At 48.0% G+C, this 141874-nt stretch overlaps 4 protein-coding genes and 2 pseudogenes across 11 annotated transcripts in view; 4 read left to right on the forward strand and 2 right to left on the reverse strand.

Moving 5' to 3' along the window:
* LOC116271024 (multidrug and toxin extrusion protein 2-like) overlaps positions 1-12914 on the forward strand; it is a 17932-nt gene extending 5018 nt beyond the window's left edge. Inside the window, exons 2-4 of the mRNA XM_031657414.1 lie at positions 6871-6984; positions 8535-8602; positions 12774-12914. Coding sequence (XP_031513274.1) covers positions 6871-6984; positions 8535-8602; positions 12774-12779 — 188 coding nt within the window. The 3' untranslated portion in view covers positions 12780-12914. The remainder of the gene's footprint in view (positions 1-6870; positions 6985-8534; positions 8603-12773) is intronic.
* A 21944-nt stretch (positions 12915-34858) lies between these two features.
* Positions 34859-61827, forward strand: ALDH3A2 (aldehyde dehydrogenase 3 family member A2). 4 transcript variants are annotated; one of them, XM_009189865.4, is made up of 12 exons: positions 34859-34976; positions 35110-35271; positions 37700-37931; positions 38701-38786; positions 41316-41524; positions 42843-42960; positions 46229-46370; positions 48432-48598; positions 50036-50135; positions 57186-57421; positions 58967-59091; positions 61636-61822. In XM_009189865.4, exons 2-11 carry the CDS (start codon positions 35119-35121, stop codon positions 59048-59050), a joined length of 1527 nt encoding a protein of 508 aa, XP_009188129.1. In that variant the 5' UTR covers positions 34859-34976; positions 35110-35118; the 3' UTR covers positions 59051-59091; positions 61636-61822. The 4 variants fall into 4 exon arrangements, with proteins under 4 accessions (XP_009188129.1, XP_009188131.1, XP_009188130.1 ...); XM_009189866.4 differs by having other exon boundaries at positions 34892-34976; positions 35100-35271; XM_009189867.3 differs by lacking the exon at positions 58967-59091 and having other exon boundaries at positions 34873-35271; positions 61636-61827.
* On the forward strand, positions 47115-47205 carry LOC116271138 (annotated as a pseudogene).
* A 2910-nt stretch (positions 61828-64737) lies between the features above and the next one.
* SLC47A2 (solute carrier family 47 member 2) lies at positions 64738-97029 on the reverse strand. 5 transcript variants are annotated; one of them, XM_021928827.2, is made up of 18 exons: positions 96723-97029; positions 96487-96574; positions 93751-93852; positions 93353-93421; positions 92460-92608; positions 91353-91395; positions 89255-89299; positions 88841-88938; positions 88287-88384; positions 87163-87276; positions 86001-86068; positions 84639-84747; positions 83737-83812; positions 83275-83344; positions 67945-68077; positions 67773-67867; positions 66354-66444; positions 64738-65333 (listed from the first exon to the last, which is right to left on the reverse strand). In XM_021928827.2, exons 1-18 carry the CDS (start codon positions 96737-96739, stop codon positions 65113-65115), a joined length of 1686 nt encoding a protein of 561 aa, XP_021784519.2. In that variant the 5' UTR covers positions 96740-97029; the 3' UTR covers positions 64738-65112. The 5 variants fall into 5 exon arrangements, 4 of the variants coding, with proteins under 4 accessions (XP_021784519.2, XP_021784518.2, XP_003912501.2 ...); XM_021928826.2 differs by having other exon boundaries at positions 96472-96574; XR_002518030.2 differs by lacking the exons at positions 96487-96574; positions 96723-97029 and adding exons at positions 66075-66172; positions 95067-95382 and having other exon boundaries at positions 65252-65333.
* Positions 97030-116794: 19765 nt separating this feature from the next.
* Positions 116795-127384, reverse strand: ALDH3A1 (aldehyde dehydrogenase 3 family member A1). The gene is made up of 11 exons (XM_003912454.5): positions 127040-127384; positions 123723-123889; positions 122005-122236; positions 121320-121405; positions 120786-120994; positions 119876-119993; positions 119110-119251; positions 118344-118510; positions 117832-117931; positions 117139-117269; positions 116795-117046 (listed from the first exon to the last, which is right to left on the reverse strand). The coding sequence occupies exons 2-11, from the start codon at positions 123882-123884 to the stop codon at positions 117032-117034; spliced, it is 1362 nt and encodes a 453-aa protein (XP_003912503.2). The 5' UTR covers positions 123885-123889; positions 127040-127384; the 3' UTR covers positions 116795-117031.
* A 4662-nt stretch (positions 127385-132046) lies between these two features.
* LOC101004871 lies at positions 132047-135515 on the forward strand (annotated as a pseudogene).
* The last annotated feature ends 6359 nt before the right edge of the window (positions 135516-141874 follow it).

The following is a 141874-nucleotide window of genomic DNA, read 5'->3' on the forward strand; positions in this document are numbered from 1 at the left end:
TTATTTTGGATATCAGCACATTATTGGGTAAATGGTTTGCACATATCCTCTTCCATTCTGTACTTTACCTTTTAATTTTATTGATTATTTCCTTTGCTCTGCAGAAACGCTTTAGTTTTATGTAGTCCCACTTGTTATTTTTGTCTTTGTTGCCTATGCATTTGGTGTCATAGAAAAAAAAGCATTGCCAAGACTGATGTCATGGAGCTTTTCCCGTTTTCTCTGGGAGTTTTATGGTTTCTGGTCATGTTTAAGTCTTTAATCCACTTTGAGTTGATTTTTGTGTATGATGTAAGATGAGTCCAGTTTCTTTTCTTAATTTTTTTTCCAGCATGTGAATTTCTAGTTTTCTAACACCATCTGTTGAAGAGACTACTCCTCCCCAATTGTGTATTCTTGGAGCATTTGGTGATGATTCGTTGACTACGTATGTGTGGGTTTATTTCTGGGCTCTCTATTCTGTTCCCTTGGTCTGTGTGCCTTCCATTGCTAGTACCATACTGTTTTTTGTTTTAAGAGATGGAGTCTCACTCTGTCACACAGGCTGGAGTATAGTGGTGCCATCATAGCTCATTGCAGCCTTGAACTCCTCAGTTCAAGCGATCCTCCTTCCTCAGCCTTCTAAGTAGCTGGGACTACAGGTGTGTACCACCATGCCTGGGTAATTTTTTAAAAATTTTTTGTAGAGATAGGATCTTGCTGTGTTGCCCAGGCTGGTCTCAAACTCCTGAGCTCAAGTGATCCTTCTGCCTCAGCCTCCCAAAATGTTGGGATTATAGGCATGAGCCACCACACCCAGCCGCCATGCTGTTTTCATTATGATTATGATATAATTTGAAATCAGAATGTGTGATGCTTCCAGCTTTTTCAATATTGCTTTGGCTAATCGAGATCTTTTGTGGTTCTATGCTAATTTTTAGAATTGTTTTTCTATTCTGTAAAAAAAGTCTCTTGGAATTTTGATAAACATTGCATTGAATCTGTAGATCACTTTGGTAGTGTGAACATTTTGACAGTGTTGATTCTTTTGATTCATAAACGTGGGATATCTTTTCATTCATTTGTGTCTTCGATTTTTTTCATCAATGCTTTGTAGTTTTAAATATAAAGATCTCTCACCTGCTTGGTTACATTTTTTTCTAAGTATTTTATTCTTTTTGATTTAATTGTAAATGGATTTTTTATTTTTTCTTTTGGGACAGGGTCTCACTGTGTCGCCCAGGCTGGAGTGCAGTGGTGCTGGAGTGGAGCTGGCTCACTGCAACTTCTGCCTCCCAGGCTCAAGGGATCCTCTCACCTCAGCTTCCTGAGTAGCTGGGACTACAGGTGTGCACCACCATGCCCAGCTAATTTTTCTAATTTTTTTGTAGAGACGGGGTTTCGCCATGTTGCCCAGGCTAGGGAATTGTTTTCTTAATTTTTTTTTTTCGGATTGTTCATTGTTACTATAAAGAAACATAAACTATTTTTGTATATTGATTTTATATCTTGAAATGTCACTGAATTTTTAAATTAGTTCTAATAATTTTTTGGTGGAGTCTATAGGGTTTTCTCTATATACCATCATGACATCTGCAAACAGAACATTTTACTTCTTTCTCTCTGATTTAGATGCCTTGTATTTCTTTTTCTTGCCTAACTGCTGTGGCTAGGACTTCCAGTACTATGGTGAAAAGAAATAGTGAGAGTGAGCATTCCTTGTCTTTTTCCTGATCTTAGAGGAAAAGCTTTTACCTTTTTACCACTGAGTATGATGCTAGCTGTAGGCTTGTGATAGATGGCCTTTATTGTGTTGCAGTACTTTCCTTCTACACATAACTTGTTGAGAGGAGTTTTGTTTTTGAGACAGGGTCTTGCTCTTCACCCAGGCTGGAGTGCAGACCTCCTAGGCCCTAGCAATCCTCCGACCCCAGCCTCCCAAGTAGCTCAGACTACAGGCACATGCCACCAAACCTGGCTAATTTTTTTTTTTTTTTAATTTTCTGAAGAGACAGGGTCTCACTTTTTTTCTCAAGCTGGTCTCAAACTCCTGGAGTCAAGCAGTCCTCCTTCCTCAGCCTCCCAAAGCGCTGAGATTACAGGTGTGAGCCACTGCTCCCAGCCTGCTCTCTTGAATGTTTCTCTTGAATATTGCTGGGTATAGAAATCTAAGTGAAGCCCAGTGTGGTGGCTCACATCTGCAATCCCAGCACTTTTATTTATATTTAAAATGGTTTATAATTTCAATAATTATATTTTTTATGTCTAAGATTTTACTCAGTTCTTTTTTCTCTCTCTTATTTTGACACAGGGCCTCACTCTGTTGCCCAGGCTGGAGTACAGTGGTGTGATCTTGGCTCACTGCAACCTCCACCTCCCAGGCTCAAGCGATCCTCCCACCTCAGCCTCCCAAGTAGCTGGGACTACAAGTGTGTGCCACCCACACCCAGCTAATTTTTGTATTTTTTTGTAGAGACGGGGTCTTGCCATGTTGCCTGGGCTGATCTTGAACTCCTGACCTCAGGCAATCCACCAGCCTCAGCCTTCCAAAGTGTTGGGATTACAGGCCTGAGACACCGTGCCCAGCCCCTTGGTTCTTTTTTATATCTGTTGATTCTTATTTCAAAACCTCCTGCCTTTGAACATTTTAAGAATGCTTATTTAAATTTTTTTTTTCAGATTATCCTATTATTCCTACTTCACTGGGTATGAAATCTTTTGTGTGCTAGTTTTGTGAAGTTTCTTTCCTGGTATCAGATTTAATATCTGTTTATGTCTTGAGTCATGGAACATATCTATACCTATATTTTGTTGATTCTAAGACTCATAATTTTTCCATTTTAATGTCTTTAAAATTGGAATTCGTCTTTCAATTGATGTCTTAAGATCTTATGACACAGTTTAATTGTCAAACTGTTTTTGGCACATAATGACCTCATTGACATGATGAAATACAGTATTCGAGTTTACTCAGCAGTGTCAGATGGATGCCTGCCACCTGAGACTGTAGTTTTGACTGACTTCCTTATGGCTTTGTCTGTGCCCTTCTCTTTCGAGGGGGTTGTATTCCTGTGCGTCACATGTGTGCCTTGTCCGTTTTTTTAGGGTTGCATCTGCTCAGGTCTTGTGAAATATCCTTGCTCTAGAACCAGTGTCTTAGTTCAGGGTTTCCTCACTGTGACTGTGCTCTGGCTTCAGGCCTCTGTCCTGTGCACAGTGACCCTTTTGCTAGTGGCTTGGAATAGGTAGCGCGCTTGTGCCATGACTGCAGGCTGGCAGGCAGGTTTTCTGGTCCTCGTTTACACAAGGATGGGGGGACACCACTCTCCTGGCTCCTAAGTCCCTGCTCACTGGGACCTATGCTTTGACTCGCTCTCACCTTCTCACCATTCGTAGCCATCACAGTGCATGTAGCTCATTCTCTATTGTTCTTCATGTTGTTCTTCCCTCAAACCTTCACTTCCAAGTCTGCAGTTATGGGGTGAGGGCTGGCTCTTCTTCTTTCCTAGAGCAGACCATATTGCTTCCCGATAAGGTAAGTTGCCGATTGGCTCTTGGTGCCTTCTTTGCTTTTATGTTGCAGAAATTCTCGGTGTTTTTCAATGCCTGACTCCTCCCTTCTCCCCCTCCCCCTCCAGTCCTGAACCTCAGATGCAAAGCACTGAGTTTCTCATACTCACATTCATGGCATGCTGATGTCATCATTCCTTCCATTATCCCTGTCCCATTTTACCATTTTAGGGTATTTCTATCTTCATTTCAAAGTTTCCATTCTCCTCCCTCAAGGCACTCTCTCTGTGTTTTTATATATACATATATATACTTTTTTTGGAGACAGGGTCTCGCTCTGTGGCCCAGGCTGGAGTGCAGTGGCACAATCTTGCTTCACTGAACTCTCCATATCTCAGGCTCAGGTGATTCTCCCACCTCAGTCGCCTGAGTAGCTAGGACTACAGGTGTGCACCACCACACCAGGATCATTTTTCTATTTTTAGTAGAGACAGGGTTTCACTATATTGCCCCAGCTGGTCTTGAACTCCTGGCCTCGATTGATCCTCCTGCCTAAGCCTCCCAAAGTGCTGGGATTACAGGCATGAGCCACCGTGCCCAGCCAATGACATATATCTTTTAATATGCATCTTTAAAAAAATTTTTTTTGTCTGTATATATATGTTTATATTTACCTAATATAGTGTTATAGTTTAGACTTCTTCCCCCCCCCCCTTTCCCCTCCTCTTTTCTTCAGATTCTTGCTCTGTTGCCCAGGATGGAGTGCGGTGGTGTGATCTCAGTTCAATGCCACCTCCGCCTCCCAGGCTCAAGTGATTCTCCTGCCTCAGCCTCCAGAGTAGCTGGGATTACAGGCGCCCACTACCATGTCTGGCTAATTTTTGTATTTTTAGTACAGATGGGGTTTCACCATGGTGGCCAGGCTGGTCTCGAACTCCTGGCCTCAAGTGATCTGTCTGCCTCAGCCTCCCAAAGTACTGGCACTGCAGGCGTGAGCCACCACACTTGGCTAGACTTCTTTCTTTTTTGTAAACCTTTTCACTTAGCACAGATGTTGGCAAACCCATGAACTTGCAGCCTGTTTTTTTAAAATAAAGTTTTATTGAAACACAGCCAAGTGTAATCACTTACATGTTGCCCATGGCTGTTCTTAGGCTGCTAGAGCAAAGTTGAGTGGTTGCCACAGAGACCATTTGGCCTGCAAAGTAGAAAATATTTACCATCTGGCCCTTTACAGAAAAAGTTTGTTAACCCCTGACTTTGCACATTGTTTTCTTTTTATATTTTTTCTAATTGTGGTAAAATATGCATAACACAAAATTTATCACTTTAACCATTCTTATGTGTATAGTCGGTGGCATGAAGTCCATTCACATTGTTGTAAAGCCATCACCACCTCCCATCTCTAGAACTTTTGCAGTTTGCAGAACTGAAACTATGTGCTCATTATACAACTCCCCATTCCTCCCTGCCCTTGAACTCCTGACAGCCACCATTTTACTTTTTGTTCTTATGAGTTTAACTATTCTTGATTCATCATATAATTGAAGGTCATATGGTATTTGTCGTTTTGTTACCCACCCACTCAACATAATGTCCTCAAGATTCATCCCTGTTTAACACATTTCAGAATTCCCTTCCTTTTTAAGGCTGAATTGTATTCCATTGTATGTATACACCACCTTTGTTTTATCCATTCATGCACTGATAGACACAAGGGTTCTCCAACCTTTTGGCTTTTGTGAATAGTACTGCTTTGAACATGGGTGTTCAAATATCTCTTCAAGACCTTTCTTTTGATTCTTTGGAGCATATACTCAGAAGTGGAATTACTGGATCATATGGGGATTCTATTTTTAATTTTTTGAGAAACTATCATACTGTTTTTCCACATCAGCTGCACCATTCCCACCAACGGTGCACAAGGGGTCTAGTGCTCCACATCCTCACCAACAGTTGTTATTTTCTGGGTTTTTTGATAGTGGCCATCCTAATGGGTATGATGTGATGTCTCACTTTGGTTTTGATTTGCATTTCCTTCAGGTTACTGATGTTGAGCATTTTTTCATATATTCATTGACCATTTATGTATCATCTTTGGAGAAATGCCTCTTCAAGTCTGTTGCCCTCCCTTTTTTAAAACAGGTTACTTCTTTTGTTGTTGTTGAGTGTAGGAATTTTGTTGTTGATGTTGTTGTTGTTGGTTTTGTTTTGAGATGGAGTCCCGCTCTGTCGCCCAGGCTGGAGTGCAGTAGCGCGATCTCGGTTCACCGCAACCTCCACCTCCCAGGTTCAGGTGATTCTCCTGTCTCAGCCTCCTGAGTAGCTGGGATCACAGGCGCCCACTACCATGCCTGGCTAATTTTTTGTATTTTTAGTAGAGACAGGACTTTACCATGTTGGCCAGGCTGGTCTTGAACTCCTGACCTCAGGTGATTCACCCGCCTTGGCCTCCCAAAGTGCTGGGATTACAGGCGTGAGCCACTGCGCCTGGCCATAGAAATTTTTTATGTATTCTGGACATTATGATATCCAGATATCCTTATATGATTTGCAAATATTTTCTCCCATTCCATGGGTTGCCCTTTCACTCTGCTGATTGTGTCCTTTGATACACACAAGTTTTTTATTTTGATGTAGTCCAATTTATCTATGTTTACTTTTGTTGCCTGTGAGCACTATGTATTTTAAATATCCACATTGCTATATATACATCAATTTTGCTTTTAATCATAATGTACATCTATCATATTTTACTCCTCTAGTTCTGTGTTGTCTCCCACACCCCTCAACTAACGTCTGCCACAGTGAATATTCTACATGTCTTTTTTTTTTTTGAAAGGAGTCTCACCCTGTTGCCCAGGCTGGAATGCAGTGGTGCGATCTCAGCTCACTGAAACCTCCGCCTCCCGAGTTCAAGCGATTCTCCTGCCTCAGCCTCCCGAGTAGCTGGGATTTACAGGCGTGTGCCACCACACCCGGCTAATTTTTTGTATCTTTAGTATAGACGGGGTTTCGCCATGTTGGCCAGGCTGGTCTTGAACTCCTGACCTCATGATCCACCTACCTTGGCCTCCCAAAGTGCTGGGATTACAGGCGTGAGCCACCTCGCCTGGCTTTCTACATGTCTTTTTACAGAGGTCTACAAAAATCCCTCTGCCATTTATACCCAGGAGTAGAATGTGTGGGTGAAAGGGCATCTACTGAGTCTTGCCAGCTTAGGGCCTGCCATCTCAATCTGTTTGGCATCTTTATACTTTGCTGGAGAACTGAGGTTGCACCTAGTCTCTGGCCATTTGCGGGGTATGGGTATGTGAAACAGAATTGTTGGTGCCAGAGACTGTTGAAAAGCAAAAGCCTGTTTTCTTTCCTGTTCCCTAGGTTGGACAAGGGAGTGCTTCCAGGAGTGGGGCTCCTACATCTGCCTGGTTATTTCCAGTATGTTCATGGTGTGCATTGAGCGGTGGACCTTTGAGATCGGAAACTTCCTTGCAGGTTTGTCAGCAGTCCAGCCGAAAGCTGTCCTCAGCCCGGCCAGTCAGGTCTCCAGAGATTCCCAGGAAGCTCCAGCTTTGCTGCTTTGTCCTGCCTCATTTCATTAGGCTCTCATGGAGGTTTTCAATATAGGTTTAAGCCCTCATCCCATCGTTAGCAGCCTCAGGCTGGGTGGGGTTTTGGCTCTACTGCAGCACCCGTCATTTTGTAAGTGAGGAAAGGGAAGCTGCTGGTCAGAGGTCTGCCAGAGGTCACGAACTGAAGGAATAAAAGCCCGACCCCAGGCCTCATGAACTAGCTTGTGCCTCAGCTCACTTTGGCCCGGCATCAAGCCAAATTGGTTTTTAATTTTAAGTAATTTATTTTTTTGAGACAGAGACTCGCTCTGTCACCCAGGCTGGCGTACAGTGGCGCGATCTCGGCTCACTGCACCCTCTGCCTCCCTAGTTCAAGCGATTCTCCTGCCTTAGCCTCCCAAGTAGCTGAGACTACAGGCGTGCACTACCATGCCTGGCTAATTTTTGTATTTTTGGTAGAGATGGGGTTTCACCATGTTGGCCAGGCTGGTCTGGAACTCCTGACCTCGAGTGATCCACCTGCCTTGGCCTCCCAAAGTGCTGGGATTACAGGCATGAGCCACCGCACCAGCCCAAGTCAAATTTCTATGAGTTGTATGTACACAGGGCAACTGATTCAGCCCTGTTTTAGCCATGGCCTGTGTTTCTGTTGGAACTGTAATCGTTTTTGCCGTAGATATTTACCTTAGCCATTTTGTTATTAGTAAAGTAACAAACAGTCGATGCAGAGGGTGACAGTGATGACGTTGCCATTTCTATGGACACTCGCACACATCAACAGTCCCATCAGCTATCTGTAGAGTTCTGCAGCCTCCGCCTCCCCTCCCACCATGTGACCCCATGTCTCTCTAGGGAGTGACTTGCAACTCTTAACAGCCTCACTTTCTTTTGCTTTTTGGGGGTGGGGGTAGGGTCTCAGTCTGTCACCCAAGCTGGAGTGCAGTGGTGCCATTAGGGCTCACTACAGCCTCGACCTTCTGGGCTCAAGTGCTCCTCCAGCCTCAGCCTCCTGAGTAGCTGGGACTACAGGAGTGTGCCACCATGCCCAACTAATGTTTTGGGATTTTTTTTTTTTTTTTTTTTGTAGAGATGGGGTTCTCCCTATGTTGCTCAGGCTGGTCTCAAACTCCTGGGCTCAGGTGATCCTGCACCTCAGCCTCCCAAAGTACTGGGATTACAGGTGTGAGCCACTGCACCTGGCCATTCTTTTTTCTACTTTGAACCTAATGTTTTGTTCCCTAGTGGAGTAGGGATTTGTAGAATGAACCTGTGTTACATCTGAGCTGCCTGAGATCATGGTCATGGCAACTGCTCAGGGCAGGATGTCTGGGCTTCTCAGCACACGTGGTGAATTCTGCCACCAAGTTATGCTTCTTGGGGGCATTCTTGGGTTCTCTTAAAATAAGTTCTAGTTTCAAAAGGAAAATGTTTATATACTTTTTGAAATGTGTTTTGTGCGTGCTGACGTTTCAGGACTGATGGACGTGACGGAGCTCGGCGCCCAGGGCATCATCTATGAGCTGGCATTGGTGGCCTACATGGTAAGGACTCGGGTGAGACTCGGGACGAGACCTGGCACCTTCTCTGCTTAAACCTGCTGCGCCACTGTCATTGCGTTCACTCAGCAGATGTGCACCATGGGAAGGGAGGAACCAGGCAGCACAAGCGAGAGAGGACAGTGCAGTGGGGACAGCATAGACGGGGGCCAGACACACGGAGCTGTCCTGGCCATGTCGTTCCCCAACTGTGTGACCTGGGCTTGTTACTTAACCTTTCCAAGCTTTAGTTTCCTCATATACAAAATGGGGAGGGGGGAAACAACCTACTTTGCAGGTGAAGACTGAATGAGAATGCATATGCAACACGCACCACGACGCCTGGCACATATGTTCACCCGACGTGGAGTTGGTGCTAGGATGCAGTGGGGTGTGAGATGGGGTCAGCTCCTGCCCTCTGTGGCTCACGGCCCAATAGGGAGACAGAGATGAAGCAAGTACACAGATGAGTGAGAGCATCGTAAATGTATGTGATAGGTAACATTTAAAAGCAAAAGCAGTGCCAGGTGCGGTGGCTCACGCCTGTAATCCCAGCGCTTTGGGAGGCTGAGGAGGGCAGATCACCTGAGGTCAGGAGTTCAAGACCAGCTGGACCAACATGGTGAAACCCTGTCTCTATTAAAAATACAAAAATTAACTGGGTGTGGTGGTGCGCCCCTGTATTCCCAGCTACTCAGGAGTCTGGCCAGGAGAACTGCTTGAACCTGGGAAGGGGAGGTTGCAGTAAGCTGAGAGTGCACCACTGCCCTCCAGCCTGGGCGACAAAAGTGAAACTCCATCTCAAAATAAAAACAAAAACAAAAACAAAGCAAAAGTAGGACTGAGATGCATGAAAACAGAGATGACACCTTTTTGGCTTGGGTAGTCAGGAACGGTCTTTCTTCATTGCTGTTTAAGCTGAGATTTGAAGGATGAGAGGAGCCAGCTTGGAAGTCTGTGCGCAGGAACCAACTGCTCAGCCTGGGCCAAGGCTCTGCAATGGGTCCAAGCACCTGGCGTGGAAGAGGTGAAGGGTTAGTGAGGAGAGGAGGGTAGAGGGAGGCTGGAGGCAGCATGCAGGGCCTGTAGGCTCCAGAAGGAAACAGCCATTCTTGGTGCCACGTAGAAGTGGGCTTAGAGGGGCACAGGTGTGGGTGGGAGTTGGGAGGGCAGAAGAAGGCTGTTGGAATCGTCCAGGGGAACAAGCAGGAGGCTGCTGGTGGGGGAGGAGAGAAGGGGGTGGATCAGTTACGTGTAGAGGCAGAATCGACAGGTTATGATCAGGGTTTGGTTGTGGAATGCAAGACAGTGAAGGAGAAGGGTCACAGACTGCAGAGTTTCTGGCTTGAGCAACTGTAGCAGTAATGCCTGTTTGCCTTTTGATGCTTTTTGAATGTCCCAACCCAGTGCAGATATCCCCTTTGTTTTGTTTGTTTCTTGTTTGTTTTGTTTTTAAAAGGTCAACTGAGGCCATCTCAGCAGTGGAATTATGGGCCATTTGTGTGTGTGTGTATATGTATATGTACACATATATATGCGTATATATACTATTATTGACTGTACAACAAAACCTGATCCATACGAATATTGATCCGTACTAGAAATTCTTAATATTGCATAGTGCATATATTCGTTCATTGGACATGGCACATTTCAGTCAAGAAATCTCTTGTCAACCTGGATATCCCTGCCAGGTTTTGGTCTCTTAATCTACCAGCCTCCGAGAAATCATCATCCCGCTGGGGAGTGCTACCCTCCTCATTCCAGGCCCGTAACACTTGGGGGCGACTGTCCTGAAACTATACCTGGCATCTGGTTCTTACTTCAGGGCCATAAAACTAAGATCGCCCACATGTTCCCCTTAAATAAGACATCTCGATGGACTAATGACTACCACCCTATTAACCAGTCGTGGGAGCGCTGTCATGCATTTGGTATTTTTAACTTTGGGGGATGCTGTCACTCACCATTGCATAAGGCCTAGTCCCCTCCGAATCCGCCATAGATGAACTTGGATTTGATTCCTGCTAAATCAATTGTAGAAGCTGAGCTTATATTGAATATTCCAGGCTGGCATAATAAGCATAAGGTATCAATTAATTCATGCTTGAAAGACATAACAATTAATCAATAGGCACGTATGCTCACGCATGTCCGCTCACTTTCAAGAACGATTTCCATTAAATCCGCAAAAACAAGAGACTAAAATGCAACCCAGTCAGAGCCCAGAAATCATATTTTAACCATGAATACCCCAACAGCCGCCCCTCGATGGATGTCATTTTCCTAAAAATCTTAAGATCCTCCTACTAAATTAAGCCTCCATTTTATATAATAAATACAATCACTAAATTTCCACCCTAATACTGATATAATACCTTGAGCGTACCCCTCTGAAAGTGCTACCCCATACACCATACCCTAAATCAATTATGTCCGAATTATGAGTGGTCCTCTCAGCCAAACCTCTGCTAACTCAACTTTAAAGTCCCTGAATTCCCAGAACTGTAAACAACTATTTATACTTACTTCTTTCCTTCTCATATTTTAATTTTACATAAGTATTTATGCAGTTAATGTAGCTTAATTATTCAAAGCAAGACACTGAAAATGTCTAGATGGGCCTGCACAATCCCATAAACAGATAGGTTTGGTCCTGGCCTTTCTATTAGCTTTTAGTAAGATTACACATGCAAGCACCCACGCCCCAGTGAAAATGCCTTCTAGATCACCCAGATCAAAAGAAGCAGGTATCAAGCACACATAAATGCAGCTCAAAACACTTTGCTCAACCACACCCCCATGGGAAACAGCAATGATAAATCATTATTAATAAGTGAAAGTTTAACCTATGCTGATATCTAGGGTTGGTCAATTTCGTGCCAGCCACCGTGGCCATACGATTAACCCAAGTTAATAAAACTCTGCGTAAAGAGTGTTTAAAGTCTGGCCTCAATAAAGCTAAACTCCATCTAAGTTGTAAAAAACTCCAGCTGAAATAAACTATACTAGGAAAGTGGCTTTAATACCCTGAAGATACAATAGCTAAGACCCATGCTGGGATTAGATACCCCACTATGCTTAGCCCTAAACTCTAATAGTTACATTAACAAAACCATTCGCCAGAATACTACAAGCAACAGCTTAAAACTCAAAGGACTTGGTGGTGCTTTATATCCCTCTAGAGGAGCCTGTTCTATAATCGATAAACCCTGATACACCTCACCACTTCTTGCCCCCGGTCTGTATACCGCCATCTTCAGCAAACCCTAAAAAGGTTGTAGAGTAGGCCGGGCGCAGTGGCTCACGCCTGTAATCCCAGCACTTTGGGAGGCCGAGTTGGGCGGATCAAGAGGTCAGGAGACCAAGACCATCCTGGGTAACATGGTGAAAGCCCATCTCTACTAAAAATATAAAAAATTAGCCGGGTGTGCTGGCGGGTGCCTGTAGTCCCAGCTACTAGGGAGGCCGAGGCAGGAGAATGGCGTGAACCCAGGAGGCGGAGCTTGCAGTGAGCCAAGATTGCACCACGGCACTCCAGCCTGGGTGACACAGCGAGACGCCGTCTCAAAAAAAAAAAAAAAAAGAAAAAGTTTAACTGTTAATCTAAAGAGGGATAGCTCTTTAAACCATAGGAAACAGCCTTCCAACAGAGAGTAAAAAATATTACCACCACAGTTGGCCCAAAAGCAGCCACCAATTAAGAAAGCATTCAAGCTCAACATCTATCTATCTTAAATTCTAATCACTCCACTGAACTCCTAACATCACATTGGACTAATCTATTACTTAATAGAAGCAATAATGTTAATGTAAGTAACATGAAGATATTCTTCATTGCATAAGCTTACATCAGATCGGAATAACCCATTGAAAGCCTAGTATTAATAAGCACCCTATTATTTATACTGTTAATCCAACACAGGTATGCTCTAAGGAAAGATTACAAAAAGTAAAAGGAACTCGGCAAATCTTACCCTGCCTGTTTACCAAAAACATCACCTCTAGTATTACCAGTATTAGAGGCACTGCCTGCTCCGTGACATACGTTCAACAGCTGCGGTATCCTGACCATGCAAAGGCAGCCTAATCACTTGTTCCCTAAATAGGGACTTGTATGAATGGCCACATGAGGGTTCAGCTGTCTATTACTTTTTTTTTTTTTTTTTGATTACAGGCGTGAGCCACTGTGCCCGGCCAGCTGTCTCTTACTTTTAATCAGTGAAATTGACTTATCCGTGAAGAGGCGGATATAAGAGAAGACCCTATGAAGTTTTAATTTATTAATGCAAATAAAAACTCAAAAAAAGCCCACAGACCCTAGCCTACTATCCCTGCATTAAAAATTTTGGTTGGGGTGACCTCGGAGCATAATCCAACCTCCAAACAACCTAAACTAAGACTGCGCTAGTCTAAGTGAGTTAATATACATTGACCCAATAATTTGATCAACGGAATAAGTTACCCTAGGGATAGCAGCACAATCCTATTCTAGAGTTCATATCGACAATAGGGTTTACGACCTTATGTTGGATCAGGACATGCTAATAATGGTTGCAATGAGCCAAGATCTTGCCATTGCATTCCAGCCTGGGCAACAAAAGCAAAACTCATCTCAAAAAAAAAATAAAAATCATTAGACATAAAAGAAGGAATTGAAACCAAAAGAACAATATTGGAAAAAGGACCACAGAGAACACAGAAGTAAAAAATATATCCATTGACATCTAATACTTGGTAGACTAAACTACAGATTAGTTATAACCAAAAGAGTAAATAATGAACTTGAAGATAGATTTGTGGAAATTCCCCAGAATAAAAGATATGTAAAGAGATGGAATGTATGCAAAATCTAGGTGTTTTCTTGTTGTGTGTGTTTTTTGTTTTTTTTTTGAGACAGAGTTTCACTCTGTCATCTAGGCTGGAGTGCAGTGGCGCAATCTCGGCTCACTGCAACTTCCGCCTCCCAGGATTAAGGAGAAAGGTGGCAGAAGCCCTGGCAGGATTGAAGCTGCTCCTTTCAGTTTGCAATTCAACATGAGAAATCACTTCAGGGCTGGTAAAAAAGAGGCCTTGACCTCTGTCTTTAGATTTACAGTCTCATGCTTACTCAGCCATTTTACCTCTTTCCCACTTATGTTCATCAGTCGTTGATTGTTTTCAATTAACCACAAAGATACCGGAACACTATACCTGCTATTTGGCGCACGAGTGGGGATAGTGGGCACCGCCTTAAGCCTTCTAATTCGAGCAGAATTAGGCCAACCAGGAACTCGGCTAGGAGATGATCAGATCTACAATGTTATTGTTACCACCCACGCAGTCGTCATATTCTTTATGGTAATATGAATCATAATTGGAGGTTTCGGCAACTGGCTAGTCCCTCTAATAATTGGTGCACCCGATATGGCATTTCCCCGGATAAATAATATGAGCTTCTAGGCCAGGCGCGGTGGCTCAAGCCTGTAATCCCAGCACTTTGGGAGGCCGAGTCGGGCGGATCACGAGGTCAGGAGATCGAGACCATCCTGGCTAACACGGTGAAACCCCGTCTCTACTAAAAAATACAAAAAACTAGCCGGGCGCGGTGGCGGGCGCCTGTATTCCCAGCTACTCGGGAGGCTGAGGCAGGAGAATGGCGTGAACCCAGGAGGCGGAGCTTGCAGTGAGCTGAGATCCGGCCACTGCACGCCAGCCTGGGCGACAGAGCGAGACTCTGTCTCAAAAAAAAAAATAATAAATAAAAAATAAATAAATAAATAATATGAGCTTCTGACTTCTCCCCATCTCTTTCCTACTCTTACTTGCATCCTCAACAGCAGAAGCCGGTGCTGGAACTGGCTGAACAGTTGATCTCCTTTTAGCAGGAAACCTAACACATGCGGGAGACTCTGTAGATCTAACCGTCATCTCATTCCACTTGGCAGGTGTTTCTTCTGTTTTAGGGGCCATTAATAGTAGATGTATGATAGTTAATTAAGGAATTTTCAGTATGTGCGTATATGTATGTGGACGACATACATATAATAGCCAGCCACCATGCCTGGCTAATTTTTGTATTTTTTTGTAGAGATGGGTTTCACCATGTTGCCCAGGCTGGTCTTGAACTCCTGAGCTCAAGTGATCCTCCCACTTCAGCCTCCCAAAGTGCTGGGATTACAGGCATGAGCCACTGCACTCGGCTTCCTTAACTGTTTTTTTGTTTTTTGTTTTTTTTTGAGACAGAGTCTTGCTCTGTCTCCCAGGCTGGACTGCAGTGGTGTGATTTGGCTCACTGCAGCCTCTGCCTCCTGGGCTCAAGCAATTCTTCTGCTTCAGCCTCCCAAGTAGTTTGGATTACAGGCGCCTGCCACCACACCCAGCTAATTTTTGTATATTTAGTAGAGATAGGGTTTTGCCATGTTGGCTAGACTGGTCTCAAACTCCTGACATCAGATGATCCACCTGCCTCGGCTTCCCAAAGTGCTGGGATTAAAGGCATGAGCCACCGTGCCTTGCCTCCTTAATCTTTTTTTTTTTTTTTTTTTTTTTTTTTTGAGATGGAGTTTCGCTCTTGTTGCCCAGGCTGGAGTGCAATGGTGTGATCTCAGTTCACCGCAACCTCTACTTTCCGGGTTCAAGCAATTTTCCTGCGTCAGCCTCCCGAGTAGCTGGGATTACAAGCATGCACCACCACGCCTGGCTAATTTTGTATTTTTAGCAGAGACAGGGTTTCTCCATGTTGGTCAAGCTGGTCTCAAACTCCCGACCTCAGGCGATTCGCCCACTTCAACCTCCCAAAGTGCTGGGATTACAGGTGTGAGCCACCGCGCCCGGCCTCCTCCTTAATCATTTTTAAGTGTACAGTTCAGTAGTGGTAACTGTATTCACATTGTTGTGCAACCAGTCTCCAGAACTTTTCATCTTACAAAACTGAAATCGTGTACTCATTAAACAACTCTCATCTTCCTTCCCCAGACCCTGGTAACCACCTTCTACTTTCTGTTTCTTGTCACAGGCTGTTTTGTTAGACACAGTGAGGCAACAATTCTTCATTATTCCCTAACACTAACAGCAACACCACTAACAGCTAAACAAGCCCTGTTAGTGGTGAGCTTACAGTAAAAATTATAAAATGTAAAGAAGTAATCCACCATGAACAAGAGTTAACACATACAACTAACAGGAAAATTAAAGTTCAGAATTTGCAATAATGGTATCATAATCAGAAAGAGAATAGAAAATTTTGTTTAAAATCATTAGACATAGGCCGGGCGCGGTGGCTCAAGCCTGTAATCCTAGCACTTTGGGAGGCCGAGACGGGCGGATCACGAGGTCAGGAGATCGAGACCATCCTGGCTAACACGGTGAAACCCCATCTCTACTAAAAAATACAAAAAACTAGCCGGGCGAGGTGGCTGGCGCCTGTAGTCCCAGCTACTCGGGAGGCTGAGGCAGGAGAATAGCGTAAACCCGGGAGGCGGAGCTTGCAGTGAGCTGAGATCCGGCCACTGTACTCCAGTCTGGGCGACAGAGCGAGACTCCGTCTCCAAAAAAAAAATAAAATAAAATAAAATAAAATAAAATAAAATAAAATAAAATCATTAGACATAAAGGCTGGGCATGATGGCTCACGCCTGTAATCCCAGCAGTTTGGGAGGCTGAGGTGGGTGGATCATGAGGTCAGGAGTTCGAGACCAGCCTGACCAATATGAAACCCCATTTCTACTAAAAATACAAAAATTAGCCAGGCATGGTGGCAAGCGCCTGTAATCCCAGCTACCTGGGAGGCTGAGACAGGAGAATCCCTTGAACCCCGGAGATGGAGGTTGTAGCGAGCTGAGATCATGCCATTGCATTCCAGCCTGGGCAACAAAAGCAAAACTCATCTCAAAAAAAAAAAAAAAAAAAAAATCATTAGACATAAAAGAAGGAATTGAAACCAAAAGAACAATATTGGAAAAAGGACCACAGAGAACCCAGAAGTGAAAAATATATCCATCGACATCTAATACTTGGTAGACTAAACTACAGATTAGTTATAACCAAAAGAGTAAATAATGAACTTGAAGATAGATTTGTGGAAATTCCCCAGAATAAAAGATATGTAAAGAGATGGAATGTATGCAAGATCTAGGTGTTTTCTTGTTGTGTGTTTTTGTTTTTTTTTTTTTTGAGACAGAGTTTCACTCTGTCGTCTAGGCTGGAGTGCAGTGGCGCAATCTCGGCTCACTGCAACTTCCGCCTCCCAGGATTAAGCAATTCTCCTGCCTCAGCCTCCTGAGTAGCTGAGATTACAGGCACCTGCCACCATTCCCAGCTAATTTTTGTATTTTTAATAGAGATGAAGTTTCACCATGTTGGCCAGGTTGGTCTCGAATGCCTGACCTCAGGTGGTCACCCGCCGCAGCCTCCCAAAGTGCTGAGACTACAGGCATGAGTCACTGCACCCGACCTAGGTCATTATTTATCTGATAGAAATTCCAAGGAAAAGAGTAGGAAACTGGTGGAGATGTAGTATTCAGATATTTGACAAAAGACACTTGAAGTAAGGGATGAATCTTAATATTCACAGATCTAATGAGCATTGTACTGGAGATTCTATCCTGGGTGATGAGACAAGAAAAAGAAAGAAAAGACATCCAGCTTGTAAGGGAAGAAGTTAATCTATCCTATTTGAGTGTGACATGATCGTTCATTTATAAAACCCTAAGGAATCCATACATACTTACACAAAACTAAAACTACTAGAGCTAATAAATGAGTTCAGCAGGGTTGTAAGATACAAGATCAATACACAAAAATCAGTTGAATTTCTATCCACTAGCAATAGACAACCTGAAAATGAAATTAAGAAAACACTTCCATTCACAAAAGTACCAAAAAGAATAAAATACTTAGGAATAAATTCAACCAAAGGAATGCAAGACTTGTCAGTATTAAAAGACATTAAAAACATAAATAAAGATTTCCCATGGTAATGGACTGGAAGCCTTAAAATTGTTAAATATACCCTAAATTGATCTACAGATTCAGGGCAAGCCCTATCAAACTTTAAATAGGCCCCCTTCTTGCGGATTGGAAAATACATCCTAAAACTCATATGGAGATGCAAGGGACCCAGGATAGTCGGAACAATCTTGTGAAAGAAGAAAGTTGGAGGATTCACACATCAACAATAACAATAAAAACCAGAAGACAGCGAAATAATATCATCAAAATGCTGAGAGAATAATGTTACTCCTCATCCAGCTACACTATTGTTCTCAAAAGCAGGCAAATTAAAAGACATTTTTCAGCAAATACTGAGAGGCATCACCATTTATTTATAGAGCATTCATGGAAAAAAAAAAAAAACACTGATGTCCAAATAATGGCAACGAAATTGGTAAATATGGATATATTGAAACTCGCTTTGAATTTAAATTTTAAAAAATAATAGGATAATTCACACAGTACAAAAACAAAGTAGAAATAAAATATGTACAGCAATAAAAGGTAAGATTGGGAGAAGGTTCTCTTAGTTAAAGCCATCTAGATATTATCAGGGAAGAGGGTAGGATATAGTGATTGACAAAGTTTTTAAGTTATGTATGCATGTTGCCATTTAAGGGAATAACCAAAAGGGAAGAAATAGAATACATAATTTATAAATCAGTAGAAATCAAAAGGAAACCAAGAAAACAATCTAACATAAAGCAGTGAAAATGAAGATAAAAAGTAAAAAGAAGGCATTATAATAATACAAAATAAGACAGTAGAATTGAATCTCAAATATGTATAATCACACTAAAGGAAAATACACAAAATTTCCCAAAGATAGACTCTCAAATCTCCCCGCCCTCACTTCCAATCTCTTTGCAGTGCTTGTTTTTGTCTCAGCTGTGTTCTGTTTTTTTACTTAACATTACCACACAAACATGTTTCTTATGTTTATAAAGGCACTTCCTGAAAATAATGTTAAAATCCAATTGTCTCTGTATAATCAGTACCTGAGTGTCACACTGTTCACCTAATTACTTCATTGTCATTGGACTTTTCATGTGTCTAGTTTTTCACTATCACCTATAATTGATTCACTGAATATCTTTACACAGAATTTGATCCTTGAGACTAGAATCCTAAATCAGAAACAAGTATTTCAAAAAATCTTTGCTAGCTCAGTATATGAAAAATGGGTACTTAATTTCAATTTTTTTTATTAGTGAGGTTGACTATATTTGACTAGTTTTTCTTTTAATTATCTTTTATCTGTTTATATCTGTTGCCTGTTTATCAGTCTGGGGTTTTTCTTTTCAATTTATATGAGTTCTTTATAACTAGAAGTTTATTAGTTTTCTATCAGTTGTGACTGTGACAAATTTTTCCATTTTATTTTAAAATTTTATGTATTCTTAAAAATGTTTTATTATAAAAGTTCTGTTCTTTGATACAGAACTTAACGGTATCAAAGCTCAAGTGTATTTAAAATAGTACCAGAATATGTAGTACCCAACAAAGTAAAATCACAATGTCTGGCATACAATTAATAATTACCAGGCATACAAAGAAACAACAAACTAAGATCCATAATAAAGAGAAACATCAATCAATAGAAACTGACCCAGAAATGAACAGATAGAATTACTACTCAGGAATATTAAATGGTTTCTATAATTTTGTTTAATCTTTAAGAAAACAGAGAATAACACGGAGTATGTTAAAGTGAGACATCAAATTTACAAAAAGAAAACCAAATTGAATTGCCAGAGATGAAACAAAAAGTCTGAGATGAAAATACACTGGTTGACATTAACAGCAGATTAGACACTGTAGAAGAAAAGATTAGTGAATTTAAAGATACAGCAATGGTAAACATCCTAAATAAAATGTAGAGAGAAAAAAGACTGAAAAAAATGAAAATGAGCAATCTGTGAGTGGCCTAAAAAGCATATAATCATAGTTCCCAAAGCAGAGGAGAAAGAAGAGGGGCAGAATAATTTTTTTAAAAGAAATAATGACAAAAAGCTTTCCACATTTAATAAAATCTTCATATTAAAGGGGTCTAAAAGAGTATTTGATGTAATCACCAATCTGACCTTGGGATTCCTCAAGAACATCCTTGCCAGGCTGTCCAGTTTATACTTAATTACCTCACTGATGAGGAACTTGCTACCTCTCAATGCAGCTTTGATTCTCAGAACACTTTTCTTTTGAACTGAAACCTACCTTTCCTACCCATAACTTTCACCCACTGATACCAGCTGTTGGGCTTATAATCTTGTAGGAGAGTCTGTCCGTTTTTCAGTTACTGCCCTACGGGTGTTTTTATGATGGCTCATGCTCCACAGGATCTTCATGGTAAACATTTGTAATTTCTTCAGTCATTTTTCATGGAATGTGATTTCGAGTCTCTACTCTCTTCATCTTGAATTCACGCAAGCCTGAAGGCAGTGTCCATAGTACAAACAGAACCATTTAGAGCAGAACCATTTCCATTAGAGCAGAACCTGTTAGACTTTTAGGGAAGTACTAAGTTTTTGATGGCTATACCACATGACCTGGCAGTGTGCCACTGACCAGCCACAGCATCACCACCCTCCCTTTGTGTGGTTGTCCTCCTGAGCCCAAGTGCAGAATTCTACATTTGGACCCATTGTTTTTTCTTATTTTTCAGTCATCTTAACATTTTTGATGTCTAATTTTTCCAGTGACAGTATTTCCTATCCTTTCCAGCTAGTGGCCCCTGTACATGTGATATATACTTTTATATCTTCATTTCCTCCTCTCTTAGGTAAAACTCTAGCACCTTCATACAGTCTTTCTAACCCCAAGTCTTACCAGCATCCTATGTGAACTCAGCATCCTGTGTGAACTCAGCATCTATAGAGATGAAGACATTCAATGCCCCAGTCCCTCACCTCAATTCCCCAGTCCTCACTCCGGTAACGTTCTCTGCCCCACCTCAGGCACACACTCCATAATCATACTTTGGGCTTTTTCATTGCATGTAACTGTTCTACCTTCAGCCCTTTAACTGGCCACATCTCTAATCCTTCCAGCATACTTTCATTGCTATGTCTGCTTAAGAGGTTTCTTCAATCACTTGGGCCTCCCAGTCAGTTGACAACTCTTTCTCAATCCATTACATTCCTGCCTTTACTTCCTTCCTTATGTAGCTTCGTCAGTATGGTTCATCATTTTAGTAACTCTTTTGCCAGTAACCTGAATTCTTTTGACCCTTCTACATGACAGAACTCCATCCTGGAGGAACCCAGTTGCACATTTTCTGTACTAATAGCCGATCACTTCATATTGGTTACACTAGAAACTTATGACCATTAACCATAATTAGACCCTCAGCACCCTGCCCTGCCTTTGTTTAGTCATGTCACTGTCCATCTCTGCAACCCATGTTAAACCTTCTCCACTCTTTTAAAACCACTGACCCCTCCCTACCACCTTCCACCATTACAGTCAGCAAATGACCTTGCCCCTCCTCAAATTCACCCTACTTGGTGTTTGTTGGGCTTCTTGAATATATAGATTCATATCTTTCATCAAATTTGGGATGTTTTCAGTTCTTTCTTCAAATATTTTTATGTTTTTTTCTTTCTCTCCTCACCTCTGAGACTTCCATTATTTGTATGTTGGTATACTTGATTGTGTTTCCTAGGTCCCTACATCTGTGTTCACTTTTCTTACCTTTTTTTCTGTTCCTCAGACTAATCTCAACTATCCTATCTTTAAGTTTGCTGATTCTGTCTTTTGCCAGCTCAAATGGTTCTGTTTGTACTATGGACACTGCCTTCAGGCTTGCGTGAATTCAAGATGAAGAGAGGGCTACTCTTGAGCCCTCTAGTGAAATTCCTCTTTCTCACCACGCCCCTCAGCCTCCCGGCAGCTGGGACTACAGGCCTCACCACCTCGGCCCGGCTAGCTCTTTTTGTATTTTTAGTAGAGACGTGGGCTCACCGTTAGCCAGGATGGTCTGATCTCCTGACCTCGTGATCCTCACCTCGCCTCGCCTCCCAAAGTGCTGGGATTACAGGCTTGAGCCACCGCGCCCGGCCCAGTTATGGTACTTTTCAACTCCATAGCTTTTTTTTTTTTCTGAGACGCAATCTGGCTCTGTCACCCAGGCTAGAGTGCAGTGGCACAATCTCAGTTCACTGCAACTTCCACCTCCTGGGTTCAAGCGATTCTCCTGCCTCAGCCTCCTGAGTAGCTGGGACTACAGGTGTGTGCCACCATGACCGGCTCATTTTTGTATTTTTAGTAGAGACGGGGTTTCACCATGTTGGTCAGGCTGGTCTTGAACTCCCGACCTCGTGATCCGCCCACCTCAGCCTCCCAAAGTGCTGGGATTACAGGTGTGAGCTACCACGCCCAGCCTGCGATTCCTCTATGTTGCAGTATGTCTCTCAAAACTTGATTCCTTTTTCTGGCTGAATAGTTTATTGTGTGATATGCCACATGGTGTTTACTAATCAGTTGATGGACTTTTAGGTTGTTTCTACTTTTTGGCTATTGTGAATAATGCTGCAGTAAATACTCTTGTACAAGTTTTTGTTTGAACACCTGTTTTCACTTCTTTTCAGTCTATACCTAGGAGTGGAATTACTGGGTTATATGATAATTCTGTTTTTTTTTTTTGAGGGACTGCCAAAATGTTTCCCATGGTGGCTGCACCATTCTTCATTGCCACCAGCAGTGTATGAGGTTTCCAGTTTCTCCACATCCTTCCTAACGCTTGGGATTTTCTTTTTGTTTTTAGTTATACCATAGTTGTGGGTGGGAAGTGGTGTCTCATTGTGGTTACTAGAGATCACATACTACTAATGATGCCACACCTATTTTCTGAAATACTTCAGAAACTCAGATACACATAAAGAAAGGAATTATGTATTAGTAAAGGAATAAATGAAGGTAAAATATTTTATCTTTCTTATTTTTAATTGATAAAAATTGCATGAAAATAATAGCAACAATGTATTTGGTTACTACAGCTTGTGCATAGCTAAAATGAATGACAGCAGTGTTATAAGGGTCAAGAGGGAGGAACTGAGAATATTCCAAGGCACTTGCACTACCCATGAAGAAGGACAGTGTTATTCAAAAGTGGAATTAGGTTAATTGTAAATGTATATTGCAAACTCTAGGGCAACTAATGGAAAAGCTTTTAAAAACTAATATAATCAATATACTAAGAGAAGAAAGAAAATAGAATCTCATAAAACGCTCAGTTAATGGAAGAAAAAAAAAGCAAGGACATCAAATAGAAGAGGTAACATATATACATACTAATCTCGCTATACCAATAATGATACCTTTGAAAAATAAAAACACTTAATAAAGTGAGAATAGAAAGAAAGTTCCTCAAAATGATAAAAGCCATATATGACAAACCTCCAGCTAAGATCATACTCAATGGTGAAAGACTAAAAGCTTTTCCCCTAAGATCAGGAACAAGACAAAAATGTCTGCTTTCCCCACTTATATTCACAATACTATTGAAAGTTTAAGATGGTACAATTAGGCAACAAAAAGAATAAAAGGTATTTACATTGGAAAGGAAGGAGTAAAATTACCCGTGTTCAAAAATAACATGATCTTATATGTATAAAACCCGTGACATTCCCAAAACCATTATGCCCAATTAACAAATTCAGAAGTCACAGGATGCAAATCACAACACATAAAATAATTTGCATTTCTATACACTAGCAATGAATGATCCCAAACAAAAAGAAATTAAGAAAACAATTCCACTTTTAATAGCATCAAAAAGAATCAAATGCATAGGAATAAATTTACCAAGGAGGCAACAGACTTGTACACTAAAAACTATAAAACATCATTGAAAGAAATTAAAGAAGACATAAATAAATGGAAAGACAACCCACTCTCACGCATATGAAGACTTAATACTGTTAAGATAACAATATTACCAAAAGCGATTTAAAGATTCAATGCAATCTCTATCAAAATCCCTAAGACATATTGCAGAAATAGAAAAATCCACCCTAAAATACATACGGAATCTTAATGGACCCCAATAGCCAAAAATGTCTTGACAAAGAAGAACAAAGTGGAAGGACTCAGACTGCTTGATTCCAAAACAAACTACAAAGCTACATAATCAAAACAGTGTGGTATTGGCATAAAGACACGCCTATGGACAGGATTGGGAATGCAGAAATGAACTCTTGCATATATGGTCAAATGACTTCAACAAGGGTGCCAATACCATTAAATGGGAAAAGGAAAGTATTTTCATCAAATTGTGCTGGGAAAACTGGATATCTACTTAGAAAAGAATGAAGTTGATCCCCTATTTATCATATAAAATATTAACTCAAAAGTGATCAGTCTGGGTACAGTGGCTCACACCTATAATCCCAGCACTTAGGAAGGCCAAGGTGGGCTGATTGCTTGAGCCCAGGAGTTCAAGACCAGCCTGAGCAATATGGCAAAACCCTGTCTCTACAAAAAATACACACACACACACAGTGTGGTGATGTGCGCCTGTAGTCCCAGCTACTTAGGAGGCTGAGGTGGGAGGATCACCTGAGCCTGGGAGGTGAAGGCTGCAGAGAGCTCTGATTGCACCACTGTACTCCAGGATGACCGAGTGAGACCCTAGCTCAAAAAAAAAAAAAAAAAAAAGTGATCAAAGACGACCTAAACATAAGAGCAAACACTAAGCCTTCCAGAAGAAAACATAAGGGGAAATCTGGATTTGGCAGTGACTACTTAGATATGCACAAGCAACAACAACAAAACAGATAAATAGGACTTCAGTGAAATTAGAAATTTTGTGCATAAAAGAACACTATCAATAATATAAACAGGTAACCTTCTGAATGGCAAAAGGTATTTGCATAGCATATATCTGATAAGTGATTTATGTTCTGGACATAAATTCTTAACAACTCAGCAACAACAAAATATACAAACAGCCTAATTCAAAACTAGGCATATGGCTGGGTGTGGTGGCTCACGCCTGTAATCCCAGCACTTTGGGAGGCCGAGGCAGGTGGATCACTTGAGGTCAGGAGTTCGAAACCAGCCTGGCCAACATGGTGAAACCCATCTCTATTAAAAATATAAAAATTAGCTGGGCATGGTGGCAGGCAGCCTCAGGAGGCTGAGGCAGGGGAATCACTTAAACCTGGGAGGCAGAGGTTGCAGTGAGCCAAGATCACGCCACTGCACTCCAGCCTGGGTGACAGAGTGAGACTCTGTCTCAAAAAAAACAAAAAAACAAAAAAATAAAAAAAACTAGGCATAGTACTTGAACAGACATTTCTCCGGAGAAGATAAATAGCTATTCAGGGCATGAAAACATTCTCTCTACATCACTAGTCATCAGGGAAATGCAAATAAAAACCACAATGAGACATCACTTTATACCTATTACAGGGGTCATTACAGAAAGAAAACAGAAAGCAAGTTTTAGTGAGAATGTGGAGAAATGGGAACTATTATACATTGCTGATGGGAACGTAAAATGGTGCAACTACTATAGAAAATAGTATGTGAGATCTTTAACAAATATAGAATTATGATATGCTGCAGGGACTCAAGCAGATATTTGTATACCAGTGTTCACAGCGCATTATTCACAATAGCCAAAAGGTAGAATCAACCCAAATGTCCATTCTGTAAATGGATAAACAAAATGGTATACTTACAATGGGATATTACTCAACCTTAAAAAGAAAGGAAATTCTGATATATGCTATAACATGGATGAACCTTAAAAACATTGTGCTAGGGCTGGTGGTGTTGTGGCTCTTGCCTATAATCCCAGCACTTTGGGAGACAGAGGCAGGAGGATCCCTTGAGCTCAGGAGTTTGAGACCAGCCTGGGCAAAATGGCGAGACCTTGTCTCTACAAAAAAATTTAAAATTAGCTGGGTATGGTGGCACATGCTTGTGGTCCCAGCTACTCAGGAGGCTGAGGTGGGAAGATCACTTGTGCCTGGGAGGTTGAGGCTGCAGTAAGCCATGTTTATGCCACTGCACTCCAGCCAGGGCAATAGAGCAAGACCCTGTTTCCCCCTAAAAAGAAAACATTGTGCTAAGGAAAGTAAGCCATATGTAGGCCTATTATACAAGGACGCTTGTACAAGTATGCAAGGACACATATTGTATGATTATACTTATGTGAGGTACCTAGAATAGTCAAAATCATACAGTATAGAGGTTATTAGGCAACTGAAAGAGGACAAGAGGGGAATTATTGTTTATGGGTACAATTTCTGTTTGGGATGACGAAAATGTTCTAAAAGTGAATGATATTGATGGTTGCAGAATGTTGTGCATTACTTAATGTCACTGAATTGTGCATCTTAACGGTTAAAATAGTAAGTTTTATTTATCTATTTTATTTCAAGAATAAAAATGCCTCACTTGGATCACAAACATCTACAAAATTCTACAGATAACATATTAGTCAAAAGAAGCTGCATGCCTTCCTGCTAATATTAGGAAGAAAGCAAGGATGTCCCCTCTCACCACTGATTTTCAACATTGTAACTGGTTTTAGCTAATGTAGTAAGACAAATAAAGGAAATGTATACATATTAGGAAGAAAGAAATTAAGCTGACTTTGTTCACAGATAACATGATTATCTAGGTAGAACATCCCAAATAATAAACAAAAAAGGTTTCTGGAACTAGTAAGTGATTATAGCATGGTATCAGGATGAAAGTTACTATACAAAAGTCAATTATTTTACTATACAATAGCAATGAACACTTTGGATTTGAAATTAAAATTAAAAACACCACTTACATTAGCACCAAAAAGGGGGGGGAAATACTTATATATAAATCTAAATACATACAAGACCTATAAGAGGAAAACTACAAAATTCTGATGTAAGAAACCAAAGGAGATGTAAATAATAAATGAAGAGACAGTCTATGCTCATGGAAATGAAGAGTTGAAGGTGAAAAGATGCCAGTTCTTCTCAACTTGATCCATGGATTAAACACTCCCAATCAAAATCTAGCAGGTTATTTTGTGGATATTGACAAACTTAATTCTAAAGACGACATGGAAAAGCAAAAATCCAGAATAGCCAACACAATGTTGAAGAACAAAGTTGGTAGACTGACACTACCAACTACAGGATTTACCATAAAGGTGGAGTAAACACAATAATGTGGCATTGATGACTGAAAACACAAATAAATCAATAGAATAGAATACAAAACTGAAAAACGGATTCACACTAATACAGTCAACTGAGGTTTGACAAAGAAACGAAAGCAATTCAATGGAGAAAGGACAGCCTGTTTGACAAATGGTACTGAAACAACTAGACATCCACATGCCAAAAAAACAAAACAAAACCAGAACCTAGAGAAAGATCTTAGACCTTTCTTTTCTTCCTGACATGCATCACTATAAAACTCCTAGGATAATGCAGGAGAACATCTAGGTGGCCTTGAGTTTGGCAATGACTTTTTAGATACAAAACCAAAAGCACAATTCATGAAAGAAAAAATTCATAAATTGGACTTCATTAAAATTTAAAACTTGCTCTGTAAAAAAACACTGTTAATAGAATGAATAGACAAGCCAAGGATTATGAGAAAATCTTTGTAAAAACATATCTGATATAAAGGCTATTTATCTAAAATACACAAATAACTCTTTAAACTCAACAATAAAAAGCAACCCAATTAAAAATGGTCTAAACAGATACGTCACTGAAGAATCTATACAGATGGCAAATAAAGATGTGTAAAGATACTCAACATTATGTGTCATCAGGGAATTGGCAATAAAACAATGAGTTACCACTACACACCTATGAGAATGGCTAAAATCCAAAGCACTTACACCACAAAATGCCGGTAAGGATGTGGCGCAGCAGGAACTCTCATATATTGGTAGGAATGTATGATGAATGGTACAGTCACTTTGGAAGAGTTCTGCAGTTTCTTACAAAGCTAAGCATAGGTCTCCAATAAGCACACACCAGCTATTTACCTGAATGAGTTGAAAACTTACATCCACATGTTTTATGCATTTTTTTGTATCTTTTATGTATATTTTACCATTTTAATCATTTTTAAGTGAACAATTCAGTGGCATTAAGTACATTCACAATGTTGTGCAATCATCGCCAGTATTTACCTCCAGAACTTTTTCATCATTCCAAATGGAAACTCTGTCCCCATCAAGCAGTAGCTCCATTACCGTAACCGCTTCCCTTGCCCCCTGCCCCAGCCCTGAGTAACCACTGTTCTACTTTTTGTTTCTATGAATTTGACTACTCTAAGTATACCATGTAAGTGGAATCATTTGTCTCCTTTTCATTTTATGTAATTTTGTCAAACTGCTCTTTTTGTATCTCTTACCTTTTGTTCTCATGTGACTTTCTCTATCAAGGTGTGCTTTTCTCTTCTCTTTCTTTCCTGAGTTTCAATTTGAGTTTACCCTCTCCTATTTTCTTATAATCTATTATGTAATCCCCCACAGCCTTCCTTTGGGCTAACTCTTCCGCTCCCGCCCCCAAAGACCATGTTTCAGTGTCTTAATAGATTGTGAGAATTACACATCAGAATGCTTCATCTTTTGTAAAGGTATCTCCTTTTTCCTTAGAGTTATATGCACGTGTGCGTGTGTGTAGTGTCTATGGACCTGTGTTTGTTCTTTTCTATTACTGATCTTGAACACAAGCATTTATATTGGCATTTGCTGAAGAAGAGTGTGTTGAAAGTTAGGAAAGGTGTCCAAGGCAGTCTGAGGCTTCAGTTCCGGTCTGCTATCTTAAACACCTTTCATAAAATCTGCTATTCCCAGCTGTGGAAATATGTGCAAATAGTCAATACACATGAAAAGGTGCCCACCATGATTAGTCACTAGGGAAATGCAAGTCAACATCACCAGGAGTTACCACTCACTACAAGCTGGGTGCAGTGGCTCACACCTGTAACCCCAGCACTTTGGGAGGCCGAGGCGGGTGGATCTCTTGAGCTCAGTTCGAGATCAGCCTGGGCAACATGGCAAAACCCTGTCTCTACTAAAAATATAAAAATTAGCCAGGCATGGCGGCAGGCACCTGTAATGCGAGCAACTAGGGAGGCTAAAGTGAGAGGATCCCTTGAGCCCAGGAAGCAGAGGTTGCTGTGAGCTGAGATGACACCACTGCACTCCTTTTTTTTTTGAGACTCTGTCAAAAAAAAAAAAAAAGATCACTACGCATCCACCAGAATGGGTAACTTTTTTAAAATCCAGTTTTAGAAAGGAGCTGCTAGACTATGTCACACATCACTGGTGGGGAATATAAATTGGTATAAACACGCTGAAAAATTATTTGGCCTCTGAAGTTAAACATGTATTTACTTTCACCCAGAAGTTCTGTAGTGGTGACTGGGTAGGGGCCTAAGAGGAATGCTGGTAATGTTCTGGGTCATAGACACAGGTAGGTAAACTCTGTAATAATTTACTGTAGGCACTGTTTGGTATTTATGTAGTATCCAATGAAAATGTAATGAAATTTGGGCCAGAAGGCAGAAAGAACTCCTGGGTACACACTCATTACCTTAGTCCTCCTGAGGTTTAAATAATTAAAAGTGTCTGTTTCATCCCTGCCTTTAAGAAAACTCTCTCTGCCGACAACTGAGGAGATCAAAGATCTAAAGGTTGTGGTGGACAAGGGTCATGGAGTAGATAACCCACAATAAAAACAAAAACAAAAACTCGGTTTTTTTAGCTGAAAAAGGAGGATGGAAAAGTATAGTGGGCAGGCATACTAAAATCACTACAGTCTACTGCATTCCTGAAAGGAGTAGCCTGTGAGGCTACTTACCCCTATATCCCGCTGTGGTGATTTCATTACCCATAGCTACTTAAATCAATGAGTGTATTATATTCAAAAGCTGAAGGGAGAATGTTTCAGCTTGGGAGTGTAGTAAAAGAATTCCCAGTCCTCTCTTTGGTTCCATAAATGTATCACCTTGTTCTGTTAAAGCACTTGGATGTGATTTTTTTTTTTTTTTTTTTTTTGAGGCGGAGTCTCGCTCTGCCGCCCAGGCTGGGGTGCAGTGGCCGGATCTCAGCTCACTGCAAGCTCCGCCTCCCGGGTTCCCGCCATTCTCCTGCCTCAGCCTCCCGAGTAGCTGGGACCACAGGCGCCGCCACCACGCCCGGCTAGTTTTTTTGTATTTTTTTAGTAGAGACGGGGTTTCACCGTGTTAGTCAGGATGGTCTCGATGTCCTGACCTCGTGATCCGCCCATCTCGGCCTCCCAAAGTGCTGGGATTACAGGCTTGAGCCACCGCGCCCGGCCGGATGTGATTTTTAAATACGCTCAACAAAATGCCATCAGTTGATTTTTCTAACTAATAAAGAAAACGTTCAAGAGTTGGTAGAAACTCTTGGTGATTATGCCATTAAAATCAGAGTACCTCGTTTGTAAGAAATCCTCCGCCGGGCATAGTGGCTCATTCCTGCAATCCCGGCACTTTGGGAGGCTGAGGTGGTGGATCATGAGATCAGCAGTTTGAGACCAGCCTGACCAACATGGTGAAACCTCGTCTCTACTAAAAATACAAAAGTTAGCTGGGCATGGTGGCGGGCGCCTGTAATCCAGCTACTCAGGAGCTTGAGGCAGGAGAATCGCTTGAACCCGGGAGGCGGAGGTTGCAGTGAGCTGAGATTGCACCACTGCACTCAAGCCTGGGCGACAGAGTGACACAAAGAGAAGAGGGGAGGGGAGGGGAGAGAAGAGAAGGGAATAAATCCTCACATCTTATCCTCAGCAAAAGCAGCAGCTCTTCGCTACTCAGTGATTAATTTGCCTAGGTAAAGCCGATTCCTGTTCTAATTCCACACTGGAATTCTGTTCATTATTTACTTTTTTTTTTTTTTTTTTTTTAGATGGAATTTCGCTCTTTTTGCCCAGGCTGGAGTGCAATGGTGCAATCTCGGCTCACAGCAACCTCCACCTCCTGGCTTCAAGCGATTCTCCTGCCTCAGCCTCCCGAGTAGCTGGGACTACAGGTATGCGCTACCACCCCGGCTAATTTTGTATTTTTAGTAGAGATGGGGTTTCTCCATATTGGTCAGGCTGGTCTTGAACTTCCGAATTCAGGTGATCCACCTGCCTCGGCCTCCCAAAGTGCTGGGATTACAGGTGTGAGCCACCGTGCCCAGCCCATTATTTACATTTTTAAAAAAATGGAAGCATGATTCATATCTCAATTTACCTAGTTCCTTACACAATATTTATTATCTCAGCATTTAGAACCGGTTACTCTTTCAGATCAGATAAACAAAGATTATTGGGTACACTCTGTGGCAGACTTTGAGCTGATTTAAACATTGCTGCTACACGGCTCTAGATACTGATATTGGTTGGCTGGCTTCCTATGCACAAGCACTCCTCAGTTACTTACATAATTGAATTAAACACTTCGTATATGTTGGAGGCTACTGCTTTTCTTTGTTATGTAAGCCTGCTTGCCTTCTCATCTACTGTCTCCCAACTTTAACCATGGTATTTCCAGATGGGCTGGATTTTTTTGTATTTGTCCAAAGCAGGCAAGTGAGAAGTAGAAGTGAAGAGTTTGATGGTCTTGCTAATTTCCTTGCTTTATCATGAATCTCCTTAAGCTTCAAGTTACAGGCTGTTGAGAAAGCCACAAAAGTAGACAGCGCCAAGACACTAAGACTAGAATATGTAAGAGTGTAGCATGTATTCATTCATTCATTCAGTAAACACTTACTGAGCACCTACTGTGGGCCAGATTCTATTCAAGGTACTAACATTACAATGAACATGAACAACAAAGACCCTGACTTTACAAGTCATTCCAGTGAGGAAGACACATTAAAAAAAACAAACAAACAAATACATTCATATTAAGAAAAATAAAACAGGGTCAGGGACAGAAAGTAGCAGAGACTGATATTTTAGACATGGTGGTCAGGGAAGGCTTCCTTAGGGAGGTAATATTGAAGCAGACATTGAATGAAGTGAGAATGATAGCTGGACACTACAGGCCAAGGAAACGGAATGCAAAAGCCCTGGGCTAGGAACATGTTTAGAGTGCTCAGTAGTGTACAGCAAGGGAGCCACTCTGGCTGGAACTAAGTGGGAGAATCCTACAAAAAGAGGATGAAGAGGCAGTCAGGGGCCAGGGCATTTAGGGGTTGTAGAATATGTATAGAAAATTCACGTTCTGAATTTTATTCTAAACATGAGGGGAGGCTGCTGGAAAGTTTTAAGCAGTGAATTAACACGATCAGGGTACCTTCGGACACCAACGACTAGGTGGAAAACAGCCTACAGCAAAGTGTTATCAGAGTCCAGTCATGAAAGAGAAACTAGTTAATTCATGCGGAGGGAATTTTAAGAGTAATAGATGTCAAAAAGAAGAATGGGGTGACATTATAGATTTAAAAAAAAAAAAAAAAAGCAGCTAAAAATACCCTTAGCTGGAACCCATGGAACTGCACCAGCTACTGTGCCATTTGGAGACACTATCCCTTTCATCCTCTGTCTACTAGAGAGGTGCCACCTTGACCATGGAAGGAATTCCTAAAGAATAATCCCTCCTCCACTTTCACTATAGAAATGGGCAGCAACTGCCACACGATTGAATCCAGAAGCAGTAAGTTACTATCTCCTGCCTTCTGATTTCCTTGTAGTGCCCCCTACTGGCAGAAGCCAGCTGGCATGAGAGCCTGGGAAATGGGGTTCACACACACTAGGCCCCCGCAGTAGAGTATAAAAGGGCAAGTGTAGAACTGAAAAGTAACAATGCCTAGAGTCAAGAGTAGAAGCAGGGGGCCGGCGAGGTGGCCCACATCTGTAATTCCAGCACTTCGGGAGATTGAGGGAGGCGGATCGCTTGAGCCCAGGAGTTGGAGACCAGCCTGGGCAACATAGCAAGTCCCCATCTCTACAAAAAATACAAAAAAATTTAGCCAGGTGTGGTGGCACATACCTGTAGTCCCGACTACTTGGGAGGCTGAGGTGGGAGGATCACTTGAGCCTGGGAGTTGGAGGCTGCAGTGAGTCATGATCATGGCCACTGCACTCCAGCCTGGGTGACAAGAGTGACACCTTGTCTCAAAAAAAAAAAAAAAAAAAAAAAAAAAACCAAAAGGGTAGAAGCAGGGAAACCATCAGAATGCCCGGCCTGTTTTTTCTTTTTCATTTTTTCCCCCTCATCTGTGGTAATTTAGCCAATTCAAAGGCCTTATTCTCCATAATTTCAACTTTCCTTCAGCTTTGACCAAGTCACGTAGAGCTGGTCAAGCCTAATGGGAAAAAGACCAAAACAACAACAGAAACAAACTGTTAAGCAAAATAAACAATTGCACAATTTGTATTATTGAGCACTCTAATGGTAAGGAGAAATTAAGACCAGTTGGTTGTTAATGTTAACTTTAGTCACTAAGGTGAGTTTCCAAGACAAAACTCCAATTCAGGTGCTTACCTAGGAATAGGGCCCAGGCTCAAGACTGCTCTTTACCATTTTAGAAGGAGGAAAACAACTCAGACTCACCTTCCCTGCTGGAAGCCAGATGAAATCCCAGCACTTTGGGAGTTGCCTGCTCGCCATCGTCCTGGAAGCAGGAAACTCGCCTTCCTTGTTGGGAGTTAAGTACAACTGCAGAAAAGAGGTGTACAGCAAAATAAACCATATATCTCAACCAAATTTTGGGAGATCAGGGATTCTCTGGAATGCGGAGCTCCCAGATCTCAGCAAATTGTCCTGTTCGAGTATAAAAATAGCCCAAGCTGGTACCAAGCACTGATAGATTTGTCAAAGGTCAGGGCTACCTCCACTCAGAGTCACTTCCTTTGGCTGCCAGTTTGTAAACCAAAACCAGCTCTCAATCAGTTTGGAAGTTCATTTTGCCAAGGTAAAGGACATGCTTGGGAGGGAGGTCTATGCCTTTATCTAAATATGATTTTGAGGGCTTCAATATTTAAAAGGGAGGAGCGGGCTGGAGAGGAAAGGGGGGGAGAACATGGTCATTACTGAATTCACACATTGCACAAATAGAACAAGGAACAGGCAGGGGAATAGTCAATTATGTATTTGCCTCCCGCTCTGTAAATCAGCACTTCACTGAGATAAGGTGAGGACAGAACAGCTACCTGTGGGGACATTTAACCTTTTATCTGTAGCCATCTACTTTGGAACATACAGAAAGGCAGTTTCTTGCATGACTCAGCTTTCTGCTTAATTTTTTCCTTCTCGCATAGTGAATTGGGTTCCTACGGTTTTTGTTGTTTTGTGTATAAGTGGGGAGTTCATTTGGGCCAGGGCCCGGAGTTATTTTCTGTTCACAAATATACCCTCTGGAGTTCAGAGGAAAGGCTGGGATTAGAACTTTCTGTGAGCACTATCCATGGGATTACACGAGGAAGTGGCTGTGAAAAGATAAGACCTCGTACTAAGCCCTGGGCGCCTGAACACCTAAGAGGTCAGGAAGGGGAGAAAAATCCAGCAAAGGAAAACCCAGAGGTCCCGGCCAGTGAGCTAAAAAGAAAAGTGCAGAAGAGTGCAGGGAAATGGTAAAGAAAAGAAAGCTTTCCACAAGACAGGACCGATCAGCTGAGCCAACTGCTGCCGAGTAGTGATGAGAGCTGAAGTCTCTCGCCCGAAAGGCAGTAAGGCGGGAGGGGGAAACCTGAAGGCAGCGGGTTCTCTCTCGGGGGCGGGTACATGGAAGGGTGTGCAGCGGGGAAAATGCAGCCCGGGGAGCTCTGAGTAACGGACGTGCGAGGATGATGCTTGTGCACGAAGGAAATGACCCCGGGCTTCCCGCCCTCAGGGACTAGCTCTCCAGGGAACCCGGACGGTCAGTGCCGGTCAAGTCGAGGCAGCTCCTCGCTGAAGGAAGGAGCACGGGACAGGGAAGCAGAAAAGGGAGCGCTAGGCCTCCAACTCCGTCCATCTGGTCACGTTTGAAGAGCCACAAAATGGAGGAGGGAACCCCTCTGAGCGTGCCGGAGCGGAGACGGCTCTCCGTTGCAGCCCGGACGCTTCCGGCCGGGCGCCCACTGCCAGCCGCGCGCCCTCCGCCTGCTCCTCCAGGATTCCTCTTCGCCCCCTCTAGGGCCGCCCCGGGGCGCTCTCAGCAGGATGGCCAACACCTTCCCTCCATCCCTACACCCCTCCGCTCCCGGGCCCGTGGCCGCGCTCCGCTCCCGCACTGCGCACGCCACTCCCTACAACCTAGCCGGCTGCCAGAACCCGGGAGAGAGCGGGGGCCGCGTGGGCGAGGCCGGCGTCCGGCCGGCGGCTGTCACGTGGGCCTCCCGGGCCAATAGGCACGAGGCTTTGGGTCAAGCTCAGTCAGCCCCGCGGCAACTGGGTCTGGCAGTGGGAGTAGGCGGACCCGGAGGCCGCGGCTGAGCGAGTGATCCCTGGGCGAGTGAGTTGGTGGCTGCGGGTCGGCGGTGGGGACAACCTCCGGAGGGAGGCGGAGGGAGGGGAGGCAAGGCCAGCACCTGCCTGCATCCCGCCTCCCACGCCCCAGCGCCCTCCGACCGTGCAGTTCTCTGCAGGACCAGGCCATGGAGCGCGAAGTACAGCGGGTTCGCCAGGCGTTCCTGTCCGGACGGTCGCGACCCCTGCGGTTTCGGCTGCAGCAGCTGGAGGCCCTTCGGAGGATGGTGCAGGAGCGCGAGAAGGACATCCTGGCGGCCATCGCCGCCGACCTGTGCAAGGTACGCACGCGAGCGGCGGAGCGCGGGGAAGCTGGCCCCAGCCGCGCACTTGCGGGCCGGAGCTTCTGCTGGGTTTTGTTTTTGCTTTTACATTTCGGATTACTCCAGCGCTGGGAGTATGATTTCCAGCAATACAGATAAAGCCAAAGTTCCCTCTGACTTTCCCTGTCCTCTAGCACTCAGAAGGGCATATGTTTTTGTTTTTGTTTTTTTTGAGACGGACTCTCGCTCTGTCGCCCAGGCTGGAGTGCAGTGGCCAGATCTCAGCTCACTGCAAGCTCCGCCTCCCGGATTCACGCCATTCTCCTGCCTCAGCCTCCCAAGTAGCTGGGACTACAGGCGCCCACCACCTCGCCCGGCTAGTTTTTTGTACTTTTTAGTAGAGACGGGGTTTCACCGTATTAACCAGGATGGTCTCGATCTCCTGACCTCGTGATCCGCCCGTCTCGGCCTCCCAAAGTGCTGGGATTACAGGCTTGAGCCACCGCGCCCGGCCAGAAGGGCATATGTTGTTACCTGGCCTCTGTGGTTCCTTTTCTGCCTTTTCTATTGTTGTCTATTTTTCTGTTACTTTTGTGATTCTTTTCCTTATGATGTGTAGGAACTCTTTGTATATTCTGGATTTCAGTAATTTGTCAGTTTACCGTATTGTAGATACTTTCTTTGGGTTTCTTTCTTTCTTTCTTTTAAAACCACTAAAATTTAGCAGTGGGAGAGTTGTATACCAACTTTAGTGACAGTAATATTTAATACGTTCTGAATAATCCATTACCCTCAGACCAGTCTCTGGGTCTATTTCTTGCCTTTTAGCTTTGTTTATGGTTTATTTTGTAGACAGAGTTTTGTTTTTAAGTTATAGTTGCACTCAGATTTTTCTTCATAACTTTATGTGTTACTAGGTCAGTTCTACTCAAATTTTAATGCACCAACAGACACCTGGGGATCTTGTTAAAATGCAAATTATTGTTCAGTACGTCAGGGGTGGGATCTGAGATTCCAAGTTTCTAACAAGGTCCCCAGTGATGTCATATACCTCTTTTGGAAACACGCTTTGTGTAGCAAAGTTTTTATTGTTTTGATTTGTGTGTATGTGTGGTTTTCTTTGTATGTTTGCTTGTTGTTTTGCTTTTAAGACAGAGTCTCACTGTGTCTCCCAGGCGGGAGTGCAGTAGTGCGATCTCGGCTCACTACAACCTCCACCTCTCGGGTTCAAGCGATTCTCTTGCCTCGGCCTCCTCAGTAGCTGGGATTACAGGCGTGCGCCACCATGCCCGGCTAATTTTTGTAATTTTAGTAGAGATGGAGTTTCACCTGTTGACCAAGCTGGTCCTGAACTCCTGGCCTCAAGTGATCCGCCTGCCTGGGCCTGCCAAAGTGCTGGGATTACAGGTGTGAGCCCCCACTCCTGGCCTGTGGTAGCAAAGTTTTAAATAATGTTTTAGGGTGTAAGTATATTCCTCTATGTTTTCTGATAATAGTTACTTTTTTTTTTTTTTTTTTAAGAGACGAGGTCTCCCTTTGTTACCCAGGCTGAAGTGCAGTGACTCAATCATAACCCACTGCAGCCTCCAGCTCCTAGGCTCAAGCAGTCCTCCTGCCCCAGCCTCCCAGATACTAGGACTACAGGCACGAGGCCGTTATCTTGTTTTATCTGCATTACCTGTGTAGCAAAGCTTTACTCTGGGTTTGTGATTTTTCCCTTCCCCACAATCCCCTCAATCAAAGATTATTTTAATAAGTCATAACAGTAGTAGTACTAGTAGCAACTATAAAATTTAGAGTACTTTTGGTGGAAAGGGGCTGTGATATTAAATAAACAAGATGGGATAATTAAGATTCCAAAAAGACTGTGTCATTTAATCATTCTTGAAGAACTAAATGTTTGTGTGAGTATGTGTATATATAGGATGACTCAAGAAATACAGTAAGTTCTCTGTCCTCAAGAGTTTTAAACTTGATTGGGAAACAGAGCATACACGGATAAAATGTGAGTAATAGTTATAAACCAGTGCGTTAAGGGTGAAGTATTAAGATGCAGGTCAACAGCATAATTACTGTGATACAGAAAGTATGATCAGAGCAGACCTTTATTACTCAAGGAAATCTTCCTGAAAGAGGTAATATTTAAGCCTGGCTTTTAAAGGGTGTGGATTAGTAAAGAAGGATTTACTAGTGGTACTACTACTACTACTAGTGTTACTACTCCCTGAAATAATCTTTGATTTTTTTAAAAAAATATATTAGAGAATTAGCAAGCCCTTATCAAGGGCGTGAAGTGCAGGTGCAAAAGGAGTCTGGATGGCAAACCAGCTAGTCTGATAATGCCAGTTGTTGTCACTGCAGGTGTCCCTGGCTTGAGTGTTTTGACATTCAGGGCGAAGTGTATCATACTTACTCTGCAAGATTAACTGTGATTCTCTTATAACAGAGTGAACTCAATGCGTACAGTCAGGAAGTCATTACTGTCCTTGGGGAAATTGATTTTATGCTTGAGAATCTTCCTGAATGGGTTACTGCTAAACCAGTTAAGAAGAACCTGCTCACCATGATGGATGAGGCCTATATTCAGCCACAGCCTCTGGGAGTGGTGCTGATAATCGGAGCTTGGAACTACCCCTTTGTTCTCATCATTCAGCCACTGATAGGAGCCATCGCTGCAGGTCTGGTGCCAGCTTATGTCTATATACCTTTTTAGGGAGGCTTATTTTGTCATATTCATTGTAAATTAAGGATAGTGGCTAATTAAATGCATTTACTTTGGTGGTTTGCCTTTGTTTACACCACCAGTGTACTGAGAATTAATACATATCATACATATTTTTAAATGAGCTGCTGAGGAGATTTGTGTGGCTATGTTTTGAAGCACGTGGAGAATGAACCTGTGGGAGTGTAAAGGTGTCTGAGTCAATAGGCCCAGGAGTTTGGAGTCAGGCATCTGTATTCTAATATGGTTTCAGTTGCTGGCTCTGGCTTTGGATGAACCATTTGATTCTGTCTGACCAGTTTCTTCATTCAAATAAAGGCTATGAGAGTAATGCTAGCTTGGGTATATAGCAAATGCCAGGAGATTAATTTCTCACTTTGCAGGATCCAGATAGAGAGCTGTATGTTGAAATCACTCATTTGCCCAATAATTCCTGGGCAGAGAGGACAATCTAGGGGCAGAAGTGGGAGAAAGGTGATAGAAAGTTGGAGGAGTGGGAAGGGCTGATGGAACCCATTGACAGTGACCTGAAGATGATGACAGCTAAGGAGTTAGCCTTTGAAGAGAAAGTGAGGTGAGCTCTTACGCTCATTTTGAGGATGTGCAGCATTGAGAGCTGCAGAAATAATTGGGAGTACCTAGCCTATACTTCCCACTGAGCGCCATTTTGGTAGCTATTACAGTTAAGTATTAGATGATACTGTTCTACTTTTTACTTTGTTTAGGAAATGCTGTGATTATCAAGCCTTCTGAACTGAGTGAAAATACAGCCAAGATCGTGGCTAAGCTTCTCCCTCAGTATTTAGACCAGGTAAGAATTTCTTGACCCATCTTCAACGTACGTGTTTACTGGGGAAAACACACATTTGATTTTCTTGCTATTGCATGTTATTGCTGGCCAGGGACCCGATTGCAGTTTCTTTAAGCCTTCAGCAATTGACTTAGTAAAAGGAGTTCAGTTCCAAAGTACATTGTGGAGTCACCCGGCTGTGGAGGTTACACAATATATGTAGGCCCATGACTTCATGAGTATGTACTCCTGCTGTTGACAGATTCTGTCTGTTTGGCATTTTGGAATAATCTTTATTTGAGCTAACGTGATTTTAGGTGTTTTCATCTAATGGATTATTTAATGAGGGACTGGTACTGTGCTGGGTGCTAACATATTTCTGTTACTAATAATTTCTTTTGTTCTAACAAAATGTACTTTTATATGATTGTATAAGAGTACCCTTTTTTGTTGTTTTTTGAGCTGGAATCTTGCTCTCTCACCCAGGCTGTAGTGCTGTGGTGGGATCTCGGCTCACTGCAACCTCCGCCTCCTGGGTCCAAGTGATTCTCCTGCCTCAGCCTCCCAAGTAGCTGGGATTATAGACATGTGCCACCACGCCCAGCTAGTTTTTGTATTTTTGGTAGAGATGGGGTTTCACCATGTTGGCCAGGCTGGTCTTGAGCTCCTGACCTCAGGTGATCCGTCCACCTTGGCCTCCCAAAGTACTGGGATTACAGGTGTGAGCCACTGCACCCAGCCTGTAAGAGTACTTCTGCTTTCAAAAAAGACATGTCTGTGGCATGAAAACATGCCACACACACAAAAAAAGTGCCCTCCTGAATTAGAGGACGTATTCTCACACTGACTTAACACGCTGGCATTTAAGAATATCAAGAACTGAGGCCGGGCGTGGTGGCTCAAGCCTGTAATCCCAGCACTTTGGGAGGCCGAGGCGGGTGGATCACGAGGTCAGGAGATCGAGACTATCCTGGCTAACATGGTGAAACCCCGTCTCTACTAAAAATACAAAAAACTAGCTGGGCGTGGTGGCGGGCGCCTGTAGTCTCAGCTACTCGGGAGGCTGAGGCGGGAGAATGGCGTGAACCTGGGAGGCGGAGCTTGCAGTGAGCCAAGATCACGCCACTGCACTCCAGCCTGGGAGCACAGCGAGACTCCGTCTCAAAAAAAAAAAAAAAAAAAAAAAGAATATCAAGAACTGAATAAAGAAAATGATCTGCTCAACTGCGGGGTAGTTCATCTGTCTGAGTCAGAGGTTCTTATGCCCTCCTGGGAAGTTAATGATGCCGCGAAGAAGTTGGCACTGCTGAGTTCTACATGAGTTGCTGCAGAGAGGAGTCTTCATTTAGCTTTCATCGAAAGACAGCTTAAAAATATCTTAACCTGTGTTCTGGACATCAACTTGTAATGGCTTGAGGCCAGTTCTGGTTCTTGGAATGATATTGTTCTCTTTGTTAGAACCATTTTGTTCTAATAGCTGTCATGATCCAATCAAGAAAGATGAAATGGAAGACAGTGAGATGTCAAGGATTGAATAGGACTTAGAACCAGAAGATAGAGGTTGAAGGTACTGCTTTGCCCCTGACCAGGGGTAAATTATTCAGTAACTGACTGTCTGGATGAGGAGGATAATAATGCCCTACCAGCTTCAGTTACCGTGTTAGGGGGTTAATAATATATGCTATGTAGATTAAGTCATAGAAAAGTTAAAGCTTGAAATATTTGTTGGGCAGCTGAACTATGAAGTGAATGAAACTAATTCGTCTTCAGAACAGGAGATCAAATGGAAACATGAGATCCACAAGCCAACTTTTACTTCACACTTCCACCTTGGAGTCTTGAATACCTCTCTGTCTTCCTTGGTTGCCATCTGTTCTCTTACTTTTCATGCTGTTATTGTCTAAGGTGTTATCTCTTAGAACAGCTGGTAATGATAGCACAATGCGTAATGGGCTCAGTCCACAGAAACTACGTGAATTCTCCCAGTGCCAGATGAAGAAATTGAGGCTCAGAGATGTTCAGTAGCTTGCCTAAAGTCAAATAAGCTAGTGAGTGGCAGAGCCCAGATTCAAACCAGATACACTTCAAAAGCAAGCGCTCTCAGCTACTGTGCCGGGTATACCATTCAGAATAGCATGGGCTGAGCCTACTCTGTTGTGAGACAGAGAACATTCAGACTAAGATATGCAGCTGGGACCTGTCCTGTGGGAGCCATTCTTCACCAGAGTCACTTCTGCATACACCCACATCTCATGCATTTTCCCTGGTCAAGTTCAACCATTTGTTCTCCTTAGTGTCTTTGTTGCTGAGCTCGTGTAAAAAACCGAGTCTCCAGGTTGGTTCTATGTGGGTTCATGCTTCCCAGATGCCAGCAAACTGTGTGTTCTCCTCTTGTCCTTGGTCAGCTCCCTCTCCCATCCCTCACAGGGACTGGTCTTGACACTCTCTGGGTTTTACTGAATGTTACATGTTTATGCTGAAGAGATTGCTGATGTTAAAATGTTAGGATTAATTTGGCAGTGCAAGAGTTTGTGTTTCTCTTTCTTTGAGGACCTCTATGTTGTTATTAATGGTGGTGTTGAGGAAACCACGGAGCTCCTGAAGCAGCGATTTGACCACATTTTCTATACGGGAAATACTGCGGTTGGCAAAATTGTCATGGAAGCTGCTGCCAAGCATCTGACCCCTGTGACTCTTGAACTGGGAGGGAAAAGTCCATGTTATATTGATAAAGATTGTGACCTGGACATTGTTTGCAGGTGAGTCTGGCTGTCTGATTTTCTGTGGTTTTCCCAACACAGTGGAGACTTTTCCTGACAATGTTACTCTTTGCATTTGAACCCCATACCTTATGGCTCCAAGATGCATCATTTAACTTTGGTGGTTGATGTCATCAAGAGTAACTGGAGTCTTTCACTGTCTCTTGGTGCCACTGTCAAAAATGATGAGCTGTAAGTCCTGACATCATGTGGTTGTCCTTAGGAATTTTGAAAAAGTTATTTCTGTCCTCAAGATCACAGCTAGATCTAGCAAGAAATTTAATGTTCTTCTGGCCCGTGATCTGTTAAGTACATAATCCAAAGTATTGTGTGCGCCAAATAAAATCTTTAAATTCCCATTTGAGAGAGTATTATGCTGATCTCTTACCTGAGATCCTTTGTGGACAAAACGAGTGTTCCTCATTTTTTAACTGTGAATAACATCTTGCATCTGAACATCAGAAAATAAGAGGTTTCAGGTTCTCTCTGCTAAATCCGGTTTAGCTACTAAGAAGTGCCAAATCATAGAACTGACTCTGCTCTGGGTGGCGTGACTTTCTCTCCTCTTCATGACTCTGTGCCCTGGGTGGCGTGGCTTTCTCTCCCCTTCATGACTCTGTGCTCTGGGTGGCGTGGCTTTCTCTCCCCTTCATGACTCTGTGCTCTGGGTGGCGTATTTCTCTCCCTCTTCATGACTCTCCTGTGCTCTGGGTGGCGTGGCTTTCTCTCCCCTTCAGAGATTCCAGGCCAGGGGTTCCAGGTTGGCTTCCTAAGTAGAAATCTTGTTGCCAAACCGACGCCTCAGTTAGTGAATGTTCAGGGCATGGGTTTTTCCATGCATGGGAAAGGTCTTCCCAAGTGGGCAGGCTCCACAAAGAGGAGGGTGGCCTGAAGTCTGGCTGCCATCCTGCTTTTATACCTGAACATCTTGCCAGCAGAGCCAAAAGCCACAACCAGGAGAGTCTGTACCGAACTCCTGTCATCCAGGACTTTCCTTTGGCTGGACTGGGAGAGGGGAAAGGACATTGGGAGGCTGTTTCTCCTCTTTTCCTGCTGCAGGCAATGGCATCACTGTTTACCAAGTACTGTTTCCCATGAGCTGGCGTGAGAATTCCCTGCTGTGTAAAATATTCTACCTCATTTGGAAAATACATTCTAAGTTCCAACCGACTGATTTAGAAATGAGTTTTTAACTTTTTAATAAAAATTGCCAGATAAATATATGAATCTATTTTAGTTGCAAAACAGTCAAACAACACAATGTAACAATTGAAAATTTGACTGAATTATATAGCTGTTCTGGATTTTTTCCCCTCAGACGCATAACCTGGGGAAAATACATGAATTGTGGCCAAACCTGCATTGCACCTGATTATATTCTCTGTGAAGCATCCCTCCAAAGTCAAATTGTGTGGAAGATTAAGGAAACGGTGAAGGTTTGTATTTAAAACATCTGATTCCACTGATTTTAATAAGATAAGGAGTCAAATTAACTATTCGCAGGCAGCATCCCCATTTGTTTCTCCCTTCAGGAAAATTTTAAAAGCATATGTGACTCAATGAACTTACTAATATGAAAATGCTCTGTGTACCTTTCATAGAATATCTGCTGGGAGCAAGGTTGCCTTGGTGTTAAATCTACTTAAGTTGTCTAGTTGATTTGTTGATGATTAGTTGTGTCATATACTTTTTTAAAAAAAAGTTAAATAATTGTGTGTCCGTGCTTTTGAGGGAATGTTGCCAACCCTTTAGGTATAATCAGAGAGACCCTGTGGCATATTGGCCATTGCCGATGAAGGTTATCAGTTTTTGTGTATGTAGAGGGCCTCGGGTGGCCAGTAGTTTGGAGGAGTGACTTAATTAAATAACTACTTACAGTGTACCCTTGGTATAGTTAGCAATCTTTCAGGGTGTTTAAAGTAAATATCTGCAGTGAGGGAACCAAGGAAGACTGCATGGTAGAGTCCCAAGCCAAGACTTGAAGGAAATGTAGCATTTAGGTTGGTAGAAAGGAATGGGAGCTGGGCATGGTGGCTCATGCCTGTAATCCCAGCACTTTGGGGGGCCGAGGCGGGCAGATCACTTGAGGTCAGAAGTTCAAGACCAGCCTGGCCAATGTGATGAAACCCCGTCTCTACTAAAAATACAAAAAAAAAATTAGCCAGGGGTGGTGGTGCATGTCTGTAATTCCAGCTACTCAGGAGGCTAAGGCATGACATTCGCTTGAACACTGACGAGAATTGCTTGAACCCGGGAGGCAAAGGTTGCAGTGAGCCAGGATCATGCCACTGCACTCCTGGGTGACAGAGCAAGATTCTGTCTTAAATAAATAAAGAAATAAATAATAAGAATGGGATGACCAGTGTGACTGAGTTCAGCAGTGGGTGAGGGTCATTAACCCCTCAGATGAAAGAAATTATTGGAGTAGTCACTGTTTACTCGACAGATGTTAATTGGCACTAAAAGGAAGGATCAGAAACACCAAAGAGTAATACATGTGATCTGAAAATGAAAATTGTTGGCTGGACATGGTGGCTCATGCCTGTAATCCCAGCACTTTGGGAGGCCGAGGCAGGTTGATCACTTGAGGTGAGGAGTTGCAGACCAGCTTGGCCAACATGGCAAAACCCATCTCTACTAAAAATACAAAAATTAACCAGGCATGGTGGCATGCACCTATAATTCTAGCTACTTGGGAGGCTGAAGCACAAGAATTGCTTGAACCCAGGAGGTGGGGGTTGCAGTGAGCCAAGTTCATGCTACCACACTCCAGCCTGGGTAATGGAATGAGATTTTGTCTCAAAAAATTTAAAAAAAAAGAAATGAAAATTGTTGCCGGTTGCAGTGGCTCACTCCTGTAATCCGAGCACTTTGGGAGGCTAAGGCAGGAAGATCGCTTGAGCCCAGGAGTTCAAAACCAGCCTGGTCAACATAACGAGACCCTGTCTCTACAAAAGAGAAAAAGGTTAGCTGTGCATGGTAGCACATGCCTGTAGTTCCAGCTACTCAGGAGGCTGAAGCCAAAAGGATCACTTGAGCCCAGGAGTTAAAGGCTGCGAAGGAGGATCAAGCCATCACGTTCCCCCACCGTGAGTGAAGCCATACGTTTTTTCCTAAAAAAAAAAAAAAAAAGAGAGAGAAAATTGGCTGGGCACGGTGGCTCACTCCTGTAATCCCAGCACTTTGGAAGGTCAAGGCAGACAGATTGCTTGAGGCCGGGAATTCAAGACCAGCTGGGCAACGTAGCAAAATCTTGTCTCTACAAGAAATACAAAAATTATCCGGGTGTAGTGGCTTGTACCTGTGGTCCCAGCTACTTGGCAGGCTGAGGGAGGAGGATCGCTTGATCCTCCTGGGAGGCGGAGGCTGCAGTGAGCCAAGAGTGTGCCACTGTACTCCAGCCTAGGTGACAGAGTGAGACCCTGTCTCAAAAAAAAAAAAAAGAAAATTGTGTACCAGGAAGTTCAGGGCAATAGTTCACCATGGTTCCAGGCAGAGTAACTTCGGGGATGAGGTGCTAGGGCCTTGATATGGGTATTGGACTATCATTTTTAGTGATAGGGCTAAAAATGGATCCAGATGAGCACGTGAAGGAAGAGTTGCCCAGATTCAGGGTACGTGGGAAGAGAGAGTGGTTAAAAGACACTTGTGAGATTGAAAATATTTGGGAATTGGAGAAATGCTTAGTTGAGTGTGGTGATGAATTCAATTTCAAAGGAATAAGGGCCTCTGCCTCGCTTGGAGGCATTTAGACTCTTAACACAGTGGTTCTCAAGCTACATGCTAGAATCATTAGGGAACCATTTAAAAACAAGTTTGCAAGCCTTACCCTCCAAAGATTCAGCTTGTCTGAGGCCTCCAGGTAATTCTGTGATGCACTCAGCACTGAAAGCTACTGTTGGTGACTCTGGAGTCAGAGCTCAGGCACATGCATTCTAGCAAGCTGCACCAGGGATTCCGACCACCCAGACTTGAGAATTGCTCTTGGTAGAGGTTGGATGAACAATGTTCATTTTGATTTGAGATTAAATTGAGAACTCTCCCAAGGCTTTGAAGTGATGCAGCAATTCAGTAATTTTGTTTTACAAAGTAAATATTGATTGCATGATTATTGAAGTTCTTTTACCTTGGTAATTTCCCAAAGCTGTATTTTGATCCTTCAAGTGGTTTCACCATCACGTGTAAGTGGTGGAAATACCAGTTCAAAGAAGACCAAAACAGCAAAATGGAGCAAAGATTGGTAGCTGTTTTCTGTAAAGGGCTAAGTGGCAAATATTTCAGACTCTGCAGACCTTTGGGTCTCTGCTGTAACTACCGAACTTACTGTAGGGGGAGAGCAGGCACAGCCAATGTGTGAACACATAAGCAACCCTGATGCAGAACAAGACTTACCCCAGCCTGCTCCCACTGTCAACCGCAGGAGGTGAAGGCCCGTGGGTGGACTGTAAGATCCGTAAGAACCTTTGGAACTATGGACAGTGATAGATGTCTTCTGTGTGTGTGCGCTCTTTATTTTCTAGTCCTCGACCTGCCAAAAAGCTGAAATTTACTATCGTACTACTGTTAAATTACTTGAGGGGTGGGGTGTTAGATTCTGTGAGGGTGTAAAACCAGACTGATTTTGGGGCATGGCTGGATTTTGTACTCACTGAAATTGAATTGTGGGTCTTTGTGACATTTATATACTCCTGTTGTTTTAAATAGGAATTTTATGGAGAAAATATAAAAGAGTCTCCTGATTATGAAAGGATCATCAATCTTCGTCATTTTAAGAGGATACTAAGTTTGCTTGAAGGACAAAAGATAGCTCTTGGTGGGGAGACTGATGAGGCCACACGCTACATAGGTAATGGAAATTCTCCTTTCCTATGGGAAGATGGCAATTTGGCAGTTTTTGCTGACACTACTTATTAACACTACATACACTATTAAATATATAGCATTTAATTGTTGATTTAATTGTTGAAGTACTAAATCCTGCTTTCTGTTATACTGTAGCTTTTGTTATAAACTATTTAAAATGTCTGTGTTTCTGTGTATTGAATGATGCCACCAGCATTGCTCCAGTTCATATTTACACGTTAACTACTTTTTTCTTCATAACAATCCTGAGAAGCAGAATAGAACTTGATGTAATTATCTTTAGTTCGTGGATGGGAAAACAGCACAAAGAAGGAAATAGCTTGGTCACTATTCCACAATTAACCAGTGATGGTACCATTCCAGAAATAATGTTTTGGTCCACCATGCTTGACCTTATTATTTGTGTACCTTCTTTGTGCTTTTTCTTCTTTGCCTTGAATATATATTCCTTTGAATGTTAAGCACATTTTTCTAAAGTAACATATAAGGTGACAGAAAAATTAGACACATTTGGACTTGGCTGGCAAAGAAGCTGCACCACGTAGCTTTACTTATCCCCTTTATCAGATAAGATGCTACAAGTTACCAAAAAAAAAAAAAAATCAACTTTAAAAAAACAAAATTTAAAAATGAAATAATAAGCAGAAATTGATTCTCTTGTAATTAGCAGTCCCGAGGTTCTGCTGAGCTGTATAATTCAGTGGCTTCATGGTACCATCAAAAAACCCTGATTCTTTGTACTAGGATGCAAAAGAAAACAATCCTTGTGCCTTCTGTCTCTCTTGGTGGCAGCCCAGATCGAACTGGGGAATACATCTGTAGAAAAAAGAGAAAACGGACTCTACTTCTTTCACCTCTCTGTTCTCCCATCCTCAGCGTGTCCACATTGCCCGTTTCTAGGCTAATGAATGGCAAAAGGAAGGGGCTATCCTGATTAGCTTATAGACTAATTAGGACTTTCCCCTGACTTCGAGCTGGGATCATTTTACCTGAGCACGGCTATGCAGAGGAAGTAGACACTCAGCCCAAATTGGTTCTCTGACCTGAGGAAGATGCAGGGAATGGATTAGGGGTGGCAGTTTATATACCCCTGGAAGTGGTGCTGCAAGAAGCTATCCACAGCCACATTGCCAAGATAATCTATTAGAAACTAGGGGTAAAGGAAAAGTGCCAACTTGTTATTGTCAGATGACTTCTCTTTGGGATGACGATCCAGTTTCTCATTTACAGAGTCTTCTGGAGTACTGCTAGTTGGTGACTTACGTTGGCAGCAGATGCTGGGACACTTTGCATAGCCTCCCCAGCATCTGTTTCACCCTCCTTTTTTGTGCCTCTTCCCTATGGTAGATGGAACACTGAACTAAGGCTTAGGGAATTTTGACCATTTAACTCTGTTTTCTTAATCTGTCTAACAGAGTTGTAATAAAGGTTAATGAGATAATATATATGAAAGCGCTCAAGTTAAGAAAAAATAGTATTGATTTGATTCACGGTTGAGCTGTCTTTGCTCCTAGAAAGACCTGTCCATTCAAGACCAGCCTGACCAACATGGAGAAACCCCATCTCTACTAAAAATACAAAATTAGCTGGGCATGGTGGTGCATGCCTGTAATCCCAGCTACTCTGGAGGCTGAGACAGGAGAATCGCTTGAACTCGGGAGGTGGAGGTTGCCGTGAGCCGAGATGGCACCGTTGCACTCCAGCCTGGGCAACAAGGGCGAAACTCTGTCTCAAAAAAAAAAAACACAATGCACAGAAAAATGTTAAGTATAATCTACAGTTAAATATATGCATGGCTGTGAACAGAGTTCAATGTGAAAAAGATAGATTTGCACAAGTGTCCACAGGCTTGTGATTCACAGGCTTTGGAGACATTGAGTATTTGCACAGCTCATCCACCTGCTCAGGATTTTTCAATAGATATGACTTGTGGAGGAGAGGGAAAGGGATGGATAGGTGACCCAATGAAAGAGATACAAGATGAGACTTGTACATTTTTGTCTAATAAGTATTTTCATTTTCATTTTGTTTATTTTCTTTTTAGCCCCAACAGTACTTACTGATGTTGATCCTAAAACCAAGGTGATGCAAGAAGAAATTTTTGGACCAGTTCTTCCAATAGTGCCTGTGAAAAATGTAGATGAGGCCATAGATTTCATAAATGAACGTGAAAAGCCTCTGGCTCTCTATGTATTTTCGCATAACCATAAGGTAAGCTTTAGCGAGAACAGCTCACTAGCATAAGCGACTATCAAGAGTCATGTTCCTTCTTTGCTGTAAAACAATGCGGAAAACAATGTGAAACAATGATGGTTTCTTCTGTCATATCAGAGTCCACTAAGTGAAGTTGTGTTCCTAGGTTGCTGTCTTGGTTTATGAGGCTCAGGGGTTATCACAGCATCCGTTCCCCTCCTCCCTCGGGTTAGATCTGAGTCTGCAGGGTTGAGTGTCGCAAGGTTTTTGATTCACAAACACCTCCTGTATAATTGGAAGACTTATATGTGCCAGCATTAAATGCTTTTCTCATGTTAATCCACAGGGCATTGTCGAGTAAGAGCCTGCACAAAATGACATTCACACCCACTGTGTGGGACGAAGACCCCGACACTGTCACATAAATGGTTGTGATATGATGGATTTTAGTTTCTCACGTGACACTAGCTTCTTGTTAGAGTGGTGGAACCGCCTCACCTGGTTGAGCAGTTCTGCCACTTTCTGCATGGCTCACTCATTCATGTCACTAGGGGACCAGCTGCTACTAAGAGACAGTGGCCCAGATGTTTTCGGGAGAACTTCTGATGGTAACGTGTAGATAGTCGTGTGACAGCTTTTGGAGCTTGTGAGGCTATTGACATACAGATAGCTACAGGTATTTGAGTGAGACCAAATGTGTGGGGCTCAGTAAAGGCTGGGTTATTAACAAAACAATGGTTTGACATTTAAAACCATGGATAACATGGGCAGGAAGGAACCTTCCTGCCAGGGTTCCTTCCGGCTGGCCAGGGTACAGGTCAGGTGTGGAGCACTTCCCAGCAGTGGGTCATCTGAGGTCACTACAGTCCAGACATGAAGAACTGTCAAGGGCTTGCTGGCACCCAAGGGAAATGACATTTACTAGTCAAGTGTTCTTGTGCTTTTCTGGGCCTTAAGCCAAACAACCATTTATTTCTTAAAAAATAGGATGCTAAATCTAAAGTCTTAAATATTTTCACATTTCATAAAGACTAAATCATACCTATTAATCATGTGTTATAATGTAGAGCAGAGATAAGAAAGAAATAATAACAGTGTTTAAAGCTGGAATATAGTCTAAGCTGTCCCCTTACAAAGAGCCTTTTGCTGCTGTGTTGGGGAGTACACCTCTAGGTTGTGGCTGAGTAGGCCCAGAGGTTTGGAGCTGCCTCCCTTTGTGCACTGGATGTGTGTCTGAGAGGTTGGGTATCAATCACTTTGCTACACTAACCACAGTTGAGGTTGTTTGTCTATCTGGCACGGTGTCCCCAAACTCAAGAATTTTCATTGACACAAAGCCAGAATGTGCATGCTTTGAGCTCGTAACTCTGAGCACACAGCCCTCTGTGTGGTGGGGCCATGAGTGTTCCCTGAGGGGCAACTTCACTGACCTGGATGCCTTTGGTCTGTCCTCAGCTCATCAAACGGATGATTGATGAGACATCCAGCGGAGGTGTCACAGGCAATGACGTCATTATGCACTTCACGCTCAACTCTTTCCCCTTTGGAGGAGTGGGTGAGTCTTATTTTCTCCTGCTCGTAGTAGATATTTCAAAAGCACCACCATTTCATGAGTGGATTGTGCGGGCTGTTGAATTAGCCAGCTGTTGCGTACCCTGGGTGTCCTGTCCTGAGGGAGGCCTTTCCTGGTCACCCAGTTGACTGGTTTTTCTGCTTCCCCACCCACCCCTGCAGCACAGGGTGAATGTCCTGTCACTCTTTCTGTCAGCAGCACTGACTGACCACAGCTGTAATCATTACTTTGTTCACTTCATTGATTTTATTTATTGTCCTGCCGCATTTAGGAGATTTGGGAACCAAGAGTCAGGTCTCAAATTAAGAAGGTCTCTCTCTGTGTGTGTGTGTGTTTTTAAATGAGATAACTAATGAAAGGTTCGGAATACCAGAAACAGACAGAAGGTAGAGGGGTTTTCTAACGCACCCTTGTTTTCTGCTCAGTTCTTACCTGCATTTGTTCCCCGGCCCTTTGTTTGGAGGAGCAGCCTCTCCTGGAATTGTTTTGTGATTTGAGTAAAATGAGACTCCCCCTGTTCTAGAGAGGAGGGGCAGAAAGAAATTCATTCCAAGTGAAGCTTTGTGGACATAGCCTGATCCTTGCTGTTCCCTTTAGAACGTGACCTGCCTCCCTCTCCCACACGTGAGATGACCGACTCAGTGTTTTATTTCTCCTTTGGGACCTAGGCTAGGTGGGCTTTTCTACTATCTAATAGAGATATTACAACATAGCCAATATGTAAACATTCTCATAACAAAAACCCAACCATAAAAGCCCCTGTCTTAAAGCCCTGTTCTATCCTCTCTTTTTGTAATACCGGAAGTCAGTTGCTCCATGGGATACGAGGGCCCAGCTAGGCAGGACGGTCTGTTTCTGGTTAAGGAAACCTTGTCCTATGACCAAGGAACCTTGACCTGCAGCCACAGGTCCTTGTCTAGGAGGTAAATATATTGCCAGCACCCAGCACAGTGACTGACATGGGTGAGGGACAGGCGGGAAGAGGCCAAATCGGTAGGTATTGCCAGATCCAAATTGGAAATGGTGGTGGCTTGTAGAGGGTGGTGGCAGGGGAGATAGTGGGAAGGGAAGGGGTTATTTTTGGGATCAAGCAGCAGGATTTGCTGACGGAGTGAATGCTGGAGGAGGGGGTGAATGAAAGAGGATGACTCCTGGGATTTTGGCTGGAGTAACCAATAGTTTTGTAGCCCAGATGCTTAAAAGATTGGACTCCGTTGTCTCTAGTTCCTCAGCTCACTGCATAGGATCCTGGCATCCACTGTGCTAGTGCAGTAATCAACTCGGTAATTGTTCCATATGGTGTCTCCAGTGCCTTCTAATTGCAAATCTAAGTGACTTGGGTTCAGTCCCTGTCCCTACTTGACCAGGTAGCCTGTGGCATCATTGACTTTACCATCTTATTTAAAACAAAACACAACTGGGCGCAGTGGCTCATGCCTGTAATCCCAGCACTTTGGGAGGCCAAACTGGGCAGATCACTTGAGGTCAGGAGTTCCAGACCAGCCTGGCCAACGTGGTGAAACCCTGTCTCTACTAAAAATACAAATGTTAACTGGGTGTGGTGGCATGTGCCTGTAGTCCGAGCTACTAGGGAGGCTGAAGCAGGAGAATCGCTTGAACCCGGGAGACGGAGGTTGCAGTGAGCCGTAATTGCGCCACTGCACTCCAACCTGGGTGACAGAGCAAGACTTCATCTAAAAAAAAAAAAAAGGGTAGGCACGGTGGCCCATGTCTGTAATCCCAACACTTTGGGAGGCCGGGGTAGGAGAATCATAAGGTCACAAGATCAAGACCATCCTGGCCAGCAAGGTGAAACCCTGTCTCTACTGAAAATACAAAAATTGGCTGGGTGTGCTGGCACACACCTGTAGTCCCAGCTACTCAGGAGGCTGAGGCAGGAGAATCGCTTGAACGCGGGAGGCGGAGATTGCAGTGAGCTGAGATTGCACCACTGCACTCCAACCAGGCGACAGAGCAAGACTGTGTCTCAAAAAATAAAATAAAATAAATAAATAAATAACAAAATTAAATAAGCAACCTATTATATACCCACAAAAGTTAAAAATGCAAAAAGAAGATGCAAAAGAAAAAAAACAGGTTTACTGTCTTAGCAAATTTCAGGCATATAATACATTATTATAGTGGCCATGCTGTAAAAAAATAAAAATAAGACAAGCCTTGACTCCCAAATGTAAAAGGAATACAGGCTTTTTGAGAAAAGTTGGAAAAGATAGAAGAGCCCAAAGAATAAACATTTACATTACCCATAACCCCACTATGTAAAGATAACTGGTATATGTCTTGCACATATATGCACACGGATGTACACAGACACCTGAATATTCTATTCAAAAAGGTATCATAGTATACATTGTTCTCTACACTGTATGTGACAGGATAGTGTGACACTTTTCCTATGTCGGTATTCTTGCATGTGATAATTTTAGTAACTGCATACTTTTCCATCATATGAATGTGGCATATATATATATTTTTTTTTTTTTTTTTTTTGAGACGGAGTCTCGCGCTGTGTCACCCAGGCTGGAGTGCAGTGGCGCGATCTCGGCTCACTGCAAGCTCCGCCTCCCAGGTTCAGGCCATTCTCCTGCCTCAGCCTCCGAGTAGCTGGGACTACAGGCGCCCACCACCACGCCCGGCTAGTTTTTTGTATTTTTAGTAGAAACGGGGTTTCACCATGTTAGCCAGGATGGTCTCGATCTCCTGACCTCGTGATCCGCCCGCCTCGGCCTCCCAAAGTGCTGGGATTACAGGCTTGAGCCACCGCGCCCGGCCAAATGTGGCATATTTATGTAACCAGTTCCCAGTATTAGATTTTTGTGATTTCAATTTTTTGGGGATTATGATTCTTGTATAATGTATCTTTAGGCACTCTCTGACTAGTTCTTTAGGAGAAATGTCTACAAGTGTAATTACTCTGTTAAAAGGGCTTATGCAATTTTCCAAATTGAAAAAAATGTCTTTTTCTTCTAATTCTCAAAGTAATACAGACACAGCGGCAAAAAGTCTAAACAGTCAGACTTTAAGGAAAAATGTAATAATCTCCCAGGCATAAATACTATTAATATTTTGGCATATAGTTTAGATTTTTCTTTTTCTTTTTCTTTTTTTTTTTTTTTTTGAAACTAAGTCTCCCTCTGTCACCTAAGCTGGAGTGCGGTGGTGTGATCTCAGCTCATTGCAACTACAGGTGTGTGCCACCATGCCCAGCTAATTTTTGTATTTTTAGTAGAGACAGGGTTTTGCCATGTTAGCCAGCCTGGTCTCAAACTTCTGGGCTCAGGAGATCCACTTGCCTTGGCCTCCCACAGTGCTGGGATTACAGGCGTGAGCCATCGCACCCAGCTTAGGTTTTTCTTTAGAAATGCTTACCTTTAAGGCTTTTGATACATATTTCAAGTGTCTTTGCAGATTTCTGCCACTTTATATTCCCATGAACATTATATGAGTGTTTACTTCCTTATATCCCCAGTTCTGGATTATTCCATTATTAAATTTCTAGACAGAAAGCATCTCATTTCAATTTGTACTCCTTTGATTATTAGTGAGTTTGAATTTTTTTTAGCACTCCCATTAATTTTCTATTTATGTCCTTTGATATTTTTGCTGTGTTCACATCTTCCTTATTAGCCTTTAAATAGCCTTTTTTATAAGTAAGAAAATCCTCAGTCCTATCTGTAACACATATCCCTTTCCAGATTTTAATTTTTCTTTTAATTTTATCTATGATTTGAAGCATTTATTTATTTAGAGACAGAGTCTCACTCTGTCACCCAGGCTGGAGTGCAGTGGCGGGATCTTGGTTCACTGTAACCTCTGCCTCCTCGCTTCAAGCAATTCTCCTGCCCCAGCCTCCCAAGTAGCCGGGATTACAGGCACCCAACACCACTCCTGCCTAATTTTTGTATTTTTAGTAGAGATAGGGTCTCACCATGTTGGCCAGGCTGGTCCCCAACTCCTGGTTTCAGGTAATCCACCTGCCTCAGCCTCCCAAAGTGCTGGGATTACAGGCGTGAGCCACTACACCTCGCCTAAGCCTGTGTGGCTTTTTGTTTTTTGGTTTCTGATTTGGAAAGTAGGCTTAGAAAAGCTTTCCCTATTTCAGTATTACATAAATATCATCTGTAGGCTGGGTGCAGTGGCGCACACCTGTAATCCCAGTACTTTGGGAGGCCAAGGCATCTGGCTAACATGGTGAAACCCTGTCTCTACTAAAAATACAAAAAATTAGCCGGGTGTGGCGGCACCGTCTGTAATCCCAGCTCCTCAGGAGGCTGAGGCAGGAGAATCACTTGAACCCTGGAGGCAGAGGTTGCAGTGAGCAGAGATTGCACCACTGCACTCCAGCTTGGGCAACAGAGCGAGACTCTGTCTCAAAAAAATAAGAATTAAATAAATAAATAAATAAATAATAAATATCTGTAGTTTCCCTCCCTCCCTCCCTCCCTTCCGTCCTTCCTTCCTTTTAACCGTGGAGTTGGCCAGTCGTGGTGGCTAACACCTATAATCGCAGCATTTTGGGAGGCCGAGGCAGGGGGATCACTTGAGGTCAGAATCTTGAGACCAGCCTGGCCAACGTGGTGAAAACCCGTCTCCACTAAAAATACAAAAAAAATTAGCTGGGCATTGTGGCATGCACGTGTAGTCCCAGCTACTTGGGAGGCTGAGGCAGTAGAATCGTTTCAACCTGGGAGGCAGAGGCTTCAGTGAGCCAAGATCGTGCCACTGCACTCCAGCCTGGGCAACAGAGCGAGACACTGTCTCAAACAAAAACAAAAACTAAAAAACACCATGGAATTCACTTTAGAATGCGTATGCCGCATGATGTCATAATTTGCCTTTTTTTTTTTCAAAGAGTAAACTAGTTATGCTGGCACCATTTTTTGAAACTATCATCCTCATACCATCAGTACTCAATAAAAACATGTTTGGGTCATTCTTAGGGTTTTTTCATTGGTTGCATTATCTTTCTGGTTTGTTTTTTCCGTGGGCCACTACCACAGTTTCAATTACAGTAGTTGTACAGTTAGCTTTACAAGTGACATTTAGTAAGTGCTTATTGTATGCCAGATACTGCGGTTGAATCCATGCCTTTTCTTTTCTTTTTTGAGATGGGGTCTTTGAAATGTCATCCAGGCTAGTACAGTGGTACAGTCATGGCTCACTGCAGCCTCAACCTCTTGGGCTCAAACAATCTTCCTGCCCTAGCCTACTGAGTAGCTGGGCCTACAGGGGTGAATCACCATGCCTGGCTAATTAAAAAAAAATTTTTGTATAGAGACTGGGTCTCACTGTGCTGCCCAGGCTGGCCTTGAATTCCTGGGCTCAAGCAATCCTCCCACCTCAGCCTCCCAATGTACTGGGATTACGGGTGTGAGCCACTGCGACTGGCCAAATGCACGCATTTTAGAGACAGACAACTAATAAGTAGTAAGCCAAGAAATGAGCCAAAGTTGTCTGGCTGCAAAACCCACATATTCAATCCAGTAGCTTGCTCTTTAGGACATAGCACTATTTCAAAATCTAAAAGTAAAAGCTCCTGGTTTTTATTGCTTTTCAGTGTTTTCTTGCTTGTTCTTATCTAAATTTATTTTTCCAGATGATCTTTGGAATCACTACCTCCTCCTACTTAAAAAAACAAAACAAAACAAAACAACCTTCTGAAATCCCCTGAGATTTTGATTAAAATTGATTTAAACTTAAATTATTTTGGGAAGAATTTATATCTTTAAAATGTGGAGTCTTAATGGGAATATGTTATATCATCTCTTCATTTATATAACCCTTTTATATCTTTGGATAAAACTACCTTGGTTATGTCTTTGGCTCGCCCCTCCGTCATTCTTTTTTTTTTTTTTTTTTTTTTTGAGGCGGAGTCTCGCTCTCGCCCAGGCTGCAGTGCAGTGGCGCAACTTCAACTCACTGCAACCTCCACCTCCTGGGTTCAAGCAATTCTCCTGCCTTAGCTTCCAAAGTAGCTGGGACTACAAGCGTGCACCACCATGTCCAACTAATTTTTGTATTTTTAGTAAAGACAGAGTTTCACCATGTTGGCCAGGATGGTCTCGATCTCTTGACCTTGTGATCTGCCCGCCTTGGCCTCCCGAAGTGCTGGGATTACAGGTGTGAGCCACTGCGCCCAGTCCCCTCCCTCATTCTTTACCCTCCCTCAGTGTCAGGTTTTCTCAGGGTCTTGTCCTTGGGTCTCTTCTCACACCAGGCCTGCTTCATGAATGATTCCTTCCTGCATCCTGGCCTTGGTAAACTGCTCCCTGGCCTCTGGTCACCTGTGTCTTACATCACACATGCCATTCCCTCTGCCCAGCTCACACTGCTCCCCTTTGTGCCTGTCAGTCTGTTGTACACACAGAGTTAGAGAAATGAAAACTGTCACAGAGCATGGCTTCGTGGAGGGCAGAGATTTACACTTGCTTATTATCACCCAGCTGTGCAACCCTGCCGCCCTGTCTTACTTTCTACAGCCTTAGAGAAAGCAAGTGGGTCAGTGGGGCCATGGATGACTGAAGCCATGGGAAAGGATGCTGGGAATGAAGGGATGGTGGGAAGAGAGCACATGTAGCATTTAGAGCCTGATCTAGGTTCGGGTTCTGGCTTTGCCACTTACCAGCCATGTGACCCTGGGTAGGTTAACTGACCCCGTAAGCTCCCTTTCCCTCTCTGGAAATGAGGCTGCTGATAATTCATCAGGTGGGATTGTGGTGAGAATTATCTTAAGAGAATGATTTAAACTCTTAGCACAGTCCCTGGCATAAATGAGAGCCACAGCTCTAGAAGAGGTGCAGGTCCTTGTCTTGCTCGTGGAAAGCATCCTGTTTGACAAGGACATTGACTTTTCCAGGGAAGCTGGTAAGGACTTCCTGAAAAGAGATACTTCGGCTCGCAGAGTTCAGTGGGGGCTCCCAGGCAGCAGGGAGTGCATGTGAGCTTTGGCTGTTAGACAGTAGTTTGCATCATCTACAGTGAAACTTGTTTTGTCTGTTCCCTTTATTTCAGGTTCCAGTGGGATGGGAGCTTATCACGGAAAACATAGTTTCGATACTTTTTCTCATCAGCGTCCCTGTTTATTAAAAAGTTTGAAGAGAGAAGGTGCTAACAAACTCAGATATCCTCCCAACAGCCAGTCAAAGGTGGACTGGGGAAAATTTTTTCTCTTGAAACGGTTCAACAAAGAAAAACTCGGTCTCCTGTTGTTCACTTTCCTGGGCATTGTAGCCGCCGTGCTGGTCAAGGTGAGTCCCTATTACCCATGAGTGCCATTCTGTCTGGTCCTGGCCCAATGGCTGCCAGATGCGTATTCTAGCAGGACTCTACATTAACTTGTAGAGTGTAAGACAGGGTCAGTGAACCACAGCCTGCTGGCCAGCTACCTCTTTTTGTCACTGAAGTTATTGGAACACAGCCACACCCACTTGTTTACTAATCATCCACAGCTGCTTTCATGGGATGGTGACAGAGCTGAGTAGTTGCAACAGAGGCTGAAAGGCCCTTAAAGCCTAAATTATTACAGAAAAGTTTGCTAATCTCTGGTCTAAGAGGTTAAAACAGTGTAGAACTTGATTGCAGAATTCTGAGCTATCTGATCAAAGGGTTAGCCCTTTGACCCTTCTGGTATTGGACTTTCCTTGTCACTTACAGCTTTGTTCTTTTTTTTTTTTTTCCTTTGAGGAGTCTCACTCTTTTGCCCAGGCTGGAGTGCAGTGTTGCAATCTTGGCTCACGGCAACCTCTGCCTCCCAGGTTCAAGCAATTCTTCTGCCTCAGCTTGCTAAGTAGTGGGGACTACAGGTGCCTGCCAGCCTCAGCTTCCCTAGTAGCTGGGAGTACAGGTGCCAGCCACCATGCCCAACTAATTTTTGTATTTTTAGTAAAGACGGGGTTTCACTACACTGGCCAGGCTGGTCTCGAACTCCTGACCTCAGGTGATCCACCTGGGCCTCCCAAAGTGCTGGGATTACAGGCATGAGCCACCACGCCTGGCCAGCTTTGTTCTTGAATGTGCATGAAATCAGCTTGCCACGGAGATGGAGGCAAGAACTCTGGTGCAACAGCTTTGGTGAGGGATATTTTATTAGGCTTGAGTGTTTTTCCTCCAAAGTTGACTACCTGATAAAGTTTATCTTTGCTGATTAGTCATTATAGAGATGGGCTTGCAAAGAGGCCCTCATGGTAGCTGCCTTCTCAAAGCAGTTTGCGTATTTTGAGGTGAAAGAGGAAATCCATAATTAAAGTTAAGATGGAATGATGAACGCAGTTGTGTCTGTGGCGCCCTCAGCCGTTCAGCTGAGGATGTAACGTTGAAAATATTGACCATATCAGTGAAGAATGGGCTTGGAAAAGGCAATGGTAATAGCTGTGTTTATATTTTGTTTAAAATTTGAAAGGGGGCTGGGTGCGGTGGCCCACACCTGTAATCCCAACACTTCAGGAGGCTGAGGCGGGCGAATCATGAGGTCAGGAGTTCAAGACCAGCCTGATCAATATGGTGAAACCCCGTCTCTACCAAAAATACAAAAAATTAGCCGGGCATGGTGGCGCGCAACTGTAGTCCCAGCTACTCGGGAGGCTGAGGCAGGAGAATCACTTGAACCCGGGAGGCGGAGGTTGCAGTGAGCCGAGATAGTGCCACTGCACTCCAGCCTGGGCGACAGAGCGAGACTCCATCTCAAAAAAAAAAGAAAAAAAAAAATTGAAAGGGGATTGGCTTGTCTTACAGTATCCTAGCCTTAGTGGAGTTGGAGACACCAGTTGCATTTGAAATCGTTTGGGTTTTCTCAGAAATACCAAGCTGTGCTGAGGAGAAAGGCCCTGTTGATTTTTCTGGTAGTTCACAGACTGCGTTGGTCCAGTAAGCAGAGATGAACACCAGATTTCAAAACCCAGCCCTGTCTGTTAAGAGTGAGGTAGGAACTTTTTGTCTTCTTTCTATATGTAAGGTGGGCCAAGTTGGGGTATGTTTTCTAGGGTTTTTTTTTTGTTTTTTTTGTTTTTTGCTACAGTTGGAGGCTTAGGGGTTATTGAAAAAAGAATGGGCCGGACACAGTGGCTCACGCCTGTAATCCTAGCACTTTGGGAGGCCGAGGCCTGAGTTTAGGAGTTTGAGAACAGTCTGGCAACACAGTGAAACCCCGTCTCTACTTAAAAAAATTAGTTGGGCATGGCGGCGTGCGCCTGTAGTCCCAGCTACTCGGGAGGCTGAGGCAGGAGAATCGCTTGAACCCAGGAGGCGGAGATTGCAGTGAGCCGAGATTATGCCACTGCACTCCACCCTGGGTGACAGAGCGAGACTCTGTCTCCAAAAAAAAAAAAAAAAGAGAGGAAAGAATGTTTAACTTACTTATCTCTAGACATTTTGGACCTGAGCTCAGAGTGTCAGGGTGTTAAAACTCCACTTATCCACAGTTTTAAAAGGGCGAGGCGACTTGCTAGGAATCTAAGAGAAATGTGCAGAGGCGATGGCTTAGCTGCGTCCAGGCGAAGCATATATTATTTCTAGGAAAAGGGCAGCCAAGTGTGAGCCTCATTTCTCTTCCCCTTCTACTCAGCTCTCCTAGGGGAAGTGCCAGCTGACTAATTCAGACTTGTCACCATCTGGGCACTGAACTCTTTGTGTCGTAATTTAAGAATTTTTTTTTTTTTTTTTTTGAGATGGAGTCTCGCTCTGTCACCCAGGCTGGAGTGCAGTAGCCGGATCTCAGCTCACTGCAAGCTCCGCCTCCCAGGTTTACGCCATCCTCCTGCCTCAGCCTCCCGAGTAGCCGGGACTACAGGCGCCCGCCACCTCGCCCGGCTAGTTTTTTGTATTTTTTTTAGTAGAGACGGGGTTTCACCGTGTTAGCCAGGATGGTCTCGATCTCCTGACCTCGTGATCCGCCCGTCTCAGCCTCCCAAAGTGCTGGGATTACAGGCTTGAGCCACTGTGCCTGGCCCCCAATTAAAGAATTTTTTTAAAGTCACTGTGTAGTTGTGATTTGTTTTCATTTTTAAAAAAGGTTTGACTTTGGAATTCATGGCAGCAAATGTCGTGACATCAAGGTGGAGTATACAATTTAGGGGCTACTTTCTTCTCTGCCTTCCTGAGGCTGGAGGTGTGGTCGGAAGCTTACTTGGGTCTCTGGTCAATATCTGCCTCTTTTGTTCTTTTCCCAAGACCTTGGTTCCTCAGCCTGATAATGCGACTTGGTTGGGATAGAATATTTTAGCCTCATGGAAAATATGGAGGCCCAGGCTGAGTCTGCATTCTCCACGCTTACCAAACCCCCAAGAAGCCTCCCTCAGGTGCAGTGCACTCTGCCAGGCAGGTTCAAGTTCCCAAAGGGTTTCTCTGTGAGGGTCTAGAGAAGCAGCAATATATAAAAGCAGCAGCAATATATAAAATCTTTAGCAGGAACAAGAAAACGTGATTTGATTCTTGGCTTAATGACCTTGGGCAAGGCCTTTTCTGAGCTCCTCCTTTGGCCTCAGCTTGCTCATCTACAGGATGAGGATGAGGTGTCAGTGATTGTCCAGGCCACTTCCAACCCTCCCTCTCAATTCTCATTACTATTAGTTGTTAATATTTCTTCGGATTCAGTCTGGAACTAGGTAGAGATTTGGTCTTCTTTTCTGCTTTGCTGCTTTTCTGCTCCTCTCTGAGCTTTTAATCCTCTTTTTTATCAAATTGCCTTTTATTTTAAATAAATGACTTTGAATCTGTACTGTATATTTACCTGAAGAGTCTATTTATTGTAATTACATTTTTCTGAAATGGTTTTTATGTACTTAATAGTTTCCTTATTTTGTTTCACCCTTGGATTTTATTTTATTAACTACCTTACTAGAATTAGAAGGGATTTAGAGCATAAGTACTGTACACAAAGTAAAGTTCCAATAAAGCTTATAAGCTACAGAAGACATTGTGGGAGATGTGGGTTTTAAAAGGTTGAGAAACATAGGGAGTTAATGTTGATAAATTTCATTAGGCCTTTGACAACTAAATATGACATTTGAACCTTGAGATTGCAGCAACCCTTCCTCAGTGTTCAACAGGAAGGATTAAATTCAGTACCACTTTTGAATTTTAGAAACAAAATTGTTTACCAGTTTTTGAATTCCATGTAGAGACTTTAGCTTCCTGCTGAAAATGCCAGGATAATAAGTTAGTACTCTCATCTTCTGTCTCTACTCTAACATTAGCTAATTGACAGTGGACAGAATATAGTCTCCATTATCACGTTGTCTCGCTATTATTGTTATTTTTTTTTTTTTTGAGGAAGGGCGTAATCCTTTAGCCCAAACCACGCTTCCTAGGCTTCCTAGGTATATGTAGTCCTTTTTTGTACAATGCCTGTAGAGTCTCTTCAGACAGGAGGTATCTGAGTCCCAGTGCTGAGCTTGTGTTGCAAGGCTGATTGTGGGTAGGTTTTTAAAGCAGCTGAGTAAACTGGATCCCTTTTTCCTCTCTCCAGGCTGGATATTACTGAAGAATGATCCTGTTCAACCTCCTAGTGCCTCTGCTGAATTATTCCTCTTTTAAATGGTTAATGAACCAATAATTTTTAAATCCTACCAAAAATAGTAAGAAAATATGCAAACACACTGTGATCAAACTCAAAAGTCATTGCCATTCATCATTAATAAAACTTGCCATTTCAACCAAATCCCAACATTCCCTAATAGGATATTCAGGGAACCTGCCTTAAATTGTGCTTATCTAAATCTTGGAGCTTTGAGCTAGGGGAGGAGAATGTATTAGACTAAATACAAACCTTAAGGGAGTCTCAGAACCTACTTAGTGAATCCTTCCCTCCAGGTAATGGCACTGCCCACCTCCTGCCCCTGCTACCACCATCACTGTATGAAGCTTTCAAGAGCCTGGTGCTTCCCAGGGCTACCAGCAGTCCTCTGTAGTCAGAGAGGTGAGGTCAGATGGTCTCGGTTCCCTGTGAGATTTCAGGCACTAAAACCCTATGTGGGGGAGGGAGGGGTTACTCTTCCTCCAATGGGACTCAAGGACTTGACCTCCAGGAGTCAGGCCCCTGGTCAGAAGTGCCGTCTCACCAGTGGTCTTCATTCTCCCTCATTCATGCTCCATCATCCTGTGTTCTGTTTAGTTGCAGCAATCTCTTGTGACTAATACCACTCAAAGCATCTTGTAAATCCTAGGGCTTCCTGGAAGTTAATTGCCAAAGTCATGCAAGCATCACCTGTCATTCTTGTGTTGGAGTTACAGAATTCTACATCTTGGCCAGGCGCGGTGGCTCAAGCCTGTAATCCCAGCACTTTGGGAGGCCGAGGCGGGTGGATCACGAGGTCAGGAGATCGAGACTATCCTGGCTAACATGGTGAAACCCCGTCTCTACTAAAAAAATACAAAAAACTAGCCGGGCGTGGTGGCGGGCGCCTGTAGTCTCAGCTACTTGGGAGGCTGAGGCGGGAGAATGGCGTGAACCCGGGAGGTGGAGCTTGCAGTGAGCCGAGATCACGCCACTGCACTCCAGCCTGGGAGACACAGCGAGACTCCGTCTCAAAAAATAAAAAATAAAAAAAATAAAAATAAAAAAAGAATTCTACATCTTATAAAACCTAACTGGCATTTTAAAAATACTGTAGCTGGACATGGTGGCTCATGCCTGTACTCCCAGCACTTTGGGAGGCCGAGGTGGGAGGATTGCTTGAGTCCAGGAATTTGAGACCTGCCTGGACCACATAGTGAGACCTCATCTCTACCAAAAAGTAAAAATAAGCTAGATGTGGTGGCATGAGCCTGTGCTCAGGAGGCTGAAGCATGAGGATCAATTGAGCCTGCAAGGCCAAGGCTGCGGTGGGCTATGATTGCACCACTGCACTTCAGCTTGGGCAACAGAGCAAGACCCCGTCTCCCAAACAAAAAATACTGTCATAAAAGTACTTACACGAATCCTCTCTCAGGACCCTAAGGTTGCAGGTTAGTAGGTCTTCAAGGACAAATCTGTAAGTTTCTTATTTCTGTAGCACAGTGCAAGTAAAATTTCACTTTTTTAAACTATAGAGAGATCCCTTTCTGAATAGCCTACAGAACTGAAAGTGAGGGAACCATTGCCTCTCGCAGACAAAGAGGCCTTGGATATTAGGACTTTGGGGTTTGAGAGCTTCACGGGGCAGACAGTTGGTGGATGGTCTGGACACGAAGCGAGTAAGCCACTGCAATTGGTCGTACTGAAGGGGATGGATGGCAAAAGGATCCCCTGAGCAAGTCAGAAGTTACTCTCATCAGTCGTCCATGGCCACAACCTGAGGTACTCAGCTGAGTGGACAAGGCTGAAGAAGAGGCCTGCGGAATGCAGCGTTACCTGCTGGACGGGGCAGGGCAGGCAGGGCTATGCCCTGGAGCTCCTGACTGCAGAGACACGTCCCCACACTCAAAAAGACTCAGCTCACTCAATGACAGAATGTAATTTACTTTATAGAATGTATAATCAACTTTGTTGAATAATTTGTTCTATTAAGGCTGTCTAAAGTATGTGATGTCTTCATCATAGCATGAAGTGTCGAGAATTAATAACTAGCCCAGTTTAGGAAAAAGCTGCTTAAAACTGGCTCTACGAGAGTAATCATAAAATACCTTAGATAAAATTGCATTATGGAATTTTCATTGAGTATGTTTAAATTACTGGCTTGTCTACTAATACATATCTGCTTCAAAATGAACATCTTTCATAAAATTGGCATCAATTTTAATGACGTTCCTGGTATGGAACCTCAGATATTCCCTATTGGAGATAATCCTTGGGTTATAAATTCTCCCCAACTATAAATCCTTTTATGTCTTTGTCATAGATGGTGTTTGTCAACTTTTTTTGGTCATGCTTTTTCATTTTAAAATTCTTAGCCGAGAAGATTTTCTCAAACTTCACAGCTCTGCTGTGTGTGTTGGGGATGGTGGTTAGTAGCTGTAGTAAATAGGTTTTTCCAATGGTGTCCTCTTACCCCCAGTTGTTGATCTAGAACAACTGTAAGCATATTCGTAGAACGCTAATCCCACAAGATTTTACACACAAAAATGATCCTGCCGCAGGTCCTGTATACCACTGGCTTGTAAAGCACATCAGCAAACTAAAGGACACAGGTCCTTCGGAACCTCTGAAGTGCTAGTGTGTGCAGTTCCCAGACTTCCTTGACCATGGAGCCGTTTACCTTAACACCTGTTAACCGTGGACCACACTTGGGCAAACAGTGCCTTAGAGTCTGGAATTGCTTCCATGATGACTTTGCTGTGCTCTGTTCCTACTTGTTTTCTGCCCTTATTTATATCACGTCACTACTAGAAGAAAAAGTACAGTAAGAACAAGTGTTTCTCAAAGTCTGCGATAAATGAAAATGCTGATGGAATGAAAGAACTGGAGAAAAGGGGAAGAAGGGTATATGGACAGCCACCGCCCTGGTCAGGGTCTCACAGCACCTGTATCTGCTGGTGTATCTGTATCACCTGTATCTGCTGGGGGCACACAGGAGGTGCCTGGACAGAACCCACTGGCCCCGTTCTCAGAGCTTCACAGAGGCTTCATGACAGACTTGAGCCGCAGGCTGTGCCTAGGAAATGTGTAATCTTTAATGTAACAGTGGTTTTGGTGATTGTATCTGCAGTCTCCCATTTGAAGCCATTTACATTATTAATAATAGTGGCAGTCCCTGGACTCTGACTCGTGCAGTTGGCTGATGTCTTCTGCAGAGCAATCCAGGCCAGAGAAGAAAACTCCAGCTTGACCAGAACAGAACTGTGAAGTCCGGTCTGTTCAGACCCCTCTGAGTGTCACCACAAGGAATCAGCCAAAGTTCTTTTTTTTGAGGAGTCGTTCAAAGTGTCCTCCTGCACTGGACCCCATTGGCGCTTTTGCAGGGGAGACCGTGGTGTGTTTGGGTACCGGGGACAGCCACTCCTGGCTTTCTGTTTCCAAGCTGCTTTGCTAGTGCCTGGTGGCTAGGATCCTGACCGCGAGCCCCACCAGCAGTGTGGCTGACGCCGCCCCCAGAGCAGCCCCACGGCGGATGACCAGCTGTTTCACTGACAGTCTGCTGGCAGGAGCTGAAAGGGTGTGGGCCTCCTCTGGAGTCCTGAAGAGGTCCACGTGGCAATCAGACCTTGAATACGTTGTCAAGGTAATGCCAGGGGAACTCCCTGTAGCCACTGTGGAAGCAAACAGGAGCAAACTCAGCAGGTCAGGGGTCAGAGGGAGAGCTTTGGCCTTGGAATCGGGAAACCTAGATTAACCACCTGGCTGTGTTTGTTACACCTCACAAGGGACAATGCCTATACAATAGAAAAATACCTGCTTTATCTGCTTTGCAAGCAAGATCAGAGGAGGGGATATGCAGGAAAGTGTCTTAAACTGAATTTCACATGCAGATAAGGCTTACTACTGAGATCTGATGAGGAGTGTTCTTGTCGGTGCTTGGCCCTGTGATCTGTGGCTTCAGAAGCACATGGGAAACACAATTAATCGTGTCTTACTATATTCTCTCATGACACCTGACACTCCCAGAGTTTTAGCTGCCTCACTACTGCCCTGATCAAGGATTAGCCCAGGATGGATGAGGTCACGGAGACATCATCTTCCTGAGCTTTGGGCCATTTGCACACACACCTGGCACTCAGGACCAGCCCTGGGGCAGAGCTGGGGCCATCACTTCATGACATGGACATTGGGCATAAACCAGAGAGATGCTTGTCTGCCTGAGGGGGTGGAGAGAGGTAGGTAGCAGGTGCCCCCCAAAGCCGGTGAGTCAGCCGGGCTCCCCGGAGGTTAAAAGTTGGCTTTTCATCTTGAGCAGAATTCAGTGGGGGAGATCATGAGCTTTAGAGTCCGACGGGTTGATGCTCAGATCTTATGTCTGGCCTTTACAAGTTATGGGATGAGGGAGGAAATACCTGAGTTCTTTCAGCCTCACTTCCTCATCTGAAAATGGGCATACATCTAGTTGCCTCTTAAGGCCAAAGACTTGACGTAGGGCCTGGTACTTGCATGCCTGCTAGACAATAAATGATGATGTTGTCTTCCTGGTGCTTAGGACATCATTTTCATAATGGAAGAAAAACAGTTTTGGCTTGTACAGTTTCCAATTGCATGAGGCACAGAGGGCAGACAGGAGCAACATGCCACTGACATTTCTATGTATACCAAAGTAGAAGCAGCCGTGACAGCATTACCTGAAGATAGGACTGCTTTCTCAGGCCCAGGTCTGGGTACAGTGCTCTCTGCTCTCTGCTGCTGCTGCTGCTGGCCTGAGTGTTTCTTAGCCTAAAGGAGAAAGAACTCGCTTGGGTCAACTGCCAGCTCAGCAGTTCACGCCTTCACCACTGGCATCGCATTCACTGTTTTTAAAGCATTGCAAGCTGAAGCAGCACATCTGCTAAAAAAAAAAAAAAAAAAAAAAAAGAAAGTATCATTTTAAGGCTGGGCATGGTGGCTCACACTTGTAATCCCAGCACTTTGGGAGGCCGAGGCGGTGGATCGCTTGAGCTCAGGAGTTCAAGGCCAGTCTGGGCAATATAGTGAAACCTGTCTCTACCAAAAATACTAAAAAAGTAGCTGTGTGTGGTGGCGCATGTCTGTAGTCCTAGCTACTCAGGAGGCTGAGGCAGGAGAATCTCAGCCCTGAGAGGCAGGGGTTGCATTGAGCCAAGATCGCGCCACTACACTCCATCCTGGGCAACAGAGCGATACTCCATCTCAAATAAATACATGTATCATGTTAAATATCTGTTTATCCAGCATCTTAAGTGTCAGGATGACTTTTTCTGTGCACAAAGGCAAAACCACACTCTGATGGTATTCAGGGTCTTTGAGAGAACACTGCTTCTGTGCTCTGCTTACAGACTGAGTCGTGCCTTCGCTGTGCCTGAGATGCAAAGGCTGCCCTGCCCTGTTTAAAAAGGACATCAAAGAGGATGGTGGGCAGGGTGGTTTTATTACCCCTTCCAAAGTCAAGACACACTCTCGGGGGTTCATCCGGGTTCAGACTAGTTTGAGTGCTTTGTGTTTGTTTGGTTTTCCACAGATGGGGCCGTGTAAGGAAGGTTTTTGGTTTTGTTTCTATTTATAACCACAGAGCGTGTTTTTTTTTTTTTGAGACAGAGTCTCGGCCTGGCCTCGGCTGGAGTGTGTGCAGTGGCCGGATTCAGCTTCACTGCAAGCTCCTCACCCTGAGGTTTACTTATTCTGTTGTCTCAGCCTCCCGGTAGCTGGGACTACAGGCTCACCACCGCCTCGGGCTAGTTTTTTTTTTGTATTTTTTAGTAGAGACGAGGTTTCACCGTGTTAGCCAGGATGGTCTCGATCTCCTGACCTCGTGATCCGCCCGTCTCGGCCTCCCAAAGTGCTGGGATTACAGGCTTGAGCCACCGTGCCTGGCCGAGTGTGCTTCTTATACTGGCCAACTACAGTGACAGGAGCCACTATTGAGGCTCAGGTGGCCCCTCTGTAATCCCCCACAAAACACTTGCAGCTTATACCACACTGCTGCCAAGTTCTCGTGTGTTCTGGGCATTTCTGGCTGAGTAGTCACTCTGCCTGCTGGGGTCAGGTGCAGGATGTGTCCTGTGGCCAGGGGCAGCCGACCCACTTACCTCCTCTGCGGCAAGCTTCCAGTCCAGCCGGGCAGTATAGGCAACAAAGGCAGCAGTTGCCAGGAAGACACAGGCCAGCATGCCCAGCCAGAGGCCTGGAGGAGACAAGTGATGATGGGAACAGTGTCCGACCGACCACCCAGGCCCCTCCCGACTTCCTCACACCACATACCCATGATTCTCATTCTGACCAGAAAGGTCAGAAGGATGCCCAGTGGTAGGCCGATGATGTAGTAGGTGATGGCATTCACAGCGGCACCAAAGGCCTGCTTCCCAGTTCCTCTTAGGACTCCGCCATAGACACACTAGGAGGGGAGACAGAAATGGGCAAGAGGGTCGTGATGATGCGACTTTAAGAGCAGGTGTCATGCAGCAGGCACTTTGCTAAGCCGTTCGCATGGCATTGCTTCACTGAGTTCTCACAGCGCTGGATGGGCGCCCTTATCTCCCTTTCTTCGCCGAGGGTGGCTGTCCAAGACGGGTCGGATCACTTGTCCGTGTTACACAGAAGTAGTTGTGTTTTGAACACAACCCCACAGCACCCAGGCTTCACCACCATACCATATGGCCTCCCTAGAAAATAAAGGTAGAATTGGTGGCCAGCAACCAGTTGGTCCGGGAGACTGGACTACACATGGTATAGGGGTGGTGTGTTGGTTTCCTGTGGCTATGTAGCAAATTACTGCAAACGTAGTGGCTTAAAATAACATAAATTTGGGCCGGGCACGGTGGCTCATGCCTGTAATCCCAGCACTTTAGGAGGCCGAGGAGGGCAGATCACTTGAGATCAGGAGTTCAAGACCAGCCCGGCCAACATGGTGAAACCCCGTCTCTAAAAATACAAAAATTAGCCAGGCAAGGTGGCGCTGTAATCCCAGCTACTTGGGAGGCTGAGGCATGAGAATTGCTTGAACCTAGGATGTGCCACTGCACTCTAGCGTAGGGGACAGAGCGAGACTTGGTCACACACACACACACACACGCAAATTTATTCTTTTACAGTTCTGGAGGTTAGAAGTTTGAATTGGGTCTCACTGTGCCAAAATCAAGAGCTGGTTCCTTCCGAAGGCCCTAGCACTGTTTATTTCATTAGTCTCATTTTCCCAACATGATTCCAGATCTTCTGAACCACAGGCACAGCTCATCCTCAGTCAGGATTATTGGCCGATAGATACTTGGTTATTTTTTTTTGTTGTTCCCATGAGAGGTGCGGAGTATTTTGTGGTTTGTACATATTTGAACAAAGAGGTAATGCACTGGCGTTAGGAGATATATGCCTCTTGAACTTTGAAATATGGTATGTATATTTCTGGTTATTATATGTCATGGCGTGATCTTTTTTGGCTAAAGAAAGACGTCTCCCGAATTATGACTGATGTACCCTGGACCAGTGTTTCTCAAATGGGGATGGCAATTTCTGGGATGTTTTTGTTGTAACAACTGTGGGGGTGTGGTGGGGGGAAAGTGTTACCGTATCTTGTGGGTAGAGACCAGGGATGCTGCTAAACCTCCTGCAATGCTCAGGGGACCGCCCCCCCCCCCCCCCCCCAAACAAAGAATTATCTGGTCTAAAGTGCCAATAGTGCTGAGGTTGAGAAACTCTGATTTACAGCACTGGGAATTGAAGTGGCAATTTCAGTGGCAGGAAGGGCCAGTGGCTTTGCTAGCCTAAGGTTGTGGGCCTGTTTGGGAGAAACCATCAACCAGTGGACTAGGCAGGGATTTAAGAGGGAGTTTGATGAGATAAAACAGCCAAGGGAGTGGGGAGGTACTGATAAGGTCTCTACATATCCCAAGCCGACCAGAGGCTGTGCATACGGCATAGCAGAGACCAAGCCTCCCACGTGTTCCCGGACAGTGGAGCCTGTCCACATGGGTGAAGAGACCGAGAGTACCCAGAAGAAAGTAGAAGCCAGGACTCACTTGAAAACAGCTGGAACTCTGAATGTGTCTCTAGCCCACACATGGATCTGTCAGCAGAGAAAGGAAGCCTTGCTAGCTATCAGAGGTGTTGAGCACAATCTCTGACCAGTAATTGGCTTGAACACTAACCTCTGCAGACATTTTTAAGCCTAGAAAGATAGAACATTTTAAACTAGAGAGCTAGACTTAAAAATAAGAACAAGGGGAAAAAAACTGAGCAAGAAAGATCAGCAGCTGCACATTGTAGAGGAGACACGAGTCACAGAATTAGTCTGTGCAAGTTACTTAACCAACACAATGACATTCCTTGGGTGTGAATCCCACATGCAGCATTCTCCAGGATAGACCTGTGGTAGGCCACAAAACAAGTCTCAATAAACTAAAACAAATTTTTTTAAGAGATGGAGTCTTGCTATGTTACCCTGGCTGGTCTTGAACTCCTAGGCTAAAGCAATGCTCTCATCTCAGGCTCCTGAGTACCTGGGACTACAGGCACATGCCATTGTGCCTAGCAAATTTTGAAAGACTGAATTCATACAAAGTATGTTCTCTGGCCACAACAGAGTTAAATTGGAGATGCTGACCAGAAATAAAACCCCAAATATCTGGAAATTAAATGCACTTCTAAACCATAAGTCAAAGAATAAATCACAAGAGAAATTTAAAAAGATTTTGAACTTGAAAGTTTTAATGAACATCAAAATTTATTAGATGCAACTAAGGCAGTGCTTAGAGGGAAGTGTACACCTTCAAATGCCTGTATCAGAAAAGGAGAAAGGTCTCAAATCAATGACCTAAGATTCTACCCTAAGAAGCTAGTAAAGAAGAACAAACTATACCTAAATAAAGTCAAAGGATAAGAATATAAAAGATTAGTGTGGGCCAGGCATGGTGGCTCACACCTGTAATCCCAGCACTTTGGGAGGCCAAGGCAGAAGGATTGCTTGAGGCCAGGAGTTAAGAGACCAACTTGGGCAATATAGCAATACCGTGTCTCTTTAAAAAAAAAAAAAAAAAAAAAAATTAAAAGTTAAAAAATAAATAGATAAAAGATTAGCATGAAATCACTGAAATAAACAGCAGAAGACTAAAAGATGCATCTGTTTAAAAAACTACTTTTGAAGACAGTGTAAGATATAAATAGAAACAACAAAGTTAAGAAACAGCAGGGGATGAACTTAAAGTTTTTATTAATTTTATCTGCTTGTTTTTGCAATCAGTATTTAGTTGTCATTAGTTTAAAAGTAATGGATTATTAGCCAGGCACAGTGGCTCAGGTCTATAATCCCAGCACTTTGGGAGGCCAAAGCTGGTGGCTCACCTGAGGTCAGGAGTTCAAGACCAGCTTGGCCAACATGGTGAAACCCCATCTCTACTAATAATACAAAAATTAGCCAGGCATGGTGGTGAGCACCTGTAATCCCAGCTACTTGGGAGGCTGAGGCAGGAGAATTGCTTGAACCCGGGAGGTGGAGGTTGCAGTGAGCCGAGATCACACCATTGCATTCCAGCCTGGGCTACAAGAGCAAGACCCTGTCTCAAATAAATAATATTGCAAGCCTCATGGTAACCTCAAAAACCTACAAAAGATACACAAAAAATAAAAAGTATACCACCAGAGAAAACCACCTTCACAAAAAGGAAGACAGGAAGGAAGGAAGAGGAGACCACCAAACCAGAAAATAAATAACAAAATGGCAGGACTAAGTCCTAACTTATCAATAACAACATTGAATGTAAATGAACTAAACTCTCTAGTTAAAAGACATAGAATGGCTCAGTGGATAAAAAACAAAACCCAATGATCTGTTGCCTACAAGAAGCACGCTTCACCTATAGAGACACACATGGACTGAAAATAAAGAAATGGAAAAAGATATTGCATACAAATTGAAACCAGAAGTGATCAGGAGTAGCTTATCCTTAGACAAAATGGATTTCAAGACAAAAACTATAAAAAGGGACAAGATCATTAGATAATGATAAAGGGGTCAATTCAGCAAGAGATTATAACATTTATGAATATATTTGTACCCAACACTGGAGCACCCAGATATATAAAGCAGATGTTATTAGAACTAAAGAGAGAGAGATATTTCAATAGAATAATAGCTAGAGATTTCAACATCCCACTTGCAGCACTGGACAGATCATCCAGACAGAAAGTCAACAAAGAAACATTGGACCTAATCTGCCCTATAGACCACATAGACCTAATAGATATTTACAAAAGATTTCATTCAAGTGCTGCAGATACACATTCTTCTCCTCAGCATATGGATCATTCTCAAGGACAGACCACATTTGAGTCACAAAACAAGTCTTAAAAATTTCAGAAAAAATTGAAATCATATCAGGTATTTTCTCTGACCACAGTGAAATAAAACTAGAAATCAGTAACGAGGAACTTTGGAAACTATACAAAAACATGGAAATTAATATGTTCCTGAATGATCAGTGGGTCAGTGAAGAAATTAAGGAAATTTTTAAAATTTCTTGAAACAAATCATAATGGAAACAACATATCAAAACCTATGTGATACAATGAAAGCAGTACTAAGAGAGTTTATAGGAATAAGCACCTACATCAAAAAGTGGAAAAACATCAAATAAATAACCTAATGATGCATCTTAAAGAACTAGAAAAGAGGCCGGGCGCGGTGGCTCAAGCCTGTAATCCCAGCACTTTGGGAGGCCGAGACGGGCGGATCACGAGGTCAGGAGATCGAGACCATCCTGGCGAACACAGTGAAACCCCGTCTCTACTAAAAAATATAAAACTAAGCCGGGCGAAGCGGCGATGCCTGTAGTCCCAGCTACTCGGGAGGCTGAGGCAGGAGAATGGCGAACCTGGGCGGAGCTTGCAGTGAGCTGAGATCCCGCCACTGTACCAGCCCGGCGACAGAGCCAGACTCCGTCTCAAAAAAAAAAAAAAAAAGAACTAGAAAAGCAAGAGCAAACCAAACCCAAAATTAGCAGAAGAAAGAAAGAAGGTCAGAGAAATAAGTTACATTGAAATGAAACAGATCAAAAAATACAAAAGATCACCAGCCATGTTTCGGAAAACAAAAGAAAACTCACAAAAGGAAAAAAAGAGAAAAGATCAAAAATAAAATCAGAAGGGAAAAAGAAGACATAACTAATACCAAGAAATGCAAAGGATCATTAAAGACTACTATGAGCAACTATATACCAATAAATTGGAAAACCTAGAAGAAAGGGATAAATTCCTAAATTTATCATACAACCTACCAAAATGCTACCATGAACAAATCTGAAACCTGAACAGACCAATAACAAATAATGAGATTGAAGCTGTAATGATAAGTCTGCTATCGCTTCTCGGCCTTTTGGCTAAGATCAAGTGTAACAGTAAGTCTCCTAGCAAAAAAAAGCCCAGGACCCAATGACGTCACTGCTGAATTTTACTAAACATAGGACCAATACCAGTCCTATTCAAACTCAGGAGGCTGAGGCAGAAGAATCGCTTGAACCTGGGAGGCAGAGGTTGCAGTGAGCCAAGATTGTGCCACTGCACTCCAGCCTGGGCAAAAGAGTGAGACTCCATCTCAAAAAAAAAAAAAAAAAAAAAAAGGATCATAAATCTAAGTGTAAGAAAGACTTAAAATTAAAACTTTTGAAAGAAAACAGGAGAAAATCTTTGTGACCTGAAGTTAGGCAGAGTTCTTACATATAAAATAGCAAAAGCATGAACCATAAAAGAAATTAAGGAATTGGACTACATTAAAAGTGAAAACTTTTGCAGCTCCAAAGATACCATTAAGAAAATGATTCAGTTAGGCCAGGCATGGTGGCTCACGCCTGTAATCCCAGCACTTTGGGAGGCCGAGATGGGCAGATCACGAGGTCAGGAGATCGAGACCATCCTGGCTAACACGGTGAAACCCCATCTCTACTAAAAATACAAAAAATTAGCTGAGCGCAGTGGCGTTCGCCTGTAGTCCCAGCTACTCGGGAGGCTGAGGCAGGAGAATGGCGTGAACCCGGGAGGCGGAGCTTGCAGTGAGTCGAGATCACGCCACTGCACTCCAGCCTGGGCGACAGAGCAAGACTCCGTCTCAAAAAAAAAAAAAAAAAAGAAAATGATTAAGTTAGGAAGAAAAAGTTCAAGAGACCTATTGTACAACATGATAACTATTGTATACTTGAAAATTGCTAAGAGTATATTTTAAATGGTCTCACCACAAGAAAATTAGAATTACGTAAGGTAATGCGTATGTTAAGTAGCTTGATTTAGCCATTTCACAATGTCTAAACATAGTGAAATGTTTACATATATACAAACATAGTGGCTGGGCGCAGCCCAGGAGTTCTGTAGTGAGCTAATGATGGTGCCACTGCACTCTAGCCTGGGCAAGAGAGTGAGACCTGTCTTAAAACAAAAAACAAAAAAAAAAGAAAAAGAAAAAAATGTATACCATAAATATATTTATCTGTGAATTTAAAAAATAAAATTTAATTTAAAAAGACAAGCCACAGCCTGGGTTTGCAAATCATAAAGCTTGATAAAGGACTTGTATCTAGAATATATAAAGAACTCTTATAACTAATAATAAATGTTATGGATTGAATTGTGCCTCCCACAAAAGGTACTGAAATTCCTTTTTTTTTTTTTTTTTTGAGATGGAGTTTTGCTCTTGTCGCCCAGGCTGGTATACAGTGGCACAACCTTGGCTCACTGCAACCTCCACCTCCTGGGCTCAAGCAATTTTCCTGCCTCAGCCTCCTGAGTAGCTGGGATTACAGGTGTGTGCCATCATGCCCAGCTAATTTTTGTATTATTAGTAGAGATGGGTTTCACCATGTTGGCCAGGCTGGTCTTGAACTCCTGACCTCAGGTGATCTGCCCACCTCAGCCTCCCTAAGTGCTGGGATTACAGGTGTGAGCCACTGTGTCCGGCCAAAAGATGTTGAAATTCTAACTCTCAGTGCCTATGAATGTTATCTTATCTGGAAATAAAGCCTTTGCTGATGATCAAGTTAAGATGAAGTAATTAAGGTAGGCCCTAATCCAATATGACTGGTGTCCTTATTAAAAGAGGGAATTTGGGCCTGGTGTGGTGGCTCGCACCTGTAATCCCAGCACTTTGGGAGGCCGAGGTGGGCAGATCATGAGGTCAGGAGATCAAGACCATCCTGGCCAACATGGTGAAACTGCGTCTCTACTAAAATACAAAAAAAAAAATTAGCCAGGTGTACTGGTGTGCACCTGTCGTCCCAGCTACTTGAGAGACTGAGGCAGGAGAATTGCTTGAACCCGGGAGGTGGAGGTTGCAGTGAGGCCAGATCGCAGTACTGCACTCCAGCCTGGCAACACAGCAAGACTCTGTCTCAAAAAAAAAAAAAAAGAGGGAATTTGGACAGAGACAGACATGGAAGGAACACATGAAGAGACAGGGAAAAGATGACCATCTACAATCCAAAAAACCCCTGAGGCTGCCAGAGCTAGAAGAGAGGCCCAGAACAGATCCTCCCTTAGTGCCTTCAAAGGAAGTATAGGTATGACTCTGCTGACACCTTGATTTAGGATATCTGGTCTCCAGAACTGTAAGACAGTAAATTTCTGTTATGTAAGCCATCCAATTTTTGGTACTTTGTTATGGGAGTGCTAGTGTCTTAGTCCATTTTGCGTTGCTGTAACATAATACCATAGACTGGGTAATTTATAATGAACAGAAATTTATTTGGCTCATGGTTCTGGAGGCTGGGAAGTCCTAGCTCAAGGGACAACATCTGGTGAGCACCTTCTTGCTGTATCATCCCAAGGCCTGAAGGGTAAAAGAGCACACAAGAAAGAGGGGAAGGGGGCCAGACTCATCCTTTTGTCAGGAACCACTCTTGAAATAACTAACCCACTCTTAAGATAATGACTAATCCATCTCTTAAAGGGCTCACCTTGACAGGGCACACTTTGGGAGACTGAGGCAGGAGGGTTTCTTGAGGCCAGGAGTTCAAGACCAGCTTGGGCAGCATCATGAGACCTTGTCTCAAAAAAAAAAAAAAGAAAAGAAAAGCGACCAAAAAAAGTTCTATCTCAACACTGTTACATGAACATAAGAACTTCAGGGGACACATTCAAACCAAAGCACTTAGCAAGCGAATACAACCAGCTACCAAATATTATATTTTCACATTTTTAAAATTTGTTTTATTTTATTTATTTTGTATATTGAGACAGGGTCTTGCTCTGTCACCCAGCCCAGAGTGCAGTGGTGCAGTCATAGCTCATTGCAGCCTTGAACTTCTGGGCACAAGCCATCCTCCCACCTCAGCCTCCCTAGCAGCTGGGACTGCAGATATGCACCACTATGCCCAGCTTTTTTTTTTTTTTTAAATGTTTTGTAGAGATGGTATCTTGCCATGTCATCAAGGCTGGTCTTAACCTTCTGGGCTCAAGCCAACCTCTTTCTTTAGCCTCCCAAAGTACTGGTTTTATAGACTTGAGTCATCACACCTGGCCTACTTACTTTTCAAATGGGCAAAAGACTGAAATAGAAATTTCACTGAAGGCTGCATATGAATGAATAGTAAGCACACAAAAAGGGCGCATCATTAGAGAAATGCACACTGAGACCACAGTGACATAATAGCATATACCCACGGGGATGGCTGCAACAAGAGAGGAAAAGCCATCCCGGCAGCTTGTTTTGTAGATAGTGACAAGCTGATTCTAAAGCTTATGTGGAAAGGGAAAAAAACTCAAAACACAACATTTACAAAGAAAAGCGATGTTGGAGGAGTGATACTGTCCAATTTCAAGAATTACTATGAAGCTACAGTAATTAACACAGCATGGTAAAGTTGGCCACACTGTCTTGTCTGTTGCATTATAGTCAACCCTAATGTCTATTAAATGGCTATTGTGTTTCAGACACTTTGATACATGTTAGCTCAGCTACTTCTCGTATCAATACTTTTTTAAATTATTATTATTTTTTTGAGACAGATGCTCTGTCATCCAAGCTGGAGTACAGTGGCGCAATCTTGGCTCATTGCAACCTCCACCTCCCAGGTTCAAGCGATTCTCATGCCTCAGCCACTGGAGTAGCTGGGATTACAGGCCCGCCACCAAGCCCAGCTAATTTGTGTATTTTTTGTAGAGACAGGGTTTCACCATGTTGGCCAGGCTGGTCTCGAACTCCTGACCTCAAGTGATCCGCCTGCCTCCGTCTCCCAAAGTCCTGGGATTACAGGCATGAGCCACTGCACCCAGCCTTGTATCAATACTTTATGTCAGGATTGATTTAAAGAAATTCTTTTAATTGTGATAAAATACACATAAAATGTGCTGTCTTAGCTGTTTTTAAGTGTACAGCTCAGCAGTGTTAAGTATACAGCCAGCCTTCCATACCCACATGTTCTGCATCCATGGATTCAACCAGCCATGGATCAAAAATATTTGAAAAACAATAATACAACAATTAAAAAAAAACAGCATAGCAACTGTTTACATAGCTTTTACATTGTATTAGGTATTATAAGTAATCCAGAGATGATTTAAACTCATAGGAGGATGGGCATAGGTGATATGCAAATTCTGTGCCATTTTATATCAGGAACTTGAGCATCAGTGGATTTTGGTACCTTGTGGGGTCCTGGAACCAATTGCCCAAGGATACCTAGGAATGACTGTATTGGTGAAAGAATAGACAGAAAGATCAGTGGAATGGAAGAGAGAGCCCAGAAACAGACTCATACAAATACAGTCAACTGATTTTGACAAAGGAGCAAAGGCAACTGGAGAAAGCCTAGTTTTTTCAAGAAATGGTACTGGAACAACTAGACATCCACATACAAAATAATGAATTTAGATATCCTGTTTTACAAAAGTTAAAACCACAGACCTAAAAGCAACATGCAAAACTATAAAACTCCTACAAAATAATAGAAAGTTTAGGTGAATTTGGGTTACACAGTGACTTTTAAAAATTTTTTATTTTACTTTATTGTTAGAGGTGGGGGTCTCACTCTGTTGCCCAGGCTGGAGTGCAGTGGTACAATCATAGCAGACTATATCCTTGAACTCTTGGGCTCAAGCAATCCTCCTGCCTCAGCCTCCCAAGTAGTGAAGACTATAGGTGTGCACCAACCGTCGCCCCCCACCCCCCAACTAATTTTTAAAAACTTTTGTAGAGATAGGGTCTCCCTATGTTGCTCAGGCTGGTCTTGAACTTCTGGCCTCAAGCAGTCCTCCACCCACAACCTCCCAAAGTGCTGAGATTACAGGCATGAGCCACCACCCAGCCTGACTTTTTAGATACAATACCAAAAGCATGATCATGAAAGAAAAAACTGTTAAGTTGAACTTCGTTAAAATTAAGAACTTCTGGCTGGGCACGTGGTGGCTCAAGCCTGTAATCCCAGCACTTTGGGAGGCCGAGACGGGCGGATCACGAGGTCAGGAGATCGAGACCATCCTGGCTAACACGGTGAAACCCCGTCTCTGCTAAAAAATACAAAAAACTAGCCGGGCAAGGTGGCGGGCACCTATAGTCCCAGCTACTCGGGAGGCTGAGCCAGGAGAATGGCATAAACCCGGGAGGTGGAGCTTGCAGTGAGCTGAGATCCGGCCACTGCACTCCAGCCTGGGAGACAGAGCGAGACTCCGTCTCAAAAAAAAAAAAAAAAAAAAAAAAAAGAACTTCTGCTCTGCAAAAGATGATGGTAAGAGAATGAAAAGACATAGGCTGGAAATAATATCTGCAAAGCACATATCCAATAAAGAACTGATATCCAAAACATGCAAAAAAAAAAAATCCCCTCAAATTTCAACAATAAGAAAACAACCCAATTAAAAAATGGGCAAAAGATCTAGGCAGACACCTCTTCAGAGAAGACCTATACAGTTGACAAATAAGCATATAAAAAGATGCTTAACGTCTTACGTCATTGTAGCACATGAAAACAGTGAGATTTGGCCAGGTGCGGTGGCTCACGCCTACCATCCCAGCACTTTGGAAGGCCGAGGTGGGTGGATCACTTAAGCCCAGGAGTTGAGAGCAGCCTGGCCAACATGGTAAAACCCCATCTCTACTAAAAGTACAAAAAAAAAAGTAGCTGAGTGTGGTGGTGCATGCCTGTAGTCCGAGCTACTTGAGAGGCTGAGGCACAAGAATTGCTTAAACCCGGGAGGCGGAGGTTGCAGTGAGCTAAGATCATACCACTGTACTCCAGCCTGGATGACAGAGCAAGACTCTGTCTTCAAAATGAAGAAACAAAAATACAGCTGCCACTATACCCATTAGAGTGGCTAAAATCCCAAACACTAACAACATGAAATGCTAGTGAGGATGTGGAATGACAGGGATTCTCAAACAGCGCTGGTGGGAATGCAAAATGGTACAGCTACTTTGGAAAGCTACTTGGCACTTTCTTCAAAAGCTTCCGTAGTCTTACCATGCTCTCTAACAATCATGTTCCCAGATACTTACTCAAATGAGTTGAAAACATGGCTACACAAAAACCTGCACGTGAATGTTTATAGTAGCTTTATTGATAAATTGCGAAAACTTGGAGCAAACTAAGATGGCTTTCAATCAGTGGGTGGATACACAAACCGTGGTACATCCCTACAATGGGGTATGATTCAGTGATAAAAAGAAATAAGCTATCAAGCCACAAAAGACATGGAGGAACCTTAAATGAGCATTGCTATGTGAAACAAGCCAGTCTGGAAAGGCCACATACTACGTGATTCCAACTCAGTGACATTCTGGCAAAGACCAAACTATAGAGACAGTTAAAAATAGTGGTTGCCAGGGGTTCCAGAAGCGGGTGGGGAGAGGCTAAGGGATGAACAGGTTGTGTACAGGGGCTTGTTAGGGCAGTGAAACTGCTCTGTGTGATGCTGTGACAGTAGATATATGTCACACATTTGTCAAAACCCGTAAGATGCACCCTAATACCAAGAATTGGCAAGGAAGTAAGGAAACTGAAATCCTCATATATTGCTGGTGGGGATGTAAAATTGTACGACCACTTTAGAAAACAGATCGACAGTTTCTCTTCCCTCCCCTCCCCTCCCCTCCCTTCTCCTTTTCTAACAGGGCCTTTCTCTTTCACCCAGGCTGGAGTACAGTGGCATGATCACAGCTCATTGCAGCCTGGACCACCTGGACTCAAGTAATCCTCCTACCTCAGCCTCCTGACTAGCTGGGACCACAGGTGTGCACTACCATGCCCAGCTAAGTTTTAAATTTTTTGTAGAGACGAGGTCTCCCTATGTTGCCCAGGCTGGTCTCAAACTCCTTGGTTGAAGTGATTCTCCCACCTCAGCCTCCCCAAAGTGCTGGGATTAGCAGCACTGGTATGCTGGCATGAGCTACCACACCCGGCTGGCTGTTTCTTAAAAAGCTAAAAATAAAATTATCATTTGACCCAATAGTCCAACTCCCAGGACTCTACTAAAAGAAATGAAAACAAATCCACACAAAGACTTCCACATGAACATTCTAAACAGCATTGTTGATGATAGCAAAGACTAGAAACAACCCAAATGTCCATCCGCTGATGAATGGATAAACACAGGCGGTATTTCCATACAATGGAACTACTCAGTTTAATAAAAGGAATGAAGCACTGACGCATGCCACAGCATTGATGAACCTCAAAAACAGTATGCTAAGGAGAAGCAGCCAGACACAGGACTGCAATCATATGACCCTAGTTACGTGAAATTGTTCATCCAGACAGAAAGCAATGCAGTGGATTGCCCAGGGCAGGAGGTGGGAGCAGGGATTAACTACAAAACAGTCTCCAGGAAATTCTAGGGGTTGATGTAAAACTAGTTGGTGGTGATGGTTACATAACTCTAAATTCATTTAAAATCACTGAGTTATATACTTATATATGAATTTTATCATATGTAAATTATAACTCACTCAAAGTTTACAAAATATAAAAATAAGGCTCATGGAAAATGTAAATTAAGAAAAAAATGACCAGGAGGAAAAATGATGGGCCGCACATACACAGTCCCTCAGGCCCCAGTAACTGTTCTCTGTAACCCTGACTTAGAGTTTCTTGGTAGCCAAGTGACTAGAGAAGTACCGCCCCCTGGAAGGGGAGGCCTACTTAATTTCTTCAGAAGTGCTGGGCCAGTTGCCATGGCTCATGCCTGCAATCCCAGCACTTTGGGAGGCCAAGGCAGGAGGACTGCTTGAGCCCAGGAGCTCAAGACCAGCCTGGACAACGTGGCAAGATTCCATCTCTACAAAACTTTAAAAAGAAAATGAGCCAGGCATGGTAGTGCACACCTGTAGTCCCAGCTACTCAGGAGGCTGAGGTAGGAGGATTGTTTGGGCCCAGGAGGTGGAGGCTGCAGTAAGCTGAGATGGCACTGCTGCACTCCAGCCTGGGTGACAGAGTGAGACCTGTCTCAAAAAAAAAAAAAAAAAAGTAAAGCTATTCTTAACTTTCAATTTCAAGAATGATTTCTCAGGTGTGGTCTCACCCAGACACTAGAGAAAAAGTATGAATAGTGTCTTTTAACAGTATCCAGGCCGGGCGAGATGGCTCACACCTGTAATCCCAGCACTTTGGGAAACCGAGGCGGGTGGGTCACCTGGAGCAAACTACTGAGGTCAGGAGTTTGAGACCAGCCTGGCCAACATGGTGAAACCCCGTCTCTACTAAAATACAAAAATTAGCCGGGCGTGGGGGTGCAGGCCTGTAATCCCACCTACTCGGGAGGCTGAGGCATGAGAATAACTTGAACCCGGGAGGTAGAGGTTGCAGTGAACCAAGATCACACCACTGCACTCCAACCTAGGAGACAGAATGAGACTCTGTCTCAAAAAAAAAAAAAAAAAAAGTATCATATGACAAAAGCAATAATGGGCTCCATAAACTAGTTTCGCTTAATGTTCCTTGATAAAGGCCACAAATATGATGCCAGAACGCAGCTCAGAGAAGACATTTCTGCCGAGGCTAAGAACATGTGACCCAAGCTTGTCGCTTTCCGAATGCCCAGCTGTATTCAAAAATAAATCCTACAATAGTTAGTGAACTGGATGGAGTGCACAGAGGCCTTTGGAAAAATCCTCCATAAATATGATTTATTTCAGTAGACTTGCAATGAGTTGGTAATTATTATGCGAGTGTTTTTTTCCCCAGGTGGGGAAAGAGCTGGAGTGTGCCAGGGTTCCGTGTTGCTAATTAAGGGCATATCCCTCTGCAGAGCTATGGGAATGTATGCAAGGGGTGTGTTCCTGAGGAATTCACAGAACTCCAGATGCAAAGTCGGAGAGCTGTGAGTTCCAATTCTGCTTATTAAGCAAGAGTTTGGTGTTTTGGGTTTTGTTGTTTTCTCTTGTTTTTAAAAAATCATAGCTGGGTACCGTAGTTCATGCCTATAATCTCAGCACTTTGGGAGGCTGATACGGGAGGATGACTCGAGCCCAGGAGTTAGGGACCAGCCAGAGCTTGGAAGATAAACCCGGCAGCTCCCGAGGCCAGCCCTGCCTCCACTGTGCCAGTGTTCCTCTGACCCAGGCTGGTGACTCAGGCCAGCGTTGGAGGGCCCACCAGGAGAGGACTCCACCTACCATAGTGTGACCCTGTCTCTACAAAAAACACAAAAATTTAAAAATTAGCTGGATGTGGTGGCATGCACCTGTAGTCCCAGCTCCTCCGGAGGCTGAGGCGAGAGGATCACTTGAGCCCAGGTGGTTGAGGCTGCAGTGAGCCATGATCGCACCACTGCACTCCAGCCTGGGCGACAAAGCGAGACCTTGTCTCAAAAAAAAAAAAAAAAAAAAAAAATTCACATAATTCAAATCTGTGTTAAATGACACCTGTCCTTTAGTGATCGAAGAAGCAGAAAGTCCAGGTCCATCTGTGTTCTGGGTGGGCTCGTTCCCTTGTAGAAATGTCCCTCTGTGCTGGCAACAGGATATGGTTGCCATTTAGCTCCTGGCCAGCCTGGGGCATAGGTCAATGTCATGGTCCCTGCTCATGAGGAATCGGGAAGAAAAAGATTTGTGGCTTTACACTGCTGCACTCTTTGAGTTCTTTGCTAATCTGTATTCACTTTTGAGCAGTGTAAATTGCAGAAGAAGAGGGAAGTCGTTGTTTGAAATAAGAATGGAACTATTGGCCGGGCGCGGTGGCTCAAGCCTGTAATCCCAGCACTTTGGGAGGCCGAGATGGGCGGATCACGAGGTCAGGAGATCGAGACGATCCTGGCTAACACGTTGAAACCCCGTCTCTACTAAAAAAAAATACAAAAACCTAGCCGGGCGACGTGGCGGGCGCCTGTAGTCCCAGCTACTCCGGAGGCTGAGGCAGGAGAATGGCGTAAGCTCGGGAGGTGGAGCTTGCAGTGAGCTGAGATCCGGCCACTGCACTCCAGCCTGGGCGACAGAGCGAGACTCCGTCTCAAAAAAAAAAAAAGAATGGAACTATTATCAGCAAATACTTTGGGCACGTACTATACAGTTAGCCCTTCACGCGTATTAACAAGTTCATCCTCACAGCCCTGCGAGGTCTTGGGGAGGGCACAAGTACATACATAAATCATGTGGCAGGGAGTCAGGCTTTGGATCAAAGTGGTACTTACACAGACGGCCTCAAACACGTGAAAGACGCTATAAACCGGCAAGACCTGGCTCACCAGGGCAATGACATCTCTACAGAAGAAATGAGAAAGCATTAAGACAGACGTATCCTTTGAGACCTGTTTATATCCCTTCTATTCCACACCCCACCCCCACAAGAAAAAGCTTTGGAATAGAGGTAGATCCCCCACACAAATGTTTTCTGTGTCTGTGGGTCACACCTAAACCTTCAGCAAAGCCCCCACAATGTTGGACTGCCCTTCAGTTAGCCTCTTGTCTGTGGACAGGCACTAAAGGCCTAGGGTGGACAGACAGAGGTTGGCTTCCTCTCAGTGAGAGCCAAGCCTGGGCTCCTCCTGCTTCCTTTGGGCCGAGCACTGAGCCAGGCCTGTGAAAAATCTGAGGACAGGCTGGGAACCACTTTGACATTTTCCAAAAGTCAGCATAGAAAACTGATTACCTACTCATCACTGGTAAAAATACGCCCCAGCTGATTTTTCAGGATGCTTATCACGGTGCCGAGGAGCACGGAAACGCCAACTGGAAGAGACAAAAGGTGCAGCAATGACAGCTCCCGCCCTCTGCAACCAGGTGCCTTTTGTCACGGGCCCTGATGTCCCCTGCATCTGAGGCGTTCATTTGGGCTAGACGGTCTTGTAGGAAGGGCAGAGTGGAAGACGCTTCCACTCCAGTGGTTCTCAGAGTGGGCGGCACACTGATCCAGCAGCAGCGTCACCCGGGAACTTGCTAGAAACAGATTCTCAGACCCTGCCTCTGACCTACTGAATCAAAGCCTGCTGGTGAGGCCCAGCAATCTGTGACCAGCCCTCTCGGGGATTCCGGCGCAGGCTACAGCCTGAGAACCACTACAGAGAAGCCCGTCTGAGCCTTCCAGTCTCAGAAAGCACAGCCACGATGTCGGAAGACACGAGTGGCTCCTTCTCAAGAGTGGGTTGGCAGTTGCCGGGCTCATGGGGGTGCTGGGAGGGCCAGGCTTGCAGAAGGACTCTGGACAGCTGGAAGGAGAGTGCTGGGCAGGAAGGGCCTTCAAAGAGTTAGGCTTTTCTCTAAGGTAAGTGGTAGAAGCCAGCTGTCTCCACAAGAGTCCCACAATCACAGCGGCAGGGAAGGCGTGAGTGGGGATGGGGAGAAGGTGGTGGGAGGATCGCTTGCTGCTCAGAGGGAGGCAGCTGTCAGCCTAGCAGCAGAGGCTGGCCTGGGTCGGATGGCAGGTCCAGCAGGCTTGGAAGATAAACCTGGCAGCTCCCAAGGCCAGCGCTGCCTCTACCATGCCAGCCTTCCTCTGGCCCGGGCTGGTGACTCAGGCCAATGTTCAGAGGCCCTACCAGGAGAAGATTCCACCTACCTATGCAGAGCACGCCCGAGACGGCCGAGCGCTTGGCCTGCACAGTGTCCGCAGCCCCCAGAGCCATCCCCACTCGGACACAGACCCCGATGCTGAACCCCAAGGGAATCTGGGATCAAAGATAAGAAAGCACTGTCAGTGGGCCCACCCTCCAACCCCTGAAGTCCTGAGCCAGCCTGGGCCAAGAGGGACGGGAGCGGGAAGGCAGGGCAGATCTCAGGCATGCAGCATAAGAGGTGTGTCACATTCTTGCTGCTGACAATGAGGCCGGGAGAGCTGGGGCTGGGAGAAGGGTAGGGGTACCCCCGCCATGAGCCAACCAGTCCCACCACCACCTGCGCCCTCAGAGGCAGCACAGGCAGGCGGGCCTTGCAACCGAAATCACTGTGTTGTCAAAAGCAAATGAGTAAACAGATTTTAAAGAGGCGACTGTGGTCTTAGTCCCGGAAAAGCTCCCTGTAAGAAAAAAGAGATTTCAGCAGAAACCATTTGTAAAAATAAGAATCTGTAAATTGGTTTTGTAATGTAGATTTCTGTGACTCCTTTGCTTAACGCTGGGGTCAAGGATAACATGCAGATGCGCACCGGAGTGACATGGGCTGCGTAAGCAAGATGATGGCTGTGTCTCTGTGGGGAGTAGAGAGGAGGTGGGGGCTGTGGTGGAGGACAGCCCATGGCCCTGGTGGGGACGCTGTCACCCAGCGCTGGCCGACTGCAGGGTGCAGGAATGTGGGCCACTGCTCAATGGAATGTGCCTTTTTTTTTTTGAGACAGAGTCTCACTCTGTTGCCCAGGCTTGAGTGCAGGGGCATGATCTCAGCTCACTGCAACCTCCACCTCCTGGGTTAAAGCGAATCTCCTGCCTCAACCTCCCAAGTGGCTGGGACTACAGGCCTGTGCCACCACACCCAGCTAACTTTTTATATTTTTAGTAGAGATGGGGTTTCACCATATTGGCCAGGCTGGTCTTGAACTCCTGGCCTTGTGATCCGCCCACCTCAGCCTCCCAAAGTACTGGGATTATAGGCGTGAGCCACCGCACCCGGCCTGGAATGTGCATTTTTTAAAGAAAATTCAAAAATAAGATTCTGATGTGAAATCTCCCAATTTTAAAATAATGCTAATTACTTTTTAAAATTCCAGCATCTGTGGGTGAAATATCACCCTTCGTGGACAGGTTGTGGGCACCAGTGTGTGAGCCCTGGTGTACGCTGAGCAGGGCCTGGACCTGGTGGGCACGAGAGGCCCAGGGCGGTCCCTTGGGAGACAGAGACAGCCTCAGGTGACAGCCTGCCCCCCTCCTATGACACCTCCAGCCATCAGGTGGGGGATCTGGGGAAGGCACCCCTTCAGGAGCCTTACCATGTAGGACACAGTGGCCACCTCGTAGATGACAGCCTGGGCGGAGAGATCCACCACGCTGAGCAGCCCTGGAGGAGAGGCCTGCTGTGAGCCCAGCCCACAGCCCCAGACACCCAGACCCTGCGCCAACAGGACGCTGCTCCGCTTTGGGGACTCGTGCAATTTTTATTTTTTTTCCTTGAGACAGGGTCTCACTCTGTAGCCCAAGCTGGAGTGCGATGGTGCAATTATAGCTCACTGCAGCCTCCACCTCCTGGCTTAGGTGATCCTCCCACCTCAGGCCCCAGGTAGCTGAGACTACAGGTGGTGCCATCACACCCAGCTAATTTTTGTATTTTTTGTAGAAACAGAGTTCCACCATGTTGGCCAGGCTGGTCTCAAACTCCTGGCCTCAAGTGATCCACCCGCCTCGGCCTTTCAAAGTGCTGGGATTACGGGCGTGAGTCACTGAGCCCGGCTGATTTTGAAGGGCAGATTGGTAACAATGACAACAAAGAGACATTCCTGCCTGGCCTTCAGCCTGTTAGGAAAATTCTGCCCAGTGCCCCGGAGGCCCCTGCAGGCTTCCCTGTGTGGTCTGTCTTTTCAGATGAACTCAGTGTGAGGGAGGAGACAGAGCGCGGGACCAGGGTCCGGCAACTCGAGTTCGGTTCTCGGCCCTCCGCTGATTTTTTATTTGTGGAGTTGCTCTGTTCTTGCGCCCCATTTTCTCATCCGCAAACGTGGGGCATGGTAGGGGTTCTCATATTCAGGCTGCCTGGAGTCCTCACTTCGCCGAGTGCTGTAATGAGCATGCACAAGGCAGTGGGTGGGAGCCTCACACTGGCAAGCCCGGGCCTCTGCTCACACCCGCAAACCAGTTCAATCTGTCACTCCTCTGTGCCTTGGACACCTCCCACGGGCACCTGCTCCGCCTGGCCTGTGCTGGGATTCAGGCACGAAAGGCCCAGGCCTGCCTCCTGGATGCTCACAGCCTAATGGAGAGGCAGACCAGCAACAGACGGATCAGCCCCGCTGGGCAGTGGTGCTCTCTGGGTCCATGCCTGAGGGCCTGGCCAGTGAAGTCGGAAGGGGGCTAGTGAGCTGCCATCCTGGGGAGGGGGCTTCTGGGCTGGGTGAGCCGCCCACACGCCGTTGCGCCCCCCCATGCTCTCCCACGTACCCATGAGGAAGCTCCCGATCTCATAGGCCCACCACTCAACACAGATCATGAGCATGCTGGGGACAGCCAGGGAGAAGAAGGGGCCCCAGTCCTGCAGGCACTGGCTGGACCAACCTGGAAACAGAGGCCCCGTGAGCTGACATCCTGCCCTGCTTGCCCACCCCATTCCTGCTCCCCACAGCCAGGAGGCCCCTAAACAACTTCGGCTGTTCCTGCTCTGGGGCTTAGCAGGCCCAGGCACTGCGCATTTTGCAGAGAGAATGCGGCTGGTCTAGAGCTGGTGTTGGGGCCCGTGGAGGAGGAGGATGCAGGAACAGGGCACCGGGCTCACCTGGCCGGTCCACGGCGTGGCCCCAGGGCCCAGGGCGTGCATGTTGGTCCCCACTCCACCCTCAACAGTGTGGGATCTTGAGCAACTACCCACCACTCCGCAGGCTCCATTTCCACCTGAAAACCCCAGGCCTTGTATCTGCTCTGCCTCCCTGGGGAGTTTTCAGGGGCGGCATGAGATCAAGGATACTGAAGGGAAACACACCGCAGGTGCGCCGGGCAAGCTTGGAAAGGGCTCAGCCAGGGCCCTGCCCCACGTGAGGCCCCAGGGGCCTGCAGAGCTGTTCCTGAAATATCTGGCAAGAGGAGGTCCTTGTTGTATGGGATTGGCTCTCAAGAGGCAGAAAAGCACGGGCAGGCCCCTACACGCCTGGTGTTTCAGCAAATTACTTAACCTCCGTCTGTCATAATCTCCTCTTTGTAAGATGGGGCTAATGAGGTGGGGTGAGGTTTAAATGAATTCAGGAATGTCGGGCACCCCACGCACTGCTGACGCCTGGTATTCCATGGGTGTCACTGCTCTCACCGCCATCCTGAGAGCTGGGGCTGGGCAAGAAAGCTCCCTGGGCCAGGCTTCTGTGCCGCAGCAGGGCTCTGCATTGTGACACCTTGGATGGAGGGACTCCGGGCCCTTGGGGCTGGGGAAGCAAAGGGGGAGGAGGGGACCGTGCAGGGTCCTGCACCTCCTCCAACAGGCTCCACTGCACCCTCTGCCTGCCGACCGCCCTGCCCCAAGGCCTGGGCAGCTGTGCCGCTGGCCTGCTCAGCCTCCCAGAGCAGGCCAGGCCTCCCACCTGCCCACGTCTCCAGGTGCAGCTTCCTCAGCACAATGTAGAGGAGGAGGAAGACGGTCTGTGCGAACTGGGAGATGATGTTGGCATAGGCAGAGCCCCTGGGAAAGGAGAGAGAACAGGGCTGGGACTGATGCCAACTCTGCCACTGCCCTGCCTGAGAGAGAGGTTGCTCTGGCAGCCAACCCGTGTGGGGCAGGCATGGCTCTGCTCAACTCCCATCCTGGGATCAGACCCAACCAGGGCCCACAGGCACCTCTGGCCATGGTGGCTCTACCCAGGCAGCCGCGACTACAGTGTCCTGGGGGCCACCCTGCCAGTGCCCACTTCGCCTCTGCTGGTGGGCTTGGGCAGGAGTGAAGAGTGGCTGTCCTCTCACCCGATCGGGCCTCCCACTGAGGTCCCCAAGGGACCATCAGGCCCCTCCAACTCCCCATAACCCTCCACTTCAGGATGGCACAGGCAGGGCCAGGATGGTGACTGATCTGTCTCCAGCAGGGGTGGGGAACTCGGTGGGTAGTGTCCCCTGACTAGGCCCCACCAAACCCCGGGCTCACCTGATCCCCAGGTTCAGCACAGAAACCAGGACATAGTTGGCCACACCATTGACACAGTTGCCCACCACACCACTGAGGACTTGGGGCCAGGTGATCTTCTGAAAATAAATGAAAACTGGCCCTGCTGAGGTGTGAGTGGGATGGATGGAGGATGGACAAACCCAGGGTTTGGAATGGGGACTCCTCCTCCTGCCCCTTCAGCCATCCCTGTTCGGGAGTTGGCAGAGGCAAGGACGCACAGCCTCTCACCTGCCTCTGTGCGGGAGGTCAGGACGTGGCAGGTGGGTTGGAAGCAACCCCTTTCAGAAGCCGGTTCACAGAGGGTGGAGAGAAGGGTAAAGCCCCAGGCCCCCTCCCACTGGAATAGGGCAGTGTGCTGGAAGAAGGGCCTCCCCGCACACCAAATACCTGTACCTGATTTTGCAAATATTTTGCCAGCAGATTGTAAAGAAAAATCACCTGTATGAAGAGCAAGCCCAAGCAAATCAACAACAATGACCAAAACCCACCAAATGAGCTTTAACAGACATTCCTTTCCAGGACATAGTACCCTAGATTGGGGCAATGACTTCATCAAAGTCTATCTGGGGCCTCTCAGGTGCGGCCAAAGCCTACCCAGCCACCTGGGCTCGTGCTTGGGCCCGGCCTATGGGAGAGGCCCCCTCAGGGCTCCCTTCTGCCACGGGGGAGACGAGCAGGCGTGCTTTGGCTCTGAGAGAGTACCCTTTGCACACATGCTCATGGTGCACAGCGCCTGGTAGGCCTTCCGGCTGCTAAGCCAGGACTCCATCAGCTTAGGAAGGTGAGAAGTGACCCAAGGGCCTGTTCACAGAAGGGCCTACTTTGGCTCTGGCCTTAGAGACAGGATTTGAAGGCGTGACCTCGGACGAGGGAATGGCAGGTACTGAGACATGCTGGCCGCGAGCAGCCTATGCTAAGCAGGTTCAAGACCCTATAGGGGCGGCAGGCCCTTCCCTGGCTGGGGAGGACCGCAGGGGAGTGTGCGTGGCAGTGAGTGTGTTGGGGACACTTTATCTACCCTTTCTCTCCTTTCTTAAGGGGAATAGAATGGGCATCAACTGAAACCTAACCCAGGGCCCTGTGCCATTCCTTCCTGTAGCTCTCCACTTCTTTTCAGCATAGTGTACTGATACGAGTACAGAGCTGGAATAGACCGGGTTCGATTCCTGGCTCTGCCTCTTCAGAGATGTGTGATCTTGGGCAAGTTACTTAACCTCATACTTACAGATGAGTTTGTCTCCTCATCTGTAATGGGGATAATAATAGTGCGTGTGTGTACTTAATACACACTTAATATTTTACATACATAAATATTGCAAAGTTAATATTGCAAAGTGCTTACAAAATGATACATGGGACATTTTAAGCATTCCAAGTGTTAGCCACGCCCTGTGTTAGTCTTATTAGTCACTATTATTGGTAGTTAACTTTTGCAGCTGCATTTTATGGAAGGGCCTTGGCTTACTGACAAGACACCACAGTGACATCTTTATAGGGCATTTCCCCCTGACCCAGCCCCAGTAGTCCTGGTTGACAACATGCCATCACTTTTGTCCGAAAAGCCCAAGTATGGATTATATGGAAGACTCAGAGAAGAGCAGTCCTATAAGGGGGTTTCCATATACCGGAAGAAATCTGTAACCAACTAGGCCCCAAAAAGGTCATGGCACTGGCCTGGCAGAGAGGTGGGCGTGGCTGGGTCTGCTGGGACTGCACGCTGTTCGGGCCTCCCACCTTCACCCTGACCTCTTCCCTGCCCAGCTCCCTTGCCCACAACTCTCCGCCTGGTGCCATGAAGGCTACACTGTCAGCAAGTGAGCTCAGCCTGGTAGGCCCGTCCAGCACACAGAACTGCGAGTCGTAACAGGCATCACCAACCTGCAAGTCAAACAGTGAAGCACTGGGCTGCAGAAGAGGCATAGAGATCCCCGGGTCGCTGGACATACAGACACTGACCCAGATAGATGCACTGTTGATTCATTTAGTATTTAACAAATCAATGCAGAAGGGAGAGAATATGCAATAAATGGTGTTCAAAACATTTTCAGTTGGATTAATATCTTAAATGTAAAAATAGAAACCCTGGAAGGGTCCAAAAAAGTATAAGCAAATGTGTATATAATCTTGCAGTGGGTTAAGTATTTTTTTTTTGAAACAGAGTTTCACTTTTGTCACCCGGGCTAGAGGGCAGTGACATGATCTCGGCTCACTGCAACCTCCGCCTCCCGGAGGTTGAAATGGGATCAATATGTGTATATTGGGTTATAATATGCTTTCTCCCTTTAAAATATGTCATTAGTCTCTTTGTGGGACTGAATAACTTTCCACAATATCAATTCCAAAGGTTATCTGGTACCCATAGTTAGGCCATACTTCTCTTCTGTCAATCATCCTCATGGCCCAGCAGGAAGTCACAGCAGGATAGGGTGGGAAAGCAAAAAGCCAGAATTTAGGAGAATGTGATTCCATGCTCAGCAAACAGGGCACCTACCGGAAGTCCTGGAATGAAAATCATGACATAGTCCTCAGTCAACCTGCAAGAGAGGGAGACGCTCCGGAGCTGACCAGGCTGTGGCCTGGGGAGACAGGGCCCTCTCCCCTGTGTCCTCCAGGACAGGGTGCTCAGCCGCCGTCCCAGGGTCTCCGCCAGGACTATGAAACCTCAGCATCAGGGACTGCTGCTTCCAGATGCTAAGCAGGTGCCAGGAGGGGCAGCTGAAGCACTCAGACACCCAGGCCTCAGGACTAGGGAACTTCAATTCAGAATAACGTGGTTTGTAAGAAAAAACGGTTATATCTTAAAAAAGCAATAATCAAATGAAATGTACATTATATAAATCAACAAGACATCCCTATGAGAGGGCATCTCTAAATTTAATAATAAACTATAGGCCGGGCGCGGTAGCTCATGCCTGTAATCCCAGCACTTTGGGAGGCCGAGGCGGTGGATCACGAGGTCAGGAGATAAAACCATCCTGGCCAACATGGTGAAACCCCGTTTCTACTAAAAATACAAAAATTAGCCGGGTGTGGTGGCATGTGCCTGTAGTCCCAGCTACTCAGGAGGCGGAGGCAGGAGAATCACTTGAACCCGAGAGGTGGAGGTTGCAGTGAGTCAAGATCGCACCACTGCACTCCAGCCTGGGCGACAGAGCGAGACTGTCTCAAATCATCATCATCATCATCATCTATAATTCATCAGAAAGTGGTTGTCATCTTTCTCCTTTTTGGAATATGGGAAAACGCACACACTTCATTTCTTCAAAAGCATCTGTAAAGCTCCAACTGTGTCCGGGCACACAAATGCAAATAAAATGCGAATCCCAAATTGTTTCTCGCCTTGCCTCCTTAATTAAAACTGGGCGTTTGTCCGCCTCTGTCCCCTGCTGGTCACTGCTGGAGCTGCAGCCGTGGGGAGAATCCCCAAACCAAAGCCTGGAAGGTACCCACAGGCCCAGTGCACTGTGAGCACTGGTGGCCTAGAGAAGCATGGGGTCTGAGGGCTGGGCTGCTTCGGGGTTTCCCTCGGTGGCCCGGGTTTTCCAGAAGCCGCTGGGTCTCTGGCAAGCCCTATCTCCCCAGCCGGAGCCCAGCGCACCTGGACACGTCCGGGTCCTGCCTGAAGAGCAGCAGGATGTGCCCGGTGTTGAGGAAGAGCGCCCAGCAAGGGAGGCAGCAGAGGAGCAGGACCAGCGCGCCCCGCTGCAGGATCACGCCCACGTGCTTCTTGTTGGGGCTGCCGAAGCTCTGCAACACAGCCCGCCCCGCGTCAGCCCTTTCCACTGCCCCGGCCATTCCTAACCCCGCGCGGGGATCGGACTGTCAGCAGCGCCAGCGGTGTGTGGCGGAGCCTGCGGCCTCTGGTGACTGCAACCCGGCACCCGCAGCCTGTAACGGCACAGGGGCCTTCCTGAGCCTGGACCCCCACTGTCTCCACTGTTCTTCCAAAGCTCCAAGGAGGACGAAGTCAGGGGGGGCTTCATCATATGTCGCGGAGGGATAAGTGGAGCCAGGACCAAGCCCAGGTCCACCGTGAGGCTAGAACCCCCAGGGAGAAGTGAGGCCTTGCTGCTTTGTGACCCCACGGCCACCTGGGCAGCCCCTGCTGGACTGCAGGCCCCTGCAAGCAGGGAGGTTCCTTCTGCGTCCCCTTGGCCTTTGACACACGCCTGCATGTAGGCAGCCGAACTTAGGACTGAGGCTGGGGAACTGGTTGTCTTTCTCTACTTGGTGACCTCCTCTGGGGACAAGAGGTCAGAGAACTGTCTCCACCGTCTCCACCCCTTTCTCCTGGCCCAGACTCTTTCAAAGGGGAGGGTCTGTTTCCCTGACAGCCTGTGGTCCTTGGAGGTGGGGCAGGGGCAGCTGACCCCAGGGCCCATCACTCCCAGATCACCTGGGTACATCCCTTCCACCTGCCATCTCCATGGCACCTGGGGGATTGGCTCTGCCCTTGCCTGGCTCCCTGCCCAGCTCCGGGAGGCCACCCACCTGAGACATCAAGGTGTCACATGCCGAAGACAAACCAACTCCTACAGAAACTCCGCAGACATTGACAAACTGGTGCCACACACAGGAGGAAACAAGAGCTTGTCAGGCGAGGCCTGAAGAGAGGCCCCTGCATCTGGGCTGAGCCGGGGTGGGGAAATGCTGTCCATCAGGCAGCGGTGGCAGAGGTGGCTCTGCTCCGCAGCCTCACGTGCTGTGTGCCCCAGGGCCAGACTGCCTCCATCTCCGGCCCTCAGTTTCCACCTGTGAAGGCGGCTGTCCAGCCACGTGGGCTGTGTCTTCCCATCCCTGACCAGCCACCCAAGACGGGCCCACCCGGGAACCCGGTGGAAAAGCCTGGGGAGAGAATGTCCCTGCTCTGGGCCAAGCTGGGTACTCACGGCCACTGCAAGGGTCACCGATGCCAGCTCCACCTTGCCCAGGTGCCCACAGAACACAGTGCTCACGATGTAGATCATGAAAGTCAGCATCTGGAACAGGAACTGGAGGACAGCGGCCAGGTCAGACCTGGGGCCACAGGTGCCCACACAGCCCAGCCCTGCAAGACAGGCCTCTCCAGCTTTGAGGGCCCCGCACCAGTGCCCCGAGAGGTCACCTACGCCCGGGGAAGCCAGGGCCGGAGGTCGGGTGGCTTGAGCGCAGCTCCCATTCTGTCTTCTGCAGCCGCAGTCACCCCTGGCCTCCACGTCCCTTCCCAGAAGGGTCAGTGCACAAGAGACACCCAGCGCAGTGCCTGGTGCCCTGAGCTTGACCCAAGTGTCTGATACTGATACTGCCGTTCCTATTATAACAATAATTTGGTAAGGCCGCACAACCCAAAAAAAGGAGGAGAATTAAATACACCAAAATCTTTAGTAATGGCTATTTCCAAGCACTAGGATTTGAGTTAAACTTCTTTCTTCTTTATAACTTTCAGTTTTTTCTGAAAGTTTTACAGGAAGTGCAAATCCATTACTCCTTTCTTTTTTTTTTTTTTTTTTTTTTTGAGATAGAGTTTCGCCCTTGTTGCCCAGGCTGGAGTGCAGTGGCACGATCTCGGCTCGCTGCAACCTACCCGTCCCGGGTTCAAGCGATTCTCCTGCCTCTCTCTCCCGAGTAGCTGGAATTACAGGCGCCCGCCACCATGCCTGGTTAATTTTTGTATTTTTAGTAGAGTCAGGGGTTTCTCCATGTTGGCCAGGCTGGTCTCCAACTCCTGACCTCAGGTGATCCTCCCTCCTTGGCCTCCCAAAGTGCTTAGATAACAGGCATGAGGCACCGCGCCCAGTCCATTACTCTTCGTGGTCAGAAAAAAAAAAAAGTATATAAAACAATTTCCCCTTTGGAAATGAAATGGGTAGCCGGCCCCTTCTTCCCCCTGCGAAGGTGCTGCAGGCGTCATGCATCTCCGGGCCGCATTTGTCCTGGAGCCATCTTCCAACTCAGGCTTTTGTGGGTTTCCAGCTGAGGCACACCCACCCCTTCTGTGTGGGGGCTGCCTGCTGCTGAGCAATGTCAGGCCCCACTGCCACTGGGGATTGTCCAGGGACAGCCTCCAGGAGCCCTCCTGCTGTCCCCAGACCCTAGACCTGGCAGTCAGCATGGGCAGTTTCTGGAGAAAATGTGAGCACATTTCTGGATCCTGCCTGCAAGGCAGACACCCTCAGCCTCTCAGCTTCCTCCACTCCCTGCCTGCCCCCCAGCTCCTCCTCCTTACCAGGGGTCCAGAAAGGGCAAAGAGAGTCCACATCTCAGCCCCAAAGCCTCTGGGAACCAGCCTGCTGAGGGCAGGACAGCAGCCCCCGTGGTCCGGGGGCACTGTGTCCTGGAGGCTGTCCATTCCTGGCCGGGCGCTGGCCACCCTGCACGCCTGAGCGCCCGCACGGCCAGCTTTGTCCAGCGAGTTGTCCCCTGCCTGGGCAACCCGTGTCAGTACAGCTTGGCTAATGAGTAAGGGGCAGGAGGAGGGGCCACCATGGCAACTTGTGGGATGAGCCCTGCCTCCCAGGGCACTGAGGCCCTGCTGCCCAGCCCACTGCCCCAGCCACTGGGGAGGACAGGATAGAGGCCTGGGCTCCTGGGAGTCACCCAGACGGCTGCCTGTTGTGTCTGGTCTCCCAGAGGGATTGGCAGTAAGGCCTCAGCAGGAGAAGGTCCAGGGCTGCCGGCAGTGGCTGTGGGAGGTGTGCTGAGGCCAGGACAGGGCAGCCTGGCTGGGGCAGCTGAGCCACTGGTGTCCTGTACCCAGGTGTGATGGTGCCCACAATGACTCCCATTTTTCAGAGGAATTGGTGGCCTGCCCGAAGTCACAGAGCAGGTAGTGGCAGAGCCTGAACAGCCCCCAGCCCTGCCTTTCCCTGGGAGAGGGCAGCTTCCCAAGAGACAAGGGTGTGGCAAACCCCGTGGCAGTGTGGTCCCTAGCCTTTCCTGCTGGAGGGGCCTGGGCCTGTGCCTGGGGATGGGGATGGCAGTTAGGACACCTCGGCAGAGTCCCAAGCCCCCCACTGCCCGTCACCCCTTTCAGCAGCATATCTGAGAGCTGGGGGTGGCATTGCTTGGGAAAGCAGCTCACTATGCACGCCAGTCATTGTGCCCAGCAAGGCTGTGACTCGGCGTCCCACCAGGGTCCTCCGTCACCCTCCCAAACAGCCCTCTCTGCTTTTCCTTGCTTAGATGGCCTGTGACTCCCCCCTCAACCTGCCCCAAGACTGCAGGGCAGTGGGAACCAAGAGAGGCATCTAAGGATTGCACCGGTCACCTAGCCCAGTCCTGGATCAGGCTTTTGGGTGTGGGTTCAGCCCAGGAGAAGTGAGCGAAGGGGCAAGGGGGGCAGGAAGATGGCAGGCAGGCCAGCGGCTGTGGGAGGCCTGAAGATACCCCAAAGACCCCACTTGGTTCCCATGTCCATCCCTGCATCGGAGGAGTGACCGGTGGGATTCTGAGATGCAGCCCCCAGAGCCACGAGGAGGAAGGAGCAGACCCTGAAGGAGAGGAGGCAAGACAAATACAAAAAAAGGGGTGCACTACACCCATGGGCCACCCCGAACATAGGCACAGCCCCACCCCAGTCAACACGCAGCCTTCTTTTTTGACACAGAATTCTGAAACGCTCCTGGAAGCACCTGCATCAGGATCACCTGGGAGGTCACGTTCCTGCCCTTGTTCTGATGGCTCCTATCACGGCACTCTCCAACTTGTGCACCAGATAGTACCTTTACCACCTGCCTAGAGGAAAGAAGACATTTGATCACCGTCGTGATTGTGATGATGACACCAAACGGGAGGAAGTACAGGTGAAAGCTACAGCCCCACAGGCCAGGCTATAGTTAGTATGTCTGACTTCCCTCCTCCAACACCTTCACATCCTTCTCACCTTTGGCCAGTTCTCATGGTCAGCCTACATCTTCCAAAAGGGCAGCCGCAAATCCTCCTGTATCCAGGGGACCTGGGCCTGGGGTCTCTGTTATGTGAAACCAGCTGCTTCCAGCTGACAGGGCCTCTGGGGAGAGCAGTCACTTGCTGGCCTTGGCCTGTCACCTCCTGTCACAGCATTGCAGTGAGCCCTGTGGCCAGAAACAATACTTCTTGGGAGCCCGTAGTGATGGAGATGTTCGGGAGCCCACACGTGGAGGTATAGGCAGAAGAGTCCATCTCACTCCAGGTCACTTTTTTTTTTTTTTTTTGAGACGGAGTCTCGCTCTGTCGCCCAGGCTGGAGTGCACTGGCCGGATCTCGGCTCACTGCAAGCTCCGCCTCCCGGGTTCCCGCCATTCTCCTGCCTCAGCCTCCCGAGTAGCTGGGACTACAGGCGCCGCCACCTCGCCCAGCTAATTTTTTGTATTTTTTTAGTAGAGACGGGGTTTCACCGTGTTAGTCAGGATGGGCTCGATCTCCTGACCTCGTGATCCGCCCGTCTCGGCCTCCCAAAGTGCTGGGATTACAGGCTTGAGCCACCGCGCCCGGCTCCAGGTCACTTTTAATGAGGACAGCTGGCTCCGTTGCCCCACCAAGCTGGAATATGTTCAGTGCAGACACCCCGCCATTAGCTTGGCGACATCAGGCTTTACTCAGAGCTGATTGGCGTTCAGCAGTCAGCTGCACAGGACGTCTTCCCGAGGGCCAGTCCCAGGCCGAGCATCTCCAAAATCCCTTCTCAGTAACATTCCCAGGATTGTTGTGATAGGAGCCAATGCATTCCCACATTCTCTCTGGGGAGACAGTCCCCCTCCCACCTCCTCTCAGAATTTCAATCCCCGGGCCCCAGTGGGTTTGACCCCGGGGAGGAGCAAGGGCGATTACTGACTCCACTGCCATGCGTTGGCCGCCCCAGGCAAAGGGGGTGCAGGCGGAGTGTGGGGTGGGGGGAGCCACCTCCTCCAGGTGTGGAGTGTCAGAGCTCCGTGAGTCCTCCATAGTCTCCCGGCAATGCCTTCAGGCCCTCCTTTTGTGGTGGTAACTGTAGACTCAGCAGCACCGCCCTGCAGCCACCTGCAGACTCAGCTCTGAGTTGGGTTTTCCGGGATTCCGCCCTGGAACCTGAGACACTTTGAGCGGAGCTGCAGATGGCCCCTGTGCGCCATCCTGTGGCTGGGAGGGCAGATCTCCGAGACCGCAGCCTCTGCCCTCTCCAGAGCTTCCAATGCTGTCAGGAGCAACACGCCACTCTTCAGTCCTGCATCTTCTGTGGTCCCAGATACTGCACACAAGAGACGGATCAGCAGCTTACTCTTGGGAACAGGTCTGCCAATCCCCTAGAATATGCAAGCAAGTCCCGGCAATGCTGGACCCTTTCCCTTCTCAGCTGATCACTTGTTTCCAAGGCCCTTATTTCCTGAGGCACGTGGCCTATGACATCCTCCTGATGCCAGTTGCTGGGTCAGCCACGGTTCTCTGATGGAAACAGTAGAAACGAACTGGGATTGTGCCAGCAGATGGAGGAAGGGAGGAAGCGGGAGAGGGGATTGTTATTGCCAGGTGATACAGAAGAGGGCTGAGCCGCTGGCCTTGAGAAGGGAGAATCATGTAGCCCCGGACTCTCAGGGTGATTCAGGGAAAGCTGACTCAGCCCCAACACCTTCAGTCCCAGAGACAAATTCCTGGAAGACTGGGGCAAGAGCCAACCTGAACAAGAATGGAGGTGGAAAGGGTGGGAAGGAGGGACGCTGAGAGCTACCTGAAGTGGGGCAGGGGGCCGCCCAGAGGGTGGGATGCTATGAAAGTAAAAACGTGCCTACACACCCTGCCTCATTTATCTATTACTGCACGACCCATGCCCCCCAAAACTGGTGTCTTAAAACCATTATCATCTGTGTCATGAGTCTGCGAGGTGAGTTGGGTGGTCCTTCTGCCTCCCCCTGTCCAGCTGTGTCTGCAGTCACCGGGGACTGGCCCAGACTGGCCCGTCTTCCAGGCTCATGTCCTGGCCACGGTGGGTGCCTGCTATCAGCTGAGACTGTCAGTCGGAGCATCTCCACCTCCCCTCATAGGACCTCCCCACGCACCATGGGCATCCAGCATGGAGCGACCTCCCCACGCACCACGGGCATCTCGGCGGGGAGCGACCTCCCCACGCACCACGGGCATCTCAGCGTGGAGCGACCTCCCCACGCACCACGGGCATCTCGGCGTGGAGCGACCTCCCCACGCACCACGGGCATCTCGGCGTGGAGCTGGAGCAGAAGACAGGACATTTGATGGTGCAAGTGGAAGCTGCATACAGGTCTAGAGCCAGCCTGGGAGGTCCCCATGCCCCTCTGCCTCATCCTGTTGACCACACGGCTAATCATGGACTCTCCCAAATTTCACAGGAGAGGGAACAGCCTCCACTTCTAGGTGGGAGCGGCCGAGAGGCCATGCCTTCTTTAACCAGCACCTTCCTCTTCGTCCTTTCTATTCCTCCCTCTCCATTCTCTCTTCTGCTCTCTCCTGTGCTACCCACTGTCCACACTTGGCCCCGAACAAGGGCAAACAGATAAAGAGCAAAAGTGGCGAGGGGACTCCTACATATCCAGGACCTCTCTGGGGAAGGAGGACCCAAAGCTACAAAATCCTGGGAGTGGCAGGAGGCAGGGGGAGGGCCAAGGGAGTGGAGAGTCCTGGCAAGCCCCCATCACACACCCTGGATTAGGGAGACTCCCAGCCAGGGAGGGGAAGCTTGACCCAGGGGGAGCTGGGCCCTCAGCCCCAGCAGCCTCACTGAGGCAGAGCCACGAGGCATGTGGGCGTGCCAGGAAGTCCTCCTCACTTGAGGGCTCAGCTCCTGCAGGCTCGGGGCCTGCTGGGGACAAAGGCCAGGTCCTTGGGCCCTGCCTTCACGTGACTAATTTCCTGGAGTCCTGCCAAGTACAGTCTGGGTTCAGGGCCTCTGTTAACCTTTCCTCACTCGGTTACACCTCACTGGGCCCAAAGGTGTTGCATTTGCCCTTTGGCTCCCAGAGACATGCACCCCAAGGGCCGTGGACCAATGTCCTTTCCTCCAACCCCTCTCCACTGCCTCGTGACTACAAAACACCCATTCCTCCCCTGGCAGGGTGGGGACTCTGGCTGATGGCTCAGCCCCACATTCAGGGCAAAGGACAGGTGGGGAGGACTAAGCTGTCCGGCCCCTGCCTCTTCCCCCAGGTCTCCCACTGGACAGTGACCAACACCTGCTAAATCCCTGAGGCTCCCCTCCCCCACTCCTCCTCAACCATCTCATAGATTTTGGCAGCTGCCTCTCTCTCTCTGCCTCCACCTAGTTCCCCCTCCCTCCATCCCTCACCCCTTCCTATCTTCCTCTCTCCCTCCTCCCACAAGGTCTCCCTGGGCACCTTCCAGGCCCAGGTGCTGCATCCCTAGAAATGGCCAGGGCTCAGTCCTTGAGCTGACGTCAGCCCTCCCAATCCTGCAGGCCAGGGGAGCGACAGAGCCAGCTGGCAAAGCCCTCAGCAAGTGGCAGCAAGACCCCCAGAAGACACTGCCAAGTGCTGGAAGATGGTGGGCCTTTCCATCTGGAGAAAAGTTACAAGAAATAAAAATAAATATTACTCATCGATAAAAAGAAATGAGCTATCAAGCCACAAAAAGGCATGAAGCAACCTCAAATGCATATTGCCAATCTAATTGGAAGAAGCCAGTCTGAAAAGGCTGCATACTGTACAATTCCAACTCCGTGACATTCTGCAAAAGGCGAAACTGTAGAAACAGTAAGATCAGTGGTTGCTGTGGGGGTTCGGGATGAATAGGAGTACAGAGGAATTTTAGGGCAGATCCTATTCTGTAGGATCCTGTAATGGTGGATGCCTCGCATTATTTCCGCAAACCCATAGGATGTAGGACACCACTAGTGAACTCTAATGTAAATTATGGACTTTCGTTCATAATAAGGTATCAATATTGGTTAATCAGTGGTAACAGACATACTATCCTCATGGAAGATGTCAATAGGGGAAACTGGTGGGGAGGTGGGGTGGAGGTAACGAGGTCACTGAAAACTCTGTTCTTTCTTTTAGATTTGCAATTGTGTAAATCTAAACCTGCTCTAAAACAGAAAGTCTGTTTTTTAAGATGGTACACAAAATAATAACAACGGGGCATTTCTTGAGGTCTCTAGGGAACATGTCCTCCTCTTGCCCATGCATTTCATGTTGGCTCCAGAATGCAACAGCCGCACTTTTCACAATTGCCAAAAACTAGGGCAAGCTCAAATGTCCATGCACTGATTAAAGGAATACCAAGATGTGGAATATCCAATAATGGAATATTATTCAGCCATGAAAAGGAATGAAGTATTGATCCACTAAAAACACGGATGAACTTTGAAAACATGATGCTGTGTGAAAGGAGCCAATCACAAAAGGTCAGAAAGTGTGTGATTCCATTTCTATGAAATGTCCAGAACAGGCAAATCCATAGAGACAGAAAGTAGATGAGTGATTTCCAGAGGCTGGCAGGGAGTGGGTGGCGGGGCATGCAGGGCACGTGGGGCACATAGGGTGACAGCTAAGTGGATATGGGGTTTCTTTGGGGGTCATGAAAATGTTCTAAAATTGATTGTGATGCTGGTTGCACATCTCTGTGAATATACTAAAAGCCATGGCATTGTATACTTTAAAAAGGTGCATATGGCGGCCGGACGCAGTGGCTCACGCCTGTAATCCCAGCACTTTGGGAGGCCGAGACGGGCGGATCACGAGGTCAGGAGATCGAGACCATCCTGGCTAACACGGTGAAACCCCGTCTCTACTAAAAATACAAAAAACTAGCCAGGCGAGGTGGCAGGTGCCTGTAGTACCAGCTACTCAGGAGGCTGAGGCAGGAGAATGGTGTGAACCCGGGAGGCAGAGCTTGCAGTGAGCCCAAATCGTGCCACTGCACTCCAGCCTGGGCAACAGAGTGAGACTCCGTCTCCAAAAAAAAAAAAAAAAAAAAAAAGTGCATATGGCATGTGACTTTTATCTGAACGAAGCTATTTATAAGTGTCGGGGGAGGGATGCTGTAGGCTCTTTACACACCAAGGTTACATATGTGTAGGGACGGTGAATAATTGCATGTGCAAAGATGGATTTTTACATTTTGGGGAAATGTATAAAAGAGGCTGGAGGCTCACCTGCAAGGCGGCCAGGATGGCGGCAAGAGAGGTTGTCTGTTCAGCCTTGTCATATTTGTGGGAAGCCGCCACCCCAAGCCCTGGGCCCTGGCACATCTCCAGCAGGCGTCCCAGAGCCTGAACATTGTGCTGAAAGAAACTCCATCACCTCATCCAAATGAGAGCCTGAGAGCTTTGGCAGCAACTCTGGGTGGCAAATTTGGGTTTAAACCAGCAGTGCCCATCCTTGGCTGCACTGCATCATCACTTAGGAAGCTTTCACCCCCCCACCCCCAAAACAACAACAACAACAACAACAACAACAAAACCCCACTATCCAGGGGCCACCCCAGACATTCTGATCCGAAATTGGCCCAGACAGCTGGGGTTTTTTGCCTGATTTCTTTAACTTCTTATTGAAGTATATCATTTATATAGAAAACTGTGTACGTATACAGCTCCTTGGATTTTCATAAAATAAATGCACTTGAGTAACCAGCAGACAGATCAAGAGACAGAACTTTAGTGGCTTCCAAGCCCCCTGGTTTCCCCTTCCAGTCACTGTCCCTTACCAAAGATAGCCACTGCCTTGACTTTGGGCACCAGAGAATTATTTGCCAGGCATTCTTCTAAACCTCCGTCTCTGATGTGCAGCTGGCGCTGAGAGCCACGGGTCTGGACACATTCACCCCCGGGCTGGGGAAGGGCCCAGCTTCTCAGCCTGTTGCTGCCAGATTTGATCCCAATTAGTGTCCTTGGCAAAGATGGAGGGGTGCAGTGCCATTGTGCTCAGTGGTTACTTCTCAGATTAACAGGTGCATGTCCTGACTCTCCTAGGACTGCCTGATGTGGGTGGGCTACTGAGCCTGGCTACTGTTGGCTCTACACCTATTTGTCCCTGAGGTTACCCTTCCAGGTACTGCCAGGGCTGTCAGGACTCAGTGACTTGAGACTGCTTATCCCCGCCATCCCCTCCCAACTTGGTCAGCCCCCGCCAAGGGGAGGATTCGGGGTCTGTGAAGCTAGCCGGGGTACGGTCCAGGGGGCAGGCGCTGGGGACTTGGGCACCCAGCTGCAGGGATCCCTCTTAACTCCACTGTCCTCATTGGGCGGAGACCGGCTGGCCTGAAACACTGGGCTTTCTGAGGTCAAAGCGAGGCTTCGCCCACGCACGTGACACCGCCGGGGCGCGCACACAGGAAGCCCGAGCCCCGGCTGCAGGCGTTGGCACCGCAGCGCTCCGCTGGCCCCTCTAACCGCAGGCCCTGACTCAGAGCAGCCTCCGGCGCGGGTGGCCGGGATACCGAGGCCTGCGGGGGAAATCCGCCGCCTGGAACGCCCTGCCCGGTCAGGCAGCCCCGCAGGGCGGCGCGCGCTCACCCACTCCCCGTGGACCCTGCCCTCGGGGGCTGCGCAGGGGGCCCCAGGACGCGTGGCCCCCACACTGGACCCCCGGAGGGGCCCCGCCCAAGGCTTGGAAGGCGTGGTCCTGTGTGCCACGTGACAGCCTCCGCGCGGGCCACAGGGGGTTGGACACCTCTCCCAGGACGGACCAATCTTTTTTTTTTTTTTTAAGTTGAGACGGTTTGAATGGCATCAGCAGCATTATTCGCTACAGCCAGTGTTGGAAACAGCCCTAGTGTCCATCAGCAGATGCGTGGGTCACCAAAGTGCGATACATGTATATGATGGAATACCTGCTCAACAATAAAAAGAAGGAAAATCTGACAGATGCCACATATAATGTGGATGAACTTTGAGGACATTATGCTGAATGAAATAAGCCAGACACAAAGGGACAAACACTGTGATTCCACTTACATGAGGGACTTAGAGTCATCAAATTCAAAGAGACGGAGAGTAGAATGGTGGTTGTCAGCGGCTGGAGAGAAGGTGGGAGGAGGTGGGAGCGGTGTAAAGTGTAAATTGTTTCAATTTTGTAAGATGAAAAGAGTTCTGGAGACTGCTTACACAGCAATGTGAAAGTATTTAACACTATTGAACTGTACACTTAAAATTGGATAAAATGGTAATTTTTTTGAGACGGAGTCTGGCTCTGTTGCCCAGGCTGGAGTGCAATGGCCTGATCTCCGCTCACTGCAACCTCCACTCCCAGGTTCAACCGATCCTCCTGCCTCAGCCTCCCAAGTAGCTGGGATTACAGGCATTCACCACCATGCCCAGCTAATTTTTGTATTTTTAGTAGAGACAGGGTTTCACCATGTTAGCCAGGCTGGTCTTGAACTCCTGACCTCAAATGATCCACCCCCACTCGGCCTCCCAAAGTGCTGGGATTATAGGCGTGAGCCACCTCTCCCAGTCAAGATGGTAAATTTTATGTTATGTGTATTTTATCACGATTAAAATAAAAATAAAAACAAAGCTGACATAGAGTATTGGTACAAGAAGGAGATAGGCTAACATAGATGTAAGTGTCTGGGACCTAGAAGACATTTATCCAATGTTATGGTCCTTTTGTCTTTCTTCCTAAAATTCTGGGTCCTTGGCTCCTGATGTTTTAAAGACATAGACTAGATGAAACTCATTTGTAAGTAACCCAAACATTACTTATATATCAATGAACACTGTAAAAGTTCTCAGGTTTCTTTTCTTAAGTAGGTTAAATAATCTGCATAACACATTTTGTTACATAACAAATCTTTTTGAAGAAGGAGTAAGAGGAGGAGAACAAGAAGGAGGAGGGCGGAGAAGGAGAAGAAAAAGAAAACTTTGGCTTGGGGCTTAGCATTTTCATTTCTGCAAATTCCCCGCAGAATACGTCTGAATGGCATGTAGGAGCGTATGTGATGATGTAATGATATATGTAGGGATAGGTGTCTCCATTATATGCTAATTGTGCAGCACGAGACACATCTCATTTAATCTCATTTAATGTCAACCTTTTCAGGCAGATATGCTTATTTCCATTTTACAAATGACAGTATTGAAGCTCAGAGAAAGAAAGTACTTGCCCAAGGTCACACTGCTAGAAAGTGGCAGAGTCAGAATATGAGGCTGGGTCTGTCTCCTATCCAAGTTCACATCCTTTCTACTTCATCAGGGATGACAAATAGCTTTTCTCCAGTCTGTCAGTTCTACTCTGTTGTACTGCATTGCTATATTGTGAACTTCAGATGATTCAGCAAAGCAAACAAGAGTGCGGTGATCAACTTGTAATGTCTGCCGTGGGCACTGGATAGAGGAGTAACAGTATGTGTGCTGTGCAAGGACATCTCCAACTTACCTCACAGTGAGCTCAGGTTTAGGAGCAGAACTAGAAAGAAAAATATTTTTTTCTGTCTGTCTAGCAACTGTTGGCCTGAAAAAGAACTCAGTGTCAGAATGCTCAGGAAGGCCCAGCCTTCCTACTGTCAGGGCGTCTAGCTGGGGCTGGGTCTTCTCTTGTCCTCACCCCTTTGCCTTCCCAAGGTAAGCAAGGTGTAGAAACTCCAGTTGGGAATTCCTGGTAGAAACTTCTACTCCTGTTGCCAATTTCTACCAGTCCCCAACCCTGTAAACTTCTATCAGGCATACAAGCCTTGGGAAACAGAGAGCTCTTGTCTTTCTCAAGCACAAGTTACCAGCAACAAACATTTGTTTCCCAGCAGGTCACATGAGGACTTGTGAGATCATTTCTGGCCCTGGCTCAAATGGAAGATGTTCCGTTAAAGCAGTTCCCAGGGAGCAGGCCTGGGCAACGTTCCTAGGATGGGCAAGGCAGTTGTTTGGGAGCTTGGCACCTGTGCAGCCCCATTGTCGTGTGAGGAAACAAAGGGTGTGAGCTTTCCCCCACCTGTCCACTTAGAAGCGTGGGTCAAAGCAGAGACAAGGGGACATGTCCTTCCCACCTGCCCTTGTCCTCCCTCCCCACCCAGGCTGAGGTGCTGCCTACTCCCCTTGCTCTGCTAAGAGGCCGAGGTCTGTCCGAGCCGTTGGCAGAACCCTCGAAGGTGCTCCCAGGTCATCCCAGGCCTCCCAGAGTCAAGGTCTGGCAGGGTGGAGAGCTGCCATCATGGCAGAGAACTTCAGCACAAGGCAGGGAAACCAAGGCAGGGCCCAATGAGTGTGGATGAAAGCTGAACATCCAAAAGTACACGGCTGCCCCCAGGCACCGCATATCCTGGACCTGAGCAACGAGAGTGCCTGACCTCACGATTGCCAGCAGCCGCCTGTCCTGTAAGGCCTGGCCCTTCGCCAGGGCAGCTGCTTTTCGTGTGGCTGCCTCGCCTGCCCAAACAATTTCTGTTGCCTTTAGGAATGAAGGAGCTCAGGCCAAGCCCAGTTGGTGTTTCAAAATTTCCTGTAAACAAAGGAAAAGATGAAGCTTATATAACACGCTTGGCTGGAGAGTCAGCGGATGCTTGGCATAGCTGAGACAGAGGCCTGGGCGCAGAAAGCAGTGTGTCCAGGCAGGCATGGGCCTGGGTCATCCCTCTCAGGACTATTCTTTCTGAACCTTCTGCAAACTCTCCATTGACCTCCAGGGCCCATTTCAGAGGTCTGAGCAGCTCAGGCTTGGAGAACCACAGAGCTAGAAGGAGGAAGTATTGGAAACAATAAGAACTAATATTAGCCCCTGATTAGGCACAAGTGCTTTACCTGCACAATCTCATTTAATCCACACCAACCCTAGGAGGCAAACACTGATGTAACCAATTAGTAACTGAAAGCTAGGCCCGGAGAGGGCGGCCAGCCACCCACGTTCACATGGTTGGGTATGATCGATCACTTGGCTGTCAGCTTCCCTTCCACCTCCTGCTCGCAGCTTTCTACGTAGCAGCAGCTAAAACCCACATTTCGCAGACTCCCCTGGGGCAGGGTTCCAGGGAAGAATAAAGTTCTGCGCTTGCTTTAGATGCACTTGCGTGAGAGTTGGCTGCTTCAGACTGGGTGCGGTGTCTCATGCCTGTAATCCCACCACTTTGGGAGGCCGAGGAGGGCAGATCATGAGGTCAGGAGCTCGAGACCAGCCTGACCAACATGCTGAAACCCTGTCTCTACTAAAAATACAAAAAAAAATTAGCCAGGTGTGGTGGTGGGTACCTGTAATCCCAGCTGCTGAGGAGGCTTAGGCAGTAGAATCGCTTGAACCTGGGAGGTGGAGATTGCAGTGAGTAGAGATCGAGCCACTGTACTCCAGCCTGGGTGACAGAGGGAGACTCCGTCTCAAAAAAAAAAAAGAGAGTTGGCTGCTTTGGTTGACAAGGGCGTGGAGATGCTGGGTTTCCTGCACTAGTGATCTCTTATCCAGCAGCTGCTTCTGTAGATGTCAAGAAGCAGTTACAGTGGTGGTGGCAGTGCCAGCTTCCCAGTCCCAGCTTCCCTTGGATTGAGCCCATGACTTTTTTTTTTTTTTTTTTTTTTTTTTTTGAGATGGAGTTTTGCTCTTGTTGCCCAGGCTGGAGAGCAATGGCAAAATCTCGGCTCATTGCAACCTCCACCTCCCGGGTTCAAGTGATACTCCTGCCTCAGCCTCCCAAATAGCTGGGACTACAGGTGCGTACCACCACACCCAGCTAAATTTGTATTTTTAGTAGAGATGGGATTTCACCATGTTGGCCAGGCTGGTCTCAAACTCCTGACCTCAAGTGATCCACCTGCCTCGGCCTCCCAAAGTGCTGGGATTACAGGTGTGAGCCACTGTGCCCAGCCGACAGGGAGTTCTTGACCTTCACAGTTGCAGGGTGGCCTCAGGTGGGTGGTGTGGATGTGTCCCGACAGCCATTCCTGGAGACCCAGCCTTGATCCTGCTCCTCCAGCTCTTCCATTGATTTTGCAGAGCCCTAATTCCCTTTATTGAATATTTTCTGTTGAAATTGCCTAGAGTAGTTTGCATGTCCTGTACTGACCTGGCTGATCCAGCCCCGGAGCACATAAACACAAATTTGGGACCAACACCTGGGTCTCCTGCCTCCACACACCCTCTGCCACCTCTTCTGTCCCTCAGAGGAGGAAGTTTGGGGGCAGCAGGGATCTGTGCAAGGACTGGCATGCGCGGGCGTTTAGTCTGGAGGCCCTGCTGATGCCCTGCAGGTCTAGGGGGGAAGAGACTTGGAGGGAGGAGGTGCTGGGAGGTCTAGGCAGAAGTCTCAGGGGAACAAGCCAGCCCTGTTCAGGAGACACTGGAACAAGGAGTGGACCAAGAGGTAAGAGGAGGAGAGACAAGATGCTCTCAGATGTAAGTAATGGGAAATGCTTCAAAATGGCAAAATGGCTTGAGGAAAGGACAATTTGTTAAATGGAAGGCAGCTGCGGCAGCTTGCTCACATCCCCGAGCAGCCCCGGTGCATCATCTCCCTACCCAGCTAGTCTCAGCCGGCTGGCCTCACCGCAGGGCTGTCCTCATGGCCACAAGATGGCTCTGCATTCCAAGTTCACAACAAGATATGCCACCTGTGGTGAGAGAGGGGTCACCCTTTTTTGTGCTTTTTGTTTTTATTGGTGCCACGATCTGAATGTTTGTGCCCCCCTAAACATTCAGGTGTTGAAATCCTTGTCCCCAATGTGATGGTTTTAGGAGTTTGGGGCCTTTGGGAGGTGATTAGTGCCCTTACAAAAAAGGCCTGAGGGGCTGGGCAGGTGCGGTGGCTCAGCCTGTAATCTCAGCACTTTGAGAAGCTGAGGAGGGCAGATCCCTTGAGGTCAGGAGTTTAAGACCAGCCTGGACAACATGGTGAAACCCCGTCTCTACTAAAAATATAAAAATTAGCTGGGCGTGGTGGTGCACGACTGTAATCCCAGTACTTTGAGAGGCCATGGTGAGTGGATCACTGGAGGCCAAGAGTTCGAAACCAGCCTGGCCAACATGGTGAAACCCCCACCTCTACTAAAAATACAAAAATTAGCTGGGCGTGGTGGCACACGCCTGTAATCCCAGCTACTCGGGAGGCTGAGGCAGGGGAATCACTTGAACCTGGGAGGTGAAGGTTGCGGTGAGCTGAGATCGTGCCACTGCACTCCAGCCTGGGCAACAGAGTGAGACTCTATCTAAAATAAAATAAAATAACCCAAACATAGTGATGGCCTGGCTCCAACCCAGAACATAAAATGAAAATCTCAGGATCCTAGGCATCATCATTTTTAAAGAAATTTTCAAAACTGAATTCTGTTAACAATGAGGGAGGGGGAACGGATCTGCACAGGCAACAGCAGTGTTTGCCACGTTTGCTCAGCCCAGGCAGTGAGTCCAGCCACTCAAGGTGACTCCAGAGACATTTTGGGAAGGAAGGGGACTCAGAGAAGAAGCCACTCTGCTGTCCCCCGGGCAGGGCTGGCCCACCGCAGAGGCGGAGCTGAGTCCAAGCCTGGCACCAGCCCTCCCTGCAGCCTTCTGGAGTGTGAGCTGGTGGAGTTCCTTTTTAAACTTTTTGAATCTTAGTTTGCTGCTATTTCAACATCATCCTGACAGATTAGGATCTGGGAAATGTCACCCGCTCAGCTCTGAGCACCCCAGCGTGGGGTGAGCAGAGAGGTGGCCAGGGAGTGGAGGGGACTCCCTGGAGAGTGGTGAGGGCTCCGGAGCCGGGGGCCCCACATTCAAGGCAGATGGTGTGGGGACTGCCTGGATGGCAGCAGTTGGGAGAGAGGGGACAAGAGTCACTGCAGGTCAGGGTTGGAGCGCAGGGGCCCCGTGCCCTACCTTTCCCTCAGGCAAGTCCTCAACCAATGGTCTCTAAACCACCAGCACATCCCTCATGACCGGCAGGCGCTGCCTGGCTTTGTAGGTAGTTCTTGTGTCCCTTTATTCTTGCATTTAATGTCTTTATCTGTCCGTGCAGCAGGGACATTTGCTGCTCAACAAATGACGACTGCTCCTCCATAGTCCCCAGAACCCTTTCAGCTCTGGGCTGCGGTCCTGGCCAACGGGCTGTGATCTGGGGTGGCCTCTCCAGTTCTCCCTTCCCTGCTTGGGTGAACCTCTAGCCCTGCACTGAGATGGTGAAGCCTCCATCAGCTCCTCTCTGCCTAACCTTGTGGAGCAGAGTTCCCCCAACCTCCTCTGTAGCCGCCGCCCTTCTGAGGTTAACTTCTTCCCGCCGCATAACCCTGCAGGTCCTGCCTAAGACACTCCCATCAAGGTGAGCTCCTAGAGTGTAGTCCACGCCATGACTGCCTGCTAGAGGAACACATGGCTGGGCGCGATCTTCCCTTCTGCTCTGGAACATCAGGAGACAGAGGGCATCAGCAACGCAACAGAGCTGGAAGCCTTCTATGGCTCGAGACTTTGCCTTTTCTCATTTGGGAGAGATTCTGATGACATTTTTTTTGTTTTGTTTGGGTTTTTTTGTTTGTTTGTTTGTTTTGAGACGGAATCTCACTCTGTCACCCAAGCTGGAGTGCAGAAATGCGATCTCGGCTCACTGCAACCTCCACCTCCTAGGTTCAAGCGATTCTCCTGCCTCAACCTCCCGAGTAGCTGGATTACAGGCGCCCGCCACCACACCCGGCTAATTTTTGTATTTTAGTAGAGATGGGAGTTTCACCATGTTGGTCAGGCTGGTCTGAAACTCCTGACCTCAAATGATCTGCCCGCCTCAGCCTCCCAAAGTGCTGGGATTACATACATTTTTTTTTTTAAAATCTGAGAATCTAAACACCAGGAGCCACCAATGGACTCAACAATGGCGTGCTATGGCTGTGGCTCCTCGGCAAAAGTAGGTCCCCTTCTGTGCACCGTGCACAGCGTGGCATGGATTGCAATGTGCAACCCAGAAATATCACCTGCTCTCCTTGGTGACATGGGAGTTGTGATTATCCTTGGTCTTTATGTTTTGGACAATAGCAACTGTGTGGAAAGGTTGAATCATAATTGGGCAAATATTTTTTTTTCCCAGCCCATTCCTTAATCCATGTCATAGAAAGAAAAAACAGCAGATGAAATCATGGTGTTGGGACTACACCAATTTTTTTTTTTAATTGCTGTTTTATTTTAAATTGAGATCTAACTTGGAAATAGAATTAGTTCAGAAAAGTTCAGACTTGGGGCATTATGAATAAATAGGTAATACTGTACATTGTAAGTGTCGTACTAACAACACATAGAAAAAGGAGATGGAAGAGGACGAGAAGAAGAGGAAGAGGAGAAAGAGGTGATTATGATTCTCACCCATCTGCTCTAATTCTTCAGTTTGGAAAAGGCAGATAATGTCCTTGGAAGCCCTCAGCTTTCTCTCCTCCATTCTAAATGTTTCCAACTCCATCAACAGCTCCTGATGCACAGGTTTTGAGGAGCCTCTGTGATGTCAGAGAAGACCAGATGCCCCAGAGCTGTGGCACCTGTGGCTGGCACCGGAGACCTGGGCAAGTGACACTGCTTCCTGAACCTCAGGTTCCTAATCTATAAATGAGGTCAGTGTGGTGGCTCACACCTGTAATCTCAGCACTTTGGGAGGCTTAGGCAGGTGGATCAATTGAGGCCAGGAGTTCGAGACCAGCCTGGGCAACATAGTGAAACTCTGTCTCTACAAAAATTTAAAAGTTAGCTGGGAATGGTGGTGCACACCTGTAATCCCAGCTACTGGGGAGGTTGAGGGGGGAGAATTGCTTAAGTCCAGGAGTTCGAGGCTACAGTGAGCGGTGTTTGCACCGCTGCACTCCAGCAACAGAAATCTGAAGGGGTGGCCAGCCCCTCCACAACTGTGGGCGTTTCTCCTCAGGTGGGACTGGAGACTGAGAAAAGAAAGAGACAGAGACAAAGTATAGAGAAAGAAAAGTGGGCCCAGGGAACTGGCGCTCAGGAGGACCCACACCCCCACTGGCACTGGTCTCTGGGTTCCTTCAGTATTTATTGATCATTATCTCTACCATCTTGGAGAGGGGGATGTGGCAGGACAATAGGGTAATAGTGGGGAGAGGGTCAGCAGGAAAACATGTGAACAAAGATCTCTGTGTCATAAATAAGTTTAAAGAAAGGTGCTGTGCCTTGATGTGCGTGTACACAAACATCCCTGGCCTTAAAGAGCAGTATGGCCCCTAGCATGTCTCACCTCCAGCCCTAAGGTGATTTTCTCCTATCTCAGTAAATAGAACATACAATCGGGTTTCACACCAAGACATTCTATTCCCAGGGAGGAGCAGGAGACGGATGCCTTCCTCTTATCTCAACTGCAAAGAGGCCTTCCTCTTCTACTTCCTCAGCACAGACCCTTTATGGGTGTCGGGCTGGGGGAAGGTCAGGTCTCTCCCTTCCCCAGAGACCATATCTCAGGCTATCACTTGGGAAGAAACCCTGGACAATACCTGGCTTTCCTAGGCAGAGGTCCCTGCGGCCTTCCGCAGTGTATTGTGTCCCTGGGTACTTGAGATTAGAGAATGGTGATGATTTTCCCCACAAGATCCTGTCTGTAAAATAAAAAATAAAAATAAATAAATTTTAACAAACGGGCTCACACACTTACTGCACAGGGCCATTGTGGGGTGAAGGTGAAGGTCAGAAGGCAGCGTGTGCCAGCCAAGCCTTCCTCTTCCTCCCACCTTCAGCTGGGGACAACTGTCATTTATTAGAGCATTGCCTGTGGGGCCCTTACCTGGGATGCGTGAGGACAACGGCACACACTGTCTTTGATTAGGATGTTGTCTTTGTGGTTAATATGGTTTAAAACCTCTGGGCTGTTTTATCCCACAGTGGGATCCTATGAAGCTTGTTGCCATCTAAAATCAGGTAATTTCAGGCTGGGCACAGTGGCTCATGCCTATAATCCCAGCATTTTAGGAGGCCGAGGTGAGTGGATCATTTGAGGTCAGGAGTTCGAGACCAGCCTGGCCGACATGGTGAAACCCCGCCTCTACTAAAAATACAAAAATTAGCCTGATGCGGTGGTGGGCACCTGTAGTCCCAGCTACTCGGGAGGCTGAGGCAGGAGAATTGCTTGAACTCGGGGAGGTAGAGGTTGCAGTGAGCCAAGATCGCACCACTGCACTCCAGCCTGGGTGACAGAGCAAGCGAGACTCTGTCTCAAAATAAATAAATAAATAATAAAATCAGGTAATATCAGATGAGATGATGGTGCAGGGTGGGGGGGATTTAGAGCAACAAAACACCAATGATGTCTTTGAAACTCACTCATTTTTTCATTTACTCAACAAATACTTACATAGCCCCTTCTATGTATAGGCCACTGTTCTAGCCTCTAGAGATCTAGAGTGAATACAATGGACAAAGGTCAGCACTTGTCTTGAGTGGGGAAAGACAGGCAATAAACAGATGCACAGACAAGACAAAGACTAAGGCAGGTGAGTGAGAGTGAATAGGGAAAGGAGATGAGGTTTGAGCTGGCAGAGGCTGATGAGAAGGATCCAGGAGAAGAAGGAACAGTCCTGAGGAAGGGAAAGGCTTGCAGGAAGCTGTGGGTGTTGAACCAGGAAGTTCGTGGCAGAGGTCAGAGAGTAAGGCAGGGCCCAGAGCACATGGCGCTTTGCAAGGCAATTTACGGATCCTCAAGTGCAATGGGAAGCCATCATAACATTTTATGTATTTGTTTATTTGTTTTTAGAGCTGGAGTCTCCCTCTGTCGCCTGTGCTGCAGTGCAGTGGCATGATCATAACTCACTGCAGCCTTGACCTCCTGGGCTCAAGCGATCCCCTTGCCTCAGCCTCCTAAGTTGGGACTAGAGGTGTGCACCATCATGCCTGGCTAATTTTCTCATATTTTGTAGAGATGGGGTTTCACCATGTTGCCCGGGCCGATCTTGAACTCCTGGCTTCAAATGATGCTACCACCTTGGCTTCCTAAGGTACTAGGATTGCCGGTGTAAGCCACTGTGCCTGACCTGCTAATTGGCTCTATCCAGAAAACAAACCTCTCATATCTTTATGACAGGAGGTAATTTTGCAACTTGGACAGACATGCCCACTGGAAGTTAGGCTTCTTCCCTCTCACAGGAATTAGAATTTGGGGGTGCATTTCAAAGAGCTGACACCCCAGCCCTTGAGAAAGACGTCTGGCTCGTAAAGCTGACAAGAGTCTTATTTATTATAGCTCCTGAAAAGACTTACACACATTTCAAAGAGACAGAACTTATAATGACATGTTTTCCAAAGTAGGTGCTCTAAAACAAAGGAGGGGAGAGAAATCTCTTATTTTCAACAGAGAGAATTAAGGCTCTTTTTTCGATTTTTTGAGACAGAGTCTTGTTCTGTTGCCCAGGCTGGAGTGCAGTCGTATCAACACAGCTCACTGCAGCCTCAAACTTAAGCGATCCTCCCACCTCAGCCTCCGAAGTAGCTGGGACCACAGGCATGTACCACCATGACCAGCTAATTTTCTTATATTTATAAAATATAAGATGGCGTCTCTCTCTGTTGCCCAGGCTGGTCTTGAACTCCTGGATTCAAGTGATCCTCCTGCCTTGGCCCCCCAAAGCACTGGGATTAGAGGCATGCACCACTGTGCCTGGCATGCCTCTTATTTTTGCATTTTTAACTTTGCCCTAACGGAGATTTTTGTATTGGGAATATCATCTGGGTGCACAGTGAAGAATGAAGCACAGGGAAGCAAGAGTGGAGGAAAGACGGCCACTTAGGAGGCATTTGCTGGTGCTCAGGCCAGGGGCGTGCGGGTGAAAATGCAGAGTTGGACACATTTTTGTGATAGTTGAAGGTGTTCCCCTGGGGGCTTGCGGAAGTCTTGGACATGAAGGAAAGCTGGGGAGTAAAGGCTGACTCCTAGGTTTTGGCCTCAGCCACTCTGCAGGGTAACACGCATTGGGAAAGAATGGCTTAGGCCGGGCAAGGTGGATCACGCCTGTAATCCCAACACTTTGAGAGGCCGAGGCGGGCGGATCACGAGGTCAGGAGTTTGAGACCAGCCTGGTCAATATGGTGAAACCCCGTCTCTACTAAAAATATAAAAATTAGTTGGGCATGCTGGCACGCTCCTGTAGTCCCAGCTACTCAGGAGGCTGAGGCAGAAGAATCACTTGAAACCAGGAGGCAGAGGTTGCAGTGAGCCGAGATCGCGCCACTGCACTCCAGCCTGGGCGACAGAGAGAGACTCTGCCTCAAAAAAAAAAAAAAAAAAAAAAAAAAAGTGGCTTAGAGGGGAAAATCAAGAGTTCTCTTTTGGGCATGGAAGTGTTAATTTCCTATTGAGACTCCAAGTTCACAGGTCAAGTTGGTTGTCGGTTGTCGTATATATGAGTCAGGAGCTCAAGGTCAGGAGGGATGGAGACTAACTTGGGAACACAAGCTGGTGAGGAAGGAGAACTGGAGCTTGTGGGGTCCAGGAACCCGGAGAACAGAGTGCTCGAGGGAGGGTGGGGTCGGATGGAAGGAGGTGGCAGGGCAGTGGAGACACCCAAAGTGGCTGCGAGACCCTGGGGATCTGCCCACACGAGACTGCGCCTGCCTGGTCAAGAGCCAGGGGTTCCCCATAGGACAGAGGTGAGGGAGGGTCACCTGGGCAAGCGGAAGTGAGTGGGGGCAGGAAGCGCTGTTTGAGAACACCCATTCAGATGAGTCTTGCTGGGAAGGAGCGTAGAGGGATGAGGCAGTCGCCACAGGGGGAGTCGGTTAGGAGAAAATATTATTTTGTTTTGTTCTTGGCTTTGGGTTTTAAAATTTTTTTAGAAACAGAGTCTCACTCTGGCACCGAGACTGGAGTGCAGTGGCACCTCATAGCTCACTACAGCCTCGAACTCCTGGGCTCAAGTGATCCTCCTGCCTCAGCCTCTCTAGCAGCTGAGACTACAGGCACACACCATCGCACCCAGCTACTTTTTTATTTTTAGTAGAGACAGGGTCTCTATTGCCTAGGCTGGTATTGAACTCCCGGACTGAAGGGATCCTCCCACTTTGACCTCCCAAAGTACTGGGATTATAGGCATGAGCCACCACTCCCAGCCAAGATTTAGTTCGGCTCAATTCTCTGGGTATACTATAAGTCACAGGTCCACGCGGGAAACATCCAGACAAAACAAAAGTTTCCTCTCTGCCCCTGCTCCCACCCCTTCGCTGGAGGGAAGGAAGCACAGGTAACAGTTAACGACTTTTCTCGTTGCATTTGGGGTCTGGGGGACTTAGAATAAGGCGCAAGACACTAGAGAATAGGAATGGTCCAGGACAGAAGGGAAGACTGAAGACGCAGGGGAGAGAGGAAGGTCAGGAGTGGGAAGGGGGTGGTGGTGGCAGGGCACGGACCACGTGGCGGGTAGGCTTTTATTGGGAGCAGCCAAGTGGCCGGCGGCAGGTGAGGGTCCCAGGCGGGGCCAGGCACACCTGGTGGTGACAGCACAAAACTCTATGTTTTCACAAGGAAATCTCAGCAAAAGCTGGGAGGGCTTTGCTGCATGATACCAGGAGAGTCTGTGTAGAGGACCCAGAGGGACCGGCCCAGCCTCAGCAGGTCTCCCCCAGCAGCCTCCCCTTACCTGCCAGGCCCAGGCTGGGAAGCTTCCTGGCTCTGGGTCTCACCAGCCCCCAGAACACCCAGCTCAGACTCGCCTTGCCGGACCCTGTCCTGGCCGTGGGTGCTGGTGCTGCCTGGCCTCGGGTCCTTTGCCCCCATGAGCAGCACTATGCCATAACCAAGGCGTTTTGTGTTGACTACTGCATCGTCTCACAAAGTGACCCCTGCCCGAGATAGTGAAGCTAGTCTGGGAAGAGCAAGCATCAGCTCTCCGTATCTGAACCACTGTGCCCACAAGGCTCAGCCTCCTCAGGCTCTCCTTGGCTGAACACACCAGAGATGGAGCTGACCTCCCCAAGGCTAAAAGGAAGATGAGTGTCACCCTGACACTGTACATGGCCTCCTGGCACAAGGCCCCACCAGCTGATGAGAGGCCTTTGCTGGCACGTCAGTGACCACGCTTCGTGGGGCAGTGGGATCAGGCAGGACAGGTCGGTGGGTTCAGTGCTGCATAAAAAGCGCCATATGCCTGCATTTGCTGAGTTAGAAAATTGTATTCATCTCTTTATTGGTCTAGAATGGGGTGGGGACTTGGAGTGGTGAGGCCCGGGCCCATGTGGGAGTGGGGTGTGCACAGGACAGCAGGTCAGCAGAGGAGCGGGGCTGGGCTGGGGCTGCAGGAGTGACTCTCCCAGGGCCAGGAGAGCCAGCGAGGGTGGTCCCAACTCCAATGGGACACAGTGTGGCCAGGCCAGGCGGAGCAGCCCCTCCTCAGTGCCAGGTCATCTGTGAAAGGGACACGGAGCAGGCAGTGATCCCCAGGCCCTGGTCCCACGCAGCCTGGTCTCCCCCCACCCACAGCCTCTTCCCCCTCTCACCTTGGCCGGGCTCGGGGGGTATCTGACTTTCAGGGCTTCATCATTCATCAGAGACCTCACCAGGCAAGAGCGGCGGTGAGAGAAGGTCTCAAAGCTCTTCTTGCCGTGGTAGGACCCCATGCCGCTGTTCCCTGCGGAGGAGAAGTCGGTTCAGGGCTCAGCATCCTGCCCCCAGGATGCCCCAGGCTTCCCTCTCCACCTTGTTGGGTGTATCCCAGAACCACAGGGACAGACAGGCAGAGCCCCAGCCATCATCACCCATCCTTCCCTCAAATCCTGGGGCCCTCAGCACCCAGCCCCAGGTTGTGGCCCTTTTCTGGGCCTCCTGAGGGTGGCCAATGTCCAGGGTGTCCCCAGGGCATCCACGCTGGGGACAACAGTGGGAGTGCCCAGCAAGGGTCTAATCCCAGGTCTGCCACTAAATGGCTGTGTGACCTTTGACCTGGGTCACCTTTCTCAGGCCTCCATGAAACAGGCTGGTGCACCAGGTGACCTCTAGGACCCTCTAGACTCCCAGGTTAAGTGTGTCTGATGGATGGCAGGCAGAGGCCAAGGCTCAAATGGAAGAGGTTAGCGGGAAGCTGCGGCCTGGGCCACAGGAGGCGGCCCCTCCTGAATTTGCTGGGTGAGGGTGCCCAACCCTGGGGGCCCCCGAGGGAGGCAGGGAGGCAGCAAGCTCAGCCCCAGACTTACCCACTCCCCCGAAGGGCAGAGAGTGCAAGGTGATGTGGACGATGACATCGTTGGCCGTCACCCCACCGCTGGATGTCTCTGCAATCATCTTCTTAATCACCTGCACCAGGACGCAGCCACTGACCTCAGTCTCCTGTCCACAGGATGCCCCAGCCCCCCACCCCACCCCGCCTGGGTACAGCCTGGAGCCACAGGGACAGGAGCAGGTGGAGGCAGAGCCCTAGCCGCCGTCTCCCGCTCTTCCCGCAGACCGCGTGGCCCTCAGCACCACACGAGCAAAGAGCGACAGCAGCCGCCCCCACGCCTGTGTGCAGGGCCCTGGGCAGGGATCGCTCATTCAACGCCCTCAGGTGATGCTGCTGTCCTGATCTTAGAGATGAGGTGAAAGGAGCTCAGAAAGATCCAGTGACTTGCCCAAGGTCACACAGCCAGAGAACAGTGAAGCTGCAGTTTGAACCCAGGTCTGTGGGCGCGAGGACCCTGAAGGAGGGCACCCCAGGCCCACTGCCCACCTTGTCGTTGCTGGAGAACACGTAGAGGGCCAGGGGCTTCTCGCGCTGGTTGATGAACTGGATGGCCTCCTCCAGGCTGCGCACGCACACGATGGGCAGCACAGGCCCGAAGATCTCCTCCTGCATCACCGGGGACTGGGGGTCTACGTCCGTGAGGATGGTGGGGGCTGAGGCAGGAAACGAGCCAGAGTTGGATGGCACAGAGACCCCCACGCGGTTGGAAAGTGCAAGCACCTAGACCCAACCTATTCCAGGCGAAGCTGCCCAGGCTTGGAAAAGGGCAGGGACGAGGCCCCAGAGAGGTGCCGCAGGCACCTGTGTCCCGGGTGCCATCTGGGCAGACCACTGGGGACAACTACAGGTTAACCTGTATGGAAGGACCCGAGATCTGTCTCCAGGAGCAGGCACTGCACCCGCCGGCCACCCGATGCCCTGCCAGAATTCTCTTGTCTCCTTGACAAACTCGGGGCCAAGTGGGCCCCATGTGCTGACCCACAGCCTGGGCACTGGGGGCCCCTCACGGCTTGGCACACCTGGGGCTCCTATGGCCGCTGCTGTCCCTGCTACTGCTGCTACAGAGGGGCGGGGAGATGAGGCCCCTCTTTCTGGGCCTTTGTAGAGTCTACCCCAGGCTCCCTGGTGAAAGCAGTTTATACCCAGCCCGAGGTCATGTCTGCTTATCAAGTATCTGTGCCCACTTGCTGTGAACTTGCTGGGGACCCCTGCGGCCTGGGCAGGTGGGCTGTGCCCTTCAGGGGTCACGCACCTATGTAGCGAGTGGCCGCATCCCCGGTGCCCCCATAAGCCACCTTCTGGCCCTCAATCAGGCCCATCACCCTCTGGAAGTGCCGCGCACTAATGATTCTTCCATAGTCCCGGGACTTCTTGGCATCTTCCCCATAGAACTCCTGTGGAGAAGAGGTGGGGGCTTCGGGTGAGGATGCAGACCCTCGTCATGGCCAAAAGCTGCACAGACATAGGCCAGCAGTGGCTGTCTTTGGGTCGTGGGATTCTGGGTGGAGATTTTTCTTCTTCTTTATGCTTTTTAATCTTTTCCAAATTATCTCTAGTGAGTGTGCATTACCTTTTTTTTTTTTTTTTTTTTCTTAGAGACAGAGTCTTGCTCTGTTGCCCAGGCTGGAGTGCAGTGGTGCAATCATAGCTCACTGCCGCCTTGAACTCCTGGACCCAACCAATCCTCCAGCCTCACCGCAGCCTTCCAAGTAGCTGAGACAACAGGCATGCACCACCCATCCACCATGGTTGGCTAATTTAAAAACATTTTTTGCAAAAACGGGATCTTGCTATGTTGCCCAGACTGATCTCAAACTTCTGGCCTCAAGTGATCCTCCAGCCTCCACCTCCCAAAGTGTGGGATTATGGGTGTGAGCCACCATGCCTAGCTTGCATTATATTTATATTAGAAGAAAATAAATCCACTGTTTCCAAATCCCTAGAAGTTAGTTAAGGGGCCAGGCCCACTTTGTGATGGGAGGCTTCCCATCCCACCCCGCCAAGGGTCCCATACTCACTTTCAGTGACTTCTTGAGTTTCTCCACAATTTGGTTCTGGATCGAGGGGTCACAGAGGATGTAGTCGGGGGCCACGCAGGTCTGGCCACTGTTCATGAATTTCCCCCAGGCGATGCGTCTGTGAAAGTCCCAGACTGGACTAAATCCAAAAGGTTCCCCAAGAGCTGCACCTCGTTTTGCAGACCCTTGAGCTCTCTGGTCAGCAGAAGCCATCGGCTGTGACCTTGCCACCAGTGAGTCCTCCCAAGCGGTCTGCTTACTTCTAGACACTGGACCAGGAAGACCCAATGCCCCGATTGTGTTCACCGGGGACTGGTAGGGAATTTCTAGAGGACGTCTGTTGGGGGCAGCCTCCGTGCTCCCTGATCACGCCCTTGCCCTGCACAGCCAGATGTCACTGCTACTCAGGCTCCCCTACATCTCTGGGGGCCACAGATGTGGGATAGGGAGGTGGCCAGAGCCCTGGCTAGGGTCGGGAGGTGCAGATACGGGATCTTCCCCAGACCCCGAGTGGCGGTGGCTCTTCTCCCCTCTGGGCCTGCTCTCCAGAACTCAGATGGCCCTGCCCCAGCAGAGGGCTGGACCCAGTACAGTTCCTTGTGTCCTGAACATCCCACAGTTGCTTTTTCTGCAGCCTCTGCTTGGAGTACCACTTCCCCAGTGATGCCCACTCAGCGAACAGAGCTCAGCCTGGACCTCTCCCCCTCCAGGAAGCCTTCTGGGACTCCCCACGCGTCTTCTGTGCACATGGTCCCCACCCCTATCCCCATGTGAGTTTCTGCCAGGACCACTGCTCCGTGAGGCAGGGGGTGTCTGTGCTACTCAGAATGGACCCACAGCGTGAGGTGCAGTCATGTGTGCTGGAAGGCAGAGTAAGGGCCGCTGCACCCAGCAGGCTGGAGCCTCTCACCGGCAGGCCACGTCCAGGCCACAGTTCTTGTCCACGTAGCAGGGGCTCTTCCCTCCCAGCTCCAGCGTGACAGGGGTCAGGTGCTGAGCAGCAGCCGTCATGACGATCTTCCCCACGCCCGTGCTGCCCGTGTACAGGATGTGGTCGAACCTCTCCTTGAGCAGCTCCGTGGTCTCAGGGACACCCCCATTGATGACTGGGTACAGATCCTTCCAAGCAAGGAGAGACGGGGGGCTCAGCGAACACCAAGCCCCTCCTCGCTCTCACAAGTGTAGATGGGCAGTGGCCGAGACCAGCAGCCCCGAAGCCCAGCACCCCACCTTGGGGGCAGGGGGTGGTAACTGGCAGTAGACCCCCTTTCCTGGCCCAGGGGCTCTGTTCACCCCAATGAGAGAAGGCAGCTGCTAAGGACCATCCTCAGCGCCACCAGCTTGGTCCCTTGCTGAAAGAATTCACTATTTCTCATCCCCCAAATACCTGGCCCCAGCTCAGTTATGAGGCCATGGAGTTATGAGGCCCCAGAGGGCACCTCACCTTGTCCAGGTACTGGGGGATGATGGTAGCCAGCAGGCTCGCCATGTTCTCACTCAGCTCCGAGGGCTTGAGGACCACCGCGTTCCCTGCAGAGCACACAGAGCCAGGCCTATGCCCAGGGTACCTCACCCAGAGGCTCTGCCCTCCCAAGGACCACACCTGAAGCCTCCCCTCCATCGTGTGTCCTCGGGAGAGTGGATGGGAGAGTTACTGGCACACAAGCACATGCCACGGGGCACACCCAGGAGCACACACGGGCACATGACAGAGGGACACGCACAGGCACACGCTGGCCACAGTTGCACCACCTGGCCCTCTGAGTTGCTGAGATGTTGGAGGAAAAGCAGAAAGGGGAGAGAGGCTCTGGGGGCCTGGATGGTAGAACAGCGCTGGCCCCTTCTAGGAAGGAAGCCCTGGTGCATATTAGGTAACAGAAGCTCCAGCCCCCCAAGGGTGGGGGAAGGCAGGCCCTCTCTCCATCATCAGGTGCGGACACCTGAGCCTGACTGGACCTCAGGCACCAAGAGGCCTGGCTAAATAGCGTGGTCCCCACAGCCTCCTGTGACAGACCCAGCAAACCCTTATCTGACCCCAGGACTCTTCACACAGGCCTGAGCCCGTCCTGGCTTGGCTCCGTGGTGGTGGACGGTGCTCCCCCAGCTTCCCTTCCCACAGGGCCATGCACCTGCAGCGATGGCGCCCACCATGGGCTGGATGGTGAGGTTGAAGGGGTAGTTCCAGGTGCCAATGACAAGGACCACACCCAGAGGCTCCGAGTGGATGTAGAGCTCGTCCTGCTGAGTCTGGGGCGTCTTCTCCACGGGCTCATCCGCAGCCCACTCAGGGAGCTTCTGGATCATGTACTCTATCTCCTCCAGGACGTACACCACCTCCTCGTAGTAGGCATTCCATTCATTCTGCAGGGATAGAGCCCCTGTGAGCTTCCACGGCCAGGGCCCGCCTGCAGCTGGGGCGAGTGAGGAGCCCCACTGCTCAGCTGCCAGGGTGATGGGGGCCGCTCACTCAGCCCAGGGTGGGGGCAGCCGCAGAAGGCCCCCAGGGGAAGCAGAGCCAGGATTACCCACTTGGACCTGTGGGTCTGAGAAGGCCCCTTTCTGCCAGAGGAGGGCCCAGGTAGGTTTGGATGTGTGGGGCCCCAGGGGAGAGAGCGGGTGAAGGGGCCAGGCATGGGCAAGGGGATGGATCCAGGTAGGGGGAATAGAGCTGGGCAGGGGAGAGTAGATCCAGGCAGTGGGGATGGATCCGTGGAGGCGGGGATGGATCTGGGGACGGGGGATAGATCCGGGCACTGGGAGATGGATCCGGGCAGGGTGGACGGAGACAGGCCCTTCAGATGTCTGGAGGGGGATGCAGGACCAAGGGCTGCTGGGCGCTCAGGGCCTCCTTCGGGAAGCAGGGGTGAGAAGAGGGGATGCAGACGGCGGAAAACGCCTCTCTTTTATAAACTTGGGCTGTGAAGAGCAACACAGATGCTGTAAAGTCAACGGAGTGGCTTTCCTTATTGTTTCTGGTTTAAGATGAGAAGTCCTGGGCGGTTTCTTTAGAAGTGCAGGAGCAGGCCTGGCGCTATGGCTCACGCCTGTAATCCCAGCACTTGGAGAGGCCGAGAACTCCTCCTGAGGAACTCCTGAGGTCAGGAGTTCAAGACCAGCCTGTCCAACATGGCGAAACCCCATCTCTACTAAAAATACAAAATTAGCCGGGCACGGTGGTGCACGCCTGTAGTCCCAGCTACTCGGGAGGCTGAGGCAGGAGAATTGCCTGAACCCGGGAGGCGGAGATTGCAGTGAGCCGAGATCGCGCCATTACACACTCCAGCCTGGGTGACAGAGTAAGACTCCATCTCAAATAAATAAATGAAATAAAATAAAAATAAAAGTGCAGGAGCAAAGAGGGTAGTCGGTGGGAGGATGGACTCCGGAGCGCCGGACCCCAGGCAGGATGTGGGGACAGCAGGGGTCTGCAGACGCGGAGGCGTCTGATCTTGCTCAGGGCGAGGGACGGAACAGCCCTTGTGAGGACTGGGAGCGAGGGAAGAGCCCCCCATGCCCTCTGGGGTGCCAAGCTGCTCTGGTTCCTGGTGTGGAGAACCAGGTGGTCCTGCGTGGGGCTGAGGAATGGGGGGGACCAAAAGTTCGGGGTGTCGGGGCAGCAGGAGAGTTGAAATGGGGGACGCTGCGGGCGGGACGCGGAGGCCGGGCCAGGAGGAAAAGGCCAAAGGGCGAAAGAGGCGGCGGGGAGGCGGGGTGGGGGGGGCGCGGGGCCCGGCGGCCCAGGTGGCCCCAAGTTCTTCCTGACCCTCTCCGGGCCGCACTGCCCCCAGCCCCCCGCCCCGCCGCGAGGCCCCGACACTGGCAGACGGCGGCCGCCCAGCCCGAGCACCTTGTGCAGGTCTGCGGCCAGCGCGCCCACCAGCTCCTGCTCGCGCTCCTGGATCAGGCGCCGCAGCGCCTCCAGCTGCTGGATCCGGAACTGCAGCGGGCGGGTCCTCCCCGAGCTGAAGGCGGCGCGGGCGCGCTTCACGGCCTCGCTGATCTTGCTCATGGTGCCTGGGGACAGAGAGCACCTGCAGCTGGCGGAGGGGCACGAGCGCACCCCGCCTCCCACCCCGCCTGAATGCTATAGGAAGGGACTTCCCTGGGCCCGGGCTCGGCCTTGCGGAAAACGGCCTTCCCGCTGGAAGGTCCGCTTTCTGCCTGGCCTCCTCTCCCGCCCCTCACTCAGACGCCGGGGCCCCTGGCTGCCTTGCTAGCCCCTGAGAAGGTGACACCCGCAGCAACACGCGTCCTAAGCAGAACTGCTGCTGGGGGCTCTTGGCAGCGTGCTGGGGCAGGGCCTTTCCCGGCCTCTCCCGCTCCGATACTTGCTTGCAAAGCTGGTGGTACAGTTCCAGATCAACACCCCCAGGGCTCTGCACACACAGTCAGCCACTCTCCAGATCAGATTGGAGGGGCACACCCAAGCCGATAAAGGAAAACCCAGCACCACCCTCCTGGCTAAGCCATTGTTCTAAAAAGCGCTGGTTTCTTGGCAGAGCTGAACCAGGCTTGGTGTGTAAACCCATGCGTGCCACACCTGGGAGACGCACGCCCGTGACCACCAAGGATTCACAGAGCTGCAGATTTCCACAAAGAGGTGTGAAGGTGATTCCTGCTACCAATACACGAAACCATAGTGGCAAATTGGGATGGCCCTTCTGGGGGCAATTTGGCGATATGTGGCAAAAGTTTTTCAAACGTATTTCTCTGTGACAAAGAAGTCCTACAGCCTTTCCTAAACATTCACGAATAAGAAAGTCACCACTGTTTTCTATAGCAGGGAAATATTGGAAACACCCCAAAGGTCCGAAAGAGGAGACGGTTTAAATGACTCCTGTCACACCCACGTGAGGGATTACTGTGCAGTGTTTAGGGATTAGGTGGAGCAGGCTATTCAGAGCATGTTTGTAGGGGCTCTCTCTACACCAGGGGTGTCCCAGGCACTGAGGATAAGAAAGAAAACAGGTTACAGGCTGGGTGCGGTGGCTCACACCTATAATCCTAGCAAACACTTTGGGAGGCTGAGGTGGGCGGGTCACCCGAGGTCAGAAGTTCAAAACCAGCCTGGCCAACATGGTGAAACCCCGTTTCTGCTAAAAAAAAAACTACAAAAATTAGCCGGGAGTGGTGGCAGGCGCCTGTAGTCCCAGCTACTTGGGAGGCTGAGGCAGGAGAAGTGCTTGAACCAAGCCGGGAGGAGGAGGTTGCAGTGGGCTGAGATTGCGCCATTGTACTCCAGCATTTTGACCAGGAGAATGGAGCCATAATCACAGAGGTCTCCTATTAGATTAGTGGTAGGAGGTAAGGCAAGGTTAGTGAGATTTGCTAGAAGTCAAGAGGCTATCAGTGGAAGCGGTATTTGAATGCTTCGGGTAAGTAATATAATTACTTTTAGCGAGACTTCATCGAGAAAGAAAAGAAAAAAGAAAAGAAAAGAGGTTATGGAACAACTCCATCAAGAAAGAAAGAAAGGGAAGGGACGGGGAGGGGAAGGGAGGGGAGGAGAGGGGAGGGCAGGGGAGGGGAGGGGAAGGGAAGGGAGGGGAAGGGAAGGGAAGGGAGTTATGGAATAACAGACGTACCAGGCGTGTGTGTGTGTGTGTGTGCGTGCGTGTGTGTGTTCTAACATGCAAGAAAGGACTAGAACGGTAGCCCCCAACGTGATGGGACAACTGATGGGGGTGGAATTATCGATGATCTGTTTTTCTCTTATGCAATGTTTGACTTTTTACGATGAGCTTGTATTTTTTAAATTTTGGTGCATTTTAACATAGGCAATACATGCTCATGAAACAAAATGTAAAATATAGCAAACGGACACAGAAAAAGGTCCACTGCCCTCGTCCCTGCTCCATCAGCTGTCAGGTGCTGCCCCACAGAGGGGCCACTGTTACCAGTTCCTGACTCCCCTTCCAGAGATACTCAGCCCACTTGCAGACCCGGCATAACTTTTAACATCAGCAGAAATAGGGTATCTCCATTTTTTTTTAAAAAAAAACCCTATATATCATAAGTAATATATAATTATATTGTATATAGATATACGGTCCTGCCTACCTTCCAGCAAGTGGCTTCTGATCCTTTCTCTGCCTCCCCTCCCCATAGGCTGACCCCTAGCCCCAGGCTTTCTGCACAGGGAGGAGGGACCTGCTGGCTTCGAGGGTGCTCTAAGCCTGGCCCTTCCATGGCCCCTCCCTGTGATCTGATAGGAGGCTGGGGAAGCCCCCTCTCTGGGACCTTCTCAGTTCCATGGGCCAGGCCCCTCCTGCTGACCACAACCCCAGCCCTGCAGGAAGGTCCTGCTTCTCTCCCGAGCCTTGTACGGTCAAAGCAGGGCAGCAGCCTTAGGCACCAGCCACCAAGGCAGGCCGCCCAGGTGGGAAGAGCCTGGTGAGCGTGGGACGGGACTGGTCTTGCACCCCAGCATCGCCACTCGGAACTGTGGTCTCTGGGCAGGACGGCCTTCCCAGGCCTTCCCCGAGAGACAGGTTAACAAAGATGCCACTTCACAGAGATGAGCGGAGACCATCAGGTTGCAGCTGCACCCAAATGGGAGCTGCCGCTGCATGCACTGGGGGCCCCCCAGCACCCGTCGCCTCATACCCCACGTTCCTGCACCCCGCTCCTCTCACCTGTGCCGGTGTTGACTTTGCCCCCCAGTGGCACCCCCTCCCTTCCTCACTGCCTTCTGTCCTCACAAAAGCTCTAGAGTGGCGCCTATGAAGAAGGAACAATGATGAGTGCGTTTGACAGATGAGGAAAGGGAGACTGAGAAACGCTCAGTGCTCTGTCTGGTCTCACAGGTAGCAAATGGCACGTCGGGGCTTGAACCCACATCCATCTCCGCTGGCAGTTCATGCCTTTACTACTTGGCTCTGCTACCTTCCCTCCAGTGATGGAGTCTGACGGCCCATCAAGGCCTCTCACCCCACGGCCACCTTGGTGTCTCTGCTCCACGGATTCCTGGGACCTCCGCCTCTGGGTTTGGGGGATGGCAAAGCTGCCAGAGGTCCAGGAGGATGCTCCAGAGATGATGGTCCCGGAGGCAGGGACCAGCCCCCTGGGAGATGATGTAGGACTGTTAACACTTAGGGCCCCCGCTCCGAGGGCAGGCGCCACCTAGACAAGAGAAAAAATAAGGTAAGCAGGGAAGAGGATTACCTTTGACACAGCCTCTCCTGGTAACTGGGGCTCCTGGAACAGCAACAGCCAAGAGGGGACGTATTTAAGGACCCTCCTTCCTGCCCACTGAGCCCTTGGAGTTCCTGCCCAGGAAGTTTGCGTGACAAGAAAAAAAAATATTCAAATGTGGGGTGTGGCGTCCTCTGGACCTCTGCTCCCTACAGCCCTGGTTTTGGGGATTAGGTCCCGGGCTGTCTGCTTTTGTTCGCTTCTGAAATGCCAGAATGTTTCTGAAGGCTTGGGCAGGGCACACATCTGATCTTCAAAACAGTCTGTGTTCGCCCTGGGCATGGGGGCCGCTGATTGATTCAGCCTGGCGTGGAGCTCTTCCAGCTTTCCAGACTTGCCACCGCCAGATGCGATTCTCTGAGTTCTCTGGTTACATAAGATCGGCAGGGGTCAGCCACGAGCCACAGTGAGAGCATGGCCCCCTCCCAGCCAGCACTGCCCCGGGCCCTTCACATCCCCCAGTGTGCACAGGGCCCCACTGAGGCAGAGACCCTAGCCCTGGGGAACCACAGGCTGGGGCTTTTTTTTTTTTTTTTTTTTTTTTGACGGAGTCTCGCTCTGTCACCCAAACTGGAGTGCAGTGGCCGGATCTCAGCTCACTGCAAGCTTCGCCTTTCGGGTTCACACCATTCTCCTGCCTCAGCCTCCCGAGTAGCTGGAACTATAGGCGCCCGCCACCTCGCCCGGCTAGTCTTTTTTTTTTTTTATTTTTTTTTATTTTTTATTTTTTAGTAGAGACGGGGTTTCACCAGGTTAGCCGGATGGTCTCGATCTCCTGACCTTGTAATCCGCCCATCTCGGCCTCCCAAAGTGCTGGGATTACAGGCTTGAGCCACTGCGCCCGGCTGGCTGGGAGCTTTTGATGGGCGTCTCCAATCCATAAATCTGCCCTCTCGTTGAATAGCTGAGAAGAGGGCCAAGGAGGGTGAGAACTCTGTGTGGTCACCGAAAACCAGAGACGCTTGGGAAGGAAGGAGTCTGGAAAAGCCCTTCCCACACCCTCTGATCAATGTTCGCTGGGCTCCTGCTCTGCACCACGCTGTGGGGAGGAGGCAGGTGTGGAACAGACTCTCGGCCCCTCTCACCAGGCACTTCCCGCCACCCTCACCTGCCTGCAGGCTGCTTACCAGCATGGGGTCCCTGCTTCCCATTTCATTCGAGGCAAACACAAGGTCCCCGTCATGGCCTATGAATCCTGAGGATGTGCTCTGGCCCTCCTGCTTCCCTCCACCTGGAGCCCTTTTCCCCTCCATCCACCCACGCAGCTCTCCTCCAATGTGCTGTGGAAAATAGCGCAATGCTGTCCTCTTCCTCCATTATTTTTTCTCTGGAGCATTTATATCTTGTTTGCTACCTGTCCCTTAACTCCTGGCTGCTAGAATTTGGTTCATTCACTGCTGTGATCTCCATACAGCATCTATAGTAGATGCTCAATAAATCTTTATTGACTGGCAGAATAAACAAGAAATTTCAAAATCATGTGAACACGGTAAGGACCAGGTAGTCAGAGGATGCTAGAGGGGCTGGGGTGAGAGTCCGTGGGAGGGGTCATCATCTGAGCTGAGTGAGAAGCATTTGGGCAAGGAACAGCAAGGGGGCTGGAAGAGCAGAAGAAAGGCACAGAGGCAGGGAACACTATGTCACGAGAAGGTGCGATGTGTCCACTGTTGCCAGCAGGAGGTGTGGAGGTGAATGACACTCCTGGGGTGGAGGCTCACAGAGGCCTGTAGTCCAGGCCGGCTGTGGGGGTGCGGGGCACTGAGGAGCTTATCAGACAGACAAATGTCTGTTATTTTTTTGGTTTAGAGAACCCCTTGGACAGGGCACAGTGTGAGACAGGTCTAACCCAAAAGCCGCAGCTTCCAGCAGTGCAGGCAAGAAATGACAAGACCCCCAAATAAGAATGGGAAACATTCCAGAAACAGCAGAAGGAAGCATCTGCAGGACCTCGCACCTGGTGGGGGGGCCTGGACTGGGTGGTAGGTGCAAAGTGGGGTGCCTCCTGAGAGGGGGAAGAACAGGCGGGGCCCAGGCCGGTGCCAGCCTCTCCCCTTTTCTGGTGGCAGCAGCTGATTATCTTTGAAGGCAAACCCTTCCTGCTTGGTGAGATGGCCAGCCAGGTGCCTGCTCCAGGCCAGCCATGGGTTGGGGTGGGCTCCCCATGAGGCCTCCCCAACTCCCCTGGGAATTTGGATCCTGAGTAGAAGGCAGAATGCAAGGCCGAAGGCCATTCGGAGTTGGCTCATCATGGCAGCGGCCCTCCCCTGGGAGAACCATGGAATCAACTAGCAAAAGCCAGCAACGCAGCAGTGAGTACACCAAGTGACCAGAACAGTGCCTGGCGGGCCGAGGGCATCTTGGAAAGGTTAGGTGGCGTGGGTGTCGTCGAAAGTGGCAGCAGTAGCGGTGGGAGCATCAGAGCAAGGAGCCTAGAAGCAGTTCAAATCTACAAAGAACAAAATCCTTGTTTGCGTGTTTGGGTTTTGGTTATAGTTCCAGTAGTGGCAAAAGTGTGGGTTGTGATAGAAACTTACAGATACTTGCTTTTCGGATTTTTTTTTTTTTTTTTTTTTTTTTTTTTTTTTTTTTTGAGACAGGGTGTTGCTCCGTTGCCCAGGCTAGAGTGCAGTGGTGCCATCATGGCTCACTGCGACTTTGAATTCCGGTGATCAAGCGATCCTCCCACCTTGTGACTACAGGAACGTGCCACCATGCCTGGCTAATTTTAAAATTTTTTGTAGAGATGGGTCTCATTATGTTGCCCAGGCTGGTCTCAAACTCCTGGGCTCAGTTGATCTTCCCGCCTCAGCCTCCCAAAGTGCTAGGATTGCAGGCATGATTTAATCTTTGCAAGTCCTAATAACTCCATCCCTGATGCCTCATCCTTGCCTGGGCTGTCACTCTCTCTCTCTCTCCCAGGCCACTGTTTTTGCCCTCTGCCTACTCTCCTTGAGTCCAGGCTCAGCTGCCTTCTCCCAAGTGGCTGCCAGAGAGACGTGCGGACGATGAGGACCTGAGCATGTCTCTCCCCTGATTCACATCCTTGGGTGGCGCCCCCTTGCTGTCGGGAAGCTTCCTCCCACTGCCTGTGAACCCCTGAGGGGCCTGGCTCCTGGTTGCCTCACCGGCCTCACTTCGCACCACTTCCCACCATTCTCACTGCACTGCAGTCCACTGGCATTCCTTCACTGACCCAGGCAATTTCCTACCACAGGGCCTTTGCACATGCTGTTCTTGCTCCTTGGGACACTTTATCTTCCACTCTGCACCAGACTCTTATCCATGTTCAGATCTCAGCTTCCCTGACCTCTCCCACCCCCCAAATAAAACCTTCCTTGCTTCCAGGAACCTGTCACAACCTGCGAGCATATCTTTGCTTATGTGACTATGTGTTGATTGTTTTTCTTCTCTCCTTGTCCCCCCGCCCATGGACTGGAATGTCCACAAAGGCAGAGATCTCAACTTTTGTTCAGTACCATAACCTGGCGCAAGGGAGACCTCCTAAGATATGGAAGCAGTCCACTATGCCAAACCATCCCTTGGACAGAAAAGCAATCATTTAGCAAGACGATTTTCAGCAAATTCACCCAAAGCTAGCAAAAAAAGGGTTGAATGAATGAATGAATGAAAAGCGAGTTTGCTTAAATTTCAAGGAACGTTTAGATTAGAAATAGTTTTTGGGAGGGGAAACCACTTCCTTTATATGAGTAGAAGGAGCCTGGGCATCATAGAGAGACCCATCTCTACAAAAAATAAAAAATTAGCCGGGCAGCTGGGCGCTGTGGTTCACGCCTGCAATCCCGGCACTTTGGGAGGCTAAGGTGGGTGGATCACTTGAGCTCAGGAGTTCGAGACCAGCCTGGACAACATGGCAAAACCCCATCTCTACTAAAATACAAAAATTAGCTGGCCATGGTGGCGCATGCCTGTAATCCCAGCTACTCAGGAGGCTGAGGCAGGAGAATCACTTGAACCTGGGAGGCGGAGGTTGCTGTGAGCCGAGATCCCGCCACTGCACTCCAACCTGGACGAGGGCAGAGCGAGACTCCATCTCAAAAAAAAAAAAAATTAGCTGGGCATGGTGGCATGCACCCAGTTACTTGTGAGGCTGAGGTGGGAGGATTGCTTGAGCCCAGGAGGTCAAGGCTTCAGTGAGCTGTAATCGTGCCAGTGCACTCCAGCCTGGGGGACAGAGTGGTAGACCCTGTCTCAAAAAAAAAAAAAAAAAAAAGTAGAAAGGAGAAAATTAGACAGCGGGTCTCAGGGATCTCCCCATTGGTTAAAAGCCTTATGCCTCAGGAAGACAAATACCACGTGTTCTCCCTCACGTGTGTGAGCCAAACAAGTGAATCTCATGAAGATAGAGAATAAATTGGTAGTTATCAGGGCTGGGAAGGGTGGGGAGGTGGGGGAAGGAAGGGAGCTTGCGTAATGGGTACAAATATATACTTAGATAGAAGGAGTACGACTTAGTGTTCAGCCAGGCACGGTAGCTCACACCTGTAATCCCAGCACTTTGGGAGGACGAGGCAGGCAGATCACCTGAGGTCAGGAGTCCGAGACCAGCCTGGGTGTGACCAAGCAAGACCCTGTCTCTACAAAAAATGTGAAACTCCTCTGGGCATGGTGGCGCGCACACGTAGTCCCAGCTACTCGGGAAAGCTGAGGTGGGAGGATCTCTTGAGCCCAGGAGTTGAAGGCCACAGAGAGCTGTCATCCAGTCACCGTGCCCAGCCAAGGGCAGTCAGTCAGCTACTGTTACAGAGCCCCTCTTTGGAGAGGCACGAAGTCAGCAGAACTGGCTGTGCCCGGGACACTTTCCCCCACTGTGTCCGCACCTCCTGGGGACTTGCAGGAAAGGATTTCTGGGGCTTCTTCATCTCTTTATCTGCCGCTAGTCATAGTGCCTTGGGTCAGAGAAGCTGCAGGTTTGCAGCCTCGGGAGGTGAGTGCGAGCAAGGGGGAGCCTCCCCTAAGATGCGGCAGAGGCCCCCAGTCCTCACCCCATCTCCCTTGGACTTTCCCGCTCCCAGGAAGCTGTGGCTCCCAGGCCCAGGCCCTGGCTCCCAGGAAGCCTCTGCCGAGGGCATCTTAGCGGGGCAGAAGGCATGAGTGCTGGCGGGAGGGGAAGTGGGTACTAGGACCATCCTGGCTAAGTCAGCCCTCCAGGCAAGATGGCAGCAAAGTGCAAGTCATGGTGAGTTAGGCACAGGCAGCCTCACAGCAGGAATGCCCGGCCCTCCCAGCCCAGGCGGAACCTGCCTGAGTCACCGCCTGGCTGCAGCCCCAGCTGCAGAGCCTCTGCAGACCAGCCCACGCCCCGGCCATCCTGGAAGGGACCCAGCGGGCACGCCAGGAGGACATGCCAGGGCATGCTTGGGTTGGTACTGCCAGTCTCTTGGGGCCTGGGAAACCCCATCCTGGATCTTAACAGACATTGAATGCACCCTCATCACACAGAGAATATAATGTTTACTCAAAAAATGCAAACAAAAATTAAGTGTTATTTCTTCACAATAATCACACAAATGTAATTTTACAAACATAATACACATTGTTTAGCTCAGACATTTTCTTTTGTGTGTACTTGGTTTGCCCCTTTCTCAATATGAGTGTCTCATTAGTAATCCACAATATTTTCCCTAAGTTTTCCTCAGTGCTTATTTAACACACACACAAATGTACATGACACATTGGGAGCTGTCAGCATTTTAAAAGCAGAGCCTCATCATGCACCCTATTCTGCATCTTCTGACCCCACTCCCTCCAGGGCGACCGGGAGCCGCAGTCCGTTCCTCCTGGTGGCCGTGGGAAAGCAGTGGCAAGCACGTTGAATGTGCAAGTAACCACAGTGTTGCCTGTGGATGGGAGATCACTTTGCCTTCCACTTTGGATCAATGCTGCATGGGCCACTTTGCATGTCCTGGCGTGTGTATTTCTGTGTGTTAGATCCCGGGGATGCTGGCTTTGTCAGTCTTCACAGGTGTTGCCGGTGACTGTCCACCAAGGTGGCCCTAAGGGGCTGCTGTAGTTCCAGCTGGCCTGGCGGTGTGCGGCACTCTGCCGTTTCCCTGCTGTCTGGTGGCATTCCTCACCATGCAATGGCCATTGGCATTTGCCCATTTCTTGGAAGGCGTTTGTGTTTTCCTTGTCAGTATCTAGGAGCTCTTTGCATATTACAGCCATCTGTATCACTAGTATTTTCCTGAATCTATCATTTGTCCACAGACTTTATTTATGGTATCTTTTGTTATATAAAAGTTTTTTATGAAGCTAAATGGAACTCTCTTGTTTAGTTTAGATTAGGAGGGTTTCCTTGCCCCAGGATTAATTCCTAATTTTCTGTTAAGATTTTTATTGTTTTATTATTTACTTTGAATCCATCAAGAGTTGATTTTACAAATGCAAATGAAAATGCACATTGATTTTCTTTTTTCTTTATATATATTTTTTGAGAGGGAGTCTTGCTCTGCAACCTCTGCCTCCCAGGTTCAAGCAATTCTCTGCCTCAGCCTCCTGAGTATCTGGGATTACAGGCACCCAACACCATGCCCGGCCAATTTCTGTATTTTTAGTAGAGACGGGGTTTCACAATCTTGGCCAAGCTAGTCTTGAACTCCTGACCTCGTGATCTACCCGCCTCCCAAAGTGCTGGGATTACAGGCGTGAGCCACCATACCCAGCCCGCACACTGTATTTTCTTGCAGATGCACAGCCTGTGTGCCGACACCGTTTAATAACAACTCCACCCCTTCCTGATCTTTGCTGTGTGCCAGGTCTGAGCACCTACGAACCCTTTAGTTCTCACAAGTACCCAAGAGGCAGGAACTATCACTATTTCCATCTGATAGATGATGAACTGAAGCACACAGGGGTTAAGTGATTTGCATAAGGTCACACAGCTAGTGAGTGATCGAGCCAGGTTTCACCCGAGAATCTGACCCAGCGTCCCCTTGAGGAGACTCATATCCTGGGGAGTCCGTCCCCCCAGGTTTGCAAACGTATTGCCAGAGTGTGGAATACAGTTTTCTCCAAATTCTGTTCTCATTTCTAGTCTTGAACGTGTCTGCTGCCCCCATCCCCCTTACCAGGGAAACTGCAAGTCACGATGTGCTCAGGTCTGTTTCATCAGCGCTTGCAGAGACCTCGTTGCTGTCCAGCCCATTGCGCATGCGTAGATGCGTGGGGTCGCTCATCCATTCTAATAAAGTATGAATGGGATGCGTGTTGGTTTCCTAGCTCATTGATTTCTGTTTTAATCAATTCCTAGTTTCTTTTGGTGCTTAAACTATATAGGTCCTTTTATTTTTGTTTTCCTATTATAACACAGAAGGAACGAAAGTCTGCTTTTCCTCTGAATTTGCTGCTGGAGCTCAAGCGAGAGTTCGCCTTGGCAGATGCCTTCCGCATGCGTGAGGTCACCTGAAGTTCGCTGCCCCCTGATCCTCCTGAACATGAGGGAGAACAGGTTGGGTCCCCCAGCCAAGTGGCAGACACTGGTTTTGGTGGCCACAGGGGGCGGCCCGTGCGACAGGCACATGCTGAGGCCTGCCAGTGGAGGAGGTAGTACCTTTGAAGATGCCATTGACCACCTGGCCACAGCCAGCCAGGGGCCTGGTAGCAGGGGGTGTCACCTGAGACAAGCCATCCTGGATGGCCTCATGGATAACATGGGCTTCAGGAGGGACCCTCTGGTCTAGCTGCCCCACCCAACCGCCCTTATTAGCTCCAAGTCCCTCTCCAAGCCTTTGCCAAACTTCCCACACCCACTGCTCTCCTCCTTTTCCCACCCTGATTCCCCATCTTCCTCATCTCCACCACCCAACCAGGAGGCGTCTGCCACTGGTAACATGGCTGTAGGCTCCCCCTTGATGCGAGAGGTAGGCTCCCAGAAAGATCCTGGAAAGTCCCTGCCACCCACACCACCAACGGGGCTGCCCCCACCCCAGGAGTCTGACGGGGGAACCCATTTATGCTGTTCCTGTGCCTGGCCCTCCTACTGGGGCACCACATCATGCGTAGTGGGCTGGATGACAACGAGCTGGCCATGTGCTTTGACCGCCTCGGGCGACCTGGGGCGTGTCTTGTGCTGAGCCCGGGCTCTCTTTGCAGATGACCTGCAGTCAGAGGTGGGGGAACTTGGAGGAGGGGACTGAGGCCACAGCTGCATCTTGATCAGGCTTTCTCCAGCCCACCATCAGCCCCGCCAGATCTCCATTCTTTGCGATGAGGGCCAACACATGAGGACCCACCTCCCTGCCTGCCAACCCTAGAGCTGCTGGAGCATAGAGCCCTTTCTCCCCAGGTCTAAGTATGCAGGGCCATGCTCCAGCACTGCCCCCCGGGAGCCACAGCCTCTTTACTCTGTTTCTGTTGTTTTAACAACTATACACACATGGAAAAAAAATCTCCACCTATTAAATCAAATGTATTGGTTATTCTTTGATATCATTCCTTTTTGTTGGTTGGCTTGAGAGCTGTGTATTGAAATCTCCCACTGTAACTGTATTTGGATCAAGCTCTCCTTTCAATTCTAGTAACTTTGGCTTTGTGTATTTAACCAACATTTTGCTTAGTCCATACGGGTCTATGACTTTTTTCCTTTATAAGTTTTGCTTTTCATCATCACGTGTTCTAAGCTGAAGGTCCGCCTGTCTGCGGCTCACACTGCTGGCGCATCACATTTGTGTCTTGTCTGTCCACACACGGACCGTCCCCAGCCCTTCTCGACCTTACTGTTCCGCATGTATCCCGTCAATCCTGCATAGCTAGGGCTGGTTTTCAGACAATATCCCGACAGCCTCTCTTTGTGTAATGGCTGAAATACTTGGGGTTATCCCCTCCATTTCCCCCTGTGTGGAGCAGTTTATTTCCCCTGGTTATTTCCTCTCGCCTCCAGTCCTGTTCCTTCCACTGCCCCTGGCTCGTCTGCGAGTTCTTCCTACCTTCCCACTGTGCCGATGGGTCCTCCCGTCTCTGCTCCCGTCATCACACGCGCATGTCTGTACCCAGTTTCCCACTCTGGGCTGCCCTCCTTTGCCAGGACACGAGCTTCAGACTCACCTCCGCTCCACTGCCACCCCAGGCCCTGGCTGTGGCATTTGGGATGGACACCCCTTTCCCTCCCCACCTCTGGGCCCCAAGGTTTTTGCCCCCCACTTAAAACTAAAAGTACAGAGCTCTCCTGTACTTTTAGTTTTACACTATTATTTGGCCCAAGTGTGAACACAAAATGACTTTTTTCCCAATTACTGCCTCCCACCGTCCCTTATCCAACCTTTATTTTCCATCCCTGAGACACCCCAACAGCTCCCATCCCTTCCTGGCTGGTGTCCCACATCAAAACGCCAGGTCCAGGATAATTTATTAAGCAGACCTTACTGAATGTGCTTCTGCCCAGCCAGGGTTGGGCCTATGGCCCTGAGGAAGGGGTCAAGGCCTCACTACCCCTCCCACCCTGGGTCTCGCTTTCCCTCTGGAATATCGGCTGGTAGGAGAGAAACGGGCAAGAGCGAAGGACTTCAGATTTGACTTCAGATTTAACTGGTGCTCCTGGGAGGTGCCGCTCTCAGCAGCCCCTGCAGTGCTTACCCGCCACTGGGTTCCTGGAGAAGGAGAGAGATTCCTGCTGCCCCCCATACCCTCCGCCAACTACCTTCCATGGGGCCCCTCACCTCGCCAGCAGGTCCCTGGCCATGGCATCGGCAAGGCGGCCCACCCAGCAAGCCTCTGGGGGTGCGGCTGGCCCAGAGGGAGTGAACGCGTCTTCCCCATGCAAGATGCGTGTGCAGGTGCCGCGCTCAGCCCCTCTCTGCCCAGCCATCTCTGTCTTTTTTCTTGCTCAACCAGCTCCAATGACACAGCGGGCAGCCCGGCTAGTCTCTTGTATGAGAAGACATCCCAATGGGCAATGAAACGCCACGCCTTTCCTTGCAGGTACCCCCATCTCCATCAGGGAGTCCCCTGGAGCCCCATGGTTGGCACAGAGTGGTGGGGAGCCCATCTGTGTGTGAGGCGGGTTCCAGGGAAGGAAGGAAAAAGGTCCCATTTCTCTCCCTTTAGGTTCGTGATTCCTTCAACTCTCACCAGCTCTCCAATGTCTAGCTTTCTGTTTACACGGCAGAGATGCTGGAAGATATGGAAGGGCTGGCTCTGCTCCCTCATCCTTGGGAGAGGTCTCCATGGGGCAAAGGGCCCAGAGCACACGAAGGAAGTACAGAGCCCAAGAGGATGGCATTTCAGGCCTTGGGACCCCTGGTGATGGGTGGAGAGTAGGTGAGTCCCCCAGTGCCTCCTAAACTGGAGCATGCTCCATTCCAGTTGTGTCCATCCACCCCATAATCACTGAGACAACCACAGAGCCCCCCAGAGCCATTCAAAACCATCCACACAATTCACATACAATGGAATATTATTCACCCTTAAAAAGGAAGGAAGGCCAGGCACCGTGGCTCATGCCTGTCATCCCAGTGACCCAAGAGGCTGAGGTGGAGGATCACTTAAGACCGGGAGCAGAAGACCAGCCTGGGCAACACAGTGAGACCCCCATCTCTACAAAAAAGAAAATTAGCCAGGCATAGTGGCACACGCCACCAGGGTTGCTTGAGCCCAGGAGTTTGAGGCTGCAGTGAGCTATGATTGAACCACTGCACTCCAGTGGTAGGCAACAGAGCAAGACCCTGTCTCTAAAAAAAAAAAAAAAAAAAAAAAAGGAAGGAGGCTGGGCACGGTGGCTTACACCTGTAATCCCAGCATTTCAGAAGGCCAAGGCGGGCAGATCACTTGAGGTCAGAAGTTTGAGACCAGCTTGGCCAATACAGTGAAACCCTGTCTCTACTAAAAATACAAAATTAGCCAGGCATGGTGGCGGACGCCTGTAATCCCAGCTACTCAGGAGGCTGAGGCAGGAGAATCACTTGATCCCGGGAGGCAGAGGTTGGAGTGAGCCGAGATTGTGCCACTACACTCCAGCCTGGACGACAGAGCAAGACTCCATCAAAAAAAAAAAAAAAAGGGAGGAAATCCTGACGTGTGCTACAACATGGATGAACCTTGAGTGAAATAAGCTGGTCACCAAGGGACAAATACTGTATGATTCCACTTATGCGAGGTACTGAGTGGTAAAATGTATAGATACACAAAGTAGAATGGTTAGAATGATGGTTGTCGGGGGCTGACTGGAGGGGAATGGGGAGTGAGTGTTGAATGGGGACAGAGTTTCAGTGTGGGGAAGATAAAAGAGTCTGGGCCAAGTGCAGTGGCTCACGCCTGTAATCCCAGCACTTTGGGAGGCTGAGGCGGGCGGATCACCTGAGGTCGGGAGTTGGAGACCAGCCTTGACTAACAAGCACAAACGTGTTGCCTGACCAGGTTTGTTCATGGAGGCCTGAGAGGGTGCGATGGGTGGGGCGGAGCGGGGTCACCCTGAATGCAGGGCAGAGGTGCTTGGACTCTGTTCTGGGGGCAGTAGGGAGCACAGGGTAAACTTCAGGTGGACGTGTATTAGTTGGCCTCTCCTGCAAATGACAAGCACCAAGAGAAGATACTGCTTCCGCCCGCTGGGAGGAGCCTGGGCTCCTGCTGTGATGCAGGTGTAGGAGCGAGCTCGGGGCCTGGGGCCCGCTGCAGGAGGGTGTGGTCTGTCTCCCTTCCTCTCCCTCTGCCCTCCCTGCCCTCTGCCTGTCTCTGCACATCTGCCTCATTCCTCCTGCCTGCTGGAGGAGAAGCGGGAAGGAGACAGGGAGTGTCCATGAACTCCCATGCCTGGGCTCAGTGAGGCCCCACACTCACACACATAGCCCTAGCCCCGAGGCCTGCTTGCCACCAAAAGCAAGCATCTCAACACGTAGCCTAATGCCTTCTGTGCGAATCCGTGGGGCCTCACGCCCCACTCACCTGTCATTTCGAGATTTCCGCGCTCCTGCTCCTTGGCTGCCCTGCCCCACACCCCACCCCTCCGTCCTGCCACCCCTTTGTCCACCCATCCATCCAAACCCTGCCTCTGGGCCCTCCAGAAAGCACAGTCCCCCTCCTCCCTTCCTGAACCCCAAATCTGTTTGTCCAAAGGACCAGGGCGGCTTCCCTGAGGCCCTCCGTTCCACGGGTGCTGCCTTCCTCCAGGGCCCTCACACCTCAGGACCTGGGGTGGAGAGGGCTCCTCCTACCCCCGTGGTGCATCCAGGCCACAGAGCGGTACTTTTCTCCACAAATCCCAGCTCCTCGGAAGCTCACACCACGGCCCGAGGCCCCTCCTCTCTCCCTCTCCCTCAGGGAGGCCCTTGGGGCCCTCCTCGCAGAGATGCTCAGCCCCAGGGCCCTTGGCTTCCGATCTCATCTGCACGGACCTTTTCTTCCATGCACCTTCAACTCGCGCTGCCAAGGTCCCACTGTGAGCGATGAGCTTTACGCTGTGACAGCCCTGGCCAAGAGAAAAGTGCTTTCTCAAAACTGATGATGCCTGTCTGGGACCAGCAGGATCAGAGCTGGAACTAAGGAACAAACACTGGCAAATAAGTGCCTTACTCTTCTCTGTAGACCTATTTTTTTTTTCATATTTCTTTTGTAGTGAAAATACATAAAATAAATTCACCATTTTAACTGTTTTCAAGTGTAGAGCTCAGTGGCATTAAGCACATTCACACTGTGTACAGTCTTCAGCTCTATCCATCTCCAGGACTTTTTCATCTTCCCCAAACTGAAACTCTGTGTCCATTAAAAAAACAACTCCCCATAGCCACTGGAAACCACCATTCCTCCGTCTCTATGAATCTGACGACTCAGTGCCTCATGGAAGTGGAATCGTAGAAGATTTGTCCTCTGTGTCCGGATGCTTTCACTCAGCATGATGTCCTCAAGGTGCATCCCGTGCTGCAGCACGTCAGGATCCCCTTCCTTTTTCGGGCTAAATAACATCCCACTGTCTGTCTATGCCTCATTTTGCTCCTCCACTCACCAGCCCGTGGACACTTGGGTCACTCCTACCTTTTGGCTATTGCAAATCACGCTGCAATGAACATGCGGGTACGAGTATTTCCTTGAGACCCTCTTTAGCTTCTCTTGGGTTTATAATCAGAAGCAGAATTGCTGGATCATGTGGTAATCCTAGGTTTAATTTTCTGAGGAACTGCCAGACTGTTCTCCACAGCAGCTGCACCATTTTAACATCCCCAACCGCCACGCACAAGGGTTCCAATTTCTCCACATCCTCACAACACTTATTTTCATGGAGGTAACTTAGTCGCCACAGTGAACCAGCAGGTCTCAGAGTTTTGCTGTCAGAAAAACAACTCAATTTTCTCCCCTCTGACCTCTGGAGCTAGTTCTTCCTGGACCTTGGGACGAGAACTGGGGCAAGTCCATGATGTTCCCAGTCCCTCTCCGATCATGAATAACAGCATGATTTCAGTCAGTTTTTAAAAAATGCCTGTTGGGGCCGGGGCGTGGTTGTTCACACCTGTAATCCCAGCATTTTGGGAGGCCGAGGCGGTCTGATCACCTGAGGTCAGGAGTTGGAAACCAGCCTGGCCAACAGGGCAAAACCCTGTTTCTACTAAAAATACAAGAAAATTAGCTGGGCGTGGTGGCGGGCGCCTGTATTCCCAGCTACTCGGGAGGTTGAGGGAGGAGAATCACTTGAACATGGGAGGCGGAGGCTGCAATGAGCCGAGATCATGCCACTGCACTCCAGCCTGGGCAACAGAGTGAGACTCTGTCTCAAAAAAAAAAAAAAGTCCATTGGGGTAATCCTTGGAGCCTCTTCCAGGTACCTCCCCCAGTGGACCCCTGCAGCTGCAGGTGCTGTTGGGGGGCAGGAGGCCCTATAGGCTTCTCAGCCTCCCCACCTTGCTCCTCCTTCTCCTGCCCCTCCTCCTCCTCCTCCTCCTCCTCGGCCTCAGTGAGCCCCGGCTCCACCAAGATCACAGAGGGAAGGCAGGCAAAGGGGCCGCAGAGCAGCTTTCTCATCTGCGCCAGTCTCAGGTGGTTCCCTCTGAGGTCCAAGGCTTGCTCGCTCACACAGCGGCTTTTGACAGCCTCCCACACCCTCTGTCCCCAAGGACTGCTGCCTTGGGCTCCCTTTGACAGAGGAGACACCGTCTCTGCAGATGGCTCATGCTCCTCCGCTGCCCCTTAGCCTCTGACAGACACCCCTTGCTTTCCTGCCAAGGCCCCCTTACCCCAAGCGTTGGAGCAGCCATGTTGGACAGGACTCCCAGCTCTCCCTGCCTGGGTCTCTGTCCTCATCGCCCCCTTGGCACTGCCGCACACTCTTTGGCCTACACAGTGTTTGAGAGCAGCTGGCCAGAAGTGAACTCTTGGCAGCAGACACCCACCTAGCATGTCTCCCAGGCTTCAGAAGATACATAGAAAAGCTCTTCCAAAGGTGCCACCAAGGAGGGGTGCCAGCAGCCTCAGCCCTCCATCAGAGAGGGACACTCAAAGCACTCTCACCTAGCATCCCTCAAAAGCAGGGCCGGGGAAGGAGAGCCAGCGAAAGGGCAACACTGAGTTGGGTCCTGGCTACTTGCATGGGGACGCCTGAGCAACGGTCTGGCTGGTCTCCCCTGGCCATGGTGCACCAGGAGGACTCGGCACTGCTCTATGCTGCTGGCAGGTTGGGCTTAGCAAAACCAGCCTGGTGGGCCCATGGGTAGCCTGTAATTCCATCACCATGGCAGGCTTATCATGGGCTCACGGTGCAAGCACCAGGGTGGCCAAGGATGGAGGCCGGTTGACCTCCACTAGACAAGTCGTCCACCTCCTGAATCTGGATTTGGCCATGGGGCTTTTGCTTTGGCCAATGGGACA

The sequence above is a fragment of the Papio anubis genome, chromosome 17, assembly GCF_008728515.1.
Source record: "Papio anubis isolate 15944 chromosome 17, Panubis1.0, whole genome shotgun sequence".
Taxonomy (NCBI): domain Eukaryota; kingdom Metazoa; phylum Chordata; class Mammalia; order Primates; family Cercopithecidae; genus Papio; species Papio anubis.

Coding starts and splice junctions, on each gene's coding strand:
- ALDH3A2 (XM_009189865.4), top strand. CDS start 35,119: ATGGAGCGCGAAGTACAGCGGGTTCGCCAGGCGTTCCTGTCCGGACGG. Junction 41,525..42,842: donor GACCTGGACATTGTTTGCAG/GTGAGTCTGGCT, acceptor TTTTCCCCTCAG/ACGCATAACCTGGGGAAAAT. Junction 48,599..50,035: donor TATTTTCGCATAACCATAAG/GTAAGCTTTAGC, acceptor GTCTGTCCTCAG/CTCATCAAACGGATGATTGA.
- SLC47A2 (XM_003912452.3), bottom strand. CDS start 95,189: ATGGACAGCCTCCAGGACACAGTGCCCCCGGACCACGGGGGCTGCTGT. Junction 93,422..93,750: donor CGGTGACCCTTGCAGTGGCC/GTGAGTACCCAG, acceptor GTGTGGCACCAG/TTTGTCAATGTCTGCGGAGT. Junction 83,345..83,736: donor CGTATTTTTACCAGTGATGA/GTAGGTAATCAG, acceptor TTTCTTCTGTAG/AGATGTCATTGCCCTGGTGA.
- ALDH3A1 (XM_003912454.5), bottom strand. CDS start 123,884: ATGAGCAAGATCAGCGAGGCCGTGAAGCGCGCCCGCGCCGCCTTCAGC. Junction 121,406..122,004: donor GGTGGGCGCCATCGCTGCAG/GTGCATGGCCCT, acceptor TGTGCTCTGCAG/GGAACGCGGTGGTCCTCAAG. Junction 120,995..121,319: donor TCCCCCAGTACCTGGACAAG/GTGAGGTGCCCT, acceptor CTTGCTTGGAAG/GATCTGTACCCAGTCATCAA.